At 38.1% G+C, this 144,179-nt stretch overlaps 2 protein-coding genes across 2 annotated transcripts; both read right to left on the bottom strand.

The window, feature by feature from the left end:
* Positions 1-37,018: 37,018 nt before the first annotated feature.
* On the bottom strand, positions 37,019-53,757 carry LOC307194413 (homeobox protein NANOG-like; the record flags this gene model as incomplete). Its single annotated transcript, XM_079937513.1, has 3 exons — positions 37,019-37,723; positions 43,732-43,857; positions 53,656-53,757. 3 exons carry the CDS (start codon positions 53,755-53,757, stop codon positions 37,019-37,021), a joined length of 933 nt encoding a protein of 310 aa, XP_079793639.1.
* A 12,376-nt stretch (positions 53,758-66,133) lies between these two features.
* On the bottom strand, positions 66,134-136,673 carry IPO8 (importin 8). The gene is made up of 25 exons (XM_079936644.1): positions 136,489-136,673; positions 130,866-130,947; positions 125,664-125,820; positions 122,499-122,657; positions 121,353-121,509; positions 116,302-116,391; positions 114,712-114,806; positions 114,185-114,269; positions 111,743-111,877; positions 109,782-109,881; positions 107,412-107,488; positions 107,004-107,120; positions 105,749-105,838; positions 104,275-104,440; positions 103,064-103,224; positions 102,117-102,242; positions 100,109-100,175; positions 96,771-96,896; positions 96,070-96,167; positions 91,134-91,229; positions 80,939-81,159; positions 78,419-78,624; positions 71,780-71,983; positions 69,209-69,325; positions 66,134-68,123 (listed from the first exon to the last, which is right to left on the bottom strand). The coding sequence occupies exons 1-25, from the start codon at positions 136,570-136,572 to the stop codon at positions 68,026-68,028; spliced, it is 3,114 nt and encodes a 1,037-aa protein (XP_079792770.1). The 5' UTR covers positions 136,573-136,673; the 3' UTR covers positions 66,134-68,025.
* Positions 136,674-144,179: the final 7,506 nt, after the last annotated feature.

Genomic DNA, 144,179 nt, shown 5'->3' with positions numbered 1-144,179 from the left:
TACCCTATATATATGGGATTTAGATCCATAACTGGCTTCTGGTTTCCCCAAATTACTTATTACACAGTCAAAATAAATACACTGTGGTGTTTTAACAGTGCCTCATGCCATCCCAGGGGTGATCTGTATTGTCAGAGTAGGCAGGCTGTTTGTATTGTTAAGAAATTGCATAATACTTATCTGAAATCTCCTTCACACCTTCCCCCTTTTAACATTCAACTCTGGAAAAACTACTTTTCCAGGAAGCTTACCTAGTCTCCCTAAAGTGGAGGTTTCAAATGGATCCTGTTATTTCTTCTCTAAATATTCACCTTTAGTATTCACTCTACAAAATGCACACCCACTCCTGTCCTGGGCGCTAATGTCAGCTGAGTGGACCCTCACCTTGGCACCTGTCTTTGATTGAGGCCTCAGGGGTAATGACTCTGTTACTGGTGTCATTTTACAATTAGTATAGTGTAGCACTATTATTATGAATGTTTAATGGTGATTATTATATTAAAAATCTACTGTGGTATCAGACATGAGGAAAACTCATTCTGTTGTCTAACCTGAATTTTTTGTAGAACAGTTTGAACTAAGGAAGAATATTACCTTTTCAGGTTCTCAAAACACATTATACTCTCCTTAAATTTGGAAAATAAATAAAAGAAGAGACAAGTAATTTTAAATGGTGATTTTTTTAATTAAATGAGGTAATAATAGTCAAACAAAAATAGTGCTTTCTATATGCTCAGCACTTATCTAATCACTAAAAATCATTTAATTCTCACAATAGCTATTATATTATTATAGTAGGGTCAGACTAATAAAATCCATACTCTGCCCTCAATGCACTGATCACAGTCAAGTGCATAAAAATGTAAGAGTGGCTGGAGGGAGGGAGAGCTGAGGGGAGCTTGGTGGTGGGACTGACTAGCGTCACAGCTGCAATTTCAAACCCTGCAAACAGTCCTGTACTTGCTAAGTCAGCGCATGCAGTGGATAAGAGCACGGAATTGCAACCAGACACACCAGGATCCAACCCCTACCTGATGACTGAGGAGCTGGGTGACCATGGGCAGATTCTATGGCACCCCCAAGCCCTGGTTTTTTTCTTTGTTTTTGCTTTTTATTGTTAAAAAGCAAAGCTAAAGACATTGTATTCATTTCCTAGGGCTGCCATAACAAAATACCATAGACTGGGTGGCTTACATAACCGAAATTTACCTTTTCACAGTTCAGGAGGCTAGAAGTCCAAGATCGCGGTATTTTCTGAGTTGGTTTCTTCTGAGGCCTCTCTCCTTGCAGAGGCCACCTTTTCATTGTATCCTCATGTGGTCTTTCCTCTGTGGATGTGCATCCCTGTATCTCCCTATGTGTCCAATTTCCTTTTATTATAAAGACACCAGTCAAGTTGGATTAAGGGTCATCCACTTGGGTAGCTCTCACTTTAACTTAATTACTTCTGTAAAGGTCCTAGCTCCAAATATAGTAACATTCTGAGGTATTGGGGGGAAGGGCTACAACATACTGATATGGGGGAACACAATTCAGCCCATAAAAGCTTGTTTTATAATATTTAATGAGAATTAAAAGAAATAATGCAAGTAAGTCACTTAGCAAGGTACCTGGCAATAAATAAGGAAATTTCTTTGGATGATGGAAATGTTCTATATCTTCATTTTAGTGGTGTTACACTGGTCAAAATACATTGAATTGCACAGACATAGAAAACAAACTTATGGTTACCAAAGAGGAAACAGGGTGGGGGAAGGATAAATTAGGAGTTTGGGATTAGCAGGTACAAACTACTATATATAAAATAGATAAACAAAAAGGTCCTACTGTATAGCACAGGGAATGATATTCAATATCCTGTAATAAACCATAATGGGAAAGAATATGAAAAAGAATATCTATGGATATATGTATAACTGAATCATTTTGCTGTACACCAGAAACTAACACAAAATTGTAAGTCAACTATACTTCAATTTAAAAAAAGAAAAAGAAAAACACATTGAAATGTGCACTTAAAATGTACATTTGATTGTGTTTATATAATACCTCAATAAAGCTGATTTTAAAATATTAAATCGGGTTTCTCAGGTGGTGCAGTGGTTGAGAATCCACCTGCCAGTGCAGGGGACACGGGTTCGAGCCCTGGTTCGGGAAGATCCCACATGCCGCGGAGCAACTAAGCCCACGTGCCACAACTACTGAAGCCCACAAGTCTAGAGCCCGTGCTCCGCAACAAGAAAAGCCACTGCAATGAGAAGCCGGCACACAGCAAGGAAGAGTAGCCCCCGCTCGACACAATAGAGAAAGCCCGCGCACAGCAACGAAGACCCAATGCAGCCAAAAATAAATAAATAAATTTATTAAAAAATAATAATAAATAAAATATTAAATTACTGCTTATCAACTTCACCTCAATGACTTCATTTAAAAGCATTTTTAAACATTTTTCAAGGTATAATAAGCCTTAATCCTTGATAACTAATTATCCCCCAAAAATTCCCAAGCAGAAGTAGAATTATCCTACAGTGTGGAAATAAGTCTTATGCCTGAAGGCTGCATCTTTTAGTACTCCCATATAAAAGTAAATTACCCAGAGAGGTGTTTTTCCTGGGAGTGTGTCATCCCCTCAAGGGATTTTCAGAACTGTTTTTAGAACTAGTTTCCCATAAAGGAGCAGAATTCCCAGCATGTAAATCTGATGTAGATGGAAGGCCCCAAGTATTTAAATTCTTACTCTACAAGAGTTGCTGTAGTCTTAAGAAGTTCCATTTGAAATGAAAATGAAAAATATTGAAAAAAATTTCCTCTGAAGATTTTGAATAGCATCCAAGTTAAATTATAGAGACAACAACATGTCCTGAGAGACTTAATTTTCAGCATTGGTTTCCTAAGTCTACATCCGCCTTTGGGACATTGGGAGAATTTCCAAGTTCATGTTGATGAAGAGTTATGAAACCTCAGAGGGGGAGTTCTGCTAACCATAAAAGAGTAGTAAAATTAGCATGATTTTTTAAACTCTTCCTTTAAAAAATATGTTCCCACTAAGAATTGCTTCAGGATATAACTTTTTATGGAAACACAACTACTCTGTATAAATATAATGGACTTCATCATATGTATAAATACAATGGACTTCATCAGTGAAAGGTGTTTGTTGTCTGAATAAATATGTTATTTGACTAAATGAATGACTCAACAAGAAAGCATCATTAAGAGAAGTACAGATGCAATTTTATTATAAACATGCAACTTTAAAATGAGGAATTGGCTGAATTGCCGTAAGCTGGAAGTAGCGCGGACTGCCGTGTCCCATGGGAAATCACTAAGACCTGTACCTCCCTCAGTGCCTGGCAAATAACAGACAATAGCAAATACTTGCAAAACAGAATCATTAAATATAAGATCTGTGTGGGAAATTTTTTTTTTTCATGTCTGTGATAGGAAACTGCCTTCCAGGTTAAATCGCCTTGTGATAAGCTGCTCTAGCACTAAAGAACTAAAATTTATGGAGTCAAAATTAGTTTTCCCTCTGCAGAACTTCATCCTGCAGACTGGAGCCAGAGGGGTTCTGTAGCAGGAGCTTGTCTCCGCTGGGTTGATGATTCCTGGGGCAGCTCTGCTGAGGTCTCAGTGCACAGACAGAGTTTCTTGTTAAAATGCAGGGTCTGAGTCAGTAGGTCTGGGTGGGGCCCGGGACTCAGCATATCTAACAAGCTCCCAGGTGATGCTGTTATCAAACACAAGTTCGTATGCCTGACGCACAGTGAAGCCAAACAACATGAAACATCGGAGTTTGGAGCAGAGAAAGGTTTGTTGCAGGGCTAAGCAAGGAGGACAAGTGGCTCGTGCCCCAAAAAATCCGAACTCCCTGAAGGGTTTCACCAAAGCATTTTTAAAGGCAAGGTGAGGGAAGGGCATCCCAGGGTATGTGATCCGCTGGTGCATGATTTTCTGATTGGTTGACGGTGAGGTAACAGGGCTGTGTCACAGAGGTTCACATTATCAATCCCTAGGCTCCAGTCTGGAGGTTCTGTGCTCATGGTCATCAAACAGTTAAGTTCTCTCATTTGGTGGTGGTTTTAAGCATCTATAAAACAACTCAGGAAATGTGCATGAGATACTATTATCTAAGTACTTCCGAGAGGAGCTAAAGCATGGGATATTAAGGGCGGGGGTCTGTCCCGGGAAGGCCCCATAGGGTCCTGCTTTGTTACAGTGCTGAGATGGGGTCCATGGGCCACACTGAGGTAGCAAAGTCATAGAAGAAAACGGGATTCCTGAATAGCTGGGCAGAGTGAACAGCTATGGGATGAAGGGAGGCACTGAACCTGGAGTCTGAAGGCTGGTTACATGACCCCAGAAGAATCACAGTTTCTCCGTATCCCAACTGTCTCATGGGAAGAGGACATCATAATAGTAATAGGACGATAATACCCACCTCATGGGATTCTTGTGAGAACTGATGGGTAGCTTACTATAAACATGGGGGAGCACTCCGTACACAGCCAGTGCACAGTAAATGCTTACTGACTGGATGGTAAACACAGGTTGTTTGCCATCTGTGGTTCTGAAGGCTCCACTTCTCACCCACCCTGTGCGCCCAGGACAGTTCCCAGCACCAAGCAGGTGCGCAGGCAGCGCTTGATCAGCTCAGGTAGTAGCAGAGCGACCAACCCCTGAAAGGACATTACTACCTGGACAATGGCTCCCTGTGGCACCCACAGGAGAGCTTCTTCACTGAGAAAGCAGTAACTTTGAGGTCTTGGCTAACTTCCAGGCCCCTCTGAGCCAACAGTGGGAGACAGAACCAGATTGTTCCAGTAAAAAATATGGTGCTAGAAGAGCTGATCTTCCACATTCTTCAACATAATTCGTGTATAAAATTGCCTGCCTTTGATACATTCCTTTTTTAGATTCCATATATATGTGATGTCAGACAGTATTTATCTTTCTCTGTCTGGTTTATTTCACTTCACATAATGCCCTCAAGGTCCACCCCTGTTGTCACAAATGGCAGGATGACCTTCCTTTTCATGGCTGAATAATATCCCATTGTGTGTGGGTGTGTATTATATATATATATATATATATATATATATATATACACATAGTGTACCTATTGTGCCACGTCTTCTTTAACCATTCATCTATTGATGGACACTAAGGTTGTTTCCATAGTTTGCCTATTGTGAATAATGCTGCAATAAACATGGGAATACAGATATCTCTTCAAGATCCTGATTTCATTTCTGGATGTATACCCAGAAGCAGGATTGCTAGATCATATGGTAGCTCTTGCAAACAGACATTTTAATGAGTTTTTCCACGGCTGTGATGAGTGAATTTAATGCAAGTTTAAATAAACAGTTAAACTAAAATAATTTTGGCCATGCTGAAGTAGGAGATAGATGGGCCCCTGGGCCAGACAGCTAGTGTTTTTCAAATGGAGCAAAGCTGAAGTTTTGTCCTCAGCCAGACAAAAACGATGCCTGTTTCCCTTCCTCCACTGATATGGAAGGAATAAACTAGCAGTGGGGAATTTGTTGCAGCAAAAATAGAAATGAGACTTTTCTGATAAACAAGGAAAAGAAGGAAACAATGAACAGGCTGGGGAAACAACATAAACAGGCCTAAAAGAGTTAAGCAATCTTGGTTATACTTTAGCTGTTACTACTAACAAACACTTGTAGCTAGACTTGTCCTTCACAAAGCTGATTAGTCTCTAACTCCTTATGAATTACCCTTTGCACCTGGCATTTCTTCTCCCCCTACACTCCCTTGTAGCACTCTTCATTTCAGAAAGAATGTCACGGCGATATATTCAGGGACACCAGACCGGGTTGCTGCGCCGCCTGATGCCAGCTCTGGCCATGAATTTGCAAAAGAAAAGAAATGCAAGACTTTAATTACTTTGAGCCTTATCACCTACCCCAGACCACGAGCCCTGGGCTATATAACCTTTCCCTATTCGCCAGGGAAGTGGGGCACAGTTCTTGAGGTGCTAGCCTACTGTGTTCCCCTCTTGCCTGGCAAAAGGAGTAAAGCTACTCTTTTCTATTTCTTCCAAACTCCGTCTCCGTATTTCTCTTCATCATCATCGGTGGACAGGGAGCCAAGATTTGGCAACAATGCCTTATGATATATACTGTCAGCCCTCAACCATCCATTGTGTATTGAAGCAGAAACAGGTTTTCTAAGGAAAACATGGTCCCTAGTCATGCATATTCCTTAGCCCACCTGGCCCCAGCTCCCTAATTGTCACAAGAGGATCCTCACCTGCCTCACCAGGCTGGTTGTCACGCAGGTGGAACTCCCAATACCTTGCAATCAAGCACAGACCCCTACACGTACTCACCAGCTCTATGATCTGGAATGCTCTGCTGCTTCATTCTCACACAAGGTCAGTCTTAAGTAATAAAGGATATGAAGAATATGTCATCCAGCATTGCTGCCCATGTTCTCAGCCTGACTCTTTTCTCATGATAGATCACTAGCGAGCTGCATATAGGCACCTCTCTGCTTTGGTCCTACACAGAACTGCTTTACTGGACTCTACCTTGTTTGGATTGTTACGCTTTCCGGCTTGTCTCCCAGCTAAGACTCTGTCTCTTTAAGAAAAGGGCCAGGTTTTCTTTGGCTACCCGGTCCTGCCCTGGCATAGCGCAGCACATTGTACAAACCAGGTGCTCAATACAGCATCTCAATAACTCACTTTGCGTTTCAGTTCCCTGTGGTGTGATATACAAGAGCACTTGACTGTGAACTGGGCAGACCGTGGTTCTAAACCTTGCCCTCTAACAACCAGCAGTGCAGGCTTGGGCTCTGTCCTCTCCTGGGTCTGTCTCCAAATCTAAAAAATGAACATTATGCTAAATGATTTACAACGTCTCTTTTAGCTTAATATTTTTGAGTATCTCCAACATCAACTAACCAATCAATACTTTAATCATTTAAATCTCTGTTGTAATTAGTATTATAATTTCTCTACAAATAACAATGTTAATTTTTGAAAAAAAGTTTTTCTTAATAATTCCATGAAGTTCTAATTGTATTTGTTTTATAGAGGACAGGGGTGAATGTTAGCCTTGAAAATGATCAGTGATTTAAAAATAATAAGCTGCAACTTCATGAAAAGTTACTATTTGAAAATGACTGAGATGTGGAAATTGATCATCTTGAAATTGATTTTAGTCTAGTTCTGCTGTGTTTCTACATTCATTCTTCCTCTTAACAATTTTTTATTGCTAGAGGAACTTCAAAATGGATGAAAAAATGCGTTTTTACCTCATTTATTTTTAAGAAATGGCAACTAGCAATCAATATTCAGATAAGTTTCATCTAAATAAAACACAAGGGGCGGAGGGGAAGATGGCGGAAGAGTAAGACGCGGAGATCACCTTCCTCCCCACAGATACACCAGAAATACAGCTACACGTGGAGCAACTCCTACAGAACACCTACTGAATGCTGGCAGAAGACCTCAGACCTCCCAAAAGGCAAGAAACTCCCCACATACCTGGGTAGGGCAAAAGAAAAAACAGAGACAAAAGAATAGGGACGGGACCTGCACCAGTGGGAGGGAGCTGTGAAGGAGAAAAGGTTTCCACACACTAGGAAGCCCCTTCGCGGGCGGAGACTGCGGGAGGCGGAGTGGGGAGCTTCGGAGCCACGGAGGCGAGCACAGCAACAGGGGTGCGGGGGGCAAAGCGGGGAGATTCCCGCATAGAGGATCAGGGCCGACCGGCACTCACCAGCCCGAGAAGCTTGTCTGCTCACCTGCTGGGGCAGGTGGGGCTGGGAGCTGAGGCTCAGCCTTCGGTCAGAGCGCAGGGAGAGGACTGGGTGTTGGCTGCGTGAACACAGCCTGCAGGGGGTTAGTGCGCCACGGCTAGCCGGGAGGGAGTCCGGGAAGAGGTTTGGAGCTGCCGAAGAGGCAAGAGACTGTTTCTTCCCTCTTTGTTTCCTGGTGCGCGAGGAGAGGGGTTTAAGAGTGCTGCTTAAAGGAGCTCCAGAGACGGGCGCGAGCCGCGGCTAAAAGCACGGACCCCAGAGACGGGCATGACACGCCAAGGCTGCTGCTGCCGCCACCAAGGGTCCTGTGTGTGAGCACAGGTCACCATCCACACCTCTCTTCCAGGAGCCTGTGCAGCCCGCCACCGCCAGGGTCCCGGGATCCAGGGACAACTTCCCCGGGAGAACGCACAGCGGGCCTCAGGCTGGTGCAACGTCACGCCGGCCTCTGCCGCCACAGGCCCGCCCCGCACTCCACGCCCCTCCCTCCCCCCGGCCTGAGTGAGCCAGAGCCCCCGAATCAGCGGCTCCTTTAACCTCGTCCTGTCTGAGCGGAAAAACAGACACCCTCCGGGGACCTACATGTAGAGGCGGGGCCAAATCCAAAGCTGAGTACCTGGGAGCTGTGAGAACAAAGAAGAGAAAGGGAAATCTCTCCCAGCAGCCTCAGAAGCAGCGGATTAAAGCTCGACAATCAACTTGATGTACCTGCATCTGTGGAATATATGAATAGACAACGAATCATCCCAAATTGAGAAGGTGGACTTTGAGAGCAAGATTTATGATTTTTTCCCCTTTTCCTCTTTTTGTGAGTGTGTATGTATATGCTTCTGTGTGAGATTTTGTCTGTATAGCTTTGCTTCCACCATTTGTCCTAGGGTTCTAGCCATCCGTTTTTTTTTTTCTTAATAATTAATTTTAATTTTAATAACCTTATTTTACTTTTCCTTCTTTCTTTCTTTCTTTCCTTCCTTCCTTCCTTCCCTCCTTTAGAAAACGAATCATCCCAAATTGAGGAGGTGGACTTTGAGAGCAAGAGTTATGATTTTTTCCCCTTTTCCTCTTTTTGTGAGGGTGTATGTGTATGCTTCTGTGTGAGATTTTCTCTGTATAGCTTTGCTTCCACCATTTGTCCTAAGATTCTATCCGTCCTTTCTTTTTTTCTATATAATTACTTTTTTAATTTAATAACTTTATTATATTTTACTTTAATTTATTTTACTGTATCTTCTTTCTTTCTTTCTTTTTTCCTTCCTTCCCTCCTTCCTTCCTTCCTTCCCTCCCTCCTTTCTTTCTTTCCTTCTTTCCTTCTTTTCTTCTTTCTTTCTTTCTTTCTTTCTTCCTTCCTTCCTTCCTTCCCTCCTTTCTTTCTTTCCTTCTTTCTTTCTCCTACTTCTACTAATTCTTTCTCTCTACTTTTTCTCCTTTTTATACTTAGCTGTGTGGATGAAAGGCTCTTGGTGCTGCAGCCAGGAGTCAGTGCTGTGCCTCTGAGGTGGGAGAGCCAACTTCAGGACACTGGTCCACAAGAGACCTCCCAGCTCCACATAATATCAAATGGCTAAAATCTCGCAGAGATCTCCATCTCAACACCAGCACCCAGCTTCACTAAACGACCAGCAAACTACAGTGCTGGACACCCTATGCCAAACAACTAGCAAAACAGGAACACAACCCCACCCATTAGCAAAGAGGCTGCCTAAAATCATAATAAGTCCACAGACACCCCAAAACACACCACCAGACGTGGACGTGCCCACCAGAGAGACAATATCCAGCCTCATCCACCAGAACACAGGCACTAGTCCCCTCCACCAGGAAGCCTACACAACCCACTGAACCAACCTTAGCCACTGGGGACAGACATCAAAAACAATGGGAACTACAAACCTGCAGCCTGCAAAAAGGAGACCCCAAACACAGTAAGAAAAGCAAAAAGAGAAGACAGAAAAATACACAGCAGATGAAGGAGCAAGATAAAATGCACCAGACCTAACAAATGAAGAGGAAATGGGCAGTCTACCTGAAAAAGAATTCAGAATAATGATAGTAAAGATGATCCAAAATCTTGGAAATAGAATAGACAAAATGCAAGAAACATTTAACAAGGACCTAGAAGAACTAAAGATGAAACAAACAATGATGAACAACACAATAAATGAAATGAAAAATACTCTAGATGGGATCAATAGCAGAAAAACTGAGGCAGAAGAATGGATAAGTGACCTGAAAGATAAAATAGTGGAAATAACTACTGCAGAGCAGAATAAAGAAAAAAGAATGAAAAGAATTGGGACAGTCTCAGAGACCTCTGGGACAATATTAAATGCACCAACATTCGAATTATAGGGGTTCCAGAAGAAGAAGAGAAAAAGAAAGGGACTGAGAATATATTTGAAGAGATTATAGTAGAAAACTTCCCTAATATGGGAAAGGAAATAGTTAATCAAGTCCAGGAAGCACAGAGAGTCCCATACAGGATAAATCCAAGGAGAAATACGCCAAGACACATATTAATCAAACTGTCAAAAATTAAATACAAAGAAAGCATATTAAAAGCAGCAAGGGAAAAACAACAAATAACACACAAGGGAATCCCCATAAGGTTAACAGCTAATCTTTCAGCAGAAACTATGCAAGCCAGAAGGGAGTGGCAGGACATACTGAAAGTGATGAAGGAGAAAAACCTGCAACGAAGGTTACTCTACCCAGCAAGGATCTCATTCAGATTTGATGGAGAAATTAAAACCTTTACAGACAAGCAAAAGCTGAGAGAGTTCAGCACCACCAAACCAGCTTTACAACAAATGCTAAAGGAACTTCTCTAGGCAAGAAATACAAGAGAAGGAAAAGACCTATAATAACGAACCCAAAACAATTTAGAAAATGGGAATAGGAACATACATATCGATAATTACCTTAAATGTAAATGGACTAAATGCTCCCACCAAAAGAAACAGATTGGCTGAATGGATACAAAAACAAGACCCATATATATGCTGTCTACAAGAGACCCACTTCAGACCTAGAGACACATACAGACTGAAAGTAAGGGGATGGAGAAAGATATTCCATGCAAATGGAAACCAAAAGAAAGCTAGAGTAGCAATTCTCATATCAGACAAAATAGACTTTAAAATAAAAACTATTAGAAGAGACAAAGAAGGACACTACATAATGATCAAGGGATCGATCCAAGAGGAAGATATAACAATTGTAAATATTTATGCACCCAACATAGGAGCACCTCAATACATAAGGCAAATACTAACAGCCATAAAAGGGGAAATTGACAGTAACACAATGATAGTAGGGGACTTTAACACCCCACTTTCACCAATGGACAGATCATCCAAAATAAAAATAAGGAAACACAAGCTTTAAATGATACATTAAACAAGATGGACTTAATTGATATTTATAGGACACTCCATCCAAAAACAGCAGAATACACATTTTTCTCAAGTGCGCATGGAATATTCTCCAAGATAGATCATATCTTGGGTCACAAATCAAGCCTTGGTAAATTTAAGAAAACTGAAACTGTATCAAATATCTTTTCCGACCACAATGCCATGAGACTAGATATCAATTACAGGAAAGATCTGTAAAAAATACAAACACATGGAGGCTAAACAATACACTACTTAATTACGAAGTGATCACTGAAGAAATCAAAGAGGAAATAAAAAAATACCTAGAAACAATTGACAATAGAAACACAACGACCCAAAACCTATGGGATGCAGCAAAAGCAGTTCTAAGAGGGAAGTTTATAGCAATACAAGCCCACCTTAAGAAACAGGAAACATCTCAAATAAACAACCTAACCTTGCACCTAAAGCAACTAGAGAAATAAGAACAAAAAAAACCCAAAATTAGCAGAAGGAAAGAAATCATAAAAATCAGATCAGAAATAAATGAAAAAGAAATGAAGGAAACAATAGCAAAGATCAATAAAACTAAAAGCTGGTTCTTTGAGAAGATAAACAAAGTAGATAAACCATTAGCCAGACTCATCAAGAAAAAACGGGAGAAGACTCAAATCGATAGAATTAGAAATGGAAAAGGAGAAGTAACAACTGACACTGCAGAAATAAAAAAGATCATGAGAGATTACTACAAGCAACTCTATGCCAATAAAATGGACAATCTGTAAGAAATGGACAAATTCTTAGAAAGGTATAACCTGCCAAGACTGAATCAGTAAGAAATAGAAAATATGAACAGACCAATCACAAGCACTGAAATTGAAACTGTGATTAAAAATCTTCCAACAAACAAAAGCCCAGGACCTGATGGCTTCACAGGCAAATTCTATCACACATTTAGAGAAGAGCTAACACCTATCCTTCTCAAACTCCTGCAAAATAGGGCAGAGGGATGAACACTACCAAACTCCTTCTACGAGGCCACCATCACCTTGATACCAAAACCAGACAAGGATGTCACAAAGAAAGAAAACTACAGGCCAATATCACTGATGAACATACATGCAAAAATACTCAACAAAATCCTAGCAAACAGAATCCAACAGCACATTAAAAGGATCATACACCATGATCAAGTGGAGTTTATTCCAGGAATGCAAGGATTCTTCAATATACGCAAATCTATCGATGTGATAAACCATATTAACAAATTGAAGGAGAAAAACCATCTGATCATCTCAATAGATGCAGAGAAAGCTTTTGACAAAATTCAACACCTATTTATGATAAAAACCCTGCAGAAAGTAGGCATAGAGGGAACTTTCCTCAACATAATAAAGGGCATATATGACAAACCCCCAGCCAACATCGTCCTCAATGGTGAAAAACTGAAACCATTTCCACTAAGATCAGGAACAAGACAAGGTTGCCCACTCTCACCACTCTTATTCAACATAGTTTTGAAAGTTTTAGCCACAACAATCAGAGAAGAAAAGGAAATAAAAGGAATCCAAATCGGAAAAGAAGAAGTAAAGCTGTCACTGTTTGCAGGTGACATGATGCTATACATAGAGAATCCTAAAGATGCCACCAGAAAACTACTAAAGCTAATCAATGAATTTGGTAAAGTTGCAGCATACAAAATTAATGCACAGAAATCTCTTGCATTCCTATACACTAATGATGAAAAATCTGAAAGTGAAATCAAGAAAACACTCCCATTTACCATTGCAAGAAAAAGAATAAAATATCTAGGAATAAAACTACCTAAGGAGACAAAAGACCTGTATGCAGAAAACTATAAGACACTGATGAAAGAAATTAAAGATGATACAAATAGATGGAGAGATATACCATTTTCTTGGATTGGAAGAATCAACATTGTGAAAATGACTCTACTACCCAAAGCAATCTATAGATTCAATGCAATCCCTATCAAACTACCACTGACATTTTTCACAGAACCAGGACAAAAAATTTCACAATTTGTATGGAAACACAAAAGACCCCGAATAGCCAAAGCAATCTGGAGAACGAAAAACGGAGCTGGAGGAATCAGGCTCCCTGACTTCAGACTTTACTACAAAGCTACAGTAATCAAGACAGTATGGTACTGGCACAAAAACAGAAATATAGATCCATGGAACAGGATAGAAAGCCCAGAGATAAACCCACGCACATATGGTCACCTTATCTTTGATAAAGGAGGCAGGAATGTACAGTGGAGAAAGGACAGCCTCTTCAATAAGTGGTGCTGGGAAAACTGGACAGGTATATATAATAGTATGAGATTAGATCACTCCCTAACAGGATACACAAAAATAAGCACACAATGGATTAAAGACCTAAAGGTAAGGCCAGAAACTATCAAACTCTTAGAGGAAAACATAGACAGAACACTCTATGGCATAAATCACAGCAAGGTCCTTTTTGACCCACCTCCTAGAGAAATGGAAATAAAAACAAAAATAAACAAATGGGACTTAATGAAACTTCAAAGCTTTTGCACAGCAAAGGAAACCATAAACAAGACCAAAAGACAACCCTCAGAATGGGAGAAAATATTTGCAAATGAAGCAACTGACAAAGGATTAATTTCCAAAATTTACAAGCAGCTCATGCAGCTCAATAACAAAATAACAAGCAACCCAATCCAAAAAATGGGCAGAAGACCTAAATAGACATTTCTCCAAAGAACTACCATATGACCCAGCAGTCCCACTACTGGGCATATACCCTGAGAAAACCAAAATTCAAAAAGAGTCATGTACCAAAATGTTCGTTGCAGCTCTATTTACAATAGCCCGGATATGGAAACAACCTAAGTGCCCATCATTGGATGAATGGATAAAGAAGATGTGGCACATATATACAATGGAATATTACTCAGCCATAAAAAGAAACAAAATTGAGCTGTTTGTAAGCTTGTAAGCTCAACACCCCATTTCTTTTTACCCCTTCCTCATTTGCCCTAATTTCCTTACATTTCTCTTTCTGCTCGCAGTGTTTCTATTACTTCTGAACTGTCAGCCTTCTCCCTTAAAATAGGGCACCCTAAATTAAACTATTTTTTCAGGTTCAGTAAATTCAGGGTAAAGTTAAAATATTTTCTTCCCTTGCTCTGGACCCTATATTGTTTTTCTACCCCAAAATGGCTTTTTTGTTTGTTCGTTTTGCCTCCATACAACTTTGGCTTACGTTGGGGATGAAATCAACTGAAACCTCTGGGGATTTGTATTCACGGGAAGTTTCGTTAAATCAGGTCTCACCCATCTGGCAGTTGTGTAGCCAATTTCTTAAGCCTGAATTGAAGGATTCATACTTATCTGTACTTTATTTCATCCTCCTGACATTAGTCTGAAATTTTAGACTTTTGGGGACTTGTTTTTCCTTTTTTTTTTTTTTTCTGACATTCATTGTATAAACAATACTCTCTAGCTATTTTAATTGAGCAAATTTGCTGTGAATATTTTCTGATTATTCATTAAGTCATTGATAAAAATCCTGAAGAGATCAGAACCAGACAGCTTAGTACCCTTTTTCCAAGTTGATCTCTATCTTGATCAAGATTCTTGGTATAGTTTTTCAACTTGCTATGACTTTACCCAAGTAATTATCCTCCAGCTCACATTTCTTAGGCTTGTCCACAAGGTTGTCAAAGATACTTTGTCAAATACTGTGATGAAAGCATTCCTCTGATCGAGGCTAATGAATTCTATCAAAATGAGTCTAGAATGCCCTGTTCTTATTGCTTCTACTGACTGCCATTTCTTGTCCTCAGTGACAACAAAACCATGGGTGTCATACACCTTCCTAGTATTTTTCTGTAACTGATATTATAGTCGCCTATTATTTCTAGATCCAATTTTTCAAACATTTTTTAAATTAGAAAAAAAATTAGCCATTAACTATAATACTCTAAAGATTAGGCTATACTCTAACAACATATTACCTAATATTTGTGTACTACATTTCAAATATTTTAACACAATTGGATCTCAATAGGATACTTAGAAAGTCCATGTTTGTAAGGATTGAGAATACATGGAGTAACATACCCCCAAATGTGGAGAGGGTAGATAATATGGACTTGAGAGTGAATTTTGAAGGAAAAAGCAAAAACATTGATGGGTACAAAATATGAAAGTGGAATTCAGAGAGCCTACTGACCATAGTAGAGAATTTCAGATGGGGGTATATAAAAACAAAGTAAGAAGTTGAACAGAGACTGTATAGAAAAGGGTAGTAAGATCAACATTGGAGTCCAATTTTGGTATTGGTAGATAATAGGGAGCAAAAGTAGGTTTGCAAGGAGAGGAACTACGTAGGGTATTGGGGGCTGTTAAATACATTCTGGCTGTAGTGGCTGAGAGCTTGGATTTGGGCAGAGGGTGGTAATGGACAAAATCTGTTGTTGAAGAAGATTCCACTGCACTTGGGGATAGTTTGAGTATGAGAGGTAAAAGGAGAAGAGAATTACAAAATTAAGAACTCCAGAGCAGAGCACCCAGAGGACTTGAGAAGATACTCATAGCTGTGGGGAAGCTGGGGAGAAGCAAATTTTAGGAAGAAAAGAAATAAGATCAACATTGATTTTTTTTCAATTACAAGAGTGGTGAAAAATATAATTGCAAGCTTGGAAAAAGAGAAAACAAAATAAAAATTCACATCTGATCTGCCATCTGAACACACAATTATTATCGTTTTGGTATATCTCCTGAAGGAACTTTGTAGATGGTTCAGTTCACATGTTGTTATATTAAATTACATTATATATAATATTACACACATTTTCAAAGTGGCTATAAGGAAGTAAACCATTTTAATAGTTTCTTTTAGTATTTATCAAGTTAATGTATCATAAGTTACTTAATTCCCTTTCTATTGGTTATTCAGATTCCTTTCAATTTGGAGAAGGGAGAGCAATGAACATACTTTCCAAAAATATATCTTGATTTCTTTTTTTTTTTTTTTTTTTTGCAGTACGCGGGCCTCTCACTGTTGTGGTCTCTCCCGTTGTAGAGCATAGGCTCCGGACGCGCAGGCTCAGCGGCCATGGCTCACGGGCCCAGCTGCTCCGCGGCATGTGGGGTCTTCCCGGACCAGGGCACGAACCCGTGTCCCCTGCATCGGTAAGCGGACTCTCAACCACTGCGCCACCAGGGAAGCCCTTGATTTATTTCTTATTATGGATTCCTAGAATTAGAATTCCTGGGTTAGCATATATGAATATATTTCATGACTCTTAAGACATGTTATTAATTTGCTTCCAAAAGAGGAAGTTTCACTTCCACCAGCAGAGTTCAACACTGAAGTCTTGAATGCTAATGGGACATATATATTGTAATGGCATATGAACAACCGAGAGTGAGAGAAATTGAGTTTGTGAATATAGATTTAGGACTTTTTCATATACAAATAACAAATAAAATTAAACAGAAATTCTCCAAGGAAGTGAATAAAAGTGAAGAATAATTTTGGAAGATGAACTTTAAAGGAACATTTTGTAACTTCTCATTTTATAGATGAGGTGCACAGAATTAAATGGTTTGCTCAAGGTCATATAATAACAAGTAATGAGGCTGGTGGGGTGCGGGGAAGGGAAGAGAAAGGGAGGTCATAAAAGAGACTAATGAAAGAACATTGCCTTAGAAATTAGAGACTAAAACTTTCCCAAACAGAAAGCACCACTGTGTCAAAAAGCAGCAAAGAAATCTAAAAAACTGAGAAAGGAAGATAAACTCTTGGATTTAGAAAAGGGGTGGCCCCCTGCCGACGGATTCTTCTCTGATCCTCCTTCAGCAATGAGAACCGGCTATTACCCAGCTTCACAGATAGACTTTTAAATATTTACAAGCCCACAAACATTATAAGCTGCCTAGCTCTGCCCCAGGTGATACTCATCAGCAGTAAAAGAAAAAAAAATCAAAAATTTTTATGACTCTGACCACGTATAAATTACTAGCCTCAGGCATGTGAACTATTAAAAAAATAATAATAACCTAGGTTAATTAACTTAATGGTATATGCAATCAAATATTTTCCTTTCATGAATTTTGATCCTATGACCCAGCACAAAAATAAAATGAAAGCTGGACCGATAAAATCTAAGTCCGCAGTATAGACCTAGACTGAAGTATCCAGGGTCAATTTCTCTTCTTCTGCAAGTACAACCCCTTGGGTATTTTCAGAGGATCGTGCTGCTCTCTGAGTGGGCAAGTCAAAATAAAGTGTGTTTGGCTTTATGAATTCCAGGAACAGAAAGAGGGTCAGTGTTCCTGGAAGTATAGAAAATGAAAGCAAACCTGTCTGAGTATGGGTCTGGAAAAATAGGAAGCTGCAATTACCTGTCACATGGCTTGTTTTTCTTTTTATTCTGCCCTTTCAACGGCTCCATTTCCATGGTTTCCTGAAAGGGCTATACCTCTGTGTCTGTGGCTCATGGCTCATGTCACACTTTTTTTTTAACTTTTACAATTCTTGGCATTTCCTCTTTAAAGTGATATTTCTCTTCTGCTTAAATTGTCACTGTGTTGTGTTGACCACACTCTGCTGGGTGCTGAGAAACACTCAGATTAGGAAAAAAACATTTGTTGGGTAGGTGGGTGAGGAGAATGCCAGATTAAATTATTCATTTCAACTGTACATGAAAGATGAACTAGTGAGCAAATACCAAAAAGTATTTCTCGTAAAATGTCCATATTGGTGACAGATGAGTGGGAGAACTGTTTTGTAGAGAGCATAAAAGAAGAGGTATCTCTGCTTTATTGTTTCAATTGGTAGGACTTGAATGGCATGTTTCTTAGAAAAAATAATTAGCATAAACCTAAATTTCCTGGTCCTCAACTTCCTAGCATTGTGGTACTTTGAAAATCAGTTGGTTGTTGGGGGGGCCTGACTCAGGACTCTGGGCTCACATCAGGAACCAGAGTGGAAGGATTTCCAGAAGATGGTTCAGACACATGACCATGATGTGGCGACACGAGGAAAGTTTCCAGGGGTGGTGGCCCACAAGCCCATCTCCCCTTCATTAGCTTGGAATCCCACACCCTATTGCTTCTGTACTGTAGGCATACCTTATTATACACAATCCATTAAGTAAATGCCCATTTCTCCTCCAAGCTCTTGCTACTCGAATCACAAGGAAAGTTTTCCAACTGTATCAGTTATGCCAAGAAAGAAAATAATTTTCAAGAGTCCTTTACCTTCTTCAGAAGATCTACTTTTCACTTTTTCTTCCTCAAGATAAAACCATGGTAGAGTGGGTGATTACAACATAGGTCATGTGTCCTATGTTCTGTTCCCTCCCCATGGCTCACTTTCATCTTCATGCCACTGTGAAGGTTTCTGATCCCTGGAGAGGAGCCCACGGCAGAATGCTACTCCTGGACTTTCTACCCACAAGGCTAACTCGTGTGAAGCAGTGACAGGTCGGAGACCCTGGTGAACAGCAGACAGCATGCTGTCAGGACTGTTCTGGAGATCACATGCGTTTTTTTTCTTAAGTTTTTTTTTTCATCTTTTTTTAATTGAAGTACAGTCGATTTACAATGTTGTGCCGGTTTCTGCTGTTCAGCAAAGTGACTCAGTTATACATATATATATACATTTTTAATTCAAGATGTCCCAGATGTACTTTCTTTTCCTCCTGAACTCAAAATGTCGATAGAGAACACAAATGGGCAGGCTTGGTACACAACCTTCTAACTTTATGAATTAAACGGAAGATGAACTGCTTGAAATTGACTACTTAAATATTTCTAGACTATTCAAAAAGGCTTAAAAACTAGACACTTAGACTATTAAAAATAATGCATTGCCTTCCCAGAGAATACAAAAATAAACTATAAGATGCATATCAGGTATTTTCCTTCTACAGTGGCTCCCATTCATATAGTTTATAAGTAGAGCTTTAATCACTCCTTGAAATTTAGGATCATGAAAGAAAAAGAAAGCAGGCTACGGAAAACACTTTCCGTTGAACCAGAATTTTGAGACTAAAGAGATTATTTGCTCTTGTTATGAATGATCATTTGGGATCCCTTGTTACCTTTCAGGACTCCAAAATTGGAATCCAGCTCAGAAATCCAGAAAAGAAGCAAAACATTTTAGGTGAAAAATGTGAGCTTTTTGCCTATTTAATCAGCAAAAAAAAGTGGGGGAAAGGAAAATTAAAGCCTGAAATTGTCCTTGGAAACTGTTGTTTACTGTTATATTTACTGTTACAGTGTGAGGGAATTGATTTTAATGTAGCTTTTCAGGAAACAGAATTTGGCCTAATGATGCTTTTGAAATCTAAGGTTTCCATGGAATTTTTTTAAGCACATCTTACATTACATGTGTTGCTAGGGTTAGTGATAACAGGTGTAGTAAGATGGGATGACATTTGGATCATCACAGAGCTTGATGCCAATTTCTAACACATTTTTATTCACAAGCTAAAGGTGTTATGTCTGTGAAATTGTTAATTTAATTATCACTCTGCTTTCCCTTTTCATTTTTCTTGTTGAATATTCAGTAGTAGCAAGTTGGCCTCAAGTTATAGACAATGTCCATACTCAGAGCATCTTAAAGAAAATATTGCCTTGGGCTTTATGTTGGGTCACCAGCTTCTACCTGCCCTTCAGAGTTGTGCTATGAAGTCATGAAATTGTTTCATCATGGTTGAACCTCAGTAGTTTTAGTTAATTCAATTAATTAAATTCAATTAATTCAGCTCTCATGTAGAGGTGAAAAAATCTGATGACATGACCTTAGTTGTGAAAAATGAGTAGTTTGAAATCTAAAAGCTTATACAGTAAGGGTTCTTATAATATATTTAACCAGTGGATATGGGTGAGGCATGGTCCATGTGAGAAGCTGCACCTCATCCACACAGGGCATAGTTTTCTTTGAAGAAAAACTAATGTAGACCTCTTCAGGACACCTGGTTCCACCCTGACCTGGGTTGCAGGTATGTGGTGTAAGTGTGAGAGGTGGTGGTCTTGAGTGGCCCCAGGACATTCATGGAGCTGTGGCTTACTGGCCCTGGTCTGTCGCCTGCACCTGACACTGTCCTGCCACAGTGAGGCTACAAGAGCAGAGCTGTGTGCATGAGATTGCCAAGCACTTGGTTAAATCAGGATTATTTAAAATGCCTCACTTTAATGGACTCAAAACTTCCCTACAAAAGTGAATGAATGAACAGAGAGAAACCCAGAGGATGTGGTTAAAAATGACTGTGAAAGTTAATAGGCTGCTGTTCATCCCAGCAGGACTGTGACTGAAACGAATTAGCAGCAGGGGACACATCCTCTGATGTGTGAGGGTCTACACAAATTAATTGAATGAGGAGGGAAAGAGATTTAGCATTGACAAATGTTTATTCAGGCTGTTCAAAAGCCCTACACCAAGGGGTAGGTACTGGAAGCGAACATGGAGCCTTGGGAAAGGAGAAGATGAGCTTGCTTTGTTGTTTGCCTAGTCCATTCAACAATGAGGTTGGGGTACCTTGTGCAAAGCTGCCTGAACAAGGACTAATGCAATCTAACACCCGCAGGCAGGTGCTTTAAGTTAAATGAAGGGCATATGCCTCATTGCTAAGTGTGTCTATTAAAGGGATGGGAATTTTGAGATGTCAGATCTTCCAGTTTTTCAAGAATAATCAAAAGGCTAGAATTTTGTGTAAATTTTCTCAATTTTTGTGACTAATGTTAAAATGTCCATTCATTCTGTGGCCCAAACCAAACATGCTATATTTATAGTTGTGTGCACTCCCTGGTCTAGGAGGTGTGGGGCATGATTCTCTCCTGGTAGAGACAACATCAATACCTGTTATTCTACTCCTGGTAGAGACAACATCAATACCTGTTATTCCGGCTATCCCCAACATTTTTTGGCACCAGGGACCAGTTTCATGGAAGACAGTTTTTCCACGGACGGGGGGCAGGGATGGTTTTGGGATGATTCAAGTGTATTACATTTATTATGCACTTTATTTCTATTATTATTACATTGTAATATATAATGAAATAATTATACACCTCACCATGATGCAGAATCAGTGGGAGCCCTGAGCCTGTCTTCCTGCAACTAGATGGTCCCATCTGGGGGGGATGGGAGACAGTGACACCCAAGTGTGTTGCTTATGTTCAATCTACTCTGTAATCTCGTTTTGGTCACCATCACTGCAGAAAACCCTGCTTCAGAAAGACAGGATGTTGGAAATAGAAGCAGGCTTTGCAGTGCTTCTGTGGCAATCTCAAGATATTCCACTTTGACTTCAATCCAGAACGTATGGAGATTTGAAGTCTCACACATACTTTTAAGGCCACCGTCATTTGCGATCTCAAGCAGTTGATCCTCTTCTAGCACGGACAAAGCCGATTATTCACAAATGGGTCGTGGATCCATTCCTTCTCAGTTCGAGGGTCTTTTGTGGTTGGGAAGTAACGCTCAAACTCTTCTGAAAGCTGAGATAGGTGATCATGCCCCAGCTGGGAGAAAGAAGGCACTGGCTCAGTCTCTTTCAAAATCTCTGCTAATGTTTGAAACATGTCAAAAATCCCAATGTTCACTTGTCGCCCCCATAATTCCAGTTTGGCTTTGAATGCAGCCACTTTATCTGCCGACTTGAACACAGTTGTCATTCTCCCCTGAAGTGACAGATTGAGTTCGTTGAGCAGGTTGAATATGTCACACAAGTAAGCAAGTTTTGCGACCCATTCTGTGTCACTGAAATGTGCTTCCAGCAGTGACTGTTTTTCTAAAAGAAATCTCTGGAGCAGCTCTCATAACTCAAAAACTCTGGCCAGTGATCTACCTTCAGAAAGCAATCTCACTTCTGTGTATCAGAGAAGACATGTGTGCTCTGCACCCACCTCCTCACAGAGCTGCGCAAACACGAGAGCTAAGGGTGTGTAGTTTAATATGGTTGATAATTTTAATCACATCCTGCAAAATGTTAACTTCAGGTGACATTTTTCGGCTAGCCAGCATTTCCCTATGGATGACACAGTGTGTAGACTTACATCCAGAAGTGACCTCTTTGACCTGAGTAAGCCAGAAACCAGAAAGCCATCCAGTCATGGCAGCCGCTCTGTCTGTGCATATACCGACACAAAATGACCAATTCAGTTTTCCTGATATGAATCATTCAAAGACTTGAATAGTCCTGCTGCTGTGGTGTTGGCTGGCAACAAAAGTGCACATAACATATCCTCATGCACGTCCTCCTGAAAAACACATCGCGCAAAAGTGAGTATTGTTGCCTTGTTGTCAACATCGGTAGACTCGTCAGCCTGGATTACATACCATGGTGACTCATTAATCCTCTCCAACAACTGCGCCTCAGTATCCTCTGCTATTTCATCAATTTGTCTAGTTATGGTGCTAGCCGAAAGAGGAACACGTGCCACCTTTTGAACTGTAGCCTCTCCTAAATGTTCATGACAAATGTCCTTAGCAGCAGGCAGGATCAACTCTTCACCAATAGTAAAGGGCTTCTCAGCTTTAGCAATGCGGTTAGCCACTAAGAATGATGCTCTCAGTGCAGACACATTTGATTGGGTGGTGGCCTTCAATAATTGCTTGTTTTCTTCGTGTTCATGTTTTTTTCTTTTGAAAAACTCCAACGGCTTGTCTTTTAATGCAGGGTGCTTGGTCTCCATGTGGTGAAGCAGTTTTGAAGGTTTCATGGCTTCATTGGATAGCCGGTCACCACATGTTATACAAAGCGGGCTTGGAGAATGTGAATCACCTGTTACAATGAACCCGTAATTTAAGTAGGACTCTTGGTATTTTCTTTTAAATGCAGTTTTCTTTTTGTTGGCAGTCTTGGAGGCTTCTGCTGTCACATCATTGTGTCTTTCCCCCTTTTCAAAGAAGCTCTCCAGCGACGTCTGTTTTTTACTCATTTTGGCTAGGATTCGCTTGTGGGCTTACCAAAACTGTGACTGAGACAAGTGCACAGTGCAGGAAAGAGGCGCGGACAGAAGTGGTAAATAAAATAATGAGCGGGCCAAGCAAGGACTAAAATAAGTGTCGGATTCTGACTGAAAGCCTGCCACCAGATGCAGCTGTACAATTGCAGTACTTGCCACTATAAAGCCTGCCACCAGATGCAGCTTAATTGTCACTTGCCTCTCACTGATAGGATTCTGATATGAGTCTGCAAGCAGTTGATTTATTATGGTCTCTGTGCAGGCAAACCTCTCTGCTAATGATAATCTGTATTTGCAGCCGCTCCCAGCGCTAGCATCACCGCCTCAGCTCCACCTCAAGTCATCAGGCATTAGATTCTCATAAGGAGCGTGCAACCTAGATCCCTCGCATGCGCAGTTCACAGTACGGTTCGCTTTCCTATGAGAATCTAATGACGCTGCTCATCTGACAGGAGGCGGAGCTCGGGCGGTAATGTGAGCCGTGGGGAGCGACTGTAAATACTGATGAAGCTTCATTCACTCGCCCACCACTCACCTCCTGCTGTGCGGCCCGGTTCCTAACAGGCCACTGACCAGTACCCATCCATGGCCCAGGGGTTGGGGCCCCCTGTGTTGCACGAACTAGAAAGTGATCAAGTGATCACACCCAGAGTGCATAGAGGTTCCAGAGACCTTCAGTGGGGGCCACAACGACCAGTCCACCGAGGAGGAGGCATTGATCCAGGCCCTGAAGGTGGGATTGAGCAGTGGGTCAGGAGGGACATGGGTCCTGCCCAGATCGGGAAAGCACAGGCTGGTTTTTGTGAGTGCAGTTAGTTCATGTGCCACCAGCTTCAGGCTCCGGAAATGTCCCAGTAAGGAATGTGCAGGAGCCCCCATACATACACAACACCTCCCAGACGAATTGTGCCATGTAAGTTAAAAGAGAATTTGAAAATTTTAAACTCTGAAAAAGCAGCTTTAGGTACTGGTGGTCCTTAAAACTCCTAGTGGAGCTGCCACTGTTGCAAAGGCAGGCACCCATCTGCATCCAGGAGCTACAGGGCTGCAAAGAAAAGCCTCGCACATCTTAGAGGGTAGCCCTTTCAGCCAAATACATTAAGCCCCTTCCTATCTTTTTTTTAAAAATTTCATTGATGTATAGTTGATGTAGAATGTTGTGTGTTAGTTTCAGGTATACAGCAAAGTGATTCAGATGTGTGTGTGTGTGTATATATATATTCTTTTTCAGATTCTTTTCCATTATAGGTTACTACAAGATATTGAATATGCTTCCCTGTGCTATATAGTAGGTCCTTGTTGTTTACCTATTTTGTATATATTAGTGTGTATCTATTAATCCTAAACTCCTAATTTATCCCTCCTTCCCCTTTCCCCTTTGGTTACCATAAGTTTGTTGCCCCTTCCTTTTTTTTTTTTTTTTTTTTTTTTTTGCAGTACGCGGGCCTCTCGCTGTTGTGGCCTCTCCCGTTGCGGAGCACAGGCTCCGGACGCGCACGCTCAGCGGCCATGGCTCACGGGCCCAGCTGCTCCGCGGCACGTGGGATCTTCCCGGACCGGGGCACAAACCTGTGTCCTCTGCATCGGCAGGCGGACTCTCAACCACTGCGCCACCAGGGAAGCCAGCCCCTTCCTTTCTTAGAGAAGTGTGCTCATTGAGGTACAAATCTTCCAGAGAGCCAGGTGTCCTTGTGCACTAAACCGAAGCTTGTCGGCCTCACTCTCTGAGCACGACATTACTCTGGCTGCTGCTCTACAGCACGTGCACTAGGTCCTCTCCAGGACTTCAACTTTTTTTTGCGAGGCCAGGTAAATCTTCATGACACAAAGCGTGTAATGGACTTGCATTGTACAGAGCTTAAGAGAAAATATGGCAGCCCTTGGGGAGGAGGGAGCTTCAATAAGCTCACAGTAGGGGAGCAAAACTTGCCACCCCCAAAATATCTCTGGAAAGTGGATTATTAGGAGCTGAAAACAATCAAGGCCCAAAGGACTCAGGAAAAAACTTTGACCTCCCCACTAACTGCTTAAAAGAATGTAGATAGAGGACCCCGCTAATTGCTAAAAAGAACATACAGGGGCTTCCCTGGTGGCGCAGTGGTTGAGAATCTGACTGCTAATGCAGGGGACACGGGTTCGAGCCCTGGTCCGGGAAGATCCCACATGCCGCAGAGCAACTAGGCCCGTGAGCCACAACTACTGAGCCTGCGCGTCTGGAGCCTGTGCTCCGCAACAAGAGAGGCCGTGATAGTGAGAGGCCCGCGCACCGCGATGAAGAGTGGCCCCCGCCTGCCGCAACTAGAGAAAGCCCTCGCACAGCAACGAAGACCCAACACAGCCAAAAATAAATAAATTAATTAATAAACACCTACCCCCAACATCTTTAAAAAAAAAAAGAACATACAGGACCTGTTCCAAAAAGGAAGCCATCACCATAGGTAACTAGAGTATGATCTAGGTGTGTGGGCAGGGAGGAACATAGCAAGGTCTGTTTCTTAACATTTCTCTCTGTGACCCACTGCCTCTAGCACAGCCAAGCAAACGTTTATCAAACATTTGCTTTTCCATCTGCATGTAAATTGCCTTCCTCCCCTTTGAAGTCCCAAACCACTACCCTCCACAACCTCTTTTGTGGTATTAAAGGAGAGGGTTTTGGCCAATTTGGTGAGTTACTCAGTTTTCCTAGGTCTCTCTCATGTATACATATTATTAAACTTTTGTTTGATTTTCTTCTGCTAATCTGTCTCATGTCAATTTTTTTTTTTACATCTTTATTGGAGTATAATTGCTCTACAATGGTGTGTTAGCTTTCACTCTATAACAAAGTGAATCGCTTACACATATACACATCTTCCCATATCTCTTCCCTCTTGTGTCTCCTTCCCTCCCACTCTCCCTATCCCACCCCTCCAGGCAGTCACAAAGCACCAAGCTGATCTCCCTGTGCTATGCAGCTGCTTCCCACTAGCTATCTACCTTACGTTTGGTAGTGTATATATGTCCATGCCTCTCTCTCGCTTTGTCACAGCTTACCCTTCCCCCTCCCCATATCCTCAAGTCCATTCTCTAGTAGGTCTGTGTCTTTATTCCTGTCTTACCCCTGACTGGTGTGAGATGATATCTCATTGTAGTTTTGATTTGCATTTCTCTAATGATTAGTGATGTTGAGCAGTCTTTCATGTGTTTGTTGGCAGTCTGTATATCTTCCTTGGAGAAATGTCTATTTAGGTCTTCTGCCCATTTTTGGATTGGGTTGTTTGTTTTTTTGTTATTGAGCTGCATGAGCTGCTTGTAAATTTTGGAGATTAATCCTTTGTCAGTTGTTTCATTTCCAAATATTTTCTCCCATTCTGCGGGTTGTCTTTTGGTCTTCTTTATGATTTCCTTTGCTGTGCAAAAGCTTTGAAGTTTCATTAGGTCCCATTTGTTTATTTTTGTTTTTATTTCCATTTCTCTAGGAGGTGGGTCAAAAAGGATCTTGCTGTGATTTATGTCATAGAGTGTTCTGCCTATATTTTCCTCTAAGAGTTTGATAGTTTCTGGCCTTACATTTAGGTCTTTAATCCGTTTTGAGCTTATTTTTGTGTATGGTGTTAGGGAGTGATCTAATTTCATACTTTTACATGTCTCATGTCAATTTAATTCTTAGACCAGCCAGAGGAACCTAGAAGGGTAGAGGAAAATCCTTCCTCCCAGACATTGCTGAAGTGCAGATGACAGCAACTGCTTTACTGGATGCCTTAGGTTTGGCCCAAGCCTTACTACAGTCTCTTTCCTTTTCCCTTCCTGATACTTTATAAGGTTGTCTTACAGGGATGGTCACAGCTTCTAGGGAGATGATTTTGTGCCCAGGTCTTTGAGGAATTAGCTCTGTGCTGCTCTTTTTCCTCTAGTTGTGCAGTGAAATAGATGTGTGCGTGAAAAAAAGATAACTGGTAAGCAGTTCATTTTGCATGTGCAGTACATTATCCATTCTCAAGACATTTGTTGGAAAATGACTCTAAACATTTTAATAACTGAATTTAAAGCTAGTAAACATGGATATGAACTATAGATGTTTTTATGGTTAATGTCGACATAAATGCAACCAAAGCATGTAAAGTGATTATCACAGAACCTGGTATAGAGTAGGTGCTCAGTAAAGGTTAATTCTTCTCCCATTTCTCCCATCCACCCCCAGTAGAATTGATTTTATTCTTGATTTTTTTAACCCTTCCTGCATTTTCTTCGTTATTCTATTGTAAAGAGCAAGTTTAGAAAGCTGAGGCAATTTATCAGGCTGGAGTAAAGAACTGTCTAGAAAGCTCAGATTTACACAACAAACACAGGGTTTTGTTAGCCAAGCCTCGTAAGTGAGAATAAGGAGTACCTGTTGCTGATTAGGTCTTTCTATCAAGAAAAGGGCAGTGACCCAAGTAATGTCCCAGAAATAAACCTCACTGGCTGGGCAGTCACAATGAGCACTCTTGACCATCACATTGTACCTCTGGACTGTGACTGCTCTAAATCCTCAAGTTCAGCCCAGTAAAATGTGCCCAGCTGTTCTAATCATATCTTTAAGCAAAACTCTGCAGAATCTGGGAAGTGGTCTTGATGATTTAAAGAGTGGTCTGCTCTTAGCATCGTTTATACAAATTTTTAAATCCACAGTCTTGCAATGCACCTCAACAATGCTGCCCAACCTGCATTTAAATCTAGTCCCAGGACATGGTAGACACTAGTTTTCCAAAGATGATACAAACCTTCAGTACTTTTTCTCTTTCCTTATTAATATACTTTATACAAGCAATATGATAGTTGATAGCATGCTTTTGTATGGCAGACGCTATATAAAATACACTAACTGCATCTTATTTAATGTAAAATATAATTGGGCAAGAATTCTATCTTTTATGATCTGTGCAGAGCTCCATATATTGTCGGCGTGTAATGAATACTTATAAATCATGAAAAGAAAGGTGCTGAATTTAATGCAAGAACATTATTTCATTCTCATTAACTAATAGACTGGCTGCCTGCAGTAAAATTCAGCATTAATTATTTTTCTTCAACAGGACAAGTTCAAAGAAGTTTTTATTTTCTGGTACATCTGAAACTTCTCTGTTTTCTAGAACATAATTATATTATGAATTAATTTAAAACTGACCTGCCCAAGAAATCTATTTTTATTCTTGTGTATAAAATTGCTAGATATTTATACTACTCATCTATAAGCAACATAATACAAATTAGGAGTTACACACATTAAGAAATTAAAAACCAGAATAGACCTCAAGAGAATAGTCTTTCTATTTCAACAACAGACAATCAAACTTTCAAGTCAACTCACTATCCACTCTATTTATCTTACCAAAAATATACTGACTCTTTGCTTTGTGTTTTCATGTTTATGAAATTCCTGCCCTGCTACATATGCCACCTGCTGCATATAGATTTGTCTGTGGGGTGTCTCTTGTCTCTTTCCAGTCAAATTTGCATTCTAAGGCAGCCCATCTGAAAAAATTGCTATGCAAAGAATCACCATTCCAATAGGGAAAATGTATACCAAGTTCAGTTATCCAAGTTCAGAAATCACTCTAGGAAGCTACTTTGGAGAAAGTTGCCTAGAATAGAGAGACCTGATTCTACTTCCCGCTCTGACCTCCTCTTGCCCTGGGATCTTTTTCAAGATTCTAAACCTCGTTATGTTTTAGCTTCTGTATCTGTAAAAAGTAATTTCATCTATCTGGGTTTATCTCTTATAACTCAAAGGGGTTTTAGGTAGCCAAATGATTTTTTTTTAATTTGCTAGAATCATATGAGATCATATACACAAATGTTTTAATCTATATGCTGCTCTAGACATATGAAAAGTAACATTGTTATAATTATATGGTTAAAAGTCTTAAGTAAATACTTTTAAAATAAAATTGTAGCCTTAAAAGAAACGTTCAGGCTTTAATTGGCACATACTTACTTAAAGCAGTATCTTCAACTGCTGTGTTCCAATGTAGAAATTAAGAAAGCCCCTTAGAAATTGCTTCAGGATGGTTTTCTTCATATTAATAGGATACAGATACTGTATTTGAATAAATGAGTTACTGATAATCTCAAAAATGTCATATTAGCTAAGATGTTGGCCATTAAAAATTTTTTACTAAAACACCTCGAAAAGCAAAAGAGATTAGTTTTAATTTTTCTTGATTATTATATTATTGTATATGCAATTTTATTCACACAAAAATTATTGTCTTCATTGTTGTTGCTTTCTTGTTAATTTCTTTGAGGATAGAAGTAAATAGAAAAATGGTCTAAAGGTAGGCAGTGGCAAGGAGAAAAATTTTTAAAGGAAGCTAATTTACAAATAATTGATGGTATGACTTTAATAATGAGGAGAATGTTGTGTCAAAAAAGACAGTAAAGAACTCAAAAGTTTTATAAATAAGGGCTGTTTTGCTCTTACTAACCCATAAGAGGTTAGAGGGGATCCAGAGAAGGCAGTGGCCCATTATCAACAGGCCATCAAACAGCCCACGTCATCCCCAGGTGACCATGGCAAACCTGGAGAGACTCTACAGATCACTGAGGAAGAACATAATGGCCAAAACATGGTACAAATGATAAATTCACTTTGCAAATTGTTCAGAGACCTCAGCATTGCCCATCAACTTTTTAATTAAAAATTAATTGGATGAGATGTGTTCTTAGGGTATTAGCTAATTTCATCTATTTGGATAGTATCGATTTTCTTTATCAAGAAGAATAATATACATGCATCCCCTTGTTGACTGCAGCATTGTTTACAATAGCCAAGATATGGAAACAACCTAAGTGTCCATCAATGGATGAACGGATAAAGATGTGGTATATATACACAATGGAAGACTACTCAGCCATAAGAAAGAAAGAAATCTTGCCATTTTTCAACCATGTGGATAGACCCTGAGGGCTTTATGCTAAGAGAAATAAGTCAGACAGAGAGAGACAAACACCATATTATCTCACTTACATGTGAAATCTTAAAAAAAAAAAAACAAACAAACAAACGAAAAAATGAGCTCATAGATATAGAGAACAGAATGGTAGTTGCCAGGGAGGGAGGGCCGGGCTGGTAAAATGGGTGAAGGAAGTCAAACTTCCAGCTATAAAATACATAAGTCATGGAGCAGTAATGTACAGCATGGTGACTATTGTTAATAATATATAATATACATTATATACAAGGTATAGTTAATAATACTATATAATACTGTATTACATATTTGAAATTGCTGAGAGTAAATCTTAAAAGTTCTCATCAGGTCTTCCCTGGTGGTGCAGTGGTTGAGAGTCCGCCTGCCGATGCAGGGGACATGGGTTCGTGCCCCGGTCGGGGAAGATCCCACATGCCGCGGAGAAGCTAGGCCTGTGAGCCATGGCCGCTGAGCCTGCACGTCCAGAGCCTGTGCTCCACAACAGGAGAGGCCACAACAGTGAGAGGCCCGAGTACCGCAAAAAAAAAAAAAAAAAAAAAAAAAGAAAGAAAGAAAGAAAAAGTTCTCATCACACACAAAATAATTTGTAACTGTGTGTGGTGACGGATGTTAACTAGACTTATTGTGGTGATCGTTTCACAATATATACAAATATTGAATCATGAAAGTAATCTAATGTTATATGTCAATTATACAAAAATCTAAAAATAAATAACATACAAAATATTATAAATGATATCCTAACTACTGACTGGTTAGAACATGGGGTTAATAAACCCAAAGCTGGAATTAGTTCCATGATGGGTATTAGCAACTTTAACAATGGCGGTAGATGAGAGACTGTGCAGAGGGCAGAATCCATTCATCCTCTTTGATGGGAACAACCCCTATTTGTAGCTCAATAGAGGGAGGCGTCCTTCCCTATACACAGAGGGAGACATCATGACATTTTCCTTTACCTTTTTCTTCACATAATCTCAAAGCCTATGTTGGCACAAGACTCAATCCATGGACAGTCCTCCCTAATTCTAAATTTAGACCTTTTGGAAATGTACCTTTTAAAAAATGAAATGTGATGCAGGTGGCACACAAAGAGGCGATATTACCCATCTCGGGTGCACTATGTCACCACAGTGGTGGGTGAAGAGACCCTGCAGATTCACAGGAAGCTGCAGCTCTTCTGCTCCTCACGGGGAACCCCATTTGCCACTGGCGAGTAAAAGACCACCAAAAAAATGGAACAAAAGGAAAAAGGGACTGGGACTGGGGAAATAGGTATGACTTGTGACATCGGGAGATTCTGGTAACCTTCAAAAAGGAACCAGAATATCTGTAGTATATCTATTTTATAAATATTAATATGCCACTCATGTTAGATCCATTTGCCAAGTCACAAAAAAATGTTTTATCTCATGAAAAATCTCTCTAAATAAGCTCTTCCTTCTCATTAGAAATGTAATCAATGAAACTTTTCTTACAAACACACTGTTGTGTGAAAAGTATAAATATTTATTTGGTACTGTGGCTCTGGGTCATGATTTGACATATTTAGTCAACTTTTCATTTAAAAGCTCAAGCTATTTCTGTGGGTTCCTTTTGGCCATCATTGCTAGTCACGCACACACACGCACACAAGCACACAACTGTAAACTGTGGTACATACAGCCCTACGTGTCACTAAATAGATTCTGAAAGTTTTTGTCAGGATAAAAAATTATATATATATATGGCATGTATATAACATATACATTGTAGTGTAATGTATTGTTCCTAAGGAATTTTTCCAATGCCGCTATTCAAGGATGCCTTATTTGATAAACTAATAACCGAGTGCCTTCTAAGCCAAGGTCAGGGTGGTTTTGCAGGCTCAGGTTTTGACAGTGATGAATCAGATGAAAGAAGCTGAAAAGACAACAATCACATTGTGTCAGAGGAGACTGGGTGCCTTGAATGCTATCGTCTGTTGTCCGCCATCCACAGCAAGTGGGAGAAAGCACTTCAAGAAAGCCACTCTTTGAAGTTGTGTTTGGACTCAGAAGTAGAAAAAGAAGTGACATAAATAATTCATAAATTTGCACATTGGAAAGACTGAGTAGTCTTGATATTGTCAATTGGTATATTATTCTCTCTTGTGGAAGCTTTTCACACATAAACTATCTATCTTAAATTTCCCTTTGAAATGGTATGATTATTTTTTAGCTCACCTCTAAGCTAAAGATTTTCTGTGGAATTATCTTATCCTTGGTGATCTCTATAATAACTAAAGACTAGCATTTGTGCACCATGTAGCTTGTCATCCCCATGTGGATACATTTAGTCTTGATAACAATCCTTCAAAGCAGGTGAATCACCTTCCGTAGAAGCTGTTATTATTTATCTCTATTTTTAAAGCCATACAACCATAAATTCATGAACAAACTCAATAAATATTTTTGAATGTCTGTTATGTACTAGACACTCTGTGGGCACCAAGAATTGAACAATGAGAAGAAAAAAGGTACTGCCTTTATCCTCATGGAGCTTACAGTCCAGAGGAGGAGATAGGTATTAAACAAGTAATCACAAAACCAATGTAGGATTACAGCCGTGCTGTCTGATGTCATAAAGAGCACCCTGGTCCCTAAAGAGCATATAATCAGTGGACCTGAGTGGCCTGGAAAGTCAGATTTTCCTGTGGAGTGATGTGGAAATGAGGACTGGGTGATGAATAGTAGCTCCAGAGAAAAGAGGGTAGCAAAATAACACATACTAAGGCCCTGTGTCGACAGTGAATGGCCTCTCTGAGGGATGGGTGTATCTGGATGTTGAATATCATGAATCCCTCGTTCTTCTTTTTTTTTTTAAAGTGTATTAATGAAGCACCATGACTTTACTGATCACAACTAGAATCATATGGGTCAGGAAGCATTACGCAGCAACTACAAACTAATTCACGTGAACCCAAGTCCTAGTGGAAAGCCTATTGGCTGGTTTTTATCATAGTTTTCTCAAATGTCAAGAGTAGAGAATTACTTTAAATACTATTTTCCTATTTCTTATATCTATCTCTTTTTTTCTTCCTGATTTTTTACTGGTAAATAATCTTGCTTTTTCTCCCCTTTTTTTTTTCAAGACAAAAACTACCTTTGATGGATCTTCCTGCCAAGAAGGGCTACAAATTATTTTGGATCTATCTAACAAAACTGAAGATTCACCATCTTTTGTCCATTTTTCTCCACTCCATACTCAACACTTGTCCACTCCTAACCCTTCCCCTTCTCCTTTTCCCCAACTGCCCCCTCCCCATTATATGGCAGGAGACTTTCATTAGGGCTTCCTCAACAGGGAGATCTGGGGGATCCACCGGTCCCTCCACCAGCATGCCCTTCCATGGAGAAAATAGAGCAAGGGAGAGTCGGCACTTTCCCTGGTTTAGCTTCTTGCTTATACTGTCACAGCAAATGTTTAAAGGTTTGACTGTTTCTTTCATGCGGGCTTGTCATCTCGGTCAGCTACTCCCACACCTGGAAGCTCAGCTCTCTCCAGCTCAGCTGAGCTCTTGAGAATTAAACAAAACAGACAGGGCTAGAGGATTCTGGGAAGAGGGTGGAGGAGGAAGCACTGGAAATGAGTCTCCCCACCTAGACAACATTTGCACTTGCAGAACCTGTCTTGTGAGACATCTCCAGTGCCTCTGGAAAAGAAAAAAGTGATGGAGGCCTTGCTTGCACACCAGCCAGGGCACAACCAGCGAAACTTTCCTCTCACTCTGAGTTCACGGTGGCATATTTGGGGACATATGCTGGTAACTCTGCTGCTGAGACACTTGCATCTCTGCAGCAGAAAATATAAAGGGCAGCTAGGGAGGGGGCGCGGACAATTAATGTTTTATCCATTTATGCTTGGTTTCACTTAAACTTCTACTCATACCTTTTCCTACACTTGCAACCAGGGGATCTAATTCCATCCCTCAGCCTTTAATGTCCAAAAATACAAGAGCTTGGATACTATAAAGGCAGAGCACTTATTCTTAAAACATTCTGAGATGTTTCGAAGTGGGCAAGTCCTCTAGGGGTAAGCCAACTGGGGAATGCTACCAAGAGAAGGCTCATTTGAGTCTCAAGAGACATGCAATATTTAAGACATACGTATACTGAAAAATGATCATTCTTTATCTGAAATTCAAATTTAATGAGGTACTCTGCTTTTCATTGTTTGTTGTAAATCTGGCAATGCTCCTTCAGCTGGGAACACTCACCCATATATTTGTCATTTTTGTCCCATGCCATGGAACAACCAGATGGAGAATATTCAAGTCAACATGTGTCACCTTCCTACTGGGAATCTGGCTCCAGTGATGATATGAAAGAAGTAAGTTGCATCACCCCACCCTTGAGGAGTTGGTACCCAGAAAACTTGCCCAGCACCTAGTGCAAAGCAGTCACTCCCCAAATCCTTGTAGATGGTTGAGGGAATGAATGATGCTGTGGGACTTTCATAAGATTACTGTGGGGGGGGGGGTGTGTGTAGGAAACAACAGCTACAGATCACAGTGATTTTAGATTGTTTTTAGAGAGCCAGATGATCCTGGTAATAAAGTTTTTCTGGGAAAAAAAAGAAAAGATATTCTGCAGAGAGATAGGAATTCCATTTTGAGGGAAATAAATCTGATTGAACTAAAAAAATCCATACTAGTTTGGTGTGTGTCCCACTGCAATTTAATGGATTACAAGCTGCAGTTGCTGGCCCATTGTTTATTTGTTTTTTTCCCCCTATTTGGATGAAATTTGCCACTTGTTCATAGGTGGTCCAAATGGAAGGGTTTGGAATTAAGGAGAAAAGTGCTGAGTATTTACCAGGCATGAGACCTGCACCAAATTTTGAGCTGAGAGCCATCAACTGAATTGGATTTCAGGCCCAGTAATGTTGGTACCATACGGCTGTTCACCAGTCTTTTTGAAAATATGTTCAACTCCAGTGAAGTCAGCTATAGCTCATGGAGAAACAAGCACTGTGGACGATGCGGGATGGACAGTGACTCATTAGAGTCTGCCCATGAAAAGCCTGGCGAGCAGGAGCCCATGCACTCCCGCTCCTGCAGGAGATCACTCCAGCAATCCCCGGCAGTCCCGGCAGCGGCACTGTAACCAAGCAGGACCCCATGGGGCCTTCCCAGAACAGGAACCCCTCCCCATGTCCTCCACCTGCCTGTAGAAGAACTTCATTCAGTCAAAGAATAAATTTAATCAGAGAAGTAAGAACATGGAGAAAGGGAAACAGTCAAGCAAGACAAAATAATGATAATTTAGCCATTAAACAAAGCCAAGGACCTCTATTTCCTCCTCAAGGGCTCTAGATAATATTCTGAGCCATGTCTTTGAGCTGTTTGGCAGATACTGAAACCCCCGCCAGGTGGAAGAAGTTAACTGTATGCTGCCCACAAGCATGTTGACCCCAGACAGTTTGGAACCAGGATGATGATGTTGAATTCCTATTACCTCACCACCAACCAATCAGAAGCATGTCCACGAGCTGATCACACACCCCACGACCCCTCTCCCTCATCCTTTTTTTTTTTACATATTTATTGGATTGTAATTGCTTTACAATGTTGTGTTAGTTTCTGCTGTACAACAAATTAAATCAGCTATATGTACACATATATCCCCTCCCTCTTGAGCCTCCTTCCCACCCTCCCCTTTCCACCCCTCTAGGTCATCACAAAGCACCAAGCTGATCTCCCTGTGCTATACAGCAGCTTCCCACTAGCTATCTATTTTACACATGGTAGTGTATATATGTTAATGCTACTCTCTCGATTAGTCCCAGCTTCCCCTTCACCCCCTGTGTCCACAAGTCCATTCTCTACGTCTGGGTCTCCATTCCTGCCCTGCCACTAGGTTCATCAGCACCATTTTTCTAGATTCCATATATATGCATTAATATATGGTATTTGTTTTTCTCTTTCTGACTTACTTCACTCTGTATGACAGACTCTAGGTCCATCCACATCACTACAAATGACTCAATTTTGTTCCTTTTCATGGCTGAGAAATATTCCACCGTGCACTGCAATGAAGAGTAATATTCGACCCCACTCTCCGCTTCTAGAGAAAAGCCCGTGTGCAGCAATGAAGACACAACGCAGCCAAAAATAAAAAAAAAAATTTTAATAAAAATATTCCATTGTATAGATGTAGCACATCTTCTTTATCTATTCATCTGTTGATGGACATTTATGTTGCTTGCATGTCCTGGCTATTGTAAATAGTGCTGCAATGAACATTTGGGGTACATGTATCTTTTTGAATTATGGTTTTCTCAGGGTATATGCCCAATAGTGGGATTGCTGGGTCATATGGTAGTTCTTTTTTTTTTTTTTTTTTAAATGGGTAGTTTTTTTATTTATTTGTACTTATAAATGAACCAGCCAACTGGTAGTATTATGATGTGGACAAATCAAAACATCTTTCTACAAATACTAGAGTGGTGGAAAAAATTAGGGGTTGTAAGGAAAATAAGCAAAAAGGGGTAGAGGAAATCAGTGAAGCACATTGTAGCTTAACCCTTCACCTTAACAACTGAGGTTCTTAACAAGTAAAGCCTCCCCATCCCAGAAAATACGAATAATCCTTCATCACACATCTTTGTACTTTTGCTCCCTATTCTTGAGGTTAGGTTCTAGATCCTAAAGATATCCGAAAAATAGTATTATAACCTAGTTATCTATAGCCGCCAGTCATCTTTTATCATGTTGTCCGTAGAAGCCAATGCTTCTGAAACCTCTTTGATTAGACACCAGTCATACACCCCCAAATTGACACAAAAGGCACAATGAAAAGCAGCTTATCAAGGCAGAGAGAGACGTAATTGTAAAAGAAAAATTCTAGGGAAGTAATACAGTCACGGCTCAAATTGAGATTGAATAATACAGCCATCGTTACAAATCTTCAGGCTGTATGTTCAGAGGGTAATTTGGGAATAAATCCATGATTTGCTGTTGGGAATTGAAATACTTAGCAGTTTGCTGTATTATGTTATAGCTTTCCCCAGCAGTTTCCAAGGTGGCCTCCAGATCACTGACAGGAGAACTTTGCTGGTACTGGATCTGGGGCTGCAGGAATTCCTCAACATAGATGTTGAATTGACATCTTCCAGGCTTGGGGTTATTCCAGGCTTGGGGGCACCAGGTCTGACTGTTCCAGCTCTGGTTGTTCCAGGACTGACTGTTCCAGCTCTTGTTGCTCCAAGTTGGGTTATTCCAGGTCTGGTTACCCCACATGGGCAGGTTTCCGGAAGAGTTCACCAGGCATCCTTGGTGGTAGGAATAGAAGCCCGGGTATTCTGTAGTTGCTGGGCCCCGAGTCACAATGTTGCTATTCCTGGGCCAGTTGTTTTTCTGCCACCTCTTACATTTCATTCTCTGGTTCTGGAACCAGGTCTTAACCTGCTTGTAGCTAAGGTTCAGGATGTTGGAAAGTTCTTGCATTTGCTGGAGGCTGAGGTATTTCTGCCTCTGAAATCTGTCATTGAGCACACACAGCTGCGTCTGAGAGAACACGGTTCTGGTCTTCTGCTTCTTGACCAGGACCTTCTCTTCCTTCTTCTCTGTGCTCTTGTCTGCAGCCGTGGCCCTATGGTAGTTCTATTTTTACTTTTTTAAGGAACTTCCACACTGTTCTCCACAGTGGCTGTTATCAATCTACATTCCCACCAACAGTGCAAGAGGGTTCCCTTTTCTCCATACCCTCTCCAGCATTTATTGTTTGTAGATTTTTTCATGATGGCCATTCTGACTGGTGTGAGGTGATACCTCAATGTAGTTTTGATTTGCATTTCTCTAATGATTAGTGATGTTGAGCATCCTTTCATATGTTTGTTGGCCATCCATATGTCTTCTTTGGAGAAATGTCTATTTAGGTCTTCTGCCCATTTTTGGATTGGGTTGTTCAGGGTTTTTTTGGATATTGAGCTCCATGAGCTGTTTGTATATTTTGGAGATTAATCCTTTGTCAGTTGCTTCATTTGCAAATATTTTCTCCCATTCTGAGGGTTGTCTTTTCTTCTTGTTTATGGTTTCTTTTGCTGTGCAAAAGCTTTTAAGCTTAATTAGGTCCCATTTATTTATTTTTGTTTTTATTTTCATTACTCTAGGAGGTGGGTCAAAAAGGATCTTGCTGTAATTTATGTCAAAGAGTGTTCTACCTATGTTTTCCTCTAAGAGTTTTATAGTGTCCAGCCTTATATTTGGCCTTTAATCCATTTTGAGTTTATTTCTGTGTATGGTGTTAGGAAATATTCTAATTTTATTCTTTTACATGTAGCTGTCTCACCCTGTCTTTAAAGCCCTTTCCCTGAAAGCCTTTGGGGAGCTCAGGTCTTTTGAGCACTAGCTGCCCTGGACTCCTTGCTTGGCGCCCTGAAATAAACGTTGCCCTTCCCTTCACCACAACACAGTGTCAGTAGATTGGCTTTATTGCACACGTGGGCATGTGGACCCAAATTTTGTTTGCTAAGAGCACCATCACTTCTCCTCCCGACTGCCCCCATCAACATACAAACATGCTGCTATTTCTTCCATCTTAAATTTAAAACAAAATAAAACTTTCTTTGAACTGTACTTCTCCTGCTGTTTCTTTTCACCAAAACTCCTAACAAGATTTTTCTAAACTCACTGTCTCTCATGCCTCATCTCCCATTCTCTCTTAGACCTGCTCTAATCAGACTTTCCATCCACCCATTCCCAGGTACCTGATACTGATCTTGTTAAGTTCATCGCTAACTCCATGTAGCTAAATTCAGTGTCCATTCCCAGCTCACAGTGTAACAGATTTAACAGCAGTATTTGAAACCATCCATTGCTACCCCTCCTTGAAGCATTTCCTTAACTTTCAAAACACATAGTATTCTCTTGGCTTTCTTTCTTATACCTCAGGTTTTGGCTGCAGTAACAATGCACAACAATCTCAAAATTTCAGTAGCTTGAAAAAAACACCATTTTATTTCTCACTTACAGATCTGACAGTGTGCTGTGGCTCAGCTGTTCTAGGTTGGGCTCAGTGGGGCCAGGCTGGACCCCAGGCTTCTGGTTTGGCTCTACAGGACTTTTTTTGACGCTTTTTTTTTACTGAGTGTAATGTTTTTGAAATGTATCCATGTTGTTGCATGTATGAGTAATTCTGAATTGATTATTTTAAAAAATATATACACTGTAGCTTTGTCTACTGCATGGGTCTAAAAACAAGGACACCCCTAATAACAATGACTACAAATAATGCCCAGATCTTGATTTCTAAATACTGTTCCTACTAAAAGGAACCAAAACTCTTGGGACAAATGGCTGGTTCCAAGATTGGTCCAGGGAAAATAGAAAGTGAATCTTGACTATTGTATACCAGAAAGCAAGGAAGTGCTTAAAGACTGATGGAGACAAGTGAAAAGAACACAATTGCATTTTAAAAGGGTTCTCATTTGCCCAATTAATTTATTGAATTGTTAAAAAAAAAAAGAATCCATGAATCTATAAAGAGAATGAGGTAGAGTGAAGAGACAACACTTCTTTACATAACAACTCCTGCTAATAAATGTAAAAGGAATGACAGAATTCAAAAATGACCGTTTTGCAATCTCCAGTGTAATCATGTTTTAGGCAAAGATCATCAATGGATGCTAAAACCATTTTGCAGAACGAGATATCCACATGGTCTTCAAGAATGATTTCACAGGTGAGTATGTGTCCGTTTCTTAGTTCTACTAATTTCAAAGGGGAAAGAGTACCTTTACTATAAAGAGATCTGTCAGGTACCCCCCCCCCTCCACTTAATCAGGTAATCAAACACAGAATCACCAGTAATGGGACAAACTGACAGTAAGTGCTTCTTGATGCAATAGCATAGGAAGAACACATCACCTACATCATATTCTTGTCAAAAATATTTAACTTGGGGCTTCCCTGGTGGCGCAGTGGTTGAGAGTCCGCCTGCCGATGCAGGGGACACGGGTTTGTGCCCCGGTCCGGGAAGATCCCACATGCCGCGGAGCGGCTGGGCCCGTGAGCCATGGCCGCTGAGCCTGCGTGTCTGGAGCCTGTGCTCCGCAACGGGAGAGGCCACAACAGTGAGAGGTCCGCATACCGCAAAAAAAAAAAAAAAAAAATTTAACCTGAATCTTAAACGTGAGGAAACAATCAGAAAATCCAAATTGTAGGACATTTTATAAAAGAATTGACTTGAATTTTCCAAAATGTCAATCTCACCAAGATTATTTTTAGGAAAAGATTGAGAGACTGTTCTAGAACAGCAATTCTCAAAGTGTGGTCTGTGGATTCCTGGGGTTCCATGAGACTGAGGAACAGCAGTCTGTTCCTGGGGAACAGACTGTTCTAGAATAGGAATTCTCAAAGTGTGGTCTGTGGATTCCTGGGGAGTCCACAAGATCAAAACTATTTTCATAATAATAATAATAAATAATTTGCCTTTCTCACTGTGTTGAGATTTGCATGGATAGTGCAAAAGTACTGGTGGCTAAAACTTCTGGCACCTTAGCATGAATCAAAGACACGATGCCAAACTACAAGTTGTCATATTCTTCTCCAAGAGGTCCCACAATTTTTTAAAATGTCAGTTTCACTTAACAATGCACTTGAACCCACCAAAATTGTTAATTTTATGAAATTTCAATCCATGAGTAAACATCTTTTTAATATTCTGTGTGGCAAAATAGGAACGACACTTCTAAAACACTTCTGTGAGCCAAAGAGCAATGGTTGTTTCAAGGAAAATCCCTTGTGCACCTGTTCGAACTGCATTTGAACTAGTCACTTTTTTTCATGTAACACAATTTTATATGACAGAACTACTGACAGATACATGGTTTTTCAGGCTTGGGTATTTGGCAGGCAGTTTCTCCAAAATATACGAAGTGAGCCCATCATTTCAAGGAAATCACTGATTGTATTTGTTGCCAATAATAAAATTCCAGCTTTTCAAGCAAAAAATCGAGTTTTGGAAAAATTGTATTAATCGTATTTATTTGTATTTATCATCAGTTTTTCCATGCTCAAAGACTTTTTTTGTAAGATTGGTGACATCAGTGTATGTGATTTCTTGATTAGTATCAAAGGAAACAAGGAACTAACATTTGAGTACTCACTACCTACTAGACACTGTGCAAGGTAGCTTACATACTGTGCTATAACAATTTAGATTTTCAACAAGTCTGTGGCAGGTTTCCACCTCAAAAACAACTGGAAAGAACAGTAATAATGGCATGGTGGGGGGAGCTTTGTTATGGTTTGGGAAATGCTTTAGATGCAAAACAGATAAAGGGAAAGCTAATAAGTATAATAAGATGTTAAATTAGAAGTTTCAACTGAGGCACCAAAATACAATGAATGCTAACAGAGTGTCAGACCATCCTAATGTGGTAATTTCAAAGAGCGGAGAGTGTGTTGATGCTGAAAGGACCCTCAACATATTTCTTTGGAGAAAACAATTGATGGCCTGTGACTCTTATTCTTATGGGAAGGGATGGGTACTCTTCCCTCAGCTCAAGCCTAGGGTTAAAAGCTTCAGCAGGACGCCTGGAGAACGTTTATGTGTCCCTGCAGTTATGGGGGCACAAAGGACTGTGCCTGATTCATGACAGGGACAGCAAAAGTGGGCCACAGAACAGAGGGCCACATCAGGAGCAAGCCCATGCCTCAGAATTTATCAGAGCAAGGGATGCATGAGTGTTTCCCATGGACCATGAGGGAGAGGGGTGAGTGGAGTCATTTTGACCACTGCTTAAGAGGGTAATGAAATCCAAACAGTGAAAACCTATGCAGAATAGACTATCAGAAAAACAGGGGCTGAGGGAGAGAATTGTAGAAGAGAAAGGGAATAGACCACCCATGTCAAGAAGGCTGTAATCCGAGTTTTTAACCAAGTAAACCAGGAAGGCACCCACAGGAGTCAGTTTTAGACTTCTTCCGAGGCCCAGGAGTACGAAGCCATCATCTGATGGTACTATTCAAGTAAGAGCTTTCAGCTCCCTTTTCCCTGCTTCTTCTCATGTTCTGGAATGAAATTACCGGGAAAGAGACAGGGACCGACTGCCTCACGCTCCCAGGAGCACAGGCTACAGGCTGTGAGGAGGGGAGGGGGGAGAAGTCATCTTTAAATCAAGATTAAAGTATTGCATAATATACTGAACTCCACATTTTAATTTATGAATCTTCAGGATTCACAAATCCATTCAGGATATGAGCTTCAGGAAGAAATGCTCAATGAAGTCTTCAACGTTTCCAAATGACACCAAACTTTGCCAAGTAGTGAAGAGCTGGACTAAAAGATAAGGACAGACCATGGCACAAGTCTGTAGAAAGGCAGTAAGTTATGCCCAAGGGGGAATAAATACTCACTGGTCTGTAATTCCCTCTGGGGTTTTCCCTGTGAACTAGTGTTTCCTGGAGTGCCTACATATGGCCTAATTTTGAGGAATGTTGTAATATCCACAGTCCACTGTTCAGAGGTGGTTTTATCATGTGACACTGGTAATGTGGACACAACTCATCCAAAAATACTGGTTCTCGACCAAAGGCTCCATCTAAAGGCCGGCCGACCAGAGGCCTGCCTCGCATGCTCTGCCCAGCAAGTGCTTTCTAAACTAATTTTATCCTCCCTCTTGGGGTGCTTAAAAGGCAGAAATACAGAGAAGGTGGCCTGTGAACAGAGTGAAGATGAAGAAAAGCACAGAGTAAAGAGGTAAATAGAGGCCATGACAATTCCTCAAAAAATTAAACATAGTTTTACCAGATGATCCCGCAACTCTACTTCTAGGAATATACTCAAAAGGATTAAAGTCAGTATCTTGCAGAGATATCTGCACTCCCATATCCATATTCATTGCAGCATGATTCACAACAGCCAAGGTTCACAAATAACCTAACTTTCCAACTACAGATGAATGGATAAAGAAAGTGTGGTATATACATACAATGGACTATTATTCAGCCTTAAAATGGAATGAATTCTGACACATGCTACAACATGGAAGAACCTTGAAAACATCATGCTAAGCGAAATAAGCCAGATACAAAAGGACAAATATTGTATGATCTCCCTTTTATGAGGTGCCTAGAAGAGGCAAATTCATAGAGGCGGAGAGGAGACTATGGGTTACCAGGGCTTGGTGGGGAGGTAATGAGAGTGCAGAGTTGGTGTTTTGAGTGTCAGCTGGGGAAGGTGAAGAGGCTCTGGAGATGGGTGGTGGGGATGGCCGCACTACGTTGTGAATGGAGTTAATGCCATTGAACTGTATATTTAAAAAATCGCCAAAATGGTAAGTTTTATGCCATGTGTATTTTACCACAATAAAAACATTTTTAAAAATTGTTCCAAGTTTCTCTCTAACAATTTCTGCCTCACTAGAGGCAGGTCATTTGACAAGTCAGGCAACGTGGGTAATTTCTCTTTTTTTGTAAGTAAAAGAAGAGATGCGATCTCCTTTTATTGATGCCTACTGTGGACAAGGTGGTGCTTTTACCTCCAGACCCTGCCTTCCTTGGTATTTTCAGATAGAAGTCAACAAATGAACACCAATAACAGCGAGGACTCTATAAAAGGGCCCCGAACTTGCAGATGAAACATCGCAGGCTTAGTGAAACAAAACAGGGGCTCCATCGAGTCCTCGCGGATTGGCGGCCCCGGAGCACAGCCGGTGGATCCCGGGCAGCAGCAGGGAGTAACCGGTGGATCGAGACAGCGCAGACGCACACGTGGGGGCACCACGGGGGCCCTAGGGGAGGAGGGGACGACAGGAGGTCAGCAGTTGGCTGGATCCAGATCCTGACGGGGTCTTATGGCCTCAGGGGTGGGCACGAGGCACCCCTGAAGACTCCAAGAAGGGACAGCACAGATGCCTGCAGGTGGGGAAGGGGAGTGGGCGGAGCGTCAGGCTCCAGGTTGGGGAAAAGCAGAAGGAGAAGGAAGGATGGAGATGCTGTCTATTGGGAGCTCTGGTCTGAAATGAGCTTCTGTTGGGATAAAGAATTTCAGACTAATTTCTAAGCATAAGGAAAGTCTCGTGTACACTCCAACTTCTGCCTGGGGAGGGATACCAAGCGGGAATTTTTATGTTAAGACTGTGATTATGGAAAAATTCCTTAAGACAGACAATCATGTCAACGTATTTTTCCAGTTTGTATTTTAAATTGTGCAAGTGTTCTCAGAGGCCTTGTGACAGACACAACTTTTATAAATATAAAAAGTCAGTCTGCCCCAACTGCCACTGTGCTAAAGATTCCCACCCCCTTCCAGGTTTAACCCGTCAGATTTGTTAAAGACCATTGCGTTTTGAAATATTAAACACGCAGCTAATCAAAGGGAAATGAGAGTTTACTCCAATAACACTGCAAAGGAGGATTTCCCCCAACTCTTCTTTCTTCAGCATTAAAGCCCTCTCCTTGATATCAGTGTTGGCAGAGCTGCTCACATCACCAAGGCTGTGGAGGAAAACACAGCGCACAGGCAGGCGCAAGCAGGCACGGTGCACAGTAATGAAGGGAGTGCGGGGTCTCCAGAGAGGCCCAGATTCAAGGCCCAATCTTTTCCCTTCTAAGAGGCATGCCCTTGGCCAAGTTACTTAACCTGCGTCCCAAGCAGCAGCTGAGTGTGGCAGGTGGACTTTCCTAGGCTCAGATCCCCCTGTGTCACCTCCTTGCTGGGACTCCTGGCAGTGCGACAGTGATGGCACTGGTGATGGTTATAATGCCGTCACCTCGTGGCATTATTATGAGGTTATAAATGAGTTAGCTTATGTGAAATACTTGAGAGTACCTGTCATGTAGAGAACAGTATATAAATGCTTGCTATTTTATTATCAGTTTTTTTTGAAAAAGCATATACTCTCTCACAGGGCACTTGTGACAATTAGCTGAGATGGGGAGTAGGGCGATATAAGTGGATTCAAATCCTAAAATCCTAGCTCTACCACTTATCAGCTGTATGTCCTAAGACAATTTCCTCTATCTTCCTGTACTTCAATTTTGAGATTGAAAGAGACAATTCACTTACAGAACTTAGCATAAGACCTTGCACATAGTGAGTGGACCGACAGTAGGTGTGGGCTGCTGTCATGTCATATCCACAAGTGTTACTTTCTCCTGTCTTGATCATTCTTATTACAAGATTTTTTCTCCTGAGAGGAAAAGATCCTCTGGTCTGTTAAAGTGAACAGGGTAGTCTACAGATGAGGGTTCTTATGGGCTGTACTGTGTCCCCCCAAATTCATGTGTTGAAGTCCTAACACCTACTACCTCAAATTGTAACCATATTTGGAGATAAATACTTTAAAGAGGTAATTCAGTTAAAATGAGGTCATTAGGGTGGGCCCTAATTCAATATGACTGGTGTCCTTATAGAAAGAATAGATTTGGACACAGAGAGACACCAGACACTTGCATATACAGTGGAAAGATCATGTGAGGACACAGCAAGAAGGCAGCCATCTGTAAGCCAAGGAGAGCGGCCTCAGAAGAAAACCTGCTAACACCTTGATCTTGGACTTCTGGCCTCCAAAACTGAGAAAATTAATTTTTGTTGTTTAAGCCACCCAGTCTGTGGTGTTTTGTTATGGCAGTCCTACTTGATTAATACGAGGGTTTAAATCTATTCTGCATATTTTTAAGAAAAAGATATTCCATTTTCCAAAGTTCAAAGTGGGTGTCAATTTATTCAGCAAACATTTGTTGACCACCTGGTATGGACAAGGCCCTGTTCTAGTGCTGGAGGTGCCACAGTGAAGCGCTATGTGTCCTCACGGAGCTCACGGTCCAGAGCCACCCTGGACGTGTGGCCTCCAAAGCTGTCACAGCAGGAAAAGAGGAAAAAGGAGGCAAGTCACAGGCCTCACATCAATGCCACTCCCAGTAGATTATCTCATGGTCCCAATCCAATCTCAAGAAAGGCTGGAAAACATCAGATAGTATGTAGAAAAATTGGTGAGTAACTGCCTCAAGTAGATACCTTTATTATATCTCCATTCTGTTAGCAAGGTTAAAGGTATTGCCCAAGGCCACACCAGTAATAAGCAGAGGAGCCAGGGATCTTTTCCAACTGCCTGGTTCTAAAACCCACATCTTGGCCACTGCACTGATTCTGATTATGAAGAGCTTTTTATTGGCATCATCCTGTAGAAAATGGGGGCTACTGAAGAGTTTTAAGGAGAAGAATGGCATAATCAGATTTTCCTTTTAGGTAGATCATATACACTGTGGTTTGGATGTTGAATTTGAGAAAGCACGGCTGGAAGCAAGGAGACCACTTAGGAAGCTATTGCAATTGCTCAGACAAGAGCTGATGAGGGTCTTAAGGGGGGCAATGACAGAAGGAATAGAGTGGAGGGACACAGTGGAGAAGTTTGGGGACAAGGAGAAAATTAGACAGGCTTATTTAATGTGGGGGTGAGAAAGAGGAACTATTAAAGAAAAACACCTTTTTGTTTGAATGGTGGCCTGGAAGGATGGTATCACCAATGAAAGCAAATTACAGAAGGAAGGGCAGGTTTGCTGGAGAAAATGATGATTTCCATTTTGGAAATGCTGAGTTTGAGGAACTTGGAGAAAACAAGTAGCAACGCATGTTCAACTGTTTGTGGAACAATTATTCCAAAGCTTGGGGAAGAAGTTGGGATAGGGAGTCACGAATATGCAGGAGATAGTTGAATAAGAAAGGGAGAGTTGGAATCTTGTGGAAAACAATCGTCAGAAGACCAAGTTCACAAGTGATGATAAAATCAAATGCAGTAGAGTCCAGTATAAATAATATCTGTTGGGTTCTGTCATTAAAAGTCATTGATGACCATAGTGGTAAGAGCGTCCATGGAGTGGGAAAGGGTGGGGCAGAAGGCAGATCGCCACACTGCAGAGTGAAAAATGAATGTGAAATGCTACCACTTTTAACCCTCTCAATAAGACAGGCATTATCGTCCCCACTTTATAATGAAACTCCAAGAAGATACCTTGCAATACTGCATAGTGTCTAGAGACTCAGACTCTGGAATGCAGCTATCTCAGGTTGGGTTGCTTGAATTTGATTCTGAGATGGTTATTTGTATGCAGGCTTGTTAGGGAGCATTTTAGAAACCAACTCCTGTAAGGAAATGAGGGAAGCAGGATTGAGCAGAGATGATGAAGTAGCTTCAAAGGACTAGTCTGATCTGCAGAGAGCTCCTGAGTTGGAAGGGACTTCAAGTTGTCCCTAATGTAGACAAAGAAGTTTTGACCAGGCTTTTGGTCACATATTGACCAGACATTGGATGTGCTATCCCCAAGAAAGGATGTAACTTGAGTGAGGCAGCTCCCTTTGGTCAAGGACAACTCCCAGAGAGGGACTCAGCTGACAAATATCAGGTGCCAACTCTCTCAGCATCTGGGAAAACAAGTGCCTCCGTTGTGACCAGGCACCCGGGTGGCGCACGACAGCATCCATTACACTGCCTGTCAAGGTGCCAATCTCAGTCCAGCCACTTACTAGCTGTGAGACCTCAGGTGGCTTCTTAATCTCTCTGTGCCTCAGTTTCCTCATCTCTAAGGTAGGAATATCAATAAATGTACCTCATAAGGTTGTTATTAGGATTAAATGAGTTAATAAAACTGCTAGAAAAATGCCTGGCACCTGGTGAGCATTTCATAAGATAAGCTACTATCATTAAAGGTAGAAAAACCACTGCAACCCGGGTCTTCTGATTTCCAGTCCTGTGCCGGTTCTTCAGACCATTCAGCCTCAATTCTTACTATTTCCAGTCTATGCAGTACACTCACAGTGGGCTACATTGTGCTACCTATAACCATTTTGCACTTTACAAAAGTATGTATTAATGTAGTATTACGCAAACAAAGATACTTAACAAATAACCTGGAAACTTCAGCATGCTGCCACTTCACACATCTGTGGGCTGGCTTAGCTGGGCCTGACTCCCAGCTGTCAGCCGGGTCCAGGTCGGCTCCATATCTCTCATCCTCCTTAGATGAGCAGTGTCCACATCATGTTCCTCTCATGGTGAAAGTCAAGAGTTTGAGAGAGCAAACCCACCTGTGCAAGCACATTTCAAGCCTTTGCTCACATCTGTTGACATCCAATTGCCTAAATCAATTCAGGTGGCCGAGTCCAGAGTCAAGCACAGCAGGATGGGAAGGGTAGGCGCAGCACCCACGGAGGTTGGGGGAAGAGAGGGATTGGAAGTTTGTGGAGCAGTAATCTTCCATACATTCCTGATGAACCAAGATTTTGTAATAGTAAAGAAGATACTTGTGACCAGAATAATACTTTAAAAAAAAAAACCTTTAATTGAAAACCTTGTCTAGATATCGCTGGTATATCTGAATATGTCCTTCTAGCCTGTCTCTAATTCAGTCTCCTCATTTGTAAAACATGATTATAATATCCCTTTCTATTTAACTCACAGAAATGAGATATCATCATCCTCATCCACGTATCGTGTGTTTTCTTTGAATGATGCAGCACTTCTTTTTATAATAAATTGGCATCTTCTGCCATCTAGCACTCTTCTAATTCTTTACTGAGGGTCCCAACATGGGCACTGATCCCCCAAGAGTACCTTAAAAAGCCAGGAGAATGCAGGAGTGGTGTCCTTAATAAACACAGTGGCTGGAATCCATTTCACTGAATATTTCTGAAGCACTGGGTCTTCAACTCATAGGTTTCTACTTATCCTGACAATGCTGAGTATACTGTGAGCCGTCCATAATTTCTAGTTGAATTTCTTCAATTCCCTATGTTTATAAGAAGATAGATTAAATAGAGGTTGGTAACCAAACACTGCTGAGACCTGAGACACAATTCAGCGAGTGGCCTCTGCGAAAAATCTAACACAAGCTCATTGCCTATCATAGCTACTAAATACCCGACTTAGCACTTTGCTCCTTAATTCCAAAACCTTGGATTTGGACACTGCCTATGAAGAAGCAATGAATTTCCTCAGAATGGAACAAAAGAATAATGGTTTGGCAAACTGCATCTTCTGGTCCAAAATATATATATTTCCAATTCATTAAATTATAGTGAAACAGTGCCCAACTTTTATGGCTTCTTAGTTCAGTGAAATTTGTTTTCACAAAGATGAAATCTTCTTCTCTGCTTGCCAAAACCAAGGCAGAGTTTCTTTATTCCTATAAAAACTTTATTGCTACAAGCATCATCCAGCTCCTTAAACTCGTTCTGAAATCATTTTGAACTCAGGAACTCTCTCATATCTCTGCCAGATTAATCTTACAAAAGTGCTACAGGACCTCTAGAAAAAAAGTAGGAGAAAATCTTAGTGACTATAGTAGTTTATTAGGACTGCTGTAACAAAGTACCACAAACTGAATAGCTGAAACAAGAGAAATTTATTATCTCACAACTCTAGAGGTTGACAGTCCAAGGTCAAGGTGTCAGCAAGACTAGTTACTTCTGAGGGATGCGAGGAAGAATCTGTTCAATGCCTTTCTCTTCTTCTAGTGCTTTGCTAGCATCTTTGGCATCCTTTGGTTTACGGATGCATCACCCCAATCTCTGGCTTATGGTCACAGGGCATTCTCCCTGTGTGTGTGCATGTGTCTGTGTGTGTGTGTGTGTGTGCGTGTGTGTGTGTCTGTCTGTCTGTCTATCTCCAAATTTCCTCTTTTTCTTATAGGACACCAGTCATATTGGATAGGACCCACCTTAATAACCTCATTTTAACTTGATTCCCTCTACAGAGACCCTACCTCCATATAAGTTTACATTCCGAGGTAGTCGGGGTTAAGACTTGAACATATTAATTTGGGGCCGGGGGAGTGGGAGGGGGAGGACACAATTCAACCAATAACAGTGACCTTGTGTTAGTTAAGCAAAGATTTCTCACAAACTATAAAAGAAGAAAATTGATAAGCTGGATGCCATCAAAATTAAATACTTCTGCTCTTTAAAAACCACTATTAAGGGCTTCCCTGGTGGCGCAGTGGTTGAGAGTCCGCCTGCCGATGCAGGGGACGTGGGTTCGTGCCCCAGTCCGGGAAGATCCCACATGCCGCAGAGCGGCTGGGCCCGTGAGCCATGACCGCTAAGCCTGCGCGTCCGGAGCCTGTGCTCCACAGCGGGTGAGGTCAAAATGGTGAGAGGCCCGCGTACCGCAAAAAAAAAAAAAAAAAAAAAATACACTATGAAGAAAGTGAAAAGACAAATGAGCCACAGAGTGGATGAAAATATTTGCAAAACATACATTCAATAAAGCACTTGTGTCTAGAATACGTACAGAAATTTTACTCAATAAGGAGAATAGGAAAAATACAACTCATAATAAGAAGACAACCCAATTAGAAATGGGCTAAAGATTTGGACAGATATATTATCAAAGAAGATACATAAATGGCCAATAAGCATGTGAAAAGATGCTCAAAGTCACTAATGATCAGTGAAATGAAAATTAAATCCACAAAATACCTCTGCATACCAATACAATGACCACAATCAAACCAATTGACAATATCAAGTGTCAGCAAGAATGTGGAGCAACTGAAACCCTCATGCAGTCACTTTGGAAACCAGCAGGGCAGTTTCTTGTAAAAGTAATCATACACCTACCATGTAACACATCAATCCAAATCCTAGGTATTTACACACGAGAAACAAAAATCTACGTTCACACAGAGGCCTCTATATGAATGTTCATAACAGCTTTATTCTTGGTAGCCAAAACCTGGAAACACATAAATGCCCATCAACTGGAGAATGGATAAACACATTTGATATATATGTACAATGGGATACTACTAAGCAATAAAAAGAAAGAATTATTAATACATGTATAAAAAGACTACATACTCTATCTATATTTCCATTTACATAGCATTCTAGAAAAGGCAGTATTGCAGGGATGATGGTTAGATGACTATAGATTTGCCAAAAATTCACTGAACTAGACACTTAAGAAAGTGGACTTATTTTATGTAAATTACGCTTGAATATTTTTTGAGTGCTGCAGTATTTTTCACTTTCTCAAGCATCCATAAAGTTTTCTGGAGAAACACCCCTCCCATTCTCCCCCACCCAGTCATCAATGACTAGGGAGTGTAGCTTTCTCCTTTTGGCTCATCCCTGGAGCCAGCTTCCTAGCAGGAACGTAATAGATACTTGCTGACTTTGTTATTCTCCATCTATGGAATGGGATAAAAACAGTGTTTCCAATCCTTCTTCCTGCCAAATAAATTAGGTTCTGTTTCCATCTGCTGCTTAGTTCCTTCCCCCCTCTTCCCCTGAGCAGGATTAAGCAAGATTTGGGTTCTTGGAGGCAGAATTAGGAAAAGGAGTTGAGAATGAAAGGTCTATTCTAGTGAAAACAGGAGTGACAGTAAAAAGGAGCCTCACTTCCCAGGGGAGTCTCACATGTGGAGGTGTGGAGGGCCCAGGGCAATGCTGGGAGGGGTGGGCTAGGGGTGAGTTAGAGAGACTACTGGGTGGGTCAGGGAGGGTGAGGGAGAGGGTCCTTCTGTGGGGGAACAGTGACGGGCCTGGGAGTTGCAAAGTGCTAAACAGGAGGGAAAGGGGATTTTAGTAAGAGCTGCCTTAGAGTTCTGCATTTGATTTGAATTCCTGTTTGTTCTGTTCCTTGAACATGGTTCCAGTCCTGAATGAACCACAAGGGTCAGCATTTTAGGATGGTCATACATGCAACAAGCATTTATTAAACACCTTCTGGGGATCCCACATCTTACTGTGGAGCCCAGGGGAGGTAAGGTATATAAAAGGCAATATCGAGGATATTTGATGAGCTAAGAGATGAAATATAATCAATAAGATTTTACAACCATTTACAACGTTCAAAAATCTTCAGGGCTTCCCTGGTGGCGCAGTCGTTGGGAATCCGCCTGCCAATGCAGGGGACGCGGGTTCGTGCCCTGGTCCGGGAAGATCCCACATGCCGCGGAGCGGCTGGGCCCGTGAGCCATGGCCGCTGAGCCTGCGCGTCTGGAGCCTGTCCTCCGCAACGGGAGAGGCCGCGACGGTGAGAGGCCCGCGCAAAAATAATAGTAATAATCTTCATATGTTTGATATGTTATGACTTTATTGAAGTCATATTTGGATTATCTGAAATAAATGATCTGACGGTGACTGATATTCAGCTCAGTGGCAAGAATCTGAACCCAGGGACTCCAAAGCATGTCCTCTTTGTTCTTTCTGCAACCTCTTGCCCTCTCTGGTCTGGGGAGAAACATGGAATACAGACAGAGACCCTAAAGCAGAAACTTAGTTTCTGGCTTTTCAGGATTACAAGAGACATGCCTGGCCACCTTCAGTGACAAGGGTCTCTCACAAAGATTCAGGAGCATGTTAGGTCTCACAGGTTATCATCTTCCCCTTGGCTGTTCAGTCACTCTTGATCCCAAAGACTTGGCTAAACAGCAGGCCCCACGGAGCACCAGCCCACATCTCAGGAAACACTGGGATACAGTTTCTGTTTCTGCATGTCTTGTGGAATCCATATTTATCATAAAGAAAGGATCAAATTGATCTGCTTGTCACCATCCCCTATGGAGTTCCTCTATAGAATATGGTTTTGCCCAAAACCCCACAGAGGCATCTGGGCTCCCTCATTTTCATCAGAAAAGGACTATGGGTGTGGTGGGGAAATGAGGGGGAGAGGCTGTGACTGCAAAGTCGATGATACAAGTAACCCTGCTATCGTGCTATATTTCCCAAAGTAATAAGTATACAGGCTTGTGTTTTGTGTTGGGGAGGGGCCGGGGGATGGGGTGGGAGGGGAGGGTGTGGCACAGTGTAAACCTACTCCTCCGGTGCTCTTACATTTTTGTTTTAAATTCTTTCAGGCATCACAGGACTTCCGAGCACTTATATTAATTACCCCTGTTTCTCACCCACTCACTATTTCTCCACTATGTTCTCTCAGCTTTGCCACTCAGAGTGTGTTGATCCAGAATTTAGCCAGTGAGGGAAGAGAAACACCCATACTAGTATTTTTTTAAATGACTCTGAGCCCATTTCAACAGCAGCATGCATATGTAGGCATCACTTATCACTAAGGGATTATAAAAGTCCTTGAAATAATCATTTTTAATACTGATACAAATCATCCGTGGATTATATTATTTATTATATTTTAAAGTTTCATAAAAAGTCATGAAATAATCTGGTCTGTAACACAAAGTTTGAGTGTTTTCAAAATAAAAACTACATGATTTTTAAATACGAATATATATTAATATAGTACAGACAAATGAAGAGTCATGCCTGTTGTATTCAGAGTAACTTAATATCATTCCACTCTATTACACTATCATAAAGAAGGGTTATCAGCTCAGCAGCTGCACTGTAAGTATATCAGTTGCTGTTGTTGGAATTCAGGGGTCTACAAACTAGTCCATCATACTTAACTGAACCAAAGCATATACACAGCAGTTGTTGAATCAATATAGGATTAAGAAAGGATTGTTGACACTACCTCACTTTAATCATAGATTTTAATCCCTATAATAAAGTCAACCATTGCAATGTTTGCAAAAAAAAAAGAATGAGATCGTAGGACTGAACTTTTTACCTGAGATGAAAGAATCCATCTGGAGAGATCACATTCCAGCAGCAGCCATTGCCGTCGCTCTCTTGTATCCCATCCCAGCATTTCACGGTAGGGCCTCCCCATCTTGTCTGGGTGCGTTTATCAGGAGTTATTAGGACTAGCCTCAGCAGCCGAGAGTTAGTAAACAGCCTGTGACTTGGAGGCTTATGCAAAGGATCCCCTTCTACAAACAGATCTCCTCTACCTTCTATTAGGATATCTGAAACCAAGCTCTTGAAGACTTCCTGATATTTTTGCTGCTAAATAGGTTTGTTTGTTCTTTTTCCAAAGCACAAGACTTGCAGAGCTGACCCTGTCATCTGGTGGATGGTGATGCATTCAGCACTAGAAATGCCATGAGTTTGGAATGGATAACTGACACACGATGAGGTTCCTAATCCAGTCACTTATGCCTTTTCTGTTAAAATGTGTATTAGCTAGATACACAGTATAACGTATATAAAAAGACTTAGAATTACATGATACCGCTTTATCAATTGAAACTTGACTTGCTCTTGGTTTACAAACTTAAAATGAAAATTTTCTGAGACTATCACAGGCTCTCAAACTATGTTTTACATCAAAAACCCATCTGTCCACTTTTATGTGATTGCTTATCTAATCAGAGAAAGAAATCTTTTTTTTTCTATCCTACTCATTAGTCCAAAGCATCATCTCCACTTGCATCTTCTATTGTGTTTGCAAAATTCCATTGCCTTCTCTCTTTCTTTGCATCTCGTTTTTTTCCCAAGATTAATTGAAGAAAATCACCAAGAAACTATAATACTTTCATGTTTGATGTAGGTCCTATTAAGGGGTTTTCCCAAACTTGCTCAAAATTCAACTTAGACATGTGACCAACCTCCTGTAACATCACACCGATCCCCAACCCCTTGAATGTTGTGCACTGAAGTGGACAAAACAACAGACATAACATCTGACTGAAACTCTGGGCCAACTTTGTTTTTGTCTTGTCTTTCTTCTGAACACTAAATAGATTTTGAAAATACGCTAAAATTTTTTTAACATACTTGGAGGCTATTTGGTATAAATATGGTGGTCGCTTAATGAATCTTCCCATGACTTCTCTTGAAAACCACAGGAAAAAAACACAGTTTTTGGTTTTTTGGTTTTTTTGCGGTACGCAGGCCTCTCACTGCTGTGGCCTCTCCCGTTGCCGAGCACAGGCTCCGGACGCGCAGGCTCAGCGGCCATGGCTCACAGGCCCAGCCGCTCCGCGGCATGTGGGATCTTCCCGGACCAGGGCACGAACCCGCGTCCCCTGCACTGGCAGACGGACTCTCAACCACTGTGCCACCAGGGAAGCCAAAAAAAAAACACAGAGTTTTTAAAGCCACAAACTCAGTTTTCATGAAACTGGGAAACAGAAAACCCACTAAGTCTAAATTGAAATGGAAGTGTTTTAAAAAGCTGCTGAGCAGAAGGCAGAAATGAGAGAGCACAGGAGAGCACAGAGGGATGTAGCAGCAATAGACCTCAGAAATCACCAGTGAAAGGGGAGGACCTCACCTGAATGAGACCTGCTGTGGACAGGACTGACTTTGAATAGTTTTCAAGTGCTGGGGAAGAGAGAGAGGGAAAGAGGGAAGGTGCCCAGAGGTATCAAGAGTAGCAAATATCAAAAGCAGCAGCCAAAATGAAGGGATCACCTTCTCAGGTAGGTACAGCATTGGGTGAAGCAACCAGGGGAGCGCAAAAACAGGCTGAAGACACCATACTGAACCAGGTGAAGTTCAGAGGGGCATACACAGAGGTGCCGTTTTTAAAGAGAAAAAGGCAGGGGGAGGGGGGCAGAAAAAAAGATTTGAAATAGAAATGACTGATAATTTCCCACATTTGACGAAAAACATTAATCTACACAGCCAAGAAGCTCAACAAACCCTAAGTAGGATAAATTCAAACAGATCCATACCTAAACACATCATAATCAAACTAAGGACATAAAGAAATTTTTCAACGTAGCAAGAGAAAAGCAATCCACCACAAAGGATCCTCAATAAGATTAACAGCTGAGTTCATCAGAAACAATGGAGGCCAGAAGAGAGTGGGATGATAAAGTGCTCAAAGAAAAGAAAAAGCCAACTAAAAAGTATATATCCAGCAAAACTATCCAAAAATGAAGGTGAAATAAAGACATACCGAGATTTTTAAAAGACTGAGAAAAATTGTTGCTAGCAGATCTGCCCCTACAATAAATTCTAAAAGAAATCCTTCTGGCTGGAAAAAAAAATGAAACTAGACCTTGAATTCACATGAATAAATTAAGAACACAGTAAAGATAATTACATAGTGGGTTAGTTTCACATAGTGGGTTAGTTTCCTATGGCTGCAGTAACAGATTACCAAAGACTTAGTGGCCTAAAACAAGGCATATATACTATCTCATGAAGTTTAGAAGTCCATAACATATCTCACTGAGCTGAAATCAAGGTGTCAGCAGGTCTGCATTCTTTTCTGGTAGTTCTAGGGGAAAATCCACTGAATTCCCTCTTTCAGCTTCTATGATTTCCCTGCATTCCTTGACTTGTGGTCCTCTTCCTACATCTTCAAAGTCAGAAATGGTGGGTTGAGTCCTTCCCCTATCACTCTGATCTTCTCTTCTGCTTCCCTCTTCCACTTTTAAAAACATTGTGATTACATTGTATCCACCTGGCTAATCCAAGATAGCCTCCCCTGTCTTAAAGCCAGCTGCTGAGCAGTCTTAATGCTATCTGGAAACTTAATTCTCCTTTGTCATGTAAACATAATCACAGGTTTTGAAGATTAGGACATGAACATCTTTGGGGAACCATTATTCTGTCTACCACACATAGGTAAATGTATAACACAACATAAATGTATTTTTTACTTATTTCTTCTCTTAACTGATTTAAAAGACAACTGTATAAAATAATAATGATACTGTTATATTGATGTACTTCTAATAAAGATGTAATCACTATGACGATAGTAAAATAATACACAATAACAATGCAAGGGAGGAGGGAGCAAAGGGAGCTATATTGAAGCAAAATGTATATATGTATGTATGTGTGTGTGTATATGTAGATATACATATATGTTTATATACCATTGGAATTAAGTTAGTATTATTCTAAATGGTACACCAGAATATCTATTTAACAAAAGAGAAGGTGATAAAGGAGGACTGAGAAAAGACATGAGACGTGGAGAAAAGAGTCTTTCACTATACCAACAAAGGAGATAACCCTTGCGCCTGCTTACCTACACTTCCCTGATCACCTGCCAGTAGCTAGTTCAGGAAAATATAAACTACAAAAATAACTGATATAGTGTCTATAAAAATTCTGTACAATAAGAAAATGTGGGAAAGCACAGCAAAACTTTCCTATAAATAAGAAAATCCACCAGAAAGACTTGTCACAGACCAGATAAGAACTGTTTTCAAATAAAATCACAACTATGAAGGAAGAGAGCAAAGCAGAAATAGAAGAACTAAGAGAAGAAAGGAAGAGACAACAGATGTTGATGGCATGATCAATAACAGGAAGAAGAGAAAGAGGAGCTGTCAGGACTCAGGAAAGAAAACCAAAATCAAATATAAAGAATAAATTATTAAAAAGCACAAAGGAAAATAGATATTATGGAAAGCACAGTAAGAGATAGGCAGGAAAGAAGTGGAGAAAGCAAGCAAAATTAAACCAAAATAGAGAAAGAAATCAAAGGGATTCGAGACAAAATTATAGATATAGAAGACAAGTAAATTATATCCCACACATGCACAGAGTTCAAAAGAAGAAAGACAAAACAGTGGAATAGAATACGTATTTGAAAATATAATTATAGAAAATAGTCCTGAAATACATGATCTAAGCCTACCTATTGAAAAGGCACACTGTATATCAGGGAAATTTGATCCAGCTCCAACAAAACAGACATGTATTAGTAAAGCCATTGTCTTTAAACAGGCAGAAAATCATTTGGAAATCCAAGCAAAATGATTATATCATTTGAAAAAGAAATCAGGATGATGGCAGACGTCAGATTACTCAAAAGCAACATTCAATGTCAGAAGATAGTTTCAACACTTATACTCAAGGACAGTATGAACCAGCCAAGTTTTACTTCTAATATAAAGTTTCAATCTAAGATGTATAAAATTAGTCAGAATTCTTGGTTTATGACATATCTGCATTCTTAGTCCATACATGTCCTCATTTATGTATCAATATTATATGTATTTTATTTATGGTAATTTTATGTTAATTATTGATTATTAAAATAAGCCATTATGTTAAATAATAACATAAATACCCATGAAACCAACATGAGAACTCAAACAATAACCTTCATCTACCTTTCCTATCCCATCCATTTAACTTACCCCACCAGAAGGAATCACCATCCTGACACTTTTTTATTATTCCCTTGAACACATATAGTATTGTCATATATGTGTTCATAAATAAAAACTGCTTAGTTTTCGTTGTTTCAGCCTTACACAGAGGGCATCATATTTATGTAATCTTCTGACACTTCATTTTGTCACACATTATTAGCATATGTCATTGAATATAAGGTCCCATCAAATGTAAGATACAGCATTATTTTACGTAATAAAATAAGAAAAAATAATATCTTCTAATTAAATGATGACATGCCATCAATTGTAAGATATATCACAATTTTACAAATATTAAAATGACAAAGATGAGAATTAGTAAAATACAGCACATTGCTAAGATTTTGTCTATACTATTGAGTGTAACTATAGATTATTAATTTTGACTGGTGTATAAAGTTTAATTTGAGGAATATACCTTGATTTACTTATCTATCTGTTTTTTGGTGGTCATTCAGATTTTACTATTATAAACAGTGCTGTTATGAACAGCCCTCTATGTGACTCCTGGTATACCTGTGCATGAGTTGTCCCTGAATAGACATGAAATTTCTGAGTCCTAGAGTAGTGAATGTTTATGAGTTGTGGCAAACCTGCTTTCCAGTGGTTGTACCAATTTATACTCTTGCCAGAAATAGAGCTTTTAGTCACATTCCTTCCAACAGTTAATACTACCAAATTGCTTTGAACATTCCAGAATTCAGGGAATAATGTTTGTGTGAGCTCTTCTCAAGGAAACTACTAGAGGAAAAACTGTAACCAGTCAAAGGATGACTGAGGAAGCCTCAGTAAAAAGACTTCTCATGGGCAGCAAATATATCTACCCATAGATATAAGATCAAAAAAAGAGAAAAATAAGGGTGACAGAATAGAATACATGTGGTATGTGATCTGACAACTTAAAAAAGATAACCTAAAAAAATGGAAAGATAAGAAGGAAAGTTGAAAAAAGAATAAGCTCACTGACTGCTTCATCTATAATACTGAGAAACCAAGAGACATTTTAAGTTGAAAAATTAAGTTTTAGAAGTAAAACATACTTGACAGTACAAAAGTCAGCACTAAGAAAGATAACATTATTTACCAAAATTGTGGGATGGAGGGCAAGGGATGAAGGGAAAGAAGAGAATACAAGCAATTTTAATGCTGCTTATATCAGGAAAATTCTAGATATTATTCTAAAGAAAAAAGAGAATAAAGGTATTAAAGATATAATTATGTAGTCACTATCAGAAAGAAAGAGACTACATAGAACAGACTTTGAAAATGTTACACAGGGACTTCCCTGGTGGTCCAGTGGCTAAGACTCTGTGCTCCCAATGCCAGGGGCCCGGGTTCGATCCCTGGTCAGGTAACTAGATCCCACATGCCACAACAAAGACCCAGCTCAGCCAAATAAATAAATAAATATAAAAAATAAAAAAGGAGGAGCTGTGCATTTAAAAACAATAATAAAATGTTACACATATCATAGATCTAAAATTAACCAATAAATGTAGGTTTAGTTTACCTAATAAAAGAAAAAGATTGATTTTCAGATTGACTCACAAATCTAGGTCACAAACCCAATTCCTAGGCTATATACGAGTAACACTGAAAACAAAATTATTCAGAAAAGTTAAAAATAAAAAGATGAACAAAGACATACCAGGAAAAAGCAAAACAAAAAGAAAGTGGCTGTTGTAATAAAATATTAGAGAAGGTAGAAATCAGGCCAAAAAGCAATAATAAAGGCACTTTTATAGTGTCAAAGCATACAAACCAAAATGAAGACGTAACAGCTCTGAATACCTCTGTACTAAACAATGGAGCAACAATATTGATAAAAGCAGAAATTATAGAGGCACAAGGAGAAACAGGTGCAAACAGTAGTGGAAGACTTTACTTCATTTCTCTCAGTCCAGGTCAGATCAAATGGACAAAAAAAAAGGTATATTTCTGCTTCTGGATATGATGGAATTCATGGCAGGAAAATGCTCCCACTGAGAGCTACAAAATCCAGATAAACTTTTTAAGTCATGTTTAGTAAGGTATCAGAGAGCTGCAAAAGCAAACTACTGGAGGGACTAAAATTCCAGAGGTTGAGAGACAGAACATTTGTAAAGTTGCTGAGAATTGGCAGTTGACTATTCCAAGAGGTATTTGCCAGTTCTGAGCATGGGCTGAAGACTGAGGATCTAGGCTAGGTCCAGACAGAAGGTCTCTGCTGGGGAGACAGAAACAGCTTTGGGTGGGCATTCAGGACTGGAATGCCAAAGTTGGAGACCTAACATCTGGTCTCCCCCATCAAGGCACTCAGCTAATTCTAAAGATGTGCATGGTGGGAGATGAGAGAGCTAAGCTGAAAACCACTGAAAAGCAGGGCAGAAATTCCCATAGTTCTTGGCACTAAGGAGACCCAGACCTACTGATCTCTTAACTGAAACTCTGAAGGGCCAAGCCCTAGGTACAGGGCAAACAAGCAGTAGACTGAATCTTACCCAAACTGCAATCTAACCTCAACCCAGACCAGTCTCTGATTGTATTACAATGAGTTCCCCCTTCTTCCACTCTGTTATCTTAAAGAAAATTTTGAACTTTCTCCATTGAAAGTCATCATCATATGGAGGCTCTTTTTTCTTTTTCTTTTTTTTTTTTTTTTGGCCTTGCAGGATCTTAGTTCCCTGACCAGGGATCAAACTGTGCCCCTTGCAGTGGAAGCATGGAGTCCTAACCACTGGACCGCCAGGGAATTCCCGGGCCTCTATTTTTTTTTTTTTTACACAATTTCCAGTATTAAATAAGAATTACTCAGCATGCAAAGATAAGAACCATATGACTAATTATCAAGAGAAACAAACAAATACACAGAGGGGCTAGGGAAGGAAAAGATCTATACAGAGTTTTCCCTAAGTGCATCTTAGAACTAGGAGCAGAGGAAACAGCCAAGCTCCCCCATCCTGACCTCCCAGCTGCCATCCTGCAACCATATGAATTTCCTGGAGTTCTCGCAACTTTTAGCTTCCCCCCCTCTGTCAGGGGCAAGGACCACTTGCCCTTCAAAATTCCTTTTTCTCTTCATAGCCTAGCAGAAGGGGGGGGGGAATTATATTCACAACAAGAGACAATAGAGGTTTAAGAACATAAAAACCTAATCAAAAATCACAGTTATGGCCACCTCCACCCCCAGAACCAGTCAGCAGTTTCTCAGTTAACTACTTTCAAAATTTCAACTTGTTTTTGCTCCTTAAAGAGGCATTTACTAAGTGTCTTGTCTTTTAGCTCCTCTATGATTGTAGTTTCCTAAAATTTTTATAGCATGATATGAGGCACAGCTGTACTATTTTTCAAGAACCATATTACCTTTGAAGAATATAGCATTTTTGCAAATAGAAAACAACATAACTTGGTTTTTAAAATGAAGTATAAAATAATTTCTACATAGTTCCCTCTTTTTCCTTTCTGTTTCTAATTCTGAATTACAAGGTAAAAAAAAATTTTTTTTAACTAAGAAGAGAGACAATTCTCCTTTTATAAAATATCAGACTCATGTTATGAGGACAAAATTTCCCAAGGCAGCCAGGCCTCCCTCTACCCTGTTCTACAGATAAAGAAACTCCTAACAGGCCAGTGTGAAAATCAGGAGCTAAATGCAGAGACTCAGATTTTCTAAACTTACGTTGTGTAAAAAATTACCCTTCTCCTGCCTGAGCAACTTTGGCTATCAATTAATTAGTAATATCTAACAATAATAATAATACTTACAACAATAAATATTCTGTAAAACAGAAATTCTTGTGTTAATGGCTAAGTCCATTAACAAATGGGGAATGTGAAACTGTTCTTTGATGAGATATTACTATGACACTTTGGCATAATTTCTAAAACCAAAAATATAGTCATTTACTGTTCCTCCTTTTACTTTGATTTTCAAAAAAATCAAAACAGAAATTGGCAGTTTTCTGAGAGTCCCAGGCCACAAAGTTCATCTGCAATTTTGGAAACAAAAATAAAGATAACCAAACGATTGGTATTTCCAAGTTGTTCTTGAACTGCTATCAAGCTTTCAGCTTCCAAAGGAAGAAACACTTCTAATACTTTTGTTCCCTAAAATATTAAAAATTTTAAAATCCAAGTCATCCTGCAGCAGTTCTTCTAGCAGGCTCATTTCATGAGTTCGGTAGAGCTGACCCACTGAGTCAGTGTAACTCAAGATAATGCCTGAATATGTCAAAAAATAATTCAGCCATGGTTTCAAATGTGCTTTATGACAATTTAAATATAGCCTATAAATTACACCATGCCTTTTCATTTATAGAAAGTTTTGCATGTTAAAAAATAAAGCTGACTAAAAATTAAGATAAATGGTAATACTTGAGAACAAATGCCTCACGTCTATAAACACGATGTAAACTGAATCTGAGCTACAGATTTTGTCATATCTGTTTTTAAATATAGCTTAGTTTGAAAGTAGAAAATCTAGACTATTTTAGGGAAATTTGGGTATCATAGGCAGTCTTCAGTTTCAACCTATTGTAGAATCTTGGGGTGGGGAGAAATCTTGGAGATTACCTAGTTCTGCCTCATATCAGATGTCAGCATTCTATTTCCTGCCAATCCAGGGTATATTATTTATTCATAGTACAAAGTATAGGAGAGTTTTTGTAAAGTGTGTTAGTTACCTACAGCACCATAACAAACTGTCACCAGACTTAGCAGCTAAAAACAACAACTGTTTATTGTCTCACGGTTTCTGAGAATCAGGAATCCAGGAGTAGCTTACTTGGATGATTATGATTTAGGGTCCCTCATGAGGTTATAGTCAAGCTGCCAGCTACGCCTGTGGCATCGGAAAACTTGACAAATTTGAAGCATCTGCTTCCTAATTAACGCATGTGTCTCCTGGCAGGAGGCTTCAGTTCCTCACCATGTGGTCCTCACCGTTGGGCTGCTCATGACATGGTTCCCACCAGAGCACATGGAGAAAGGAGGAGAGAGAGAGAAAACACACCCAAGATGTAAGTCATAGATTTTCATAACTTAATCTTGGAAGTGACGTACCGTAACTCCTACATGCCATTGTTCTCACAGTCCAACCATGGGACAGTGTAAGAAAGAACAACCCAAGGGATATCAAAGTTCATTGGGGGTCATCATGCAGGCTGGCTACCACAAGCAAAGAAGAATCCAACTGGAGTCACACAACTCTAGATCCAAAGTTTAGGCTGTACCATATTCTTCAAATCTTGGTTGAAAAGAGAGGTTGAAGGCCTGTCAGAAGCAGGCACAATGAGAAAGTAAATAATCTGCTTATTTAACTTGTCTCTACCTTCAGAGAATCTCTGGCGATAGTGCCCAACCACAACCCCATGAAGGGGCTGGCCAGAGGGAGTGGCCTGGAGCACCCGCTGTAAGGAGGGCTGAAACCTCACCGGGACACACGGGAAACATGGTTCCAGGCAATGAACCTTTCCAAATACAACTCCTGCTTTAACTAGGAAATGAACACTAGTCTTGTTCCCACCAAAGTAGACAACACCCTCATGAAAAAATAAATACTTCTTGCTGGCATCTACCAATGTCGAACATTCTAATTTATGTGAAAATGCCCCCAATCCTGGCACCACCTAGCTGAGGGTTGTCCGACGTCAGCAGCTGCAGGGAGCTAAAAATTAGGAAATTGAATTTGTAGTTTTGGTTACTGGGAATGACCAATATTAGGTTATCTGGCTTGGAAAACTGTAATAAATGCATAAAGTTTCTTATTTTGAAAATAGAAGTATATGATTTTTATTAATAAAAAATCAGTTTCTCCCCAACTCCACCAAATAAATAGAGCAAATACTTAAAGTATTTAAATAAAGTACTTAAATACTTAAAGGGGAAATCAAATTATTGGCCTCCTTTAAATATTTGTTCGGAGCTTCCCTGGTGGCGCAGTGGTTGAGAGTCTGCCTGCCGATGCAGGGGACATGGGTTCGTGCCCCGGTCCGGAAAGATCCCACATGCCGTGGAGCAGCTGGGCCCGTGAGCCATGGCCGCTGAGCCTGTGCATCCAGAGCCTGTGCTCCGCAACGGGAGAGGCCACAACAGTGAGAGGCCCGTGTACAGCAAAAAAACAATTAAAAAAAAATATTTGTTTGACTGTAGCCAGGAAAGTAAATAATTAGATTTTAGGTGGGATATATTGAGTCCTCCTGAATTCTCCAATGTAGTTATTACCAGAGTCTTCTTTGGGGGGCCCTGGTACCAATGATAAACCCACTGTAAGCAAAACACTCTGCTAGGTGCTGGGGTTTCAGGAGTGAGGAAGACACAGATTTGGCTCTAACAGCTTATATTGCACATTATTTGATTATAAGTGGGATACATGATTCAAAGTTGACTTAGGGGCCCTTGGACCAGAAAAGCTTCCATAAGGAAGTAATATTTATGTTCCATGAAGAGGAATTTATCAGGTAAAGGACAGAAGGGAAGAGGAGAAAAGAGCATCAGTGAGCCTGGAGGGAGAAGAACCCAGTGAATTGGAGGAAGAAGGCAGTGAGAAAAGGATGAGAGAGTTGAGGTAGAGCCAATCACTCAGGGGCTTTGGGGCCACGTTAATGATTTTATCTGCATCCTAAGAGCCGCTGAGAGGTCTTAATCTCTCAGGTTAGTGATACAACCAAGATTTGCATTTTGAAAAATCATTCTATCTTGTGACTAGGTAAGGGCAGGGAGGTGGGCATAAGAGCGGAGTTAAGGGGTGAGGGTCAAGCTGCAGCAGGAGAGAATGACTGCAAAGGGGGAGAAGTGAGGGGACTGTCCTCACTCACTAGGCAGTGAGAATGGTGTGTCACTCTTAACTAAGAGCTCTGTGGGGGACACAGGTGCCCAGGAGGCCTTGCTGGGTAGTTCTCATCCTCCCCAGGGTTTCCCTTCATGCCCAAGGAAGCCTTTTGGAAAAAAAGTCTCCATAAGGTCACTCCTGCCTGAGTTGCTCTCAGCTCCAGGCATATTCCGAACACTCTGGGAAGCCGCCAACTCCTAGCTCTTGAGAGGCCCCCGTGTACTTGTGAAATCTTTTTTTTCAAATTAGGTGTTCTCCAAGGTGAACTTCCCCTCAGGTACCCTGCAGGGAGCATGTGCATTCGCTCACCTCCCCACTTGAGGTCAGAGCCTTGTACACCTCTCCTCCCTCTGCCAGCACTGCTGTCTGCCCCAGACTCTCCTGCTGCCCAGCCACTCAAAGTTCTGTTGCATACACACCTCTACAGGATCAGCCACAGTTGCGCCGTTTATGCTTCTTCCTAAAAACATAGTCCAACCTTTTTTCATTGATTTTGTGGCCTTACTCACAAGTGGGCTGTCTGAGAAGTTTCCAACCCACTTGTACACTGATCTCAATGGAGAGAGTGAAACGGGGACAGGAAGGCTTACCATTTAAGGCTTATCTGAAATGATTTTTTTTTATAGATAAAACACATGCATACACACATGTATACATACATACAAATGCTGGTGGTCTCTGATCACATGGCCAAGTTTTCCTTGATTTCCTCCATAAATTTATTACAATTTTCAGTCTCCCCTGCTGAATAGAAAACTGGACTGTAATTCACACTATTAAATAAATGACATAATTTCATTGTTTTCTTTCTTTAGAATTTTCACTGATTAACAATTTACTGGTTCAGTGTGGTCTTAACATAAATTAGAGGTGGGAAGGAGGAGCTTATTGTCATGCTGGGTAAACATTTGAGAATCAAAAGGCCAGCGCTTACCATTCCACTCCTAATTTGATGGCAGCCCATCAGAAAATGGCTCCACCTCAGGCATTTTTTCCTTTCCTTCAAGGTCCTGATGTGGTTGAATGACCTTGCTTTTTCAGAGCTTCTGCAGCTCTTATTTGGACACCTTGGTTGGGGGCTCTAGCCCCCAACCACTCCCCAGTCTTTAGCTGTTCCTGATGAGCCCTTGCTACCCTCCCAGACCTATGGTCACCTTGCTCCAGGTCCCCAGGAGTCAGGAAAACACACACTGATGGGTTTTTATCACCTGCTTTAGCACCTCCACATTTCAGAAAACATTTCACACAGAGGAGTTCAAGATCCTGGGAATCAGTCCGCATTTTATTTTACAGTACATTCATATGAGTTCCTGCCTTTCCAAGGTAATCATATCACATTCAGGTTAGCACTGCTGGTAACAAAACTGTACAACTACCCTGGCTTCAAAAACAAGATAGGATGATACACATTAACACTTCTTTCCCTTTAATACTGCAGAAGACAATACATCACAAAAATAAAATCACATGCCTTTTACAGTCCAGTGTGAAGGCATGTTACTTATGTTAAAATTAAACCATCTGGGACATGAGGAGAAAAAGAAGAGCTTCAAAGCTTACGATGTCTACAGTCTCCCCCATGCCATCTTTCTCTTCTAACCGCCAGCTGGCACATTCAGCATCAATGCCTTGGGAAGAGGGGGCAGAAGAAAGCAGGGGATCATTTAACTCTGAAACTCATGGCTTCTTGGGCTACTTCTGTAAAAAACTACTTAAATAACCTAAAATTCTAAAAAGAGTTCATATTAACAAGGGATGGTAATATAGAAAGCACCTGGAGAAAATTCCTCCAGTGACTGATGGAAAATATAAGCCGCAAACATTTCACAAAAACGGACAACTGCATCATATCCAGAAATATATTAAATTCTGAAAATTCACTTTTGCTTTACTGAATGAAAACACTGTGACCCATGTTCTGGTGTTGAATCAGTTCAGAAAAACAGCTGTAACCTCCATCTGCGATATTTATCATGGGCTATCTTGCATCATTACCATGTCAGAGTGCAGCTGACTGATATCCCCAACCCTTGAAAAATATAAGAAGCCAAACTGAGCTATAATAAAAACTAGGACAGATTAGATAGGAGAAAATTCAGATGTGTGAGAAAGCAAGAAGTAAGATTTACTTGGGTCTTTTTCCTAGATAAAAAATATTGTTACAAAATGTTTTGGACCCGGGTCCAACACAGCTGGAATGATAAGTTACTGAAAATGCAAGCCCCCATCCAGAAAGACAGTGTGCTTATGTAGCACCTTTCTCATAGAAGTCCAATGTGCTTTAGTATAACTGTCAATTAACTGCATAATTAAGTGAATGATTCAGAATATACTTGGACTGATTGTTAATTCCAGTGATGAAAAGAGTCCCTGCCACTCGCTGCCAAGAAATTTTTGAGTCCTGAACTTATTAGGTTATGAATGAAATCGATATTCATACAGGCTGACTCAAAAGAAATACCACCCCTTTCAGGGCTGAAAAATATGATGGAAGAGAGAATAAGACACTTCTTAGGAAAGCCACATCTTTAGGAAAAAACACCTTATGAAAAACCAGAGCCAGTGCATATTGTACAACCCCTGAAGAAAACCCCCAGCAGCAGTGGAGAGCAAGGGGAGCAGTGATGATTTTGAAACCAGAGTGACTTGTAGCTAACGTCCTAACAGTAAATTCACATAGTGAAATGCAGAATAAGTCAACATATAGCCAAGGTTTACATTTATCTAGAAATATGTTTTATGCCTTAAAAAAAATTGCAATGCACTCCAAAAAAATTTTTTCAGATAATTCATGTACAACAGAAGGCACTGTTATTCGCATAAATCCATTGATTCTGCATGGCAAAACCTGAGACGTGCAATTCCATCCAATCCTCTAAAACCACCTTGGTCATTCATCCTTTGGAGCATATGCTTTGTCCTTTGCAGTCCAATGATTTTGTTGTTCTTTAATTTCATACATTACAGTAGCTGCTTAAAATATATATTTCAGGGTGAGAAAGGTCAAAGGGGATGCAGGGGTGGAGAAAGGTGATGCCGGACGCCAGGCAGTAACTGGCACAGCAGGTGGCACAAAGAGTAGCCCCGGCTCCCCTTGACCCTCTCCTTCCGGCTGACGTACCACGTAGCGATGACATTTGGTCGGTTGATCTTCCTTCTTTCAGTTGTTGGTGGGCATAGTCCCAAAGTTAAATGCAGAGAGGACTCCTTTGTTTTCAAAGGTGAAGCCTCCCTGTTGTTCAATCTTCTTCTTTGCCTCTAGCATTTGCCAAGAGAAAGGGGAGAAAAGAGAGGAGTATTTAAGGTGACAAAGTTGGAAATAACCTCAAAGGGGCCAGATTCTTTAGAGTTAGTACTGTGAAGGAATGTGAATCGTGGTATTAATTATTCTGCCCAATTGAACATTACCTTTAATAAACCCGTGTCAGTAAGTACCATCGTCTTGGTGTCTGGGGATGCGGAACCAGCAGATATGGAACACACGGATACAGAGGGCCCACTGCACCACACCATTTTAACAGGGGACACAAGCATCCTCAGATTTTGGTATCCAAGGCAGGTCAGGGAAACAATCCCCCCCACACAGATACCGAAGGAAGACTGTAGTTATATTTTCTATCTTGGAAAGACTATTTGCTAAAACTGAACAAAATAAAAACAAGGCTCAAAGCTAGTGTCTATTGCTGAAAGGGCACACTGACTTCTCACATCAGGAGGGCCGATACAGAATCTGTACAGGACTTAAAGCCTAAATCCAAGCAGAAGAAGCTGGGTTCTAAACTCTAGATTCCTATTCCATGATGTTCCCCACTAAAATACTTTTGTAATTACAAAATCTTCCATTAATTTTCTAGGAGTGACCATAACAACGTCTGTGTAAAACAATTTCTCCAGCTCAAAAACTGAAAATCAACGAGAATCACCAACATATAAAGCCCAACAAATAGAAATGGAAAGTATTTCAATTTCTAGGAATACAAGCGCCCTGCAAGAATTCATAAAATGCTTTTGACCCATCTGTTGTTTAGGTGGGTGACCCAGCTGATTAACTCTCCCTTAGCAAGATTCATCCCAACCTTTACATCTTACCTTTGGCTCCAAAATAGGATAAGGGTGTGAATAAGAACACCACTAAAGACACATTAACACATGGTGTTTCACAGAGCTAATATATCATGGATGATTAAAAAGATCATACAATAATGATAATTCCTTATTATCTTGAAAGGTTGGCCTCTAACACTTTTTAGAACGGTATTTAGGTGCCACCAGGCTCGTAAAATAAAAGCTGAATACGGGCACTCTGACACATGCACTCCGATCTAGAAATCATGCTGGCTGACCTGCTACCGTCCTTCGGTGCTCGGCCAGTGTGTACACCTCCTGTAGCGCCCTCCTCTGATCCTCACTGAGCGGTGCCATCAGCAGTTGGTACCAGGCAGCATCCCGATTCTGCACAGCTGTTGTATTTTGGGGGTGTATTGAGGGAGAAGGAAAAATAAAGGAGTCCAATGACAATTATTATTTCAGAGGATAACTAATAACACAATCAGATTACAATGAAATGATCACAGACAATAGGTGATAAAACTTATTCCAACAAAGGACTACTCCTGAGTACTCACTTTAGTACTCGACCTACGTGGGGCTATAAAGGAAGGTTGGGACATCACAAATCTGTTTTGCCTAGTTCTCTGCTCCCTCCCCATCTCCTCTTCTTCCTGGGTTTTTACGAACTATGAATGCTGCCTAAAATCCAGATCTTGGGAAACACCTTACTCACTTGTTACCATTTTCCTCAGGAATTCTCATGCTACCTGCTCCTTCAGCATCACTTCTATGCCAAAAACTCAAATTTGTACCTTTAGGCAAAACTGTTCCCTAAGCCTCCTGGTCTTTTACTTTGGATAGCTCACCTCAAACTCAGTACAACTGTAACCAAATTTAACATTTTACCTCCCAAACCCTCCTTATCTCCCATTTCCATCACTAGTTCTATCAGTCTCCTAGTCAACCACTGTAAATGCCTAACATCTTTAATCATGCTCTCTCCACATCCAATTCTGTGCTGCTTTCTTGATGTCTTTCACTGATACGCTTTGTCCCATCAAATGCCATCCTCCCACTCCAGGGCCCTATTACTCCTAAATCAATAAAGTAATTTCCTAACGCTTGGTTCCCGAGTCTAGCCCCCTTCAGTTCTTTTTGGACATCATCATCAGAAAATATACCCCTGAAGGAAATTATCATATCCCCAAGGTCACCTCTTTACAGAAAAACATTCAAAAACACTCTAATAGGAAATGGGATAAAGAAAATCTCAGTCCAGAATTCAAGACTGGGGGACTTCCCTGGCAGTCCAATGGTTAAGACCCCTGCTTCCATTGCAGGGGGCACAGGTTCGATTCCTGGTCAGGGAAATAAGATCCCGCATGCTGCACGGCCAAAAAGAAAAGGAAAAAAAAAACCCCACCAGATTTCAAGGCTGGTACAATTTTACTACTTCACAGAGACTTTAAGCAATGGTCCCTATATGCTGACTGGGCCAAAGCTGGCTGCCTATCTCTTGAGGAGCACTTTCAAACCACTCAAGACCTAAGAGCTTCTTTGTTGCCTATGATGCACACCCAGGTCTGGAAGTAACTGCCTTAGAGCGTACCCTCCACATTCCAGTCTCCACATTTACACTCTTATCTTCCTCATGCTTTGGAATATCATTCCCTGTACTCTCTACCTCTTGTTCCGCTGAATTTCAATAAATCATAGAGGTGGTTCATTAATGGTATTTGTAACAACCAATACATTGGCATACTAAATAATGCCAATATATTACACTACCATTGCCTTGTTAGTAACAATATTTTATATACAAGGATGTTCAATTTAATATTGCTTGTAAAAAAGAAAAACCCTGGAAATATCTTATATGTCCATCAGTGGAAATAAGCTAAATTATGGTATTACCAGAGAAATATGATGTAACTATAAAACAACCTATTTAGTGGGATTTTTTATTATAATTTGTTTATAATAATTTTCTAAATGCTTTCATTGGCTTATTATTTATTTTTAATTCTATAAGTTTTCCATTTATATCTTTCATTCTTCTACTGGGTTATTGGTCTTATTCATTTATAGAAGGCCTTTGTAATCTGTGGGTCTTAAGCCTATGACATGTACATGACAAATATTTTCTCCCAATCTTTGAGTTTCTAGTGTCCTTTGCTGTACAAATTGGTAAATTGCTTATGTAGTAAAAATTTACTCTCTATTGGACTCTGTTCATTCACATGGGGATTCTGAATTGCTAATAAGTTTATGCCCACAATTTTTAATTTTTTTTTTTTTTTTTTTTTTTTTTTTTGCAGTACACGGGCTTCTCACTGTTGTGGCCTCTCCCGTTGCGAAGCACAGGCTCCGGACGTGCAGGCCCAGCGGCCATGGCCCACGGGCCCAGCCGCTCTGCGGCATGTGGGATCCTCCCAGACGGGGGCACGAACCCGTGTCCCCTGCATCAGCAGGCGGACTCCCAACCACTGCGCCACCAGGGAAGCCCCAATATGGCCACAATTTTTAAGCAACATATGTGAGATACTTCATTCTGCAAAAACCCTTATCCATTCATATCTAGAGGATGAACAATATATGCAGATACTCTTGCCTGTAATTACTTTTGTGAGGATACCCTGCAGCCTCACTCTGCCACTTTACAATGATTAAGGTTGCTGGGATTGGGTGATGGATGTTTCATTATGCTATTTGCTCTCATTTTGTGTATGTTTGGGGATTTCCATAATTAAAAATAAATTAAAAATTTAAAGGGAATCTAAACCAATTTGGGGGAAGATCCCAAAACAACTTCTAATAGATGGAAATGAAAAACATATCTGAAGATTCAGGGAGTAACAACATACTCAGCAGGGCTTGTGTGAAAAATTGATATTCATCCACACTATTGTCAAGGTCCAGTGGAGTGCTGAATCCCTCAAGGGCAGTTTCTTCCAATACTTCTTCATCCCAGTCATCATCATCTTCCTCCTCATCTTCACCTCTTCCATTATTTGACTGCATTGCTTGAGCAGTTACATTCGTCTCCTCTTCATCACTTGAAATCTCTTCTGTGAATCCATTATTTATTTAAAAGGAATCAAACACATAAGGACAAAATATAAATTCCATAAAGAAAATAAAAATAATAAATGACATTCCAGAAATGGAAAAATGACCAAATAATTTTATGTAAAATTATAAAAATAAACCTTATCTTTACTGTAGTTGCTAAACTGAAAATGACTTTATCCTCCTCACTCAAAACAATTTCTATCTCTAAAGATGAACATTATTACTGTTTTACTATGGCTGCTTCACATCCATTAATATATACTATTTAGCCACAGATTCCCAAATTAACTTTTTTGTCAAAAAAGACATAAAATGATTATGTATTCAGTGCATGTGTTTTAAATAACAATGACCTACCACTGAGAATTTGAGTCTCTTAGCAATTAACTAAGTTGATTATGAACTGCTCGGAAATGCTCAAATGAAGAGGTCATTTCTGCTAATAGAAACAGAAAAATATAGAAATACAGAGGAAAAATAATTAGCTATATGTGGGTTAAAAAAATTGAAAGCTGAATTGTATATCCCCATAGATTCAGTTTCTATTTTCAGGGCTGGTCTGTTCCAAGCAGTTAGTCCAGTATTATAAATAACCGGAAGACAGTAAATGCAGAACAAAATCAACCTAAGAGGAGAAACCTGGAGTAAACCCAAAACAGGCAATATTAATCTAAACCTAATTCTATAAAACGCACCATACTGAAGCACCTGGATTCAACTGCAAGGTAGTTTTAGGGATAATGCAAGAAACCATAGTTTTGACCACATATATGGAAAAAAAAAAAAAAATATATATATATACACACACATATATATATATATGTGTGTGTATATATATATATGTGTATATATATATATATATATATATAATATGTAGAATAACAAAGACAGCAAGAGAAACCTTCACTGGTTAATCATCCTACACCTCAATAGGAAATTCAACAAGAAAGTCTGGGAAATTACTAGAAAATTTCCCTCAAGTCATAATAATTATAACCCATTAGAGAGCAAAGCGAGAAATTATAAAGAATGCAACATACTAAAAAAAATTCTGTGATTGTCTGCATATATTTAGCAAAATAAACAATTACAAGAGACTCACTTCAGAGCTAAAGACACACACAGACTGAAAGTGAGGGGATGGAAAAATATATTTCATGCAATGGAAACAAGAAAGAAGGGGTAGCAATATGCATATCAGATAAAGTAGACTTTAAAACAAAGGCTATAACAAAAGACAAAAAAGGGCATTATATAATGATAAAAGGATTGATACAAGAAGAGAATATAACATTTGTTAACATATATGCATCTAAATATATAAAACAAATATTAACAGACATAAAAGGAGAAATTGACAATAATACAATAATAGGAGGAAACTTTAACCCACTTACATCACTGGACAGAAAAATCACATGGACCATCCAGACAGAAAAATCAATAAGGAAAGAGTAGTCTTAAATGACACATCAGACCAGTTGGACTTAATAGGTATCTACAGGACATTACATCCCAAAATGGCAGAATACACATTCTTTCAAGTGAACATGGAACATTCTCCAGGAGACAACACATGCTAGGCCACAAAACAAGTCTCAATAAATTTAAGGGGAAAGAAATTATATTAAGCATTTTTTCCAACCACAGCAGTATGAAACTAGAAATCAATTACAGGTAGAAAAATGGGAAAAACATAAACATATGGAAACTAAACAACATGCTACTAAAACACCAATGGATGAATGAAGAGATTAAAGAGGAAATCAGAAAATACCTTGAGACAAATGAAAATAAAAACAGAACTTTCTGAAATCTACAGGACACAGCAAAAGCAGTTCTAATAGGGAAGTTTATAGCAATCCAGGCCTACCTCAAGAAACAAGAGAATCAAAAAACAAACAACCCAGTCTGAAAATGGACAGAAGACCTAAATAGACATTCCTCCAAAAAAGATATACAGATTGCCAACAAACACATGAAAGAATGTTCAACATAATTAATCATTACAGAAATGCAAATCAAAACTACAATGAGGTATCTCACACCGGTCAGAATGGCCATCATCAAAAAATCTACAAACAATAAATGCTAGAGAGGGTGTGGAGAAAAGGGATCGCTCTTGCACTGTTGGTGGGAATGTAAATTAATACAGCCACTGTGGAGAACAGTATGAAAGTTGCTTAAAAAACTACAAATAGAACTACCATATGACCCAGCAATCCCACTACTGGGCATATACCCTGAGAAAACCATAATTCAAAAAGAGTCATGTACCAAAATGTTCATTGCAGCTCTATTTACAATAGCCAGGCCATGGAAGCAACCTAAGTGTCCATCATCGGATGAATGGATAAAGAAGATGTGGCACATATATACAGTGGAATATTACTCAGCCATAAAAAGGACAAAACTGAGTTATCTGTAATGAGGTGGATGGACCTAGAGACTGTCATTCAGAGTGAAGTAAGTCAGAAAGAGAAAAACAAATACCGTATGCTAACACATATATACGGAATCTAAAAAAAAAAAATGGTCATGAAGAACCTAGGGGCAAGATGGGAATAAAGATGCAGACCTACTAGAGAATGGACTTGAGGATACAGGGAGGGGGAAGGGTAAACTGGGACAAAGTGAGAGAGTGGCATGGACATATATACACTACCAAACGTAAAATAGCTAGTGGGAAGCAGTCGCATAGCACAGGGAGATCAGCTCGGTGCTTTGTGACCACATAGAGGGGTGAGATAGGGAGGGTGGGAGGGAGGGAGATGCAAGAGGGAAGAGATATGGGGACATATATATATGTATAACTAATTCACTTTGTTATAAAGCAGAAACTAACACACCATTGTTAAGCAATTATACTCCAATAAAGATGTTTTAAAAAAAATGCAAAAAAAGGGCTTCCCTGGTGGTGCAGTGGTTGAGAGTCCGCCTGCCGATGCAGGGGACACGGGTTCGTGCCCCGGTCTGGGAAGATCCCACATGCCATGGAGTGGCTGGGCCCATGGGCCATGGCCGCTGAGCCTGCGTGTCCAGAGCCTGTGCTCCGCGGCGGGAGAGGCCGCAGCAGTGAGAGGTCTGCGTACCGCCAAAAAAAAAAAAAAAGAGAGAGAGAGAGGGCCCAAATAAATAAAACAAGAAATGAAAGAGGAGAAATTACAACTGATATCACAGAGATACCAAAAAATCATAAGTGAATACTACAAATATTTATATGCCAACAAATTAGACATCCTAGAAGGAATGGAAACATTTTTAGAAACATACAATCTTCCAAGACCCAATCAGGAAGATATAGACAATCTGAATAAAGAGATCACTAGCAGTGAAACTGAATTCATAATAAAAAGACTCCCAGCAAACAAAAGTCCAGGACTGGACGGTTTAACATGAGAACTCTATGAAACGTATAAAGAAAAGCTAATACCTATTCTTCTCAAACTATTCCAAAAAAAGAGAACACTCCCAAGTTCATCCTATGAGGCCACCAAAAGCAGACAAAGACACTACAAAAAAAGAAAGTTACAGGCCAATATCTCTGATGAATATAGATGCAAAAATCCTGAACAGAATATTAGCAAACCAAACTCAACAATTTATAGAAACGGATGGTACACCACGATCCAGTGAGATTTATTCCAGGGATGCAAAGATGATTCAATATTCACAAATCAATCAATGTGATACACCACATTAAAAAAAAAAAAGAAAGGATAAAAATCACATGATCATCACAAGAGCTACAGAAAAAGCAGTTGACCAAATTCAACATCCATTCATGACAAAAACTCTCATCAAAGTGGGTAGAGAGGGAACATATCTCAACATAATAAGGGTCACTTATGACAAACCTACAGCTAACATCATACGCAACAGTGAAAGCTAAAAGATTTTCCTCTAAAGATAAGGATACGCACTCTCGCCACTTCTATTTAACATACTATTGGAAATTCCAGCCATCAGACAAGAAAAAGAAATCAAAGGCATCCAAGTTGGAAGGGAAGTAAAACTGTCACTATTTTCAGATGACAAAATACTATATACAGAAAACCCTAAAGTCTCCAATGGAAAGCTTTTAGAACTAATAAATGAATTCAGTAAAGTTGCAGAAAGAGAAAGCAAGAAAACAATCCTGTTTAAAATTGCATCAAAAAGAATTAAAAACCTAGGAATAAACTTAACCAAGGAGGTGAAAGACCTCTACTCTGAAAATTATAAAACAATGATGAAAGAAACGAAAGATGATACAAAGATATCCCATGTTCATGGATTGGAAGAATATCATTAAAAAAATCCATACTACCGAAAGCAATCCATAGATTTAATGCCTATCAAAATACCCATGATATCTTTCACAGAACTAGAACAAATCTTCCTAAAATTTATATGGAACCATAAAAGACCCTGAATTGCCAAAGCAATCTTGACAAAAGAGAACAGAGCTGGAGGTATCATGCTCCTTGATTTCAGACTATGCTACAAAGCTACAGTAATCAAAACAGTATAGTACTGGCACAAAAACAGACACACAGATCAATGGAACAGAATAGACAGCCCAGAAATAAACTCCTGCGTTTAGGGTTGATTCATCTATGACAAAGGAGGCAAGAATATACAATGGGGAATATCAGTTTCTTCAATAATAAGTGGTGCTGGGAAAACTGGACAGCTACATGTAAAAGAATGAGATTAGAAGATTTTCTCATGCCATGTACAAAAATAAACTCAAAATGGATTAAAGACCTAAATGTATAACCAGAAACCATAAAACTCCTAGAAGAAAAGCAGAACACTCTTTTTTTTTTTTTTTTTTGCGATATGTGGGCCTCTCACTGTTGTGGCCTCTCCCATTGCAGAGCACAGGCTCCGGACGCGCAAGCTCAGTGGCCATGGCTCACGGGCCCAGCCGCTCCGCGGCATGTGGGATCTTCCCAGACCAGGGCATGAACCCGTGTCCCCTGCATTGGCAGGCAGACTCTCAACCACTGCACCATCAGGGAAGCCCCAGAACACACTTTGACATAAATTGTAGCAGTATTTTGGGGGGGGGGGGTCTCCTAAGGCAAAGGACACTAAAGCAAAAATAAACAAATGGGACCTAATTAAATTTAAACGCTTTTGCACAGCAAAGGAAACCATCAACAAAATGAAAAGACAACCTATAAATGGGAGAAAATATTTGCAAATGATATGCTACAATAAGGGGTTAATATCCAAAATATATAAACAGCTCATACAACTCAATGTCAAAAAACTAAATGACCCAATTAAAAAATGGGCAGAAGACCTGAATAGTCATTTTTCCAAAGAAGACATACAGATGGCCAACAGGCACATGAAAGACGTTCAACATTGCTGATCATTAGAGATATGCAAATCAAAACCACAATGAGATATCATCTCACCCCTCTTAGTAAGAATGGCCATCAACAAATAACAAATGTTGGCAAGAATATGGAGAAAAGGGAACCCTTGCACACTGTTGGTAGGGATGTAAATTGGTGCAGCCACTACGGAAAACGACATGAAGATTTCTCAAAAAACTAAAAGTATGATCCAGCAATTTCACTGCTAGATATATATTCAAAGAAAACAAAAACACTAATTCAAAATGATACACACACGCCAAAGTTCACAGCAGCACTATTTACAACAACCAAGATAAGGAAGCAACCCAAATATCCATCAACAAATGAATGGATAATGAAGATGTGGTGAGATATGTGATGGAATATTACTCAGCCATAAAAAAGAATGAAATCTTGCCATTTGCAACAACATGGATAGACCTGGAGGATATTATGCTTAATGAAGTATGTCAGAGAAAGACAAATACTGTATGTCACACTTATATGTGGAATATAAGAAATAAAAGAAACAAATGAATATAACAAAACAGAAACAGACTCACAGATACGGAGAAAAAACTAGTAGTTACCATTGGGGAGAGGGAAGTGGGAGGGGTAAAACAGTAGAATATTAAGAGGTACAAACTACTAAGTATAAAATAAATAAGCACAAGGATATATTGTACAGCACACAGAATACAGCCAACATTTTATAATAACTTTGAACAAAGTATAATCTATAAAAACAGTGAATCACTATGTATGTTGTACACCTGAAACTAACATAATATTGTAAATCAACTATACTTCAATAATAAATAGATAAATAAAGTTATGAATTGTTTATTCCTAGAATTTTCCATTTAGTATTTTTAGACAAATGAAACGATGAAACCAAAATTGTGGTAAGAAGGGACTACTATAATTAAGTCAAACAAACCCAAAATATTTGTTAAACGTGTTAACAGGCCAAGAAATGTACACCTGTTTAATGTTTCCAAATAGACTAAAACTCAAAGAAAACACATACTCAAATCACAATCAATTCTAGCATTCATTTCAATTAGAACACTTTACCATTTTCTTCCATATCAGCTTTCTCTGCTTTTGAGCGATCTTCCCGGTTTACCAGTTGTTTGGTAGCACAGACCTGCTTTAGGCCAAGGAAAAGGAAAAGAATTGAGGGCACAATCTGTCCCACCACAGCATCTACTCCAGGAGGTCGATTTTGCAGTTCCAAAAGAATACTCAGTCCTATTATACACATCTTCCGGTCATGATGCCTACAAATTATAAAGGCGAAAAAAAATGTGCACATGAGAAATGAGAACAAATTCCGAAGAAATTACAGAAAGAAATGTCCAAGGTATATTCTAAGGTTCATTCACTGGAGTTACACAGAGGTATCTCCATTTTGTACTATATGAAGTCCTATGTAAATCAAGTTTTGTAAACCAATTATCATCATCAAAGAGCTATGGGAGTCTGCAATTAATATGGGGAATCTTGTGTAATATCAATTTATGATAATACAAATGCTGTATCTGGGCCTTAGCGTAACAACTTTTATTTATTAAATAAAATAAATAAATTATTAACAACTTTTTATTTATTAAACAAGAATACCTGTATACGATAGCATAAAATTCCTATCCAATGGAAAAAATGAGGAGTCCCTTAGACTTTGTCTTCATTGGATTGGTCTACAAAGTATCTTGGCACTGTATACTAACCCAGGTGCCAAAAGTTCCTCCACAAACTCAGCATCTAGTAAGCTGAATGTAATAGCTATACGTAAATCATTAAATGTCCTGTTCTGTAAAACAGGATAAGGAAAATTTAATTCTGAAGGAAAAATGTTTGACCAATATACATTACACACATTTTTGTATGAATGTTTCTTCTAAATTGTTTAAAACTAAAAATACTAAGAATTAAAAGATTTTCTATATTAGTATAACACTTAAAATTGCAGGCATGGACAAAAAGTTCACTGGCAGGGATTCAAAATGAGAGTAATATCCAATGACAAATATATTACTAGCTTCTATTATTCTTCATTATTTCCATTGCTTGACTGATTCAAGTTACTAATGTCAAAGTATAGTATACTGTAACAGGGACTGTGCTTGACCTGGTGATTTTCTCATCCATGTAGCCTCTAACTAGCAGTGTACACCAGGTGTCAAATGGATCATAGTACAGATGACGATTATCGAGTGGGGCTCTGAAGAATCCAAGGGAGCACAATTCAAGCATGCCCAATCTATACAATAGCTGAGACGGATTTTCTATTTTTGGAAAATTGCTTATAGATGCTACTAACTATAACTGTGAATGACTAAATCTCTACTCTCTAAATCTTTGTCAGAGATAACTTTAAGCACAATTTCTTTTTAAAGTACGCTCTTCCTTTCAAAGCTTTAGTAAGAAATCTAAATCAGGGACAAATTCCAGTCTCCTACAAGTAGAAAAATTAGAATACACTTAGCAACTTATAAATATGCTCCCCCATTCCTTTTCTACCATCCTAATTCAAGCCCCTCCATCACCTCCCCACCACTTGGCAATGTCCTAACTACTCCTGTTGAAATTATTTTCCCCTCAGTAAATTTTTCTAAATGATATCTTACAAAACTTAAAAAGAACACTAGTTATTTCTAATGTTTTGAACAAATTAATCAGCAATTTAGCTCAAATTCTAGCACAACAGGGTCACTTATATGTGTTGGGTCACTTGAGGTGGGCCTATAACTACTACTTAGGATCTCACTTTTCCTATGCTGGGAAGCTAGGAGAGTGCTTCACATAAAGCCAAACTCTCCTACCAGGGTAGGACGAGGACTACAACTAACAATCTTCTGACCTCACATTTGAAAACGGGCTCCATTGAAGTCTTTATATCTTTACCAGACCAGTACTTTCCTTAGAAACATGACTCTATTTAGAATGTTGTTACCCATAGACACTTAACAGTCATGGAACCCAAGTGGACACTTAATTCTTGTTGCCTAGAGATATAGCAATACACATAAGTCAAAAACAAGCGGGGAATGGCTATACCTAATTTTCAGAGCCTGCGTTCTTTCCACTAGATTATACTGCTGAAACACATTCTTAATTCTCTAAGAATTTAATATTATGTCAACAATGCACTAAAAATAATTCTTAAAGGGCTTCCCTGGTGGCTCAGTGGTTGGGAATCCACCTGCGAGTGGAGTGGACGTGGGTTCGAGCCCTGGTCCAGGATGATCCCATGTGCCACGGAGCAGCTGGACCCGTGCACCACAACTACTGAGCCTGTGCTCTGGAGCCCGCGAGCCATGGCTGGTGAGGCCCACGAGCCTGGAGCCCATGTTCTGCAACGAGAGAGGCCACTGCAACGAGAAGCCTGTGCACTGCAACGAAGAGTAGCCCCCACTTGCGGCAACTAGAGAAAGCCTGTGTGCAGCAGCGAAGCAGCCAAAAATAAATAAAAAATAATAATAATTCTTAAGATATAAAAATTATTTCTTTATATGCTATTATATGTACATATTAAAAAGTCAACTTTCCAGAATAGAAATGTAGTGTAAAATCGAAAAGACACATACATACCCAAGAAAACAATCTGTATCATTCATCCACTGATTTATAAACTGTACAGTTACAGGTCCAGGGTTGTGAGGCAACTGAATTCGTTCTAAAGTATGTAGCAGCAAATCAGGGTTGTAGTACAAGGCAGCAATTGCAACCTGAAGACACATAGTACGAAGCTCGCTAGTTTTGACTCCTCGGGTTAATCTCTCCAAAACAAGTTGAACAAAGAGTGGAATGCACTAGAGGAAAAAAGAAAAAGAGAAATCAAGTAACTTTTATAGAAAGCTGAATGTTGGTAAAGTGTTATCAACAAATCAGATACTCTTAATGACAGTGAAACGTTTGCTTGTTTAAATCATTTTTACAATTATTAAACCTAGAGAGCTTAAACAGCCAAAAAGAGGTCCTACAGTAGTGCCAAAACATCTCCTTCCATTTTATGTGAAGATTACATTTAGTTGAAGATTGTTCTACAAGAGTCCACACTCAAATGGCAATAATCCAAATGTAGACTTAGTCACTTCCATGTCTGAGTTAAAATGACTAGGGTGGAATTTTTCTTTGATAAATCATATTGGAAATACAGTTGACCCTTGAACAACGCAGGTTTGAACTATATGGATCCAGTTAAATGCAGGGTTTTTTCAATAGTGCATACTACAGTACTACACCATCCACAGTTGGTTGAATCTGCGGATAGGGAGCAAACGTGTATACACAGGGCCAACTGTAAGTTATATGTGGATTTCTGACTGTGCAGAGGGTCAATGCCTCTAACTCCTGCATTGTTCAAGGGTCAAGTGTAAAAGCAAAATGAGACTAAAAATAAGCATGATGTGATCAGAATTTCTCTTGAGAAAAAAAATTCCTAAAAAAGTCATAGGGATGTAATGAACGACATGGTGGCTAAACTTAAGAATACTGTATTGTACATTTGAAAGTTGCTAAGAACGAGTAGACATTAAAAGCTCTCATCACAAGAAAAAAAATTTTTTAACTATGTATGGTGATGGATGTTAACTATACTTATTGTCATGATCATTTCACTGTATATACAAATACTGAATCATGTTGTATACTTGAAATTAAGATAATTTTATGTCAAATATATCTCAATGAAATTTTTGAAAAAGAAAATTCCTGTTGGTATAAGTAAAAGACTGAAGAAAAATAGTGGATTTCATACATTAAAATCCTATGACTCCAATTCTAAAGTGCAATATTGTTTAATTTTATTAGAAATATTTCCTAACAGTTACTTTCAATTAAAAGGGATGGGCTAACTGTGGAAAACAGATGGAGATTTCTCAAAAAAACTAAAAATACTACTACCATATGACCCAGCAATTCCACACTTGGGTATATATCCAAAAAAACAAAAACAAAAACACTAATTCAAAAAGATACATGTACTCCAATGTTCATAGCAGCATTATTTACAATTGCCAAGATATGAAAGCAACCTAAGTGTCCATCAACAGATGAATGGATAAAGAAGATGTGGTTCTCACACCAGTCAGAATGGCCATCATCAAAAAATCTAGAAACAATAAATGCTGGAGAGGGTGTGGAAAAAAGGGAACACTCTTGCACTGCTGGTGGGAATGTGAATTGGTACAGCCACTATGGAGAACAGTAAGGAGGTTCCTTAAAAAACTACAAATAGAACTACCATATGACCCAGCAATCCCACTACTGGGCATATACCCTGAGAAAACCATAATTCAAAAAGAGTCATGTACCAAAATGTTCATTGCAGCTCTATCTACAATAGTCCGGAGATGGAAAGAACCTAAGTGTCCATCATCAGATGAATGGATAAAGATGTGGCACATATATACAATGGAATATTACTCAGCCATAAAAAGAAACGAAATTGAGCTATTTGTAATGAGGTGGCTAGACCTAGAGTCTGTCATACAGAGTGAAGTAAGTCAGAAAGAGAAAGACAAATACCATATGCTAACACATATATATGGAATTTAAGGAAAAAAAAATGTCATGAAGAACCTAGGGGTAAGACAGGAATAAAGACACAGACCTACTAGAGAATGGACTTGAGGATATGGGGAGGGGGAAGGGTAAGCTGTGACAAAGTGAGAGAGAGGCATGGACATATATACACAACCAAACGTAAGGTAGATAGCTAGTGGGAAGCAGCCACATAGCACAGGGAGATCAGCTCGGTGCTTTGTGACCGCCTGGAGGGGTGGGATCGGGAGGGTGTGAGGGAGGGAGACGCAAGAGGGAAGAGATATGGGAACATGTGTATATGTATAACTGATTCACTTTGTTATAAAGCAGAAACTAACACACCATTGTAAAGCAATTATACTCCAATAAAGATGTAAAAAAAGATGTGGTATATATACACAATGAAATACTACTCAACTATAATAAAGAATGAAATTTTGCCATTTGCAGCAACATGGATGGACTTGGAGGGCATTATGCTAAGTGAAATCAGTCAGACAGAGAAAGATAAAAACTGTATGATATCACTTACATGTGGAATCTAAAAAATACAACAAACTAGTGAATATCACAAAAAAGAAGTAGACTCATAGATATAGAGAACAAACTAGGGGTTACCAGCGGGGAGAGGGAAGGGGGAGGTGCAATATAGGGGTAGAGGAGTAAGAGGTACAAATTATTAGGTATAAAATAAGCTACAAGGATATATTGTACAAGATAGGAAATATAACCAATATTTTATAATAACTACAAATGGAGTATAACCTTTAAAAACTGTGAATCACTATATTGCACACCTGTGACTTATACAATATTGTACAGTAACTATAGTTCAATTTTTAAAAAGAGATGGGCTAAAATGATTTGTGTAAAATAAAATTCTGAGGTCTTAATATAAGTTCATTTTTAAATTAAACTTTAAAAATCAAAGTTTCAGGGGAGAATGGGATGAATAGGTGGAATACAGAGGGTTTTTAGGGCAGTGTAGTGAAACTAGTCTGCATGATACTATAATGGTAGATATATGTCATTATACATTTGTCCAAACATATAAAGAGTGTACACCAAGAGTACACCCTAGTGTAAACTGCGGTCTCTGGGTGATAATGATGTGTCAGTATGTTCATCAGTTATAACCAATGCACCACCCTGGCCGAGATGTTGATAATGGGGAAGGCTATGCATGTGTGGGGTAAGGGGTACAAGAGAAATCTCTATATCTTCTGCTCAATTTCTCTGAGAGTCTATAACTACTCTGAAAAATAAAATCTATTAAAAAATAATCAGAGTTTCATGTAAAAATTTAAGACAAATTCAATATGTTTCCTTTAGTAAGCCAAACTGTAAGTACATTAGTATCAGAAGAATACTAGACTTGTTTAGGATAATATATAATATCAAAACACATGACTACATGTGGAACTTTTAAGATTGAGATTTTTATAAAGAAATGACTAGTCTGATTAACTCTATTGATTTTGTCTCATATTCTGATATAGAGCATATATAGGACATAGGCTCTATTAAAAATTATTACTACAGTTACAAATAATTATTGTGAATCAATGAAGCCAAAAGAAAATGTAAACTAAGTTTGAAAAACTTTTTGATATGTTTTAATAACAAAGCTTCATTTTAACAAATATCTACTATTACATGCAAAGCCATTAAGAATACAAAGAAACTTTGAGGTTTCAAAATTAGTAAAACTAAAATTATCCGTTTATATTAAAATAAAGTCAATTATGGGGATTGATTATGCAGAATACCTCCATATACCACTATGGAGTGATCTGCAAGATATATTATTAAGTGAAGAAGGCAAGATGGAAAAAAAATATGTTTAGTATGCTACTGTTTAAGAAGGTGAGGAGAGAACGGATATAACTATTTGCTTTTTGTTTTTAAATGAAAGGATGAACTAAAAACTGGGGGGTGGGGGGAGTGTAGAAATGGGGAAAGAAAGTAATGGTAGAGGGGACAGGAATGGAAGCTAGATTCCCCTGAATATACCTTGTTTTGTAAATTAGACTTTAGACTTTGCATATGTTATATTCACAAAAAATTTAAGCAATCCCTAAAAGTTAAAATAAAATGAAATAAATAATCAAACAAACAGGGATTATGTTAAATTACTTTAAAATTTATGATTTGACTTGTTTGGCTATAAATATCCCTAGCATATGAATATACCCTTGAGATAGAAGGAGCTACTAAAAAATCTTAAACTGTTAATAGTGATCGTATGTTGGTGATAATATATACATATTAGTGGGGTAAAGTAAGTGAGTAATTATGATGAGAACCAGGATTTTGGGTGTGGGAGATACTGATTAGGATCAATTAGGTTAAGTAAAAATAATGTAGTCTGAAACTGGAAATATCTGTGTCTACTAATGATGCATTAATCTTAAGATAATATAACATGTATTTCCTGGTTCTCTTTTGTGGAAATAAAGACCTACTCAATAGCAAGGAATATCCCTTGTGCAGTCTTGGAATACCATTTCCCAGGGTAGGGCAGGAAATGTACAAGATGAAACTGGAACATCTAATCACACCAGATAGCAGAAAACTTCCAAAGGCTATGAGAGTCAGGTCAAAAGCACTCATATGGCAAACTCAAGAGGCTCCCACTGGCCTAAGTTGAAAGAACTTTGTACACCTTAAATATACTTAATATATTTGATGTGTATCAAATAAATTTGAATCTATAAGGTCAAATAATACTAAAAAGCCAAAAAATAAAAACCATAAAAAACACCTCACTGGTCATCTTTGGAGGATGCTCCAAAGATGGAGCATAAGGAAACAACATATTGTCTCAATCATGACAAATAAAGGCAAATACTCAAACTATTCCTCAGAGTAATCTAATAATTGATGAGAAAACATTTCTCTTCATAGAAGTAATTCCACTCATAAATGAAGAAGGAATGACAGAATTAGAATATCATCACCAACAGCACTAAGATCATAAGACGAGAGACAACCATTCTGTCCCTAGTAGAAATACACACCACCACCTATGAAGTATTCTTGCCAAAAAATCACAATTGAATCCAACCAAATCTCTAGATCTAACTACCAATTTACAGGAAATATTGAGGCATTTAATTCTAAGGCATTACAATCCTTCAGCACAATAATGGTAACTTCACTAACATTAGACAGTGAGTTAACTCACTTAACTTTCTGATATAGAAATGCTTGGGTACCACCTTTCCAATCCCTCTAACAACCCAGTTTTAGGAGTAGAAACCCACTGTATATACATTACATATGAAATTCTTACTTGCTAACTTTAAATGAGTGTATCCAGCTAAAAGCAATTCTTTTATTCAATTTTTCTTTACTACTTACTAGACTCCTCCAAACTGAAATTTCAACTTTTTTCATTTTCTACAACTCTTCCTATTTAACTGCAAAAATAAAGCCGTTGGACTTAAGCTTCCACATCCCTTATTTCTACCTCAAGACAGATCTCTATATCAGCATTATCTAAACGGCGCTGTCACAACAGTTAATAGATGTTCCTTGGGTTTGGAAAACAAAAAGATTCCAGTGTTAATTAATTTGGAAAACGCAGAATACTAACCACTCCCTTAGGCACATTTCCAGATAAAGGCACTAAGAATTCAAGCAATAATGAAATGAATTTTGTTTTATCCAGTTTTCCCCAGACCATTGAATACACTTTTTTATGAACACCTACTGACACCATTAGATGGTCACCATTTGAGTAATATCACTCTATTCCCATCTCCTGGTATCTACACTTTCTGTTTCTGTGAAAAAGATCATCTATTTTCCAAGGTAAACCTGTGCTCACAGGCTTCTCCCTGTCCTCATCTTATGTCTTATTTTTTCTGGTGTTTTCTATGCAATGTCTGCAATGACTCCCACTATGAATCTTGTTCTAATCTTCCACTCCCAATGCTACTTGCCTAGAACAGAACTAATACCTTCAGACCTCAACCTCACTGAAGATGAAATAAAGACATTCTCAGAAAAAAAAAAAAAAAGGCAGAACTCATTGCTAGCAGACCTACCCTACAAGAAATACTAAAGGAAGTTCTTTGGGCTGAAAGCAAGTGACCCAGAGGGTAATTCAAAGACAAAGAAACACACACACACACACACACACACACACACACTCCAGTAAAGGTAATTATGTAATTATAAAAAATAGTATTTCTTTCACTTTCTTAACTGTTTTAAAAAGCAATCACATAAAATAACGTTATAATTGTATTGTTGAAACTATAAAATGTAATATATTCAACATTAACAATACAGAGGATGTAGAAGCAAGATTCTACTGGAATAAGGAAATGACACCAGATGGTAACTTCAACCCACAGCAAACAAATAAAGAGAACTGAGAAATGGTAAATAAGAAGGCTGTAGATATATACTTGGTTGCCTTTTTTCTTAGCTTCTTTGAAATAAAATTACAAATAGAAATAATTACAGTGTATTGTTGGATTTATAACATATATAGATGCAATATATATGACAGCAGTAGTACAAAAAGGGGAAAGAGGGAATAGAGCTATATAAGAGTAATGCATCTATATCTCACTAAAAATTAGGTTAATCTCAATCTGAAGTATATTCTGATAAGGTAAGGTATATATGGTAAGCCCTAGAGCAACCACTAAGAAAAATGTTTAAAATAGTGGAAAAAAAATTAAAAGAATTAAAATGTGACATTAGAAAATATGTACTTAATTCAAAAGAAAGCAGTAAAGAAAGAATAGGGGAACAACAACAAAACATGAGACATATAAATAAAAAATAAAATGACAGATTGAATCTATGTGTAAAAGTAACAACAGTAAATGTGAATGGGTCAATTCAAAGATACAAATAGGTTGAAAGTAAAAGAATGGAAAAAGATATATCATGCAAACAGCAACTATAAGAAAGCTGAAATGGATATACTAATGTTAGACAAAAACAACATCAAAACAAACAAAAAGTATTACTAGAGATAAAGAGAGACAATTTTAATGATAAAAGGGTCAATTCATCAGGAAGATAAAACCATTATAAACATACATACACATAACAGAGCCCTAAAATACATGAAACAACAACTGACAGAAATAAAGGGAGAACTAGATAATTCAGTAACAGTTGGAGAATTTAATACTTCACTTTTGATAACGAATAGAACAATTAGGTAGAAGATCAGCAAAAAATAAAAGACTTAATCAACATTATAAACCAACTAGATCTAACAAACATCTACAGAACACTCAGCCCAATAACAGCAAAGTACATATTATTCTCAAGTGCACATGGAACAATCTCCAGGACAGACTATATGCAGGGCCATAAAATAAGCCTCAATAAATTTAAAAGGAATGAAATCACACAAAGTATGTTCTCCAATTACAATGGAGTAAAATTAGAAATCATTAACAGAAAGAATTCTGGTAAATTCACAAACATATGGAAATTAAACAACACACTCCTAAATAACCAGTGGGTCCAGAATAAAGCACAAGGGAAATAAGGACATATTTTGAGATGAATGAATATGAACACATGCCAAAACTTAATGAATGTAGCTAAAGCAGTGGTTAGAGGGAAATTTATAGCTATCAATCTCTATATTAAAAAAGAAGAAATATCTCAATCTAATAACCTAAACTTCCACCTCAAGACTCTGGAAAAAGAAGAGCAAGCTAAACTCAAAGCAAGTAGAAGGGAATAAATTATGAGGATTAGAGCAAAAACTAATGAAATAGCAAACCAAAAAACAGACAACAAAATCATAAATTGGTTCCTTGAAAAGATGAACAAAATTGACAAACCTCTACCTCAACTAACAAAAGGGGGAAATAAGAGAGCGAGAGAAAGAGAAGATAATAATTACTAAAATCAGGAACAAAACGGGGTCATTATTACCAACCTACAAAAACAAAAAGAAATATAATGAAATATTATGAATTGCATGCCAACTAATTAGTTAATTTACATGAAATGGACAACTTCCTAGAAAGATGCAAACTCCTACATTAACTCAAAAAGAAATAGAGGGCTTGGGCTTCCCTGGTGGTGCAGTGGTTGAGAGTCCGCCTGCCAATGCAGGGGATGCGGGCTCGTGCCCCGGTCCGGGAAGATCCCACATGCCGCACAGCGGCAAGGCCCATGAGCCATGGCTGCTGAGCCTGCGTGTCCGGAGCCTGTGCTCCACAACGGGAGAGGCCACAACAGTGAGAGGCCCATGTACCGCTAAAAAAAAAAAAGAAATAGAGGGCTTCCCTGGTGGCACAGTGGTTGAGAGTCTGCCTGCCGACGCAGGGGACATGGGTTCGTGCCCCGGTCGGGGAAGATCCCACATGCCGCAGAGCGGCTGGGCCCGTGAGCCACGGCCACTGAGCCTGCGCGTCCGGAGCCTGTGCTCCGCAATGGGAGAGGCCACAACAGTGAGAGGCCCACGTACCACAAAAAAAGAAAAAAAAAAATAGAAATACAAGTAGACCTACAACAAATAATGAGATTGAATTGGTAATTTTAAAACTACCCACAAAAAAAGCTCAGGCAAAGATGGCTTCACTGCTAAATTCTAACATTTAAAAAACACCAACCTTCAGAAACTCTTCCAAAAAATAGAAGAGGAGGGAGCACTTCCCAACTCATTCCACACGAGGCCAGCATAACTCTGTTTCCAAAGCCAGACAAAGATACCACAAGAAAAAAAAAATTACAGATGAATATCTCTTATAAATACAGGTACAAAAATAGTTTTAAAAAAATACCACCTAACTGAATCTAGAAATATATAAAAAGGATCATACTCCATGATCAAGAAGGATTTACACCAGGAATTCAAGGTTGATTTAACATCTGAAAATCAATTAAAGCAAAACACCGTATCAACAGAATAAAGGACAAAACCCACATGATCATCTCAATAGATGCAGAAAAAGCATTTGATAAAATTCAACACGACTTCATGATCAAAAGACTCAACAGACCACGAATAAACAGGAACACACTCAATCTGATAAAAGACATCTATGAAAAACCTACAGCTTACATCAGACTTAATGGTGAAAGGAATACTTCGCCCCCTAAGATCAGGAACAAGACAAAATGTCTCCTCTTGCCACATCCATTCAACATTGCACTGAAGGTTCTAGCCAAGGCAGTTAGGCAAGAAAAATAAAATAAAAAGCACCCAAGTTGGAAAGGTAAAACTCTATCTGCAGATGAGATGACCTTGTGTACAGAAAATCCTAAGAAATTCTCTGAAACTCTATTAAAACTAATAAAGCAATTCGGCAAGGTTGCAAGAAACAACATAAATACAGAAAAAGTGTATTTCTAAACACAGGCAATAAACAACTTGAAAATAAAATTAAGAAAACAATACCATTTATAATAGCATTAAAAAGGATGAAATATTTTATGAAGATTTTAATGAAAGAAACTTGTACTTGAAAACTACAAAACATTTTTGAAAAAGATTAAAGATGACCTAAATAAAAGGAAAGACATCTCATGTTCAGGGATTGAAAGACTAAATATTCTCAAAGTGACAATACCTCCCAAAGTGATCTACAGATTTAGCACAATGCCTATCACAATCCCAGTTGGCTTCTTTGCTCAAATTGACAAGCTGATCCTAAAATTCATATGGAAATTCAAGGGACCATAATAGCCAAAACAATCTTACATAGGAACAAAATTGGAGGACACAAACTTCCTAATTTCAAAACTTACTACAAAGCTACAGTAATAAAGATACTGCAGTCCTGGATTAAGGACAAAAAAATTAATTAAATCTGAAAGAGAATCCAGAAATATATCCTCACATTTACAGTCGATTGATTTCACAAAGTGTGCCAAGATAATTCAATGGGGAAAGAATAGGTTTTTTCCAACAAATGGTGCTGAGACAATTTGATATCCATGTGGAAAATAATGAATTTGTACCCCTTCCACAAACCATATTCAAAAATTAACTCAAAATGAATTAAAGACCTAAATGTTAGAGCTAAAACCATAAAACTCTTAGAGGAAAATCTCTGTGAACTTGAATTTAGCAATGATTTCTTAAATATGATGCCAAATTGCATTGGGTATTTTTGTCATAGGATTTCTACCAGTAAACACAAACTATAGGCTATCTTTATAATTTTCCATCACAATATAAACATCAATCAGACATGCACATTTTAAATGTAAACATCAAGTAGGATGTTTTCTATACATATATTACCTGATCAATTCCCCTTCCTTTGCACTGAAGAATGATGACTTCAAGAAGTTTGGCTGCATGACATTCTGCATCTTCTCCTGCATCTCCACATAGTACCTGCAGTAATTAAAATTTCACTCAGCAGTAAATAGCAATTGCAAAAAATTTAATCAAGTCTACATGAAGTAAATATCACATAAAAATTCAGCCATTAGAATCTCAGCGTTGCTTGAGTCATAAGTTTACCTTGCCAACCCAAAGAAGGAAGTTCAAAACGAAGTTCATCTATCTTCTTCATCTACTCTGATACCTTATAAGGTGTAATAATTCACTTATTTAACTTTGGATTAATAAAATAGGCTATATGAGTTAACTATCTAGACAAATGAAGCTTCCCTTTATGTAATGCATCAAAACAATAAAATACAATGAAATCAAAAGAAAACAAAATAACCTTCTTCTTAAACAATTAAATAAACCCTGTGTTTTTCTGTTCCTTTTGAATTCTTGTCTATATGCACCCATTTTTTCATAATGAAACCATAAATTTAATATTACACACCTTTTAATTTCCTCATTTGGACTTCATAATTTGAACTACTTTCCATAGACATTATAACCATTTAGGACTATACAGTATTACAGAAGATGAGTATAACAAAGCTTACCAGCCTGTTCCCCTAATGTCAATTCTGTATTTTCACTGATATGAACAATTATACAGTGCACATGTTCATACACCTAATACGGCAGCCTTATAATAAGGTTCCCAGAAGAGAGATTTATAGAGTAGAGGCATGCTTATATTAGAAATAAAGAAATATGGAAAAATTAATAAGGGTTCAAACACAAGACATAAGAAAAAGAACAGACTTAACCCAGAGAATAAAAGTAAGATAGAAATTAGGAATATAAACAAAAAGAGGTAAAACAAACAGAAATCAAAAATAGATTCATTAAAAAAAGACTTAAGTAGACTTTTACCAAAATTATTTTTAAAAAGCAAAGCAAGCAAAATTTTAAAACATTATGAAAGACATAAATACAGATAAAGGAAAGATTAAAAATGAAAATACTATGAACAATATTATATTCCTTATATATTTGAAAACTTAGATGACCTGGATAATTTCCTAGACAAATACAATTTAAGAAAACTGAATTTAAAAGATATTCCAGATAAAGATGACAGATTGAACATCGCCATTCAATTTTATCCCTTCCCAAAGGCCATTAAAATAAAGGTAAAGATATTTTAGAAGCATATATCCACAAAGACAGAGATAAAGGAAAAAACAGACAGCTATAAAATTGTAGAAGCTGGAAAACAGATGGATCAGTGAGCTGAAACATAAGCAGGTAGCTAGCAAAACCAAGAACCAACCCTATTTACATAAACTTAAAATTCTACCTCAAGAGCAGTGTTTCTAGATCTAGATTCTAAACATGTGGGCTCTAGAACCAGAATGCTTTGGTCTAAATCCTAGTTCTACCATTTACGAGCTGTGTTTTTAGAAACGCTACTGGGTGGGCCAAAAAGTATCTTCAGTTTTTTAAGTAAAAATAAAAGACACATTTTTCATCAAGAACTTTACTAAATAACGTATTCACCCTTTTGTTCCACTACCTTCTGCCATTTTTCAGGCAACTTCATAATTCCATCTTCCCAAAACTTTTTATCTTTTTGAGCCAAGAACTATTCCAGGTGCCTTTTACAGCCTTTACAGTCCAGGGAATTGAAATTTTTTCCATTAAGAGATTTTGTAAATACCAAAATAAATGGAAATCCAAAGGTGCAAAGTCTAGTGAATACAGCAGATGAATCAGAACTTCTCAGCCAAGCTGTAAGTTTTTGCCGGGTCATGAAAGAAACATGTGCTCTTGCGTTATCCTGATGAAAGATTATGTGTTTTCTGTTGACTAATTCTGGATGCTTTTCGTTGAGGGCTGCTTTCAGTTGGTCTAACTGGGAGCAGTACTTGTTGCAATTAATGGTTTGGTTTTCTGGAAGGAGCAGGGGTCCCCAACCCCCAGGCCACGGACCAGTAGCGGTCCACTGGTCCCATCGCTCCCCATCGCTCGCATTACCGCCTAAACTCCGCCTCCTGTCAGATCAGCGGTGGCATTAGATTCTCATAGGAGCGTGAACCCTACTGGGAACTGCGCATGCAAGGAATCTAGGTTGCACGCTCCTTATGAGAATCTAATGCCTGATGATCTGAGGTGGAGCTGAGGCAGTGATGCTAGCGCTGGGGAGCAGCTGCAAATACAGATCATCATTAGCAGACAGGTTTGTCCGCACAGAGACCATAATAAATCAATTGTACGCAGACTCATATCAAAACCTTATCAGTGAGTGGCACGTGAAAACAAGCTCAGGGCTCCCACTGATTCTGCATTATGGTAAGTTGTATAATTATTTCATTACCTATTACAATGTAATAATAATAGAAATAAAGTGCACAATAAATATAATGTGCTTGAATCATCCCAAAACCATTCCCCCACCCCGCCCCCGGTCCGTGGAAAAACAGTCTTCCACGAAACCAGTCCCCTGGTGCCAAAAATGTTCGGGACATTTGTAATAGAGGACTCCCTTCCAATCCCACCATATACACATCACCTCCTTTGGATGAAGACCAGCCTTTGGTGCCGTTGGTGGCGGTTCATTTTGCTTGCCCCACAATCTCTTCCGTTCCACATTGTTGTACAGTATACACTTTTTATTGCCCATCACAATTTGTTTTAAAAACAGAACGTTTCATTACGTTTCAGTAGAGAATCGCATGCAGAAATATGGTCAAGAAGGTTTTTTCACTTAACTTACGTGGAACCCAAACATCAAAGCAATTCACATAACCAAGCTAGTGCAAATGATTTTCAATGCTTGATTTGGATATTTTGAGTATGTCGGCTATTTCCCACATGGTATAACGTTGATTGTTCTCAATTATTGTTTTGATTTGATCGCTATCAACTTCAACTGGTCTACCTGACCGTGGTGCATCGGCCAGCAAGAAATCTCCTGCACGGAACTTCGCAAACCACTTTTGACACGTTTGATCAATCACAGCACCTTCTCCAAACACTGCACAAATCTTTTTGTGCATTTCAGTTGCGTTTTTACCTTTCCTGAAATAATAAAGTTTAATATGCCAAAAATGTTGCTTTTTTTCTTCCATCCTCAATATTAAAATGGCTACACAAAAATTCACCAATTTTGATAAGTCTTTTTTTAAACTCATGGTGATATGACAGCTGTCACATACAATCTAACAAAATTGTTTCAAATGAAGTTAAAGACAACTAAATGCTACTAGAGCCATCTTACGGAAAAAATCAAACGCACCTTTTGGCCCACCCAATATTTATTCTCTGTACCTTAGTCCCCAGCTGTAAAAAGAAATATAGTAATATACTTATGTCATAGGATTATATGATACAGAAAGAAAAAACTCAGCCCCTTTTCCCAAAATTGCATTGACTTGGTTTCTTTGTTTGCTGGTTTTGTTGGTTTGAGGTTTTGTCCCCCCACAAAAGGAAGAGAAACAAAATATAGTACAGTAGCTTAAAAAATGGGCTCTGGAGCCAGATTACCAGGATTCAAATCTAGCTCCAACACATAACAGCTATGTGACTAGGTCAGTTTTCTAAACCTCAGGCACAATGCAAAATGCCTGTCTCCTCTTTAACAAAAGGTGATATAATGTTGTAAAGATTAAATAAATTCATGTGTATAAAGTGCTTAGGAAATACCAGTGTACAGTAAGAGTTCAATAATAAGACCAGAAATAAATATATTTAACTACTTGACAAGTAGAAGGCCATCACTGTGAACGTCACTTTTACTATATCTGCTATAATACAGAGCAACTGTGAGTTATAAAGGACCATGTAGGATTGTTATGTTTTCTACCTTTGCTTTCTCTTCCCCTTTCCCTCACTAGCAGCTGTCTCTATAACTTAGGAAAAAACTGAAGACAGCCAGGTGATTATGACTTAACAAGCTGGGTTATTACAGAGCAATATGAGTCTTCAAAAATCGTGATTCTACTCCTGCTGTTTACATGTGATGAAACTTAGTGACTTCCCAAAATCTCCCAGGCTCTTTATAACTGAACTGAGACCTCCATCAGATAAACTGATTATCCGTTCAGCGCTTTTAACAGAGTCTGGTACACATCTCTTCTAGGGAGGAAAATAGGTTGTACACTAGCTATCTTACTCCCAACTCCAAGGCCAAACTTAGGTTTCTGGCTATTTGAGCTTTCTAAAATCTGCCATCTCTATGCAATACAGTTTTATATTTATGTATATATTGATACATATATTCACCTAAAAGAGGAGGAAAGCATTAGTCAACAATGATTCCCAGATATAACCAAGAGGGCCAAATCTAACTTGTGACAAAGATAACATAGTAGACAATCATGTTTGTGCATAAATACAACAGTAGCCATTATGTGGCTTACCAATTATCCTGTATTGAACTAAATGATGCTGTTTTTCCAACTATTCCAATTTTTTGTCTTATGTTATTTATGTTCAAATTACCTATATCTAGTGTCTTCTAATATATACATTCAATTAAAAGAAAAATCAATAATTGACAAACTGTGTGGTATTTTCCTAGCACTCTTTTTTAATCAAGGAGCAAGTCTGCATTTTTGAAAGAAAAAACATGAAGAAAATTATTTACCTAAGCATTATAAAGTACACAGCTATAAAAGTAGCAAACATTCTTAAGTATAACACACAATATGAAATTTTCAGATAATTCCAAACTCCATTTGAAAATACAAAATGACAAATATATGTTGATGAAAGCAATACAGAACTAAATGTATAAGAAACAAATTGAGACAGTACCTGAAGTAAAATACAACATTAGTAAGTAAATGTTAGTAAGTAAACCATTAGTAAGAATCACTATGACAAATGTTTAGGACATGCTTACCTTTCTACACATTGTAAAAAGTATTTCTAAATGCTTTGGATTTGATAGTAAAGTATTTGTATCTATTGTCACATAATTATGCAGAAGAGGCATCATGTCTGGAAAAAAATTCAAAATCCCAGTGAGACATGAGTAACAGAAGTAGAAATAAATTATTACCACTGAAAGCATATTTCTGTAGCACCCACACATTACTATCTTCCCTTGCAACCACAAAATGCTAGAAATGAAAGTGTTAAATCCACCTTTTCTATAAATGAGAAAAATGTGGATCAGAAAGACTAAAATGCTCATCATTTATTATAGTGATTGTTATTAATTTTCTTCTTTTTTTCCATAGCACTCATCACCATCTGACATACTGTATATTTACTTACTTGGCTGTGTGTTTCCTACCCTCTCCCTCCCCCCACTGGAATGGAAGTGTCAAAAGGGCAAGGGCTGTCTATTTTTTTCACTGATGTATTGCTGAGCTTAGAACAATACTTGGAATATAGTCAATATTCAGAAGATATTAATAAATATATGGATATATACTCTGACTGCAAAGTATTTTAAGATACAGTAGGCAATACGGTTTCCCTCCTACTACCTCTATTCCTAGGGCTGAAAAACACTCCTATGGTAGCACCACCCTTTACTCGAAAATAATATCTATTTAGACACAGAAAAGCAAAACTGTTACATGGTCAAAGTCATACCTGTAAAATATTCAAAACAATCCTGCTGAAAAATCTCATATAATATACCTAGAAGTTGCCACATTTGAGGAGAAATACCATGGCAGGTTAAACTATATGCCAGTGAAAGAATTTCTTCATAGAATTCTAGAAAGAAGAAAATCTCTAGTTAGAATCCCAGGAAATAGCAAAAATTAAACACAAAGACCACTCAGAAGAGGATTTAGGCTATACACTCACACATGTTTTACATCTAATGTACTTTTGAGCATCTGTTTCTCAGCATTCACATCTTCAGCTACATCTATTTGCCACCTTCCATTTCTTACCAAGATCTGCCCCCTACTCAATAAGACAAGCCAAAGATTTGTTTTTACTAAACTTACTTATAATACTGAAAAATTATATTTTTTATATTTTTTAATATAGATAGTTTATATATATATATATATATATATATATTAGAAATGAATACAAGAAGGAATAGATTATTGTACGTGGCTCCTACACAGGATTTTAAATTTACAAATAATGTTCTTCAGAGAGCTTAATTAATCTAGGTGAAAATATCTGTCTGTCTCACATATTTTTACAAACTATATACTGGACAGTATTTCGTCAATTTACAAAGCTTGTAAAATTTGTACAGTATTTCTTAATTTACCTCAAGACAATTATACTCAAAGTAGAAGAGTTCAAAGGGAATGTGCTTGCATTTGTACACATATTTATTATTATTACCCTCACTCAAAAGCAAATTATATCTAAACATACAATCGGAAAACACAAACCTCAATACAAAAATTTCAAATAATTCCTACCATGTCACTGAACAAAAAAGTTTAATTTCAAAGTTAATTATTTTTTTCCCTTCTTATTAAGAGGAACTAATATTCACCCTGAAAGTTTGAATAAAGTTTTTTTCTGTAACATTATTTAAAACTTAATACATTCAAAAGCTAGTAATACAGATATATGCCTTACCAAAAGCAAAATAAGACGGAAATCATAGATACTGGGAAATAATTTGTTATGTAACACAATCACTTGAAATACAACCAATTGTCTGAATATAAAATTTCTGAGAGTTCTGTTCAGGAAAGCAAATGCCTCTTCCCTAAAGTGAAGCCTAAAAGGTAGAAAGATTTCCTTTCACATTCGTGACAGCTACGGCATGTGTACATTACCTGGCTACTCAGATGCTCAAGACCAGGACTCTGAATCTTGAGGGAGAAACTAGAAGGCACAAAGCTGTTCCAGTTTTGGGGGGCAGGGGTGGGGGGGACAGGGTCTGTGTTGGAGTCTGGACTATGGTAGGCAGCAGCCTAGGACCCAGTGTTGACAAAGGCAGCACTGGCCTTCTAAGCAGGCCACTATTACGGCAGAATCCTGGCTGGCTCTGGCCAACTCCAGCCTTCCCACTGCTTTGGTGTGCTACGACTATCCTTCCACTAAATTCCATTTCTGCTTAAATTGACCAGAAGTTTTTTCATTTATTCTCAACCAAGAAGACTGACTATTAGGGTAGGATGGTTTTACTAACTTTGACTTACTGCATAAGATAGAACAGTTACATCAGTAACAGCTAAGCCTGGCTTCTAATAATAAATCAACTTCATGAGTAAATTAGCAATGAAAACAGGCAAAGGAGGGAGGGAGAAGTGGGACAATGGAAAGAGATTGGACCCACGGACATAACATGATCAGACTACTGTGGCGGGGGTCCTAGATTAACAGATTCAGCCCATGACATCTTCCAGAACAAGTTTGGTGGTTGCTGTTTTTTAATCTGAGATCTTGCATAGCCAAATATTGGTTCAAAAAGGGCCACTAACATTATGTGCATCACAGCTGAAAACATAAGAGAGATCAGCTATCACCCTGGGACTAGGGATGAGATTAGAGGAGACAGGCAGCTGAAACCATGGCTTTCTCCTCTGCCCACCACACCCAAGAAATAGGCCCCTTTCCTTTTTTTAACATCCTGATGTTGTAATTGCTCAAATTAAATATTTGGTGTAGGCAGATTACAGAAGGTTGGTATAAACTACTTCCCTTTGCTTTACTTTACAGTTTTTTCCTCAAGATTACTTTACTTTAAATTTAAATGGAGATTACATCCTTGTAACTTATTTATTTTATACCTAGTAATCTGTATCTCTTAATCCCCTTCACCTGAAATAAATAAGTTACAAGCATGTAATGCACAGCACAGGGAATACAGTCAATATTTTATAACTTTGTATGTAGCATATTCTATAAAAATATCAAATTACTACATTGTAATCCTGAAACTATTATAATACTGTAAATCAATTTAAAAATTCACGTTTGAAGTCCTTAAAAAAATTTTTTTTAATGGAGAATTTTCAGTTACAATCTCTTCCATGAATAAGGACATAAGTGAATATACTCTTTTTGAGTGTATCAGAATCTCTGGAATTATGGTCCAGGAATCTTCATTTTAACTAGATCCTCAGTGATTCTTATGCACACCGAAGTCTTAGAACTACTGCTTTACAGCAACTATTTCAAAACTAAGGAGTACCCTTGGCAGGGTGCAGGATAATCCACTGAGATGGGAGAAGAATGTTATTAGAACACGTAGTGAATATATACATATATATTTATATTTAATCTCATGTTTTTACATTTCTATTTTTATGTATGTAAATGTAGTATAGTAACATGTATATTGCCTATAAATAGGTATTCAAATTTTATTCACATACATTAGAAGTACAGGCTCAATTTTTTACTAATGGTGTGAATGATAAAAAGTTTGGAAACAACTGCTCTTAGGCAGTAGCATGCTTTTGTTCCATCTTTCTATCTATACACTATACAGGTTGCATTTCCCTCATGCCCACAAGATTTGGGGCTGGCATCTTCAAAATGCTTGGATACTATGAAAAAATTGTCTCCTCTACAAATTCCAATCAGTGTATAACATCCAGCATTAGCTACTGATTCTACTCAGCAGTCAGGCACCATAACAGATAAGAGAACAACAATTAATTCACACTTCTGATAGGATATATGTCTATCATTTCACATTTTTCAATCCCAGATTAAAGTAACCTCACCTGAACCTCATCCCAGTTCCTCCTTTCTAAAAAACTTTAAATACTCTGTTCTTTAAAAACTCCAAGACCAAAAATTCTTAACTGGCTATGTTAAGCCTACCTCTAAATGAAAATCTGGATGCCTATAATCAGAAAGTATATCTACAAATTGAACAGAATGCAAGTCTCTCTTTCTCAAAACTGTCCATCTTGTTGAATTTGAAGGGCTAAAATGCATTTTTCATCAAATTTAAAGAGTCCCGATTTACCTTTTTATTCTATGTTTGAACTTACCAATTACATGTTTCTGTAAAACAAGATCAATGATCCGTAGACAGATATTCTCTAACTGCTGAGTAACCTAAAGACAAATTTTAAACATTTAGTTTAAAATTCATCATAACTCTTAATTTAATCTATAACTTTAATATTATCCCAATAAAAATACCAACAGGACTTTTCTGAGAAGAGAAATTGAGAATTCTAAACTTCACGTGAAAAATTAAACATGCAAGAATAACCAGGAAATTCTGAAAAGTAGACTCATGATAGAAGTGGCAGTTAAATTCATAATAAAATTACAAATTAAATTACTTCCTTATCTCATATTTTATACCAAAATTAATTCCTAATATATCTAGGATTTCAATGTGAAGGCTTAAGCCATAAAAATACTAAGCATCTGTTCCAGATTTATAATTCTGCTCTTCATACATTAAGTATTTGTACACGTGTAAATATTCCTTTTAAGGAAATGTTGTTTTCAAAGTTTGCTTTTAGTAAGTCAAAGTTCAAAATCATAAGACTGGTAGTCGGGAGACCAAGATTCCAGTCCTTGTTTTGCCTCTAGTTACCTATGACCTTGGTAAAGCCATTTAGCTGAAGGCTTTAAGTTTTTTCATCTGCAGGTTAAGAAAGCTGGATTTGATTAGTGCATCTCAATTTTAACCCATGCCTCCCTTGATAATCACAATAAGGTCACATGCTCCTTTAACTTTATGTGAAATTCAAAATAAAATTAATATCAAGAATTTAAAAATTAAAACAAAAAGATAAAATGCTGTTTTGTCTTCAAACTAACCCTGCTGCTCATTCTACTACTGCCCATCCTCCACACACACATATTTGGGAAAACTTGACAAGGCGATGTCTAAGTTCTCTTCAAATTTAAAATATAAGTTCTACATATAAAGTGAAAGAATAATCCTTAAGTATACATGTAACTTAACTTGGAAATCTCACTTTTACTGATAGGTCCATACTGTTTCAACAAGGACACAACAAAACAATAATGAATATGGAAAAAAAAATTCACACTAAGCTTTTTGGGCAAAGGAAGCCCTGCCCAGGAGAAGAAAACTGAACCATTTTTAAGAACCTGGTAAGTGTCCATTGGTATGTGATAAACACAGGATAAGTCAACAGCCACAGGGTTTAACAATGCTATTTAAAGAACCAGCACCTGCTTCCTAAGTCCCACTGTACAAAATGAGAGCTGCCATCATTGCCAAACGAGTCAACCGTGCTCACAGAAGTAATGAACACAAATCTAATCTCAGTCAAGTAGAGGCTATATAATATATAATACTTGGGGAAGAGAGCAGCAGGTTTTAGGTAGGGATTAACTGACATATTATCAGGATATATCAACTGACTGCAACCCCAAATCTACAACTTACTAGCTCTATGAACATGATTCAGACTCTTGATACTACCTGAACCTTGTTTTCCGCTTCTGCAAAAGGACACTACCATTACGCACTGTATGGCAGGGTGACACAGTAACATTCTATCAGCTAACGGATATGAGAGCACTTAACAAATGTTTACACAAATTCTTATCCCAATATTGTTCTGGAACTCAGTTTAGGAAAGATGATGTTTTAAGCTCTTCTTCCCTTCCATTCTCAGATATCTGTTACATCAGCATTTTGTTCCATTATTTAAAATTTGCCACCATGATTGAATGGTAGTCTCTCTCTGCCAAGAAGACCAGACTATGGATTCCAAAAAGCAGGGCTCATGTCTTATTCAATTTGATATCCCCCTAAACCTAGCCCGGCACATAGCAGATGTGATGAACTGAACTAAGGTTAGCACAAAGAGATATACTACATACTTTAAAACCACATGTAATATTTCCCTTCAATCATTTTAATACTTTTCTTTAAAATTTGAGGGTAATTTTTAAAATCCAGCAACATAAATAGCAATTTAAAGGTTAAGACTTTAAAATTCATCACCAGTGATCATATAAATTTCAGTTACTATAATGACATAATAAAACACAAAGAAATCCTACCTCTTTATGATCTTCTACAACTGTCAAGATAGTATCAATGGTATGTAAAATTCCCATAGCCATTACGGTTTTGTCTTCGACTTCTTCATATTCATCACTTTGAAGAACTTTGCCAAATATCTCAGCCTATGAAAATAGCAAACACATTCAACAATTAGTACTGCTATACCCGCCCTTCTCTATAAGTTAGCAAAAGGGCAGTGTCGGGCTTCCCTGGTGGTGTAGTGGTTAAGAATCCACCTGCCAATGCAGGGGACATGGGTTCGAGCCCTGGTCCAGGAAGACCCCACCTGCCGCAGAGCAACTAAGCCCGTGCGCCACAACTACTGAGCCTGCACTCTACAGCCCCCTAGCCACAACTACTGAGTCCCGTGTGCCACAACTACTGAAGCCCGCGCACCTAGAGCCCATGCTCCGCAACAAGAGAAGCCACCGCAATGAGAAGCCTGCGCACCACAACAAAGAGTAGCCCCCACTCGCTGCAGCTAGAGAAAGCCCATGTGCAGCAATGAAGACCCAACACAGCCAAAAATAAATAATAAATACATAAATTCTTTAAAAAAAAAAAAAAAGGGGGAGTGTCACACATCCAAATGTCAGCATTGCTCAAACTTTAAGATATGCACTTTGTGAATCAATGATAGAATCTGTCATGTTTTAAACATGGGCATTTTTCCCTTATCTAGTCACTAAAGTGGAATATATATTAGCTATTATAATCAGATAGCAAATAATTAACTTCTGGTTGTCATTAAATAAATAAATCCAAAATCTAGGAAAACTTAAAAGTATATATAGAAATTATTAACTGTCAGAATTATCAGAGCAAATATTTTTATATTAGCATTTCAATTACATGTAAACTGAACTCCAGATTTTGGAGTTTAATTTATTTAGATTATTCAAAGCCTTTATACCAACTAACATAAAACTTTGCCCAGTCTTACCAAGTGTTGAGTCATATCAACAGCAATTGAGGCTACCTCTTGACTGTATTCACATATCATCTTCTGGATAACATTAGTAACATCATCATTTTCTGTCTCTCTAACAATGTGCAACAGCTCCTGCATAATAGGCCTCACGTGTGGCTTCATATATTCCTTAGCTAATGCAATAAAAAACAAACTCAGTAAAAAAATTAGCCATTGACAAGTGGTGAAGGAAAGTAACTTGGTCACAAGGTAAATAACACAGAGTAATAGCTTCTAGATAACATATTTGCTTCACAGTGAGTAAGTTACAAAGCTGTACCAAAATAATATTCACCAATGTATCAATTTTCCCATGAGTAACATAGGGATAATCAGTTCAGCACAGTAAAGAACTGTCCTGCCCAAAATGCCAATAGCACCCACTGAGAAATTCTAATTACACATGTGCTCTGTCATCAGCATGACTTATCAAACACGAATATGTTATCATGACACAAGTATAAAAAATCATGTACATAAAGACTATGCCCAACACTGATGTGCCTGTTCCCTCCCCCACCCCATCTCTAATCACCCTTCTCCCCACATGTGCTTATGCAATACTGTCCTTCCACTGGAACACTGTTGAATAGAGGTAAAGATTCATGTTCTTCATAAAGCCGAATTTACTTTCAAAGGTTTATTTGAATTTTGAATAGAACATTCTTCTAAACAAACAAATGAGATATGTGTTATCACTCACTAGAAATGCTACTTGCTACTTTCAGAACTAGCGGAATCATAGAATCCTAGAGTTGAAAGGAATCTTAAAGCCATCTAGTCCAATCCCCCTAAATTTAAACATACAGCATCTAAGTCTTAACAGATCATGGGCCTTGCCCAGGTCTACATGGCAAGGTGGTAGCACAATCAAAACTAGACCCCCAGGTCTCTTGATTCCCCATCTACCAATCATCAACTTCTTTTCTAATCTAAAATTTTTCTGGAAACCACAGTCAACAGACACTCCTAAAAGTGGCAAGAATAAACTCCTATAAAATTCTGAGGGGGCAAAAGCTCAAAAATCCAAACCCTGAACCTTAAGACTTAGGGACTCATCTTTGTTAGGGTAGGAAGTGAACAAAACTACTTGAGAAGACCATGTCAAAAGGATAAATTAAATACACCCTCTAAAAGGTGTGTTTTTATTTTAAATTTTTTAAATTTAAAAATTTTGTCTTTACCTTGTGTCTGGTTAGAAATTAATGACTGAAGAGCAAGGGCAGCTTCAACCTTGACAGGCATCTCCTTATCTTCAATCAGGCTCTTCTTTGCTAGATCAACTGCATTTCTTAGGTTGAGCTCATTATGAAATTTCAAAGAACTGAATGCATGAAGTACCCAACAGGACTATGTTACAAGAAAAAAGTTAGTAGGAAACTATTAGGATTATGGCATTATGTAATAATGTCACACATATAAGAACTTCTTACTAAGTAAAATATCATTAATTCTACCAAGTGCTATTTGTTTATTTATTTGTTTTTGGAGAGAAGCATATTAGCCTTAGTTGCTAACTTCTGGATTTCCCAAACTTCTTATAATAAAGGCAGTTTTATTACTTCTAAATTACCTTTATGCAATATCATTATTCACAGGAAAAAGAAAACAGAGCCAAATTTAAGTGTCTCTGAAAAAAGAAATCATGTCAATGCTTTTAATAAATATTATGATTCATAACTTATTTATTATTTATATGCAAAAGCACTATGAACCAACCAATGCTGATATTCACTTACTGGTCTTAACAACAAATGAATGAAATATTATTTTCCCTTACACTAACTGGCTTAACAAACTTGATTTTTTCACTCACACAAGACACGAAGAAATTTAACTTTGCATAAATTACCAAAGTTTAAACTATTAGACCACAGAATCATATTATTTTTTAAAATTCTCTATGTGCATAAAACACAACTGACAGTAATTAATTTGAATGACTAAAGACTGAACAAGAGAAATACAATTCACAGAGTCTGCAGAAATAACAGTCTACTTATAAAAATACTTGTGTGCCGTCCACATCGCTAAGCTACATTCACACAAGTATTTCCCTAGTGACTATTATCTTCTGTTTATAAAATGCTTTAGAGTGTACAAGGCATTTTAACATATATTGGTTTTAGCAAGACATTTTGTTGGGTTGATACAGTTATAAAAATAAGTACTAGGCTCTTAAAGTTCTATTTTTATTTCTCCATAAAATATATTATTTCTATAAATAATATACACTTAGAACACAAATAAATTTACATGGATTATTATTTTCTCCATTTTATTAAGGCATATCTAACTATTATACTGGAAATCATAATCAAGTTTTTAGCCAAAATATAATTTCCATTAGTGTTTGGACACTAATCAGCTTATGAATTTACACTGTACCATTGCTGTAACATCATCCCTCTCACTGAATGTTTTGCATATGCAGCAAGTGAGGCTAGGGGAAACAAACAGCTGGAATTAAAATCTATAAATTCCTTTATTCACTAGTTTGCTCTTTATTCAGCTTATGTGACCATAAAAGACATTCTAATTGCCTTCATTTCGCCTCAGTATGTGGTAAAAGGTCAACTTATTCAAAAATATTTAGTTCAATAATTAACTTACAAATGAAGATTTCGAGATACTATAATGGAAATATGGAAAACTTACTCTGGCTCGAAGGTATCCCAGGTTAGATAATAATAATGGAAATACGTGATTCTGCAACAATAATTCCATCTGGTCCTTGAATAAACTCTTCTGTTAGGAAACAGAAATTAAGTTTAACTTACCAATGTCTTTTTCATATGTAAAAATCACTTCCTAATAAAATACGTTTGTTCTGACTTACACAATATACTTCTATTTACAATTTTGTAAAATTTTACCTACATATTGCATGTTTTAAAACAAGACAGAAATAGTACTTTAGATATAATTTGATATTGAGTGATCTTTCTAGAAATAAATAACACAAGTCATTTTGTATCATTTTTTTTTATACAGCAACATTTTCATATTTTAAAAGTGATGATTAAAAAGTCATTTTTTTTTAGAACTACCACATGACCCAGCAATCCCACTACTGGGCATATACCCTGAGAAAACCATAATTCAAAAAGAAACATGTACCACAATGTTCACTGCAGCACTATTTACAATAACCAGGATATGGAAGCAACCTAAGTGTCCATCGACAGATGAATGGATAAAGAAGATGTGGCACATATACACAATGGAATATTACTCAGCCATAAGAAGAAATGAAATTGAGTTATTCGTAGTGAGGTAGATGGACCTAGATTCTGTCATACAGAGTGACGTAAGACAGAAAGAGAAAAACAAATACCACATGCTAACACATATATATGGAATCTAAAAAAAAAAAATGGTTCTGAAGAATCTAGGGCCAGGACAGGAATAAAGACGCAGACATAGCGAATGGACTTGAGGACACAGGGAGGGGGAAGGGTAAGCTGAGACAAAGTGAGAGAGTAGCACTGACATATATACACTACCAAATATAAAATAGATAGCTAGTGGGAAGCAGCCGCATAGCACAGGGAGATCAGCTCAGTGGCTCTGTGACCTCCTAGAGGGGTGGGATAAGGAGGGTGGGAGGGAGATGCAAGAGGGAGGGGATATGGGGATATATGTATACATATAGCTGATTCACTTTGTTATACAGCAGAAACTAACACAGCATTGTAAAGCAATTATACATCAATAAAGATGTTAAAAATAAATAAATAAATAAAAATGGAACTATCAAAAAAAGTCATTTTTTTAATTAAGGAAAGAAAAATATTTAGTCAATTCAATTATGCAGAAAGTCACCAGTTTTAAATTATCCATAACTTTCATATTCTCTCATTTGCCTCTGCTACACAGTGTTATTAAGTAAATTAAATTTGAGTAGCTTAACCTTCAATAAAATATCAGCTAGGGAACCAATCACATGCAGGGCTCCATCTTTCTTCCTAGGGTCAAAGTTCGGATCTGTTAGGATTTGATAACAGAATGCCATCATTTTTGGCAACACCTAAAGAAACAGAAGAAACCATTTTAGTCTATATGAACTTTTACTGCCTTACTATTGTATTAAATATGATGTACAAATTTTCAAAAATAAAGCCATTTTATTGTGTGCTATCAAGCAATTATAAGTAAGAAAACAAAATACTCCTTTTCCCTTACAAGGATAGAAAAATATTTTTAAAGTAACAGATTATAACTACTAACATAATTTTTCAAATACTAGGGGCATTCATTAGAGTGTCAAATGAACACAGGCCACCCTTCAGTTTTGTATTTAAAAAGAATAACTATATACCTCTTTTCTTTTCTTTGCAGCAGTATATAAGAGAGTCTGGGCTGCTGTGGTGGGAGAAGCATAATCTTCGAAAATATCTAAGATTTTAAAAGTTTAAACCATGTTAGCAAAAATACAACTACTTATTATAGATTTTAAACCTTATTGACCACTATTCCAAAACCAAGAAATAAAACAGTCAACATATAACACTGGTTTATAGCACAAAAAAGCTAAAGATATATCATCACTGCTCTCATGCACAATATTTATTTTAAATGTTTTTAAAATATTTTAAATAGTTATTAAATATTTAAATTAAATGTTATTTATTAAATATTTAAATTTTATTTGATATTTATTAAAATAAACACATATTTAAATATGTTTATTCTAATAAATATCAAATGTTTATTAAAATACTTAGTTATTTAAAAGGTTGTCCTTTTAAATAATCACATTAAAACAAACAATACATATTAGGCATATCTGTTTCACTGAGGATAGGAAAAATGCTTTACCTCTATCAAAAAACAATAAAAATTTATTTAGTGATTACTATGTGCCAGGCACTGTTCTAAGCTCTGGGGATACAAATATCAAACAAAAATGGTTCTCTTGGAGCTTACGTAGTAAGAGAAACAAACAAACTGATAATACACATAGAGACACCCATACACACACAAGATATTATAGCTGAAAACACTCCATCTCAGATAGGTTAAGTAATTTGCCCACAGTCACACAGTGAGTAAGCAACCAGGCCAGCATTCACATCCAGGCTGTCTTAACATCAAAGCCTGAGCTCCTTCAGTTTTTACCAAATCTAAAAACACCATTATTAATATCAGTCAATACATTTAGACAGGGGTATTTTGTTAATATAAGTAACTGCACATGACAAAAATATAAAAAGAAAACTAATAACGTAATTGTTCTCCCCAGTAGTTATCTAAAAGTAAAATACACATATTAAGTAATACCCACTGCATTCTACAGAAGGAAATGATTAAGGAAAAAAGGCACTTTAGCTAGTCTTGAATTATCCATATTCTCTCTTAATCAATAAAATGTAAATTCTATCAATCAACACACACAGCTCTTAACTATTATATTTTCTAAAAACTGAGATACTTTCTTATTTGATATGAAGAATAAGTAAAATAATGGTAGCCTTCTGAAAGTTAAACAAATACACTGCACATTATAAAACAGGTAACATAGAAAAGCTAGACACTAAAAAAATGCCTTAAAAAAGACAGAAGACAGACCAGTTAATCATTCTGCTCTGTCAAAGCAAACTAGGAAAACAAAAGCATTAGGAAGGGGAATTAATAAATCATGCATATGTACAATGATTTTCAAATAGAAATGATAGAATGGAAGGATAAAGCAGTGGTAAATATTGTTTCTCATTCACTTGCTTTTCCTGTACTTTGTCTCCAAAGGAAAGAGGCGCTTCCTCACTTACTGAATCAAAGAATCTAAACACAAAGCACTGTGAAAACAACATAGCCCAATAATCTAGCATCTATATTAGTAGGCTTAACTCAAGTAACTAGAGACGTATGGCCCGACAAGGGGAAAGCACTGTGGTCACAGTACCTTCAGCATGCCTTGGGCAGTGCGAGTCTTATCAATTATTTGTTTCAACATTCACTGAAGGCAGACTAGGGCCAAGAACTTGCAGAGGAATGTAGGGGTGTAGAAGGGATGGAGAATACAAAATAAAGCAAGTAAGATAAAGTCCCTGCCCTCAGATAGCTTCTTCACCATGGGAGGAACAGAGGTACACAAATAACATCTTCCTATGCTAAGTGCCTGAGTACTCCAGGAAGTGCTTAATTCAAACTGGTGACAAAAGGGAATGAACTGAGGCAACCTACACAATTCAACAGCTTCCTGGAAGATCCAAGGCTAAAAGGATCCACAGAGAACTGGGCCACACAGTGGGGTCATCAGAAGTAATCTCATTCCCCTGTGGAATACTCAGTCCCTAGGTTAAGGATGCAAACTAAATTGAGGTGCTCCTAAAATATGCAGAAATGCAAAGGATCTCCCAGACTGAGAACAACCCAGTCTACAAATAGGTATCCCAAAAGGCACAGAAAGGAATGGTCCCTGCAGATCAGCATCACAACAGAAAGAGTTATACATAGATGGTTCCATGACTGCTTCAGCACCCATGAGAGGGATGGACAAATAAAGCAGCTTTTCATCTCAAGTCCATTGGTTCAACAGAACATCAAACTCTCACGAGTTTCAGAGTTTATCGTGAAAAGCAGAACTCTGGGAATTTAACAAAGTAGTAAAATCTGCTTAAAAGTATAAATTTAGTTCTATTACTTTACGTAGCCAGGAACTGATGAGGACTAAAATCATCTCCATTACCAAATTTCATCCTTATATACTCATATGGATCTTCCTGCCACAGCTCTTCATCTTCATCTTTATAACACATCACAGAAAAAATCACATCTTCAGAGATATTCTAACAAAAGAAAAAAACAAAACAACAAATGGGTATAGACTATTCACATTTGGGGAACACAAATAATGAAAGCCTTCCTGAAGTTAGTTTTCCAAACTGTTATATTAATCTTTCTGTCAAGTTTGCGTTGGCTAAAGTGAAAGAAGGAAAGCAAAAGCCTTGGGGGTAAGGGGTAGAGGTGGGGGCAGAAGAAGTTAAACATAAGATTGTTTTTTGTTTTTGTTTTTTGTGGTACGCGGGCCTCTCCCGCTGCGGAGCACAGGCTCCGGACGCGCAGGCTCAGCGGCCATGGCTCACGGGCCCAGCCGCTCCGTGGCATGTGGGATCTTCCCAGACCGGGGCACGAACCCGTGTCCCCTGCATCGGCAGGCGGACTCTCAACCACTGCGCCACCAGGGAAGCCCATAAGATTGTTTTTAAATCACAATTGATTAAAGGTACAGAGAAAGAGATGAATGCTATTCTTTGAAGCAAGAGCGGGGATAAAAGTTTTACTATCAATATTAAACATACCTAAACATACCTTGATTCTTCAAGAGAAATAAATATCAAACCAAGGTTATATTTACTATTATATTACTTATTGTGAACATTTTTACATTTCCATTTTGATCCTAAATGTCAATATTTCAACAACATTAACATTTTCTTCTTTTTCCATTTTCAACAACTTAATTTCCTACCCTACAAGCGCAGGCTTCAGTGGGGGGAAAAAAAAAATCACATCTAACAGCCTCTATGTTCACTGCCGCTAATGCTCTACCAAGCCCTTCCGTGCTCTAACAATTACATATGTAAGAACAAAATTATCTCTTATCACTTCTTCCAAATTAAGTAATTCTAAGAGAAAAAAATTCAGCCTAATAATCAGAGTTTTCTTACTCCTACATTACAGCCATGTAAAAATAAGGCCAAAGGCATCAAGTAGAAAAAAATGCTATCACAGTTCACCCTTACTTTACAGGCACACAGTAAAATAAAATGAAATCTGTATCTTTATTAATTGCAAAGAACCAATCACTATTTGATCAAGGGAATTAGGCAAACATTATTAAAATGTCCACAGAAAACAATGCAAAAGATCTAATATCTGTAAGACCTATAATAAGATAACACTAAACAAATTCTATCCTAGACACCAAAGACAAAGTAAAAGAATTGCTTTACTTTTTAGATACCATCTTAGAGATTACAGAATTTAAGAATTCATAGTTTGAGAGGAAAAAATCCCGTTCCTAACATCTTTGAATTACCCAAAATTATCTGTATGTAAATATTAATTTATTTATTAATGGTCCATAATTTTTCATTCTGATTTATTCTTTAATAAAATGCTGATTCTACCTTTAAGTACACAATTGATATAAAAACTGAAAACTTTAACTCTTTTATAGTATTTAACAATCCAAAAAGAAATAAAAACCTTGTTTGCTCATACCCACAAAAGAAAATGGTCATGTATCAGGCTGCATTTCCTGCAAAATAACACTAACTTAGTAGAGCCCTGGGGACTGTTTTCAAAATGCTATCCTACAAAATACCTCATTTGATCCTAGCAACCTTTAGGTAAGAAGGGGAGAAAAATATTATCTGACCTAACAGAGGAGAAACAGAGGCTAAATAAGATTCCAAGCAAGATTAACTAAATCCAAGTCTTCCAATTCACACAGCTTGAAAACTTCACTCTTCTCAAATACTTAAATTTCCAGGTCCTTCATATCAGATATAAGACTGCATTCATTCGAAATTATTAATGGAAACAAAAACATATTAAATATAAAATATGGGATTAGTTAACACTTACCCTGTCCAGAAAATTTAACCAGAGAATGATTTCCGAGAGCTGCTCCCTGACACTAACCTGTATGTGCGGCTTCATCTGCTTCCAGGTTACAGAATGAACAACGCCTTGGTTGAGATAGTTGAATGCTTGCTGAAGAACACGGGGAGCTATATACTCTTTCTGCCTATACTGGTCTAAAATTTTTAGTAGTACCTACAGGAAAATAGGAAGAGAAAACATAGGAAAACATAAACAATTTCAAAGTTAACAGGATGAGCATTTTAGGCATGACATAAAACCAACGCAGAAGTCAAGAGATAAAAATTAACAGATTTTTAGAGAAGTAAATATTTTGTGAGACAGCACACAAGCTGTTTTAATTCTTAGATAGGTCCTTGCGATATTGAACTGAAGGGTGTCTCACTGTGATTTTCAGCCATTTATCCTGCTTCTAACCTGTGGAACTACTCAAAATAAGTCTATACGCTCTTCCACATACTAGCTCTTCAAATAAATTAAGACTCCTGTCAAATAGTAACAGATTTGACTAAGTGAACACTGAAAACATCCATATAGCAAGAGACACCATAAACATATTTTAATATTTGATAAAGGTGCATTTCAACTGGAAGAGAAACGGTAAGTTATCCAAAAAACAGTATTGGGACAGCTGACTAGCCCTCTGAAAAAAATTAAGGTGGCTCCCTAACTAAACTTCACACCTAAATAAATTCCAGATAGGGAAATATTTCAACAGCAACAAAAAATGAAACCACATAGTAACTAAAAAGAGTGTGGAAAATTTTTATTTTATAATCTCAGACCACGGAAAGTCTTTGTAGAAATACCACAAAACTGAGAAGTTATTTTTTTTAATATTGATTTTTAAAAAAAGATTGTTTCTAAGGAAAGGACCATGCCCAAAGCAGCTGTGAGGACCCAAGGACACGCAGTCAGAGGCTGCACTACAACACAGTCCAAGTCTTCCAATTCCTGATCTCCAGAGCCCTTCACTACAGCAAGCTTATCACTGAACTGCTGAATAAGTAAAAGGGGTTCTTTTAAAACATGTACAGAATTTATAAATTCAGAACATGAATTCAGTTCAAGTTATATAAAGTTCAGGTTTATAAAATTTGTCAGAAGTCCTACTATCACCTAGAAACTCCTTCTGCAATGCAGGCTAAAAATGGATGCTACTAAACACAGTTCTTCCTAATACAGTTGCTGTTCACACAAAGTGGAGGTGGTCGCAGATGAGACACAATAGTAAAGAAGAGAACAGTTTTTGATTAAAAAAAAAAAAGTTTTAAAATATCAGGAATATATACTTTAAATGACCAAGGTTCAAACAGTTTATGACATGGATGCAACAGCATGAAATTTAAATGTGTGTGTACATACATGTTTATGTGACACTGGAAAACCTCTACTGAACACACCAGAAGAGGGCATCAACTTTAGGATGCTTACTGGGGTTTAACAGCAGTGGAAAGAGCAGAAGACAGAGCTAACCAGCTCCCTGATTATCCTAGTATCCAAAATGAATGGTTGAATATATAATTTTATTCATCACTCACCAATTTTCCCCACAGACTTTCTCATGGGCCAACAAAATAATCTGTGAGAAAATTATAGCCATAGCTTTCCTGAATTGTTGCAAGGTAATTTTTAGAAATGATAATCCAAAAAATGATACTAGTCAAAATGATAATCCATAAAAGGAAGTATTCCATCTAAGATGACAGGCTTGAACTTTCTATCACTGACAGTAAAGAAGACTAATCTGCATAGATTTATAAAAATCTAGAAACACCCTTTGTATCATGAAAGCCTTTTACTATGTCTGATTAATCTTTGCTTCCTTAATATAGCCCTGACACAGCCAATGCTCAATCACTACTGAATTTCACTTGTTGAAATAGAAACAAAAATTTCATGATTCAAATGGCAATACAGATAGTCTTCACGCCCATCTATCCTTTGTAGTTTGTAAATATTAATATCAACTTGGATTATTTCTCAAGAACTCCTAATTTTCACTGTACAGAATGGTTCCCAAACTTCCACAAATATGTGTAACTTCTCAGCTGAAAGTCTTAACTTCTGAGCTCAACTCCTCTTGAAATAGATCAATTCCTATTACCTAAATCTTCTGATATAAAAGCTTAGAACAAAGAGGTGGGGCTCCAACAAATAGAGGGTAAGAAACTTATGTGAGATCAGGAAGTTAACTGAAGAACCTGATCTAATACTGGCAACTGCTACACAAGTATCAATCAACAGACTTGAAAGGTTTCAGTCCAGCATCTAGGAGTCTAGAAGGGACATTCTTGCAGTAGCTACCCTAGGACACTTGGTTCTAAAACTGACTGCACTGTATTAGATTCCCAGAGCTGCCATTTCATCCCCCTATAAATATGTATTAACATGTTTGTAAACTACTATTAAATGGATAGAAGTGACTTAACTACTTTCAGTAGTAACCACCCTTCTATTTAAAAAATGTAAGTTTATTACCTGCTGAATTCCCACTGCATAAGTTTTCAAAAAGAATTCGGAAAATTCAAAGTATTCTTTTGTGACATTTCCTGGGCTTCCATATCTTAAAATACAAAGAGAAATGTTTAAATACTGCAAATTTTAGAAACAAAGCATGCTCACCAGTTTAAATACTTGTTGAAAGATGTATTCTATTGGGACAGAAACTAACATTTTACCTTTTTTTCACAAGCCCCAAAATGAAATTATGACAAGCTGTACTTAGACTCCAGGCCATACTTAAAATTTCAGACAGAAATATCATTTCTCAATCCTTTTTACAGAGAATAGAAAGATCCAGAGAAGACTGTTCACCTTACTATGATCTCAAAGCCAGTGATCACAGTTAAGCCTGCTTTAAAACAAAGCAGAGGGTGACTTTTTGCCTTCTGCTGCTCTAAAGAAAAATAATCATATACTGTAGAGCATCAAGGGACCTATTCAATTTTATTATATCCAATACTGAAATACCAACCATAGATTGTAAATCTAATAACCAGAATTACCGTTCAAAGAGACGAGCTACAATGTGTAATGCCCACTTCTTACACTTCCACCAGACTAATTCTGGTCTATCATCCTCGTCAATCTGCAGAGTCTCCTAGGAGGACAAAAACACCCAGATAAAATTCCCACATAATGAAAAGGTTTGTGTGACTAACAAAGGCAGAATAAATATTGATACAAATTAAGTAAAATTAAATGTGAATTCAGACTGCCAAACAAATGCAAATTCTTACTTTATAGATTGCTAGGTAGGAATTAAACAAGCAAAGCAAATTTCAACCAACCAGTGCTGTTGTTTTATCTTCTATCATTAAAAGGCCCAAATAAGTAGAAAAGAAAACACAAAACACCATATCCCTCAAGGAAACTCTCTGAGATGCCAGAAAATTTCTATATCTTGATCTGGGTGATAGTAACACAAGCGTATGTTTGTCAGAATTCACTGAACTGTTCACTAAGTTCTGCGCATTTATGTGTATAAACTAAACCTCAACATCATTTGTCCCAAGATATGGGCAAAGGAAGGAATACTGCACATTTGGAGACAAGCTCAAAATTTTAAACATTTGATATATTTTAATTTAGTTAATTTGATTATTTGAGTTAATCTGATAGATGAAATATAGTATCACTGTAACTACAGATAAAAATGAGACACCATCTTTCACCTATCAAACCGGCAAACTTAGAATTTAACAAAACAGACATTCTCAGTCACTGCTTATTAAAGTATAAGCCAGTGCACTGTTTCTGGAAAGCCATTTGCAAGGTCTGTCAAAGTCTTGCACAGGGAATTATAGCTATTACATTCTAATAATTTTTAATGGAGTATAACCTATAAAAATACTGAATCACTACGCTGTACATCTGAAACTAATATTGTATATCTATACTTCAATTAATTGATTAACTAATTAATTAAAGATCTGTCAAAGCCTTAAACACTGCTAAGAGGTTATCCAAACAAAATAATCATGTATGTGCATAAAAATTTAACTACATCCTTATAGTTAAAACACTAAAAAACTAAAACAACCTAAATATCTAGCAAATGAAGCATTCAACAAAAATGACACAATGTAAAAAACTTCATAATCATACAAAATATTTACAATAGATTTTAAGTGAAAAATGAACTTCAAAACTACCTATCTATACCATTTTTACAAATATAAAATATGATTGCTCCTCCTAACAAATTTCATTAATGCTCCTTTTTCTGTATACCCTTTTAAATTACTTTTTAATAAGATTTTGTCAGCATACCCTTTTTAATCACTTCTTCCTATAAAGATTCTGTAATATTTTTTGTAGAAAGAAAAAAAATATGGTTGTATATAAATGTAGAGAAGAAAAGACAAGAGGAATAAATACCAAGTTTTAAAAATGGTTATTTTTAGTAGGATTAGTTATTATTTTATTAATTTTATCTGAACTTTCTAAAAATGAGTATGTATCATTAATTACTTTTATTACAGTAGTAATTTTTTTTTTTCTAAATAGCAGGCTGGTATAATAAATCAATCTACCACAAATAACCCAAACCCAAGTTTTCCCCATTCTTCTTAGGAACAGAAGCCCTTTCTTACAGGTGGAACAGTCCTGTCAATAATAGTTCGGAAGATCTCCATCCACGCTGTCATGGTTTGGTTATTCACCAGCTGAAGAGGCAATGCATACTGAAAACAAAGGACAACAACATCAGACAATAATTCCTCCCCTCTAAAAAATCAGCAATTTATCTATATTGAAAGGTTGAAATATATGAAATGGTTAACACCTGACCGTGAAATTAGTAATTTCAGGTGGTTCAACCTAAAATTTAACTTAAAACAGCTCTATAAACATATGTATGTAAATTAAATTTTTTAAATCTAGAAAATATACATGCCATGAATTATTTCTCTAGGCTTTTTTTTTTTTTTGGCCGCACTGTGCAGCACAAGGGGTCTTAGTTCCTTGACCAGGGATCGAACCTGTGCCCCCTGTATTCAGAGTGTGGAGCCTTAACCACTGGACTGCCATGGAAGTCCCTAAGCTACTTTTTTAAGTAAAAAATTATAATAATACAATAAGGCATCATTTGTTCAACATGAGATTCTAGATAAGTGATTTTTTACCATTTACCCCTTTGTGTGTCAAACTTTTCATTTTTCCAGCTTTACTGAGATATAATTGATATATAATACTATGTATGTTTAAGGTATAGAACAAGACGATTTGATACACATATACATTATGAAATTACTATCACAATAAGGTTAGTCAATACTTCCATTACCTCATAAAATTATCTTTTTATTTCTGAAGTATACTTCATTTAAAATATTATATTAGTTTCGGGCATATGAGTGATTCAGCATTTTTATAGACTATACTCCATTCAAAGTTATTACAAAATAATGGCTATATTTCCCTGTGCTGTACAATACATACTTGTTACTTATTTATTTTATACATAGTAGTTAGTGTCTCCTAATCCCATACCCCTATCTCAACCCTCCCCACCTGCCTCTCCTCACTGTTAACCATTAGTTTGTTCTCTATAACTATAAATCTGTTTCTGTTTTGTTATATACATTCGTTTATTTTTTTAGATTGCACATATAAGTGATAAGAGTATTTGTCTTTCTTTGTCTGACTTATTTCACTAAGTCCATCCACATTGTTGCAAATGGCAGAATTTCATTCTTTTTTATGGCTGAGTAATATTCCATTGTGTATATGTAGATACACACACCACCTCTTTATCTATTCATCTATCAATGGACACTTAGGTTGCTCCCTTATTTTGTCTACTGTAAATAATACCACTATGAACACTGGGGTGCATGTATCTTTTCAAATTAGTGTTTTCATTTTTTTCCAGATATACACCCAGCAGGAGAATTGCTAGATCATGTGGTGGTTCTGTTTTTAGTTTTTTCAGGAACCTCCATACTGCTTTCCATAATGGCTGTACCAATTTACATTCCCACCAACATGTACAAGGATTCCCTTTTCTCCACATCCTTGCCAACATTTGTTATTTGTAGACTTTTTGATGATAGCTATTCTGACCAGTATGAGGTGGTATCCAGTGGTTTTGATTTGCATTTCTCTGATAATTAGTGATGTTCAGCATCTTTTCATGTGCCTGTTGGCCGCCTGTATGTCTTCTTTGGATAAATGTCTATTCAATTCTCCTGCCCATTTTTTAATTGGGTTGTTTTTTTGATATTGAGTTGTATGAGCTGTTTATATATTTTGGATATTAACCCCTTATTAGTCATATCCTTTGCAAATATTTTCTCCCATTTAGTAGGTTGTCTTTTTCGTTTTGTCAATGATTTCCTCTGCTGTGCAAAAGCTTTTAAGTTTAATTAGGTCCCACTTGTTTATTTCTGCTTTTATTTCCTTGCCTTAGGAGACAGATCAAAACACAATTGCTATGATTTATGTCAAAGAGTTTTCTCCCTATTTTCTCTTCTAGGAGTTTTATGGTTTCCAAGTCTTAATCCATTTTCAGTTTATTTTTGTATATGGTGTGAGGAAATGTTCTAATCTCATTCACTTACATGTAGCTGTCCAGTTTTCCCAGCACCACTTACTGAAGAGCCTGTCTTTTCTCCATTGTATATTCTTGCCTCCTTTGTCATGGATTAATTGACCATAGGTGTGTGGGTGTATTTCTGAGCTCTCTGTTCCGTTCCATTGATCTATATGCTTGTTTTTGTGCCAGTACCATGCTGTTTTGATTATTGTGTCTCTGTAGTACAGTCTGAAGTCAGGGAGCATGATACCTCCAGGTTTGTTCTTTTTTCTCAAGATTGCTTTGGGAAATCAGGGTCTTTTGTAAATTATTTGTTCTAGTTCTATGAAAAATGTCATCAGTATTTTGATAGAGATTGCATTAAATCTATAGATTGCTTTAGGTAGTATGAACATTTTTACAATATTAATTATTCCAATCCAAGAACACAGAATATCTTTCCATTTCTTTGTATTGTTTTTAATTTCCTTCATCAATGTTTTATAGTTTTCAGAGTATAGGTTTTTTACCTCCTTGGTTAAGTTTATTCCTAGGTATTTTACTCTTTTTGATGCAATTGTAAATAGGGGTGTTTCCTTAATTTCTCCTCCCATAATTATCTTTTTTTGTGGTGGAAACTCATTTTAATGACTTTAATGAAAATCTTTACATCATGAAACATCCAAGAAACATTTTTTCAATTACTTTCCTCTACACTGTGGCATGAAATCACAGTCCACTGTATTACAGTGTGCAACCCCACCCCTACTACACCTTGAGCTACAGGAGATAAGGCATAGCACCTCTGCATCCATGCAGTCCAAAACCTACTACACACTAAGGACATAATGTTAAGTAAAGCTCACAGTCTAGTTGGGGGGGGTGAGGGGGAACACATTTAAACAAGGAATTACAATATGGTATGATAAATAGTACAGATAAAAGCAGTATAATGTTGATAAGGGCACCCGTGAGGACCACCTAATGCAGCCTGCTACTATCAGAGACAACTTCCTGGAAGAAGTGATATGCAAGCCAAGACCTGGAGGAGCACAAATTGACCAGGGCATAAAGGGAAAGGAGAATGCTCCAGGCAGAAACACAGTGCCTTAAAGGCTCAGAAGTGACAGAGGACATGACCTGCTCCTGAAGCTGAAAGAATTTCCATATGGCTGGAGTGCAAAGAATAAAGCTAAGTATGGTATAAGATGAGGCAAGAGATGAAGGGTTTTATAGGCCATGGGAAAAAGTTAACACTTTGTTCTAAATGCAGTGGGGAGTCAGTTGGCTTTACGATGGGGAACATAGGAGGAGCAGGCTAAGGGCTGGGGGAAAGTAACAATGAGTTCACTTCTGGACAAACGAGTTCTGAAATATGTATGGAATATTCAACAGTCCTGTACACAATATTTAATAAATGCTTAGACAAAATCAATTTCATTGCGTCATACTTTCTAAAACATAAATTTTTCTGCCTCATCCCAAATTGTTAGACAATCACTTTTTACTTCCATAAACACTGTAACTGTGCCTCCTAAAGCCTTCTAAATTTTTGCTTCCAGGATTTCCCACTAAAGAATATTACTGTATTAGCACATAATAGATTACTAAAATGGTTTAAAATGATGAGGGTTTTTTTCTGGTTTTTTAGGTTTTTAGCACATACATGTTGAGAAAAAAATTTTAGATTTCTGTTCTCTTAGCAAACCAAGTAGAAGTAGAGGTTTTAAGAACACTATTTCGTCAGCCTCTGTCTCACTTACTGATTCCTGGCTATGCTTCTCCCAATGGGTAAAGGGAAGTCTGGCTCCGAATAAATGGGATATTACTATATCTAATGGCAAAACATCTCACTGAATAAAAAATATTTGCCAAAAAGTGATTCTCCTGAGGAAGATTTCTGAACAGAAAAACAAAAACAAAAGCACCATACATCTTCCTACCTTATTACTTTTAAAAAAAGAAAAAAGAGGATGAAGGAATGTTTTCCTAGTAGTCTAGTTTCTTCTCTTTTCTCAGATGTGCCTCCTTTCCCTTTCTCTCTCCCCCAAAAAAGGCTAAGCTGAAAAACAAGGAAAATCTGCCTTGGACTATCTCTATTAAAAGTTTAAAAGATGAGGCTAAAAATATAAATCTTTATTCAAGTGAAATATTCTAGAACAGTATGAAAATACTTAAGTCAGAGAGAAGCCAAGAACAAAACCAAACTATCTTGGCTCTCCAGCCTGATGAAACTACCCTCTTGCCGTGACTAATTTAACTAGAAAGCATGAAATAAAGCCTTAATCCATTCAACATCAAACAGTTTAAACAGACAACAATTATTCTTCTCCACCCAGATTGAAATAACTTACCCAAGTCTTTTGAGGATTAAATTTTAAATATTTTTTTATTTAAAACATTCCATATTAATGTTCTTTATAGCTTTCAGGTAAGAAAAAGGAAGTATTTTAAATGAAGGTAAATGAGGCACTCAATCTTGTTTGTTAGCTTTAAATGGGTCAAATGCAAAGAAACTACCATCAATATGATTTCCCAATTAAAAAAAGGAACTCTCAGGGCTTCCCTGGTGGCGCAGTGGTTGAGAGTCCGCCTGCCGATGCAGGGGACACGGGTTCGTGCCCCGGTCCGGGAAGATCCCACATGCCGCGGAGCGGCTGTGTCCGTGAGCCATGGCTGCTGAGCCTGCACGTCAGGAGCCTGTGCTCCGCAACGGGAGTGGCCACAACAGTGAGAAGCCCACGTACCGCAAAAAAAAAAAAAAAAAAAGGAACTCTCTTCTTTTCCTTCCTCTTCTCCTATAATCATAACTAATCTACAGGCAGAATGCTATGGACAGATTAGTCAAATTATCAGGTTTCAGGGAAGTTAACTACCTTGTTTCTTCCATACCCAGACTTCAGACACTGGGGGTGAAAGGCATATGGACACTGAATCTCAGCTCTGCCGCTCAGATAACCTTGGACAATTAAGTTGACCTCTCAAAGTCTGTTCTCTCATAAGGATTTTTTTAAAGAAATACATGTGAGAATATACAATATGTAATTTTTAACAATAACTGACACTTACTGAGCACTTTCTATGTATCAGGCAGAAATACAGTATTTGTCTTCTGCTATAGAAACTTACCTGCACAAGTGCATAAAAGATTTTCAGGATCTGCTTCTGTATTAATACAGAATAATGTGAGGAATCAGAAAGGAGCTGCATGATTTGTTGCTGAATACGAGGCAGAAATATTTGCATTGCTGCTATAAGAGGTTCTCTTTCCTCTGCTTTCTTATATCTACATGAGCAAAGACAAAAAGAGAGAACAATAATTTCTCCCCCCCCACAAAAGAGCTATAAACAATGAATGAAAAATAATATTTTTAAACTATATAAAGCTGTAACATTCCAAACACTAGCTTACATTTTCTGTTTGGATTGCTAGAATAAACTTGAAAGGAACTTTGAAAAAGCATATCCCTGTTTTAGGCAGAATACCTAAAATCTTTCTAGAAAGATTTAGACTAGTTCAAAAAAATCCAAGACAGTTTTGCAACTTTCCTACATGAATTTTTCTAGTACTTAAATTAATTTTCACATACCACAATTCTTGCTATAAAATACAAGTTGATAAACAGTTCAAATAGACATTCCTATTATATAACAAATGATGTGGTGGAAAAACATTTGTCCATCTACCACCCTACTTTGAGAAGTTAAAACAGTTTACAAATTTAGGTGCTCTTAGGTCATTTTAACAGGTATAAATCTAAAATATACTCTAAAAATCATTTTAGAAGGAAGACTACAGGACTTTGCATGCAGAAGCAGCAATCCCCTTAGAAGCTAGAAAGCAATGCTATTAAATGTGACACTAGTCCCACACCTCCCAAGCAACTTTTATAGAAAAGAAAGTCACTAGCAAAGAAACTTGAACATTTTCTACCTTGCATCCAAAAAGGTAAATGTTTGGTTTACTTAATGATGTGCTTACTTAAATATAAATGTTAAGGTACCTCTCCATCAAAATTTCCAAGGAAAACTGTTAATAAATGGTCCTCTGAAACTAACAAATAAGTTTGAGAAGCACTAACTTAGAGATTAGTACATTAGCAGATTAAAGATTCTTTGAAAAACTGTAGTAAATAAACATGTTTAACTGTGTTTAATCCAACATTTCCCAATCTAACCTGATTCTGTAGAACACCCATAGCAGACCCCTCTATGCAATGTAATTCTCCTAAGTAACAGGAGGCTGGTATCTTCAGCCAATAGAAATCAACTTACTCATATGTCTTCACCAGTTGATACAGACATAATAAACTGCCAAGCCAGCTTCCACTGCTCTGTGATTGCAAGTAATAGTCTATCTTGTCGACTACCGCTGGCCAGTGACCAGGGAAATCGTATTTAATGATGGCACGGAGACACATTGTTAACTGGACTCTATAAAGTGGGGGGAAAAAAGTCCAAAATCTAAGTAGTTATAAATATCAGGCTTCAAAGACCTCTAATATTGTACATAAAAACACTCTGATTCCTATTTACTTACATTATATAGATATTTATCTGGGGTGGAGGGAAAAAGAGCAGTCCTATAAAGAAAAACCTATAAAGTCCTATAAAGAATTTAAAAATAAATTCCGGGACTTCCCTGGTGGTCCAGTGGTTAAGACTTCACCTTCCAGTGCAGGGGTTGTGGGTTTGATCCCTGGTCGGGGAGCTAAGATCCCACATGCCCTGTGGCCAAAACACCAAAACGTAAAACAGAGGCAATACTGTAGCAAATTCAGTAAAGACTTTAAAAATGGTCCACACCATAAAAAAAAAAAAAACTTAAAATAAATTCATAAAAAATTTTCCAAGAAAAAGACAATGAATGCAGCCCAGCTCTGTAAAATTTCCCAGCTTGTTATATTTTGTATTTTGGTTATTATATCCTAATGGGGAGACAAAACCAAAAAAGTATTTTATCATTTCAACTGGACAAACTTAGCCTAAAAATGGTCAAAGTAAGTAAAATGGAGGCCTACATTACAGTGGGAAACATCTCTGTGAGCCAAAGCCTGGAACCATTCATCATCTGTTCCCAGTCACACAGTATTTTGCACCTATCACAGCTTCCTGAGATCCTAATTTTTGTATGAAGTAACAAGCATTAGCTGGTAATTCCTGAAGAGGAATGCTAAGAACTATTTCCAAAGAAACAAAGAAAAAAGCAACAGGAAAGACATTAAAAAAAGAAGAAGAAACCTCTTTAATGAAACTGCAAAGTGAAGCTATGAAAGATGTGATCTCATAACACTTAGGTCAGTAATCACTTCCTCAATTGGATACAACTATAATTGGTATTGAAAAGAAAGTGAGGCGAAAAAAATTTCTCTTCTACCAACTATTAGTATGTCCTTACATGGTCACTTGCAAATGGATGGAGAGTGAATCTAGCTAAATTAGGATTCCACAGTGCCAAGAAAAAGATATGTGTTCAGTTCAACAGCCAATAACTTGATCTCACTGAAATGAAACAAACAAATAATGCCTTTTCCTTGCAAAGGATCTTTTCCAAATATAATTGCAAAAGATCCTTTGCAATACTCTTAAATAAACTTTGAGAATATTTCTTTAAGAGTAGTTACAGGGCTTCCCTGGTGGCGCAGTGGTTAAGAGTCTGCCTGCCAATGCAGGGGACGCAGGTTCGTGCCCCAGTCCGGGAAGATCCCACATGCCGCGGAGCGGCTGGGCCCGTGAGCCATGGCCGCTGAGCCTGCGCGTCTGGAGCCTGTGCTCCGCAACGAGAGAGGCCACAACAGTGAGAGGCCCGCGCACCAAAAAGAAAAAAAGAGTAGTTACAGTTAAGCCTTCAGGACATAAAAGAAGCAAAGCCACAAAGAACTGTCTCATAATAAAGATAAAGATAACCTCTTGTGCCACCAGCAGCTGTTCTAAACAACAAATAGGTCATATTTGTATTCAATAAAACTGAAACTTTTCATTTTTTTAATTTCATCTTCAGGTTGACCCTCTTTTTTTTTTTTTTTTTTTTTTTTGCAGTACGCGGGCCTCTCAGTTGTGGCCTCTCCCATTGCGGAGCACAGGCTCTGGACGCGCAGGCTCAGCGGCCATGGCTCACGGGCCCAGCCACTCCGCGGCATGTGGGATCTTCCCGGACCGGGGCACGAACCCGTGTCCCCTGCATCGGCAGGCGGACTCTCAACCACTGCGCCACCAGGGAAGCCCCTAGGTTGACCCTCTTAATTCTTTCTCAATTCCAAGCCAAGCAAAGGATGTTTATGAACAGCCATCCTTTCATATATTAAAGTGTAGAAGCATTGCTTGCAAGATTCAGAGAGATTTGAAAATGTAAAGATTTTGACAAGAAATGGACACATGATGGTACCACAGGGAAGCCAGTGCCAGATGGCATTTGGGCAACCAATGAGAATGATGATTTTCTTTCATCAATACCCCTATTTTCTCTTCTTACCCAAACAACTGCACAAAGAGGTGTTCAATGTTTGTCCACCTTCCTCACTGTTATCCTCACACTTTCTTCCCTTTCTTCTGCTTATGCCAATGTACATTATACACTCAGGGATAGGTTACATCTAATCTCTTGAAGTTAAGTGATTTCATTCCCCTACCTGAATTTCATCTATTTCCCTCCCACATTTTCAAAAGCAACCTAATCACTTGCTCATGGTGAAAAGAATTTGTTTCTCCTCTTTTAAGATTGCATAATTTTTTTGACCTACACCTCTGCTATCCACTAAGGGCAGGTACCAGCTACATGCACACACCATAATTTAATCAAAATTAAATTAAAAATTCGGTTCCTCAGTTACACTAGCCACATTTCAAGTACTCAGTTGGCTTCTATGCCACATGGCTAAATATCAGACAGTGTGGATATAAAACATTTCCATCACTGCAGAAAGTTCTATTGGACAGTGCTGCTTTATAGCATCTAATCTAAATTTGAAAAACCAGAGACAATTCTTCTAGTTTATATTTTCTCTATCCTGTCTTCTTCAAAGGAAAAGAAGCTCAGTTCATAAAAACAAACAAAAAGATAGGTAAAGTGTTACAAAAACTGGTAGGTTAAAACCCCCAGAAGTCAATTACCATGTATCAGGGAAAAGAAAAGCAGATAGTAAAAAGTCAAGAGCTCATAACTAAGAACATAGGTTATTCACAGGATCTATACAACAATTTTCGTTAGATTTTTGCCTCCACTCTTTTTGTGACAACTTATAGAAACTAAATATTTTTTCCAAAATATTTTGAGGCAAAGAATTACAAATGCAGAAACAAATAACTAAAACTGTATTCTTTGAGTGCCCATCTTCATTTATCTCTTTTAAAAAACAAACTTGAGGCTGATGATTAAATCCAACCTCCCCCATTCATATATTTTGGGCTTCCTACTAAGCATATAGAAACAGTATAATGTACCTCACTAAATCTGGAGACCGAATTATTCCTTCCACAATATTATCACGTATTTGCTGGCGATCGTTTTCATGAATGTTAAATGGAAATATTGCTTCTCCTGGTGGAGGTTCTCGGTCCGGCCAGTACTGGGTCACCATGTTCTTCAAGTAAATGGCAGCTAAGTCAGAGAAAAAAAAATGCTGAAGTAGCAGTATCAAAAAGATGGCTTTCATTCAGCTTTACAGAGCATGAAAGGCTAAACCCTTCAATGCTAAACATGATACCCAGCAAAAATGGAAAATCTTACAGTTATAAATAGCCAAGTGGGGAAGGGAAAATGGATAAGAATTGAAAGTTTCTCTTTAGCTAGTAAAGCAAGTCTAAGCAGAAAACATCTCATTAAATCAAGCTTCCAGAGTTTACATGACAGAAAAATGATCCAGGAACTCAAGTATGCATCCTTAGACTAAACACAAGATGGTCTAAATGAAACTCTACTAAGTACTTTGAGACCATAAGAGTCATACTGTTCATAATGCCTCATACTGAACTGACAACACATGAAATTCTACAGTCCTTCATGGAGATTGCTTTTTTTGTTGTTTTTTTTTCACTGGCTATTATCCCACACTACTATTTTGAAATACCTATAGTATTGGTAATTTTTATCTAACCCTTTTGAAATATTTGCCACTTGTAAATATAACAATAAAGAAAAGGACATCAGCTTTCAAATATTTTTGAAAAATCTCAGGAAATTTCTTACCTGTTTATTTCTATCAAAACACATAATTAATGATTCTGTTCCTATTCTTTTTAATCATCAACATTTAACAAAAGACTTCTAAAAGAAGCTAACATACTGCTACAGAATTTTGATAGGGGGTGTTAAGTTTTCTAACCATCCCAGCTGAGCACTGAATGTAAATTAATACTTACTTATAGTGTCATATTCTTACATATACATAATATATATGAATAAAGAAAGGTGATCTGCAAAGCATTATAACTTTCTTCCCTTAAGTTTCTCCTCTCCCTTCTCCCCTCCACCCAATCCTCCCTTCATCTCAATTTTAACATAAACTAAATTGGCTCATAAAAGCATTATACCACAGAGAATAAACCAATATGTTCTACATTGGCTGTAATACAACAGAAACCCAATGAAATTATAAACCTGACATCCTACAAGGTCTTCTTTCATTAGTTTTGATTCAACACAGGTCTGAAAAAGACAATTTCACCTAGGATTTCCATTTTTTAGGATAAAAACAAAAATTATTTGAGAGAGTGAAAGGGAGGGAGGGAGGGAGGGAGAGAGGGAGGGAGGGAGAGAGAAAATGTGTCTATATGTGACAGAGTTTGGGTTTTTGTCTTTTTTTAATTCAGACCACACAGTCTCTGGACTAAGTACCATCGTTTATCCCAGTATATTTATTTTTTAATATTATAGTCATCAGCAATAAAAATACATAAACTGTTGAAAAAAATGAATAAATGATCTAAGAATATGGTCCAACCTGTCAGCAGTTCAGACTGATTTCATGAGATTAATCTTTGCAAAAAGAAAAATCAAAAAATCAATATATTATACACACCGTTTTAATCCCTATAGAACTAGTCTTGAAAATAAAAAACAACTTTCAGACAGCAAAGATACAGACATGGTAAAATCATGGACTTACTCATAATTCAGTCATTAAATGCTATTAATTTTATAACTAAAAAATATTTTTATTATGGGACACCACAAGAGATGGCCTATATAAAAGGCACACTGACAAATTTGTATATGTTGGAATAAATCTGCAATTAGTTAAAATAAAATTGAACTTAATGAATAATTTGAAAAGAGAATATTAATTACTCTCATGGATAATCATGGATTACTAAAGATAATGAAGGAAATATACCAAAAATAACTGAAACTGTACCAGTAATCTAAAAATCTCCCTTTAATCATTTAATTCAAGTATCTAACATCTGCCAGAGCTAAGAAAATACAAATATCTTAATTCATTCATGAAGAAATTAAGTATTAAAATTTGCTTTTCTGCAGAATCCACTCACAATTTCAAGCATCTTAAGTTTGAAATTAGTTTTAAAACATACAAACGCTTCTCCCCTTCTCAAACACAATAAATCATCACACACACTCTATCCTCTGGACCCAGAGCCACCACTACACAGATCAACTGGGTTCCATAACCTCAAAGGGGAAAGGATGCCATTAAACTCTGTGAAGCAGAATGCTGTGCTTTTCTAAGTTGATGTTTTTAAGCTTTTCCATTTTTCATAGTAATTTGGTAGCCCCTCTCTCCTTCTCTCCCTTGTTATTACTTTAATCTGTTAAAGGCTAGGAAATAAAGTAACAAAGTGTATATATTATATATCTGAAACAAGATTAAATAGATTCTGAGTATCCTACAAATAAGACACATTAGTTTTAACAGAAGAGCTTCTTGAAGTGCTTCTGGACTGATCAGAGGCAACTTTCTGCTTATTTCTAGGTTTTGTATTCTGGAACACTGAGGTTAACCTTAATAATGCTATTAAGCTTACCAATCAAAAGGAAAACAGTGGAGCAAACATCCAAATTTATTTTGTTTGGCTTGCCAATATCAACATATTACATTTATTTCCTATTTCTTCACAGTAAGGTAATAAAGGACATTCACTAATGAGCTTGCTTGATAATAGCAAGAATATTTTAGAATTTCCCACAAACAAAATAATCAAGCACTGAATATTTTGCAGAACTAAGTATTTCCACTTAATATTAGCATAATTTTTTATACAGGCTGATATTTTTTAATCAAAGATCATATCATTCTTCTTTAAATGTCATACTAAAATGATAAATTATCTGTCTGGGTGTCACCATCAGATTCTTGGAGCTTTTGTATTTTAATAACAGATTAAATAGAACAGAAAATTTATTAATGGCACTTAAATTTAGATGATAATGTAGAAGTCTGCACAGTATATTTCAGACTGTCTAATAAAATGGATGCTCTGAAGTAGAAAGTTGTCCTAATAAATTAGGACATGATCAACCACCAAGACAAACCCTGTCATGTGGCTAACAGATTTGAAATCTACATAAACTATGAAGAAAAAAATTGCCTTTAAATGCTATTTACATTTTATATCAAAACTTAATTACCTAAGTTATCAAGATTTAAAGTTGTATACAGTTGGTGAGGACATGGGGAACCCAGCATTCTAATGCACTGTTGATAGAAAAAGCAAGTAAATGCAACTTGGTGATAAGATTCAAAATTCTAAATGTTAATATTGTTAATATCATTGACCTAGTACTTCCATTTGTTAAAATTTATTCTGTGAAACTATCCACACGAGCATCCAGAGATATGTGTCCAAGGATGTTCATTTCAGCATTGCCTCTATCAAAAACCACAAAAAAGGGGCTTCCCTGGTGGCGCAGTGGTTGAGAGTCCGCCTGCCGATGCAGAGGACACAGGTTTGTGCCCCGGTCCGGGAAGATCCCACATGCCGCAGAGCGGCTGGGCCCGTGAGCCATGGCCGCTGAGTCTGCGCGTCCGGAGCCTGTGCTCCACAACAGGAGAGACCACACAGTGAGAGGCCCGCGTACCAAAAAAAAAAAAAACCCACAAAAAGGGACAATAAAGGAAATGTCCACTAATATCAGATTGCTTAAATAAACTATGGCAGTTCTAATTCAACGAAATATTGAATAACTGTTACAAAGAATGAAGTATATGTACTGACATGGAATGATGCCCCAAGGGTATTAGGTTAAATGAAAAAAAAGGAAACTATAAAATAGCATGTGTAATACAAACAGATTTTTGTTACTTTTTAAAACCAACCTATCTACAGAAAAAAAAGAATTAGAGAACCATGCACCAAAGTTGACGGTAGGTATCTTTGGGGGTGGGATTAAGAGGAATCTAATAATATAAACTGTATTTTTGTAATGTTTATATGTCATATAAAGAAGACATATTAATTTAATAAATTGCTTTAACATCTTTAAAAATGTTTCTACAAAGCTTTATGGGAAATTCACAATAGCCCTATAAACACTTAGGTTATTAAAATAGGTTTCACTTAGCAAAATGTGGTTTCAAAACAGCCCTATTTTATAAAACAAAGATTAAATTGAGAATTGTGGTTTCAAAAAACTTACATAGAAGTGTTATAAACCTTATTAAAATAAAAAATAATTCCACCGTGAATGTTTTTCCATAGGTTTTTCTTAACCACAAATGGATCATTTAGAAAATCATATTTTTCCAAAACTTAATGATCCCTACATTTTTATTCTGTTATGTTCAAGTAAAACTAAATACTTTTATCAGTATGTATAGTATAATCCCATTTCTATATTGTTCATCTATCCTTCTACCTGAACACATGCAAAGACTAACGTTCACCCAATGTTAATGATGGTCATTTCTGAGTGATCAATGTCAGGTAATTTTTTTCTACATTTTTGTTTCTATTTTTCTATATTGCCTAAATTATTTATTAGTACATATCACTTACATAATTCTTTAAGTCTCTTCAATTACATATTTTTAAATTAGGTATTATCATTTTACCCCTTTTATCATGAAATTATTCTCTTTCCAGGACTCATTACACTCTAAGACTTTCTCCATTTTTTAACCTTCTGGGTTCTAACTACCAGTTCATTAAAAAAGCAAAAAGAAGAATAATACACATCAGGGAACTACCCTAAGATCCCACAGACTCAAAAGTAAGTTTCATGTTTATAACAAAAGTCCTGCTCCCCAGTCATGTGGTTAAGAACACCTGTGCAAACCTTATCTCCATGATCTGATGCATGAATGGAACCACATTAATATATACAAATTCATGGTCTTAATCTATGGGCCCAAAGGCAAGGCCACCAGGAATCATTAAAAATTAGGGAGATAAAGCTATTAAAACTGGGAAAGCTAAGAGGGAAAAATGGCAAGGTTACAGAGAAAAGGAACTGTAGCTAGAAGCTAGAAGGGAGAAGAGGAAAGAAAAAGCTATGGTAGATTTAAGAGCTCAGTATGGACCTCTAAATTTCCAGGGAAAAAGAGAGTGAGATTTTAAGCCATTAGAAATACTTCATGTGTGTTTCCTATGTTTTCAAAGAAAGCAGATATTTAGAAATGAAATAAAACACTAGTCCTACTTTTACGCATAAATAAACTTATAAAGGATTAAAAAAAAACAACTCACCTGCCTGGCGTACTGGGAATTCCACATGGTCAGAGACTATAATCCGAAGTAAACTGGGGGCAAAATTGATAATCTTGTAAGACTGAAATTACAAAGAAATATTTTATAAAAAAATAGGGCAATATAAATGAATAACTGTTAGCACTCTGTTTCTGAATACATTACTGTCCAAATAAAAGAAAAACTTTTACAGTGAGAGAAACTCTCCAAAGCCAAATGAAGATTACTAAAATACTCCAAGTCAGAAAAATTTACTTAGAATAAATTGATGAATAAATGAGTAAGAACAATTTTATGTTTTTTGGACATATATTGTCAAAATGCTCTCCGGAAAGGGTGCAGGAATTTACACTCCCAAGAGTAGAATATGTGTGTTTATATATCTAATATATCATTCTTTCAAAACTTTTAAACCTTATTCATATTTTAAATTACATTTATTCTAGCTTGAATTTTTTTTCCTGTTTGTTGGCTATTTGTTTTCTTCTACAAATTCCTTTATCCCCTCACCCTTCTGTAAATGGAATATTTGTTTTATTCTTAATAAATTCTAGGAGCTATTTTATGAATTTAATCTCAAATTTTTATTTGACTTATACATTGCAAGTGTTTGTTTCCAGCTTATTTGTGCTTCAATTTTGTTTACGGTATTTTTGACAAACAGGAAAACATGGGCTACAGAAAACAAGAGATCCAACACAGAAAATGGACAATGGCTGTGCATGAGCTATAGAGAGGAACCAGTCCAGACTGGAACAGTGTGCTTCACAAGACAGTGTTGAGAGCTGTCGTCACCAGCTGCTCTCTGTTGCCAGAGCATCTTTTTTTTTTTTTTATCTGTTCAACAAATTTTATTGAGTACTGATTATGTTCTAGCCATCTTTTTTGTTTGTTTTTACATCTTTATTGGAGTATAATTGCTTTACAATGATGTGTTAGTTTCTGCTTTATAACAAAGTGAATCAGTTATACATATATATATGTTCCCATATCTCTTCCCTGCCAGAGCAGCTTTTAAATTTAACAATGCCCAAGTGAGCCTGTGCTGATGAACTGCCTGCTGCCTGGGCCATTTCTCCCCATAGACATGTTCTATTTTGACCTATTCCTGAGTTTGGCCATGGTAACTTTAGAAGCAAAAAAAAAAAAAAAAGAGAGAGCAGCCTATTCCTTCTGATCATATACCCTCCAGATGTCTAGTACCTGGACCTAGTACCTGTCTAGTACAGGCCTGCCACATTCCCAGAGCTTACACTTGGCCTTGCCGACTGACATTCCCAGAAAAGACTCATACTCAGTGAGGCTAAAGCCAGACCATGACGCAGAGTCTTTTCTGCTTACCTCCTCCCAGGAGCCTGGATCTATGGTGCATCCCTTTCAGTACACCACTAGGTTTATGCATACCACTCCATTTTTTAAATTTATCACCTTTCCTATTATATGTAATAGCATTTATTAAGATAAATGTTCAGGGACTTCCCTGGTGGCACAGTGGTTAAGACTCCACGCTCCTAATGCAGGGGGCCGGGGTTCGATCCCTGGTCAGAGAATTAGATCCCACACGCATGTCGCAACTAAGAGTTCACATGCCACAACTAAGGAGCCTGTGTGCCGCAACTAAGGAGCCCGCCTGCCACACCTAAGACCCGGTGCAACCAAATAAATACATATGGAAAAAAAAAAAGATAAATGACCAAAAGTTTGGAGAAAACTGGCATCTTTAAAACATTGCTTCTTTCCATCCAGGAACATTATGCTTTCCAAGTCTTTCCATATCCTTCAGTAAAATTTTAAATTATCTTATAATTGCTCTTCCTTTCATCCTGTATAAACCTCAAAATCTTAAATCTGTTGTATATAAAGTAAATTGAAACCACCAGAAATTTAAAGTAGTTTTTAAGAAAACAGATTTCTTTTAATAGCAGTTTACAGGAGTCAAAATTAAAACAGATTTAGCTCAGTCTCACCTTCTACATTTATATTCTTGTAAAATAACTCACGTTTATAACTTTTGAGATACTGTAAGATCCTGTAGTGAATCAATGATTGAAACATATATATTGTTTAGTTCTAATCTACATAGTTTACTTATTATACATAAGTACAAAATAACCTTTACACTTAGATTAATACTACTTATTTGGAAGTAGTTATAGTGGAGACTTTATTTCAACACTGTTGCCACTGTACACATTTTGGAACTCCTCTTTTTACAACTGTTTGACATTTCACAGAACTTCTGCAACTTTTTGTCTTCTTTCAGCCTTGATTCAATCAACATTAATCTGACCAGCTAAAACATTCAGTGGTAAATTCAGATATATTCTCATACTACTTTCCTTACAAATATTTATCCAATTTTCTACCCTGGGCTTCAAGTTTCTAAAAGATAATAATAATACTATCTCTCAATGATTTCTTGAGGATTTTGGTTCATACCTGTGAAGTTTTCTGAAAATAAAGCTTTCTTGCTTAGCTAAATTCTGCATTTTATGAGAATTCATTTAAAGCAAAACCTGATGTTTTCCCACTCTGCCTCATTGCTCCCTCAACATTAACTTTTCCAGTCCTCCAACACACCAAGTTGAAGGCCTTTACTGAATTTGCTCTTCCCTTTCTTCCTCTCCCAGTTCATCTGGTTCACTTCTTCACAATATCTAGGTCTCTGCTCAATGCCATTCTTCAGAGACTGATCACCCTACTTATACATTCCAACACTCTCTCTAGGGCTTTACTCTCTATAGCACTTATAACCTAAAATTGTATTATTTACTTTTCTGTACCCCCACTAGAAGGTAAGGTCCATGAGAGCAGAGTCTTGTAGTAGTGCCTGCAAATAACCCGATAAATATGTTATTCACAGAAGCAAACTCTCTTAAAGGGCAATAAAAATGATACATACAGATGCATGGAAAAGGAGAGATTCCAAAGTGTGGCAATGAAAGTAAATATCTTGATTTCCCTTTTGAGGCCATGATTTATTAAAAGAAGACATCTTTCTGGATGAGTTACTGGAAAAAGATATCTACCCATTCCTACTTCCCTATGCTGCTGCTAAAGGGACTGCTGGGTTTAAAGACAATGATGAATGTGTACAGGATCCATTCTTAATATCCTTCAATAAAACTGAAAACACATTTTTCCAGAGAAACAATATTGGATATAGCAGTCAAGGAGCCAGTCACTGGTAACAGAAAGATGTTGGCTACAGAAAAATATAGTTCCAAATAAGAATTTATCCTTTGGGGCTTCCCTGGTGGCGCAGTGGTTGAGAGTCCGCCTGCTGATGCAGCGGACACGGGTTAGTGCCCCGGTCCGGGAAGATCCCACATGCCGCGGAGCACCTGGGCCCGTGAGCCATGGCCGCTGAGCCTGCGCGTCCGGAGCCTGTGCTCCCGCAACGGTAGAGGCCACAGCAGTGAGAGGCCCGCGTACCGAAAAAAAAAAAAATCTAGGTGCAAAAGAATTTATCCTTTGGAACACAGGCCATTATGTTTTGAAACTGCTTACTCTTCTAAATGGCAACTGACAAATCAATCAGTACACTATAGAAACTGCCCCTATTTCCTATGCAGAGAATATTTATCGTGGGGGGACCTAGACTAAAATATTAAATGAGCTGGACCGTAATCATTTATGGTAGATTACCCACCTGTTTATTCAACAAAAAAGGAGGTTACAGTGGTGGTAAAGGATAAACATACAAAATCCGACATTAAAACCATGTTTTATTAAAAGGTTATATGACATTATACTTTGGTCTTCTACTTACAATTCAAAAAAATACTTAGAGCATATTACAATCCAAAGCATTATACTAAATATAAATGCTAAATGAGTGACATAGCAATAAGCTACTTTTAGAAGTTGCAGAGGAAATTGTGGTCTGTGATTAGTTGGGTGGATATGGGGCAGGGCAGAGTGAGGTTGGAATGGATTTGGATTGAAATACCACGAAGAAAAGGGTAGAATTGGATCCTAAATGTCTCTTGCAGTTCTGTAGGCTTTCCTACCTACCTTTTCCACTTCTATAAATTCAACTGCACTTATATACTGATGACTCAGAAACAAAGCAAGGGTAGGCTAACAGAGGCAGGGTAGTACAACATGATAGCAAAGACATAATCCCTGTCAACACTATCAGTATAACATCTGGCCTCATTGTGAAGAGAAAGAGGCTAACTCGCCTGTTCATACTGGTAGATTGCAAGTTCAGCTCTTGCTTTGTTCCTCCTAACCAATGCCTGGATTACTACTCTTCTAGCCAAGCAACATATAGTACTTTTACCCTGCAAAGCCTGGGACAGGTACTGACTTTAATTTTCCCCTATTCTGAGTGAGAATCCTTTTCTCTTTGAAGCACCAATGCATTCTCTTTGGGCTTCAGTTCAACTCAACCTTCCCTCCAGAGTCAGTGTTTTCACTCTCCCTCTTATCTCTTGGAAATCCTGGATTCACACTTACTCCACCCAGATTTCCCATTAAAATAATCCCTGTCAGAGATTCACAATGGATATTTGCACTTTAAAGTCAACTCCAACCAGGGAAAACCTAAGTGAACTCCTACAGAAACATTTACTTAGGACAGTCGTTCTCACACTTTAGGAAGCACAGAATCACCTAGCTAGCTAATTAAAACATAACTGGGCCCCATCCCCAGAGTTTCTAATTCTTTAAGTCTAGAGTGAAGCCCCATAATTTGCATTTCTAACAAGTTCCCAAACGATGTTCATGTTGCTCATCCTGAGCAACACTTTGAGAACCACTAATTTAGGTATATTCTTTTACATTTTAAGGATTACTGCAACCTCAGACAGCTGTCAATCTATCCCGGGGGTGGACCTTAATTCGTACTTTTTAGTGAGAGGTCTCTGATTCATTCTTACAGGTGAGGAGTAAAATACAAGCTAGAGTTTGGGATCATTAAATTTGGAAATGTCGGTAGTATCGCTGGAACATGGTCAAGGCTAGTTAGTAAGAATAGAGAATGGGGAATGAAAGAAAGTCTCACACATTTTACCGTTTATAAGAAGTCCCTACACTTACTACTCGGCGAGTCTTTCGCAAAGCACTAACACCATAAAAATTGCCTGTTCTTCCCAGAGCACTCTCCCGACAGCATTTCTCCAACGCTCCAACAAAACTCTGCCAATCAGTGTCTAAACGGTCCTGCCAACCCCACAGAAGCAGGCGATGGGCAGGGTTTCCCACAGCAACACCTAAAAAGAGCTGGGTGTGCAGAAAAGCTGAACTCAGATTTGAATTTTAAGTGAATTTTCCCACCAAGTCAGCGTACTTAAGGAAAAGAAATCACATCCCGAAAACACTAGCAAAGCTTGCTAAAGCTTCTTTTTGCGGACCAGGCAGGCTGAACAAACTGCACTGGGGAAGGAAAACGACATGAAAAGATGCAAAGGTGGCCAACAGGTGCGTGAGCCGTTGAGAAAAGATCCGGAGAGTGCGGCGCCACTGGACCCCGGGGCGGGGGCTGGGGCGAGGGTGGAACCGGCCGAAAGACGCGTCGGGGTCTGGGGCCCGGGGCCCGGGTGGGGGTGGAGATCAGGGGCGCCGAGGAGGGAGAGTCCGGCGAGCCGGCGGGGGGCGCCGCAGGCCTGCTCCTTACCTGGTTGAGTTCATTCTCAGCTGCAATCCGCAGCTTCGGGTCGATGGTGCCTTTCAGCGCCTGGATGATCCGGTTGAGGTCCATCTCCCCGGGCGGGGGCTCGGGGGCCCCCGGGCCAGTAGGCCAGACTGCAGCTTTAGTTTTTCTTTTGACCCTCTCAGCCTCCTCCTCCGCGACCCTTGCACTACCTCACTCCCCACCCCCCGCCACCGTCGCCACCTGCAGCCACTTGCTGCGCCACTCTGACTCCGCGCCCCCTGTCCTCCCTTTCTACCCCCAACAACTCGCTCTCCATTCACCCTTTTACGACAGCCGGTGGGAGGCGGGAGAAGTAAGAAGAGGAAGCGGCGCCTCCTTTACGGCGGCCTCTTCCCCCCGGGCGTGATGCTATGGCCGCCCCCGCTGGCGGCCACCATGCTGCTGTACGGAAAGTAGTCTCGGCTTCTTTCCCGGAGGGAAACCGGTTTCACTGGCTCCGGTAGGCGACAGTCTTGCTACCATACGGAAAAGAGCCTACCGCCTCTTCGGAGATCCGGAAACGAGCTAGCTAGGTCTCTTTACAGCTACATCCAAATTAAGCATATATGGATGGCGTGGCACTTTTTGTTAGTCTGAGCACTCTTTGGGCATTACAACTGAGCCTGTTTCAGGGCAGACTTGTTGGGACCTTGAGATCATCTAGCCCACAGAAGAACAAGGCTCCCTCAGTCTGTGGGAGCCATCATTCATTCATTCACTCATTCATTCACTGAACGGGTTTTTTTTTGTTTTTTCTTATTTATTTATTTTTGGCTGCGTTGGGTGGGCTCTCGGCACGCGGGCTCTAGAGCTTAGGCTCATTAGTTGTGGCGCTGGGGGCTTAGTTGCTCCATGGCCTGTGGGATCCTCCCGGACCAGGGCTCGAACCTGTGTCCCCTGCACTGGCAGGCGGATTCTTAACGACTGCACCGCCAGGGAAGTCCCTCACTGAACGTTTTTTAAACATGAATTTTGGGGCCAGAGTACTACGATACTTAGGCACCACATTATAACAAAATGAATTCAATGCAGGTTACTATGAAGGAACTTACAATGTGATAGAAGAGACAAATGTAAACAGAAAAAATATACTTAGAAAGTAACTGTTCCAGATCAGAGAAACTAACTCTATGCCTGAGGGTTTCTGAAATACTTCCAGATCTTCTCAGAAAAGTAGTGAAATGCAAGAAAATGTATACTGTCTCCACCCACTGTGGCCGTATATGGCCCCAAAATTTCAATGGCATAAAAATATTAAGGAGCTAGTTGTTCCTGAAGTTAACCCAGAAAAAGAGAGTTTAATTACATTTGTAAAGAAGATGACTGTGGGCAAAATACATCTGAAGGCGTGTGATCTTTCCTGGAGCACGTAATTAAGACAGATTGGTTCAGCTAACTGGGTTCAATCAAGAGGGCAGAAACTTTGTGGTGGAAAACTTAGCTGCCTGAAAGCTCTCCCCTCTACAGGGGCTGTAAATGGGACCACGCCCTTCAGCTGGGTGCAAAAGTGCCTAGCAATATGTATCTGGTTGCTTCCAGTTTTTCCCATTCTCTACATTTCCATCAGAGTAGTGTTTCTTAAAGGTTAATACTGTCATGTCCCTTCCTTGATGATTTCCCATCAACTTCAAGATAAAATACAAACTCCTTAGCACTCCAAATTTTTATGAATCATAGTGCCTTTCATCTTCACACTATTTCCTTATCCCACTCTTTTGGACCACATGAATCTAAAATGCCTTGACCTCTAAAATCTTAACTCCAATATCCTCTTTCCAATTTAGGACCTTCTCTTCCATCTCTGTCTCCCTCAATAACTCTATAACGGTTTTCCAACTCAGTCACTTTTCAGCCCTTCCTTAGTCTATCCATTCATGACTACACATCCTTCTCTGCTAATAAACTCCCAATTTAACTTCTCAAGTCTACCCTTGACCCACTGTGCAAACCGACACCGCTACAAATGTGTTCTTTCCTTAGGCTCAACAATCCTATTCCTCTCCTTTGCTCAGCACCACCTTCAGCATCTCAGCAACTGTTCCCACCCTCAATACTCTTCTCAAACTCCCTACCTCTTTCCACAGAGCTCTGCAAAGATGAACAAAACCACTAGGCTCAAATCACTCAAACACAAATTAATCTGTTTACCCCCCTTTACTTCCTTGCCTCCAATCTGAACCCAATCTTCTCCCATTTCCTCTGGGACCTTGCTCCATAAATCTCTATTCTATATATTATTCATTAAAATAAATTTTGAGTCTTATTACACACTTATGGTTGACAATTTGTAAAACTCTTTCCTATATTTTCAACCTTTCTCTCCACTGATTCAACCTCAGTCTAAAAATATTTCCCTCAGTTAAAAAACAATCTTTTTCAGTAATGCTCTCTAACTAACGTTCATTCTTTTCCAAGGAAGGGTCTTCATTCCTTGTCTCTACTTCCTTACTTCCTATTTGTGCTTCAGTCAGCTATTCCTAGGCTTCTGCCTTCATTTCCCCCACTGAAACTGCCAACAAAAAATGAACACGAATCCCTTAGTTGGTATCTAAGGTATATACATTTGATCTATGCAAGAGACAGTTTTAGTTATCTTAAAACCTCTCTCTGGTATCTGACACTGTAATATAGATATAGATATAGATATATAGATATATATAGTTTTGCAAGATGTTACCATTGAAGGAAATTGAATACGGGTACACAAGACCCATCTGTATTATTTCTTACAACTACATGAGAATCTACAATTATCTCAAAAAATAAACTTTAACTTACAAAATATATAATTTAAGAAAGAGATGATGTTCCCATGAAAACTTTGTATGCTTTGAAAAGACTCAGTGAAGACAAGTTACTCAAAAATAATGCTGTCAAATTAGTGATGTCTGAGACAACAGGAAAACAAACAAAAAAAACCAAGCGTCTGATTCTGCTCTCAGATTTCTTTGCAAGTGTTTTAAAGTTGCTTTCCCTAAACTATATCTTTAACTTAGAAACGGCTCGTTGTTTATGAGTCCCTTTTTTTTTACTACTATGCACAATGTGAGAGGATGTCTATATTTATTAACACATTCACCTTGTTTAAGGTAGAATTTGAGCGAGCTGTATTGTCTTGTTGTAGTATCATGGTTTGCATACGGCTTACCTCTCTGTGCCTGTTTCCTCATCTGCTTCCAAAAGACACTGTGAAGACTAAATGATATAAGTACATTGCCCATGGTACATGCTCAATATTAACTATTATGATTGTATTCTATTAAGGAGAGAGGAGAGACCTTATTCAACCTTTGATAAATGAGACATAGTGAGACAGTCTCACACTATGCCTGACACATAATAAGCAATTCATAAGTAGTGAATAAATGAATGAATGTGAGAGAGATAAGGGGTCTGAAACAGGATATGCACAGTAGGAATAAAGAAGGTAGGACAGATATGAGACATTTCGCAGGCTGAAGCATCAGAAATTTGTGACTGATACACAAAGTAGCAAAGGGAAGTCAAAAATGATTCTAGAGTATCAGGCTTTGATGACCTATGGGAAAACGGAAGGAGTATTATATTTTGGAGGGAAGATGAGTTTGTCTTTTGACATGTTGAACTCGAAGTGCTTATGGGTTATACAAGTGGAGATTTCCAGTGACAATCAGAAACTGACTTCTGGCTCTCACAGAAGAGCTAGGTGAGAAGGAGGAAGCTATGGCAGGGGGTTAGAGGAAGGAGAAAGGGATGGAGTTAGAGAACTGTGAGTCATCTGTGTATATAGGTTAGTTGACACCATAGAAATGGATGACATTATCCTAGAAATATAGCACAGAGGATAACTGGCATGATTACAGCTCAAATTACAGAAAGCAATTTTCACTCCAAGCACTGCCACTGTGGCCTTTTTTGAGATTTAACATTTCAGTCATCTAAATGGAATATCACACAGTTGTCCTCCCCATCTGTTGGCAGCAGCTCAACTGCTGGTCTGTGTTAGCAGGCTTGAATCTAGTCCATACGGTAAAGACAAAATGGGAGTTAAAACCCAATGCACAAAAGTCTCTACCTGTAAGTTTAATAATGTATCTCTTAAACCATTTAAATGATCTGTAAGTGAATACAGTATGTTAATTTTGATTAAATGCCTCTACTTCAAAAGGGTCTATATTGGCAGAGCTCTACATCATAGCACCTGAAAAACAGGCAAGAGTACGTACATACATCTAATAATGTAAGGTCTTCAGTATTTTGTTAGTATAATAAAGTCAATGGTATGGTACTCTCCTTTAAACTGTCACATGTAACCAAAAGCCCTGAGTAGAATTTTCTAGAAGAATGACAGACCTCTCAGTTAAAGAAGAATTTTTTAAAAACAAAATATCAGTATATATAAGCTAAAGTAATAGGGGGTTAGGAAGTTTCTGATCAGAAGCCAGAAACTTCCATCTCCAAGAAACTAAAATGGTAGTAGTGGGCGGGAGGCATAGAAGCTAAAGAGAGTGGTATTAACTAAGACTGAAAATGAAATATGTACTTTCAAATCAGTTTTTTCCTCAAAATGTTCTGTTCCTTCATTTCCTCAGGCTTCTCACATTTCACATTGGAAAAGGAGTCATCCTGTTCAAATTCAGGACATACAAGAAATGATAACTTATGACAGCCTTAACTGGGTCCAGTTTATCCAGTTCACAGTGTTTATTCTGCTCTAGTAAAGCTGAGTAGTACATCTAAAACATCAGTGTGCAAAACAGCAATGGAAAATACGGTGAAAGCAACCACACCTGAGAACTAAGGAAGAGCAACGAGTACGGTAAGAAAGGCCGCGCTTGTATTTGGACTCAAAGCCTGGCTCAGGCACTACTGCTAGTGGTCTTAGAAAGTCAATCTCCAAGAGTCCCAATTTTCTTATCCCCTAGAAAAGCATCTACCTCACCAGGACCACTGTGAAGATCAAATAAGATTACACAAATGAGAGTACTCTGTATGAAGTGAAATGCCAATATTAGTGAAAGGTGAAAGGTTTTTACGGTAACTCTTCCATGCGTTATCCCAGGCTTAATGATAATTAAAGCAGACCCTCAAGCTCTAGCCAAGGAAAGACAAAGCAGGGTAAGTACCATAGCAATCTACCATTTTATCTTTAAAATTTTTAACAAAAAGTGATATGTACATTTAAAGTTCTATAGTAATATGCAGAATGAAAAATACCTACTACAACCCCTTTTCCTTAAAGCCAACACTATCAAGTTTTGTACATCCTACCAGAAAAAAAAAATAATTCAAGTAATCACATATATGTGCTTTTAGGAATTTTTACATAAATGACATTTTGCACACACTGATCTATATTCTTCTCTTCTGACTTAACCAATTTCCTACTGACAGGCATCTAGGTTGTTTCTCCAGTTCTTGCTGTTATAATTAATGCTATACACAGTATCTCTATGCATGTACCTTGGCATAATTCCAAAACTACTTGTAAATTCCTAGCAGTGGAATTTCTGGGTTAGAAAGCATATACTTTCTCTCTCCAAAAAGTACCAATTTTATTACCATCTACACTATGAGTGCCCCTTTTCCCACATGCTTGCCAAAATACGCACTTTACATATGCTTACTGTTTTTTTTTGTTTTTTTTTTTTGTAAGCGCATATGAACTGTCTCTTCACTTCTGTGGCTCCTTTTTTGGGCCATCTTTTTCGATTTTCTCCCACTGCAGGCAGTATTTGTCTTTTGACATTGTTTCCCCTAACAAGTTTTAGGGGAATAAATTCTATGTGTCAAATTTATCCATCTTTTACGGCTTCTGGGTTTTGTGCCCCACTTAGAAAGCTCCTCCCTACTTCCACATTGGTGTTCTCCCCCACAAAAATCATGCTACTACAAACCCCAAGACCAACAAGCCCCACCTCTGCACTCAAAGCTTCCAATCACATTCTTAAATATCAACAGTCAACAAATAATCACAAGATTCTGAGCAAATGTAACAATACAGATATAAGACTAGGACAAACGAAGTGCAGAAATAGACTACGGAGGGAAGAAAACTTTAAGAAAACCAACTATCCTTAGACAATAGTGCAATCACAAAACAAGAATGGAATACACATGTAAGGAACAAGATAACAGATGTGTACTTATAAATTTTAAACGCAGCAGAAATTTAAAACTCTGTAAAAAGGTCAGAAGACAAAATCAAGGAAATCTTCCAGAAAGTGAAACTTAGAAACAATAGAAAAGATGAGATTAAATAACTTGTCCAAGGAGGTTTAGCTTCTGAATAGTAAGATTTCCAGATATAGAACAGAAAAAAAAAACAGAAGTGTGATAGAAATCAGAGAAATAATTCAAGAGATTTGCTCTCAGCAGATGAAATGGATAAAATGGATAAAACTGATATACTTGATGTGTCTGAACATTGATCTTTGTAGCCCCTGAGCCAGGTACAAATCAGATAACCCACCTATTTGGGTTTTATGGTAAATTAAAACCCACCTAAATTAATAATTTATTTCAACATATAAGGCCCTTGAAATAAAATGAATAAAAGAATAATGCTTAAGAAACTTACAATTAGTGAGCCTAAGGCCTCTTGATACTGATAATGGGTAACAATATTTTATCATCTGGCATTCAGAGTCTTGCACTGGTAGCAAGTGAGCTGTACCTATCAGTTTGTCAACACTTGCCCAAAAGCTGAAAAATGAGGACAAAGATATCAGCCTAATCATTAAAGTGGCAATTAAGAATACCCCTGAGGGCTTCCCTGGTGGCGCAGTGGTTGCGAGTCCGCCTGCCGGTGCAGGGGACACGGGTTTGAGTCCTGGTCTGGGAGGATCCCACATGCCGCAGAGCAGCTGGGCCCGTGGGCCACAGCTCCTGAGCCTGTGCTCTAGAGCAAAAGGAGAGGCCGCGGCAGTGAGAAGCCTACGCACGGCAACGTAGACCCAATGCAACCCAATGCAACCGTCTCCGCAACTAGAGAAGGCCCGTGCACAGCGGCGGGGACCCAATGCAGCCAAAAATAAATAAATAAATAAATAAATAAAAAGAATACCCCTGAGATAACATTAGCATTATCTGGAGGACTTGGAGAGACAACTCAAAATTTTTTCATCAAAATAAAAGTGTTTGGCGTGGGAGCAGAGTGGAATTCATATGGAAAAACTTTAACGTCTATATGCCAAAAATTATCTGGCATATAAAATACTTTATGCCTTGTAAAATACATAAAATATCATCCTAGTTATCACAAGGATCACAACAGAACATCAGTCAATAAAGGAATAAAACTTTGCAAACAGGGAAGACTGAAGTATAAAAACACAGTATGTGATGTCAAAGCACTGTAAAATTGTAGCTATTATGGAGTTTAGAAAGTTTCAATTTAAAAATGGAATGGTTGACAAGATACTTGGTATGGGAGGCAAGTGAGCAAACCTCTCAAAAATATTTCCTGCTTTAAATACCTGCATTTACTCATAAATAACTTTAGAGGAGGTAAGAGTCAGTAGCTCACAATTCTTAAGGGAGAATTCATTTAACAAAAGACTAAAAGATTTAAAGTGAAAGGAAACTCAGAGGTGAATTTATAGAAAATCTATCTATAGAAAATAGAAAAACTTACTTTATCTCCCCTATCTCCACCTCCCGTAAGACAACTAAGAATCTATATATTCAGAGAT

Source organism: Stenella coeruleoalba (genome assembly GCF_951394435.1).
Source record: "Stenella coeruleoalba genome assembly, chromosome: 11".
Classification (NCBI taxonomy): Eukaryota; Metazoa; Chordata; class Mammalia; order Artiodactyla; family Delphinidae; genus Stenella; species Stenella coeruleoalba.
This window is presented reverse-complemented; position numbering and strand designations above follow the sequence as displayed.

What these genes read in the sequence shown, in the direction of transcription:
- IPO8 (XM_079936644.1), bottom strand. Translation starts at nt 136,572, where the DNA reads ATGGACCTCAACCGGATCATCCAGGCGCTGAAAGGCACCATCGACCCG. An exon ending in CGGTCTCCAGATTTAGTGAG is followed by an intron (nt 122,658 to 125,663) that starts GTACATTATACT and finishes CCCACTTTATAG; the next exon opens with AGTCCAGTTAACAATGTGTC. An exon ending in AGATGAAGCCGCACATACAG is followed by an intron (nt 109,882 to 111,742) that starts GTTAGTGTCAGG and finishes TTCTTTTGTTAG; the next exon opens with AATATCTCTGAAGATGTGAT.